Source organism: Cornus florida, unplaced genomic scaffold, assembly GCF_030987335.1.
Source record: "Cornus florida cultivar Cherokee Brave unplaced genomic scaffold, ASM3098733v1 CherokeeBrave_3.0.0_Hap2_Chr11, whole genome shotgun sequence".
Classification (NCBI taxonomy): Eukaryota; Viridiplantae; Streptophyta; class Magnoliopsida; order Cornales; family Cornaceae; genus Cornus; species Cornus florida.
In genome coordinates, this window is record NW_026775581.1 from 132,262,414 (window position 1) to 132,367,489 (window position 105,076).

Consider the following 105,076-nt stretch of genomic DNA (forward strand, 5'->3'; position numbering starts at 1 on the left):
CCAAGCCATTAAAGAAGGTACGACAAAAAAACTATTATTAATCCCTGCCTTCCTTTTAGACCTCCGTGACTAATTTGATCGTCGGAGAGCTCTTGGCAGGCACCACACCGGTGCCGTCAAGGTTCATTGATCTTCTCCTCTCTTCCTTGCAGGAAAACGGTATCGTATCGGACTGCGCGAATTTCAGCCTCAACAATTGGCGCCGTCTGTGGGAAAGACGATTCCCTTGAATCAATTAATTACTCGTTGGGTATATACGTTTACAGTCCGGTATGGTTACCGAAGGAACACATTCGTAGGGATCTGGTCAAAGGGTAGAGTCGGGTGAAAACATGGATGTGCTAAACGACCAGGCACGGCTTGCAGCGTTGAAACTGCAGATTCAAACTCTAAGTCAGGGTATGAACCAGTTGATCCAGTAAAATGCAACGCTCTTGCAACACCTTGTTCCACCGGTTCAACAAAACTTTCCACGACAAGATCTCTTAAGTCCAAACGGAAGTAATGGGAATCTTGAAGGGCAAGATAATCATCCCCCCCAAAATGAGACTAAAGTGGAACAAAGCCAAGTGGGAACCCGACATAGAGAGGTGGTTCACCCATCTCTCCCACGGAGTTCCCGACCTCCTGAAAGCATAGCCTTCTGTCTTAAGGAAAAGACAAAGAAAGTTACCCATCTCGACTTGCAGATCAAGGATCTAAAGGGGAAAATGGAAGATGTAATGCAGGCTATGAAAGGGAAAGGTCCTGCCGTAGATGACCTGGTACAAAGGATTAACCTGCCTTTCAGCCCCGCCATTATGAAATGTCCACTACCTAGCAAGTTCAGGATACCCTCGTTCGAAAGCTTCGATGGGACCAAAGATCCCCTCGATCACCTGGAAACTTTTCAAGCTCTTATGCATTTACATGCTGTGCCAGATGAAATCATATGCCGAGCTTTTCCCACTACACTTAAGGAATCGGCGAGAGTTTGGTTCAACAAGCTGAAGCCAGGAACCATCAACACCTTCAAAGAATTGAGTAAGTAGTTTGTGAGCCACTTCATTGCAGGTCAGAGGCATAGGAGGCCAGCTACCTACCTGTTTACCGTGGAGCAACAAAAGGAAGAGTCGATTCGAGAATACATCACCCGATTCAACGGAGAGATGTTGCAGGTAGAAGAGGTGGATGACAAGGTAGCTTTGACCGCTTTCATAGGAGGACTCTAAACTTCCAGATTCTTGTTCTCCTTATCAAAAGAACCTCCCACCAACATGATAGAGTTGCTGATCAGAGCGCAAAAACACATCAACGCTAAAGACACCATGAGTGCATGGAAGGAAGGAGAGGACAAGAAGAGGCCAGCCCCTCTCGCTAGGGATGAAAATAATACCAAATATAAGAAATCGTTCTTCAGCCAGAGCGATATCACATATCGTGAGAAGGACTTAGATGAGTATACCGACTAGAAATTGTGTCACGATTGGAATTAGCCTTATCAAGTCATTCACAATAAAAGACTGGGGGCATCTTAGTTAATCATTTTAAATTGAGGGTAGCTCCATCACGTGTTATTTTGTTTTTAATAAGCCTTGAAGCAATGATGGTCTTTAATAAAATTTCTTTTAGTTTATACGTGCAGTATCCCCGTATTATAAGGGATAGTAAATGAGTGTCCTGTATTACAAGGACCCCGGCTGAGTGGATCCCGTAATCCGTATCCCTGTACTATAAGGGATAGTATATGAGTGTCCTGTATTACAAGGACCCCGGCTGAGTGAATCCCGTAATCCGTATCCCCGTACTATAAGGGATAGTAAATGAGTGTCCTGTATTACAAGGACCCCGGCTGAGTGAATCCTGTAATCCGTATCCCCGTACTATAAGGGATAGTAAATGAGTGTCCTGTATTACAAGGATCCAGGCTGAGTGAATCCTGTAATCCGTATCCCCGTACTATAAGGGAATAGTAAATGAGTGTTCTGTATTACAAGGACCCGGGCTGAATGATTCGCGTCATCCATATCTCCGGACTATAGGGGATAAGTATCCTGTATTATCAGGACCCGGGCTGAATGAATCCCGTAATCCATATCCCCGTAATATAAGGGATAATAAATGAATATCCTGTACTACAAAGACCCGGGTTGGATGAATCCCGTAATTAATATCCCCTTACAATAAGGGATAATAAATAAAAATCTTTTATTAAAGAGGTGAGCTGAGTAAAACTCGTAAGGTTCAATTCCCTAACGAGCTGAGTAAAGTTTGTAAAATTTAATTCCCTTATTAAAGGAGTGAAACTCATACAATTTATTCCCTTATCAAAGGAAGAGTACTGTTCCCTTAGGTGTCCCAAAAAAAAAAAAAAAAAAAAGTTACTATTCATGGGTACTGTTCCCTCGGGTGCAAATAAGGTACTATTCATGAACAGTACCGAGGGTACTGTTCCCTCGGGTGCAAAAAAAAAAAAAAATCCCTGAGTCACTATTCACAGGGGTTATAAAAAATAAAAAATAAAAAAAATCCTGAGTTACTATTCACGTGAATAGTACCCGCGGGTACTATTCACAGGGGTTATATATATATATATATATATATATATATATATATATTACATTCTCAAAGCTAGACGTGCAAGCTTGGGAATGGGGGGCAACTGATATGGAAAAATATAAACCTACCCTATCCTCGATAAGATTGATTAGATTTCATTATCAAGGATAATGAAATCTGACGTGGTTCAACAGGTAAGAATAATCCTATTTTAACTGGAGGAGGCCGGTCAAAAGGATTAAATCATATCCCCGACAAATCTGGCAACAAATCTTCTATGATCTTGCACAAGTGAAAGATGAGATCAACCATCTACATCAGCGGAACGATTTTGATTTCAATCAACAGCCATAAATAGGGCACCAAGCCATTAAAGAAGGTACGACGAAAAAACTATTATTAATCCCTGCCTTCTTTTTAGACCTTCGTGACTAATTTGATCGTCGGAGAGCTCTTGGCAGACACCACACCGGTACCGTCAAAGTTCATCGATCTTCTCCTCTCTTCCTTGTAGAAAAACGGTATCGTATCGGACTGCTCAAATTTCAGTCTCAATAATCTCTTTTAAGGCTATGTGTATACACTCGAGAATTACAGATACTCTTCCATCTCCTTACAACACTCACCCTTACCCCTCACATATTTTCTCTATTCTTTCTCTCTCAATGTCTCATACCCATATATATTTATAGAATCTTCAAAATTGAATTCCTTGTTAGACAATTATTTCTCAACTTGCCTTGAAGGAGTTACCATATCAATCCCAAACTCTAAAAAAGAAACTTAATGAAACACAATTTCCATCACGACTTTCAGCATTCCAAAACGAAAAAAAGAAATTAAATTTTGCACACAATTTTGAGCCACAAACCCAACACGAACTTGTATTATATAATTAAAATTTAATATTTTTTAAACCAATTGTAATATAAATTTATTTATAGTACATAATCATAGTATACATAACTTACAAAAATTGAAAAAAAATGCAACCTAAAAAAAAAAAAAATTCAAGATTTTTTTAAAATTCAATTTTTGAAAAAAAAAAAAGAGTTTTGAGTATTGTAATTTTGCTCTAAAAATATATCATTATTGTCGTGATAAAAGATTAAGAAAGATTGATTAAGCAAAATTTTGCAAGTTTTAAGAAAACAAAATTACTATTACTAAAGAAAGCAGAAACATAATTTTGTTTTCTTAACTGAAAAAAAAAAAAAAAAATGAACGTTTATTAACACTTGTTGTTATCACAATTTTGAAAGAAAAAAAAACAAAAACAGTGTTTAATAATACATATTTGTTACATTTGTACGTAACATTTTTTAATTATTTTATTTTATTTTTAATACTTTTCTTTAGTACCAAAAAGCCATGCAATTCAATTATATCAAAGTATTAAAAATGGATAGTAAAATATAATATCCAATTTAAAATCACAAATCTTAATAACACCCAATACACAGATATATTAGGACAAAAACACTCTCACCTATTATATATATAAGTGCATGCATATGCATCATCTACACATTTATTATATCATATATAATATATTTAACATATAGTATATTATAATAAATAAAAAATGTTAAATAATATATCTATAATATAATATAGATATGGTATATAATAATATATTATATTTGTTGCATAATAATTTAATAATATTATATAAAATAAATAATAAATCATGCCATTTTCTGTCCCAAAAAATAATTTACACTAATATATAGTATAATTATATATTAAAAATATAACTTTTATTATTATTTAATATGTAGCATTAGCGTATAACATGAATAATATATATTTTATTTGAAATGAACACTACATATGTAATAATAATAGTGAAAACGTTTTTATTCAACAGTGTCGAAAACATGAGAAACACCTTTTTATTTCATCTTTTCTTCACAAAAATAAAAAAACATTTTTTTGTTATAGAAAAACAAAAAACATATTATTAAATATGTTTTTATTTTTGTTTTGCCTTTTTTAGGGTTGAAAACAGAAAACGTTTTCCATTACTAAACGCAACAACAAGAAGTAGTGATACAAATTGTCATTTAGCAAGTGATATTTAAACATATTAGTATATGTTTTTAGGTAAGAATTACAATAAGAATGAAGATTTGTTCTTTCAAGAGTATGGTTAAAAATGGTCCAAATTAATTTATATATATATATTATAAATTTCAAAGGGCACAAGTTAAATTTAATTTCAAACTTTTTTTTTTTTTTTGGGAAGGGGACAGTTAAGTTATATTTGTAAATTAACTATTTAACATTAAACAATACTTATATAATGTGTTACTAAATACCTAACATACCCTTTTGGAACATCAATTTTTTGTCAACTTTATCAGCAGAAGTGTGTTTTTTTATTATTTTATCCACAATTCCAACCGGACTCTTAAAAACCCCACAGTAGAATTCCTCGAACAGCCCAAGATTTTTGGGCGAAAAGGAATACTAATTTCTCTTTCAAATCAAACACAAAAAGTAGAGTCATCTACGACGCTAGTACAATTTTTTACAATTTTTTTATTTTATTTTGTCTTCACGAAATACAGATCCAGGGCGCGATTGGGATTTGGCCGCCATCAAACATAACAGGATTGTAAAGAAAAGAAGGAAAACATCGAAAATGAGTCTCCACCTCACGTGACATGTTCAACGTCCTAATGAGAATGTCAATTGTTGTTCTCTCCGACTATTCCTCCTTTACTCACTGCCACGGGAATACGTAGTACAGTATATCTTAATCGTTTAAAGTAAAGCAGCCGTCAAACGACAAAAACCCACACAAAACTCTCTCTGTCCGAAAATCTGATTCCAACGTTCAAAAGCCCAGAAATCCTAGTCAAATTTCTACACAAAACTTCCTCTCCCACCTCACGCGCCGCCCACCAACGCCACGCCCCCCTCTCTCTCTCAGAGAAGTAAAGAGAGATCGCCATCTCCTCCCCCACCATCTCAAGCTCCACTTTCTCTCTCTCCTTCTCTCTCTCTAACTACCAAAAGAGTATATTTGAAGATAAAAAGTTGAGATACTATATATGAATCCAAAACCTCTGAACCCAAGATGGGCGGAGTCACCTCGTCGATCGCCGCTAAGTTTGCCTTCTTCCCACCAACCCCGCCGTCATACACAGTGATCGCCGCCGCCGACGAGTACCCCTGCAGTCAATTTCACATCCCTGAGCTTCCGAGGAGGGACGGCGTTGATGTCTTGAAGCTTCGGACTCGACGAAGCAACGAAATCGTGGCCGTACATATCAAGCACCCCAAAGCATCGGCCACTCTGCTCTACTCTCACGGTAATGCCGCAGATTTGGGTCAGATGTTTGAGCTTTTTGTGGAATTGAGCCTCCGTCTTCGCGTCAATCTTATGGGGTAACACATTAATTAGTCTCCACTTGTGTTGTTTATAGTCAGTCAATTTTGGAACTTGAAGCTTTAAGCTCTGATTTCTTGCTTGAATAGACTTAATTAAGAGTATGGGACCATGGTTGTTACTTAATTTGATGAACTGTAAATAAAGGAAAATGGGTTTATTTCGTGATTATATAGGTTCTGGTAGGTACACTATTTTAGAATTTCATGAATTGTGATGATAGAAATGCTTTTTGTGAATACAGTGAAAAACCTTTTTCATCTATATCATATATGTACGCTCTTTCCAAGTGTATGAATCAATGCTTTTATTTTGTATTTGGGCAAAATGAGGAAAAAGTACATTCAGGAGTATTTCCTAATGAACATATGTATATGACCTGTAGAAATTAACTTATTCTGGGCATGTCTGGAAGATAAAATACTTTAATTTCGTGGCAATTCTAGTAATCCACAGATGCATTTTAGGAGTCTTAGGTTGATTAATATATATATTTTTTCATTTGTTGCTAGTTAATTCTGGGAATATGTGTTTTTGGCACTTGTATTTAATGAAGTTATATGATATCTGCACTCCTTATGGAGTAAGGATAGATTGTTTTAATCAATTGAAAATTTGGTCAATGGATATATCTTGTTTGGATGGTCTCTTGTAATTGAGAATTTACTTGGGATTAAAGCTCGCTCAAGTTCATTTGCTAAGCAAACGAGCCGAGCCCAAACAATCTATGGCTATGCTCAATAAGCTTTTGAACATGTTCATGAACAGCTGTTCGTGAACAAACTCTATAAAGGCTCTCCCGAATATGATCCATTTATTAGGTATTGTTTGAATTGTAGTTGTTTTTTCTCAACAACAATCTTAATCTCAAGCACAAGCACAAGCACGAGCTCGAGCTCAAGAATGAGCTTGATATAAGGATTGGAATTTGACTAAATGAGGAAACAAACCGAGTCCGAGCTTGAGGAGTAATGTTCGAACCAAACTCGAACACTCTTGTATAATTGAGCTCAAGCTCAACTATCAGAAAGCTTGGCTCATTTACCGTCCTAAAATTGAGATCTTATTTTATGGCAGAGATGTATGTAGTCTTTAACAACATATTTTCAATAGTGACTTTTGGTTGTCCCCAAGCTTTATTTTCCATGCTTCTTGAAGGTTGTAGGTACTTCTGTCATCCCCCTGCTGTAGAGTTTAAATCCGTGAGGCAGTTGACTTGATTTTATGTGTAAGTTTATATTTATGTGGGGAAGTTGGACTTAAGCTTAGCAATTTTGACCTCCTACAATACTACAATAGACACTTTCCGTTTTTTGAGTTAACTTTTCTCATTCTTTGTTCACCTATATTACAAATTTGACATCCACTTGTAATGGTAATTATTTTAAGCCCCATCATTTGAACTTAAATTTACGTTAAATAATCATTCCATTCAATTTTGACTTGTTAGGTCAGTGTTGGGTTTAACCGGCCGGTTTGCAATGATATTTGGCATGGCCGTTATCGTAGACTTTTGAGAGAATAACAAAGAGATCTACTACTTTTCCACATTGCATCTTTGTTATATTTAATGATAGTTTTTTATTTAACCTAAAAAAAAACCTTTCATTTTAATTTTAACACACCAAAAAGAAAGTATTAATTATATCAATTAAGTAATTATACATCAACAATACAACTGTCACTTTCTTTAAATCAAGAAACAAAATCGCACATCAACTCATCCCTCTTCCAACAATAGGACAAGATAATAAAGCATTCAAAATAAGCAGTGATTCTCCTCTCATTGAATTATGTAAAGTTTCATGTAAGTTTATATTTGTCTGTCAAAATTGAACCTTTCATTTGATCATTGAAGACATACACGGTATATTATTGAAGATTAAACAAAAACTCAAAAGTGGCATATAAATAATTACTATGATCATTTATAATACAGATGTTATATAATATATATGTTAGGATTCGTAATTTTCTTTTACTTTTGACTTGTATTATATTTTTTACCAATTTATTTTAATTGTTTCTTCTCACATGTTATATATGGTATTAATTTTCATTTATTTAATGCTTAAATCTATTGTTATTCATTCATTTAGCAAAAAAATATAATTACTAATCTTTTTTCGTAAGGACAATGATGTAGAATTTATAAATAGGTCCCTACTTGTGTTAAATGGTTTCAAAAAATTCAATAAAGATCAGTAAAAAAACTATTTTTATTGAATTATGTTGTAAAAAGTAGCGTATCGGTGCATTTTTGGGCTTATGACATGCAAGGTCAAAAAACATTCATAACCGCGATAACAGATTCTGTTATGTTACGCTCAATTCTGTTACACCGCGTTTGCAACTGTGAACCATGGTTTCAATACTCAGATACCTGATAGTGTGGTCATGGCATATAATTTCAATCATATGCATTGGGATAATCTTATGTTGCTATTAAAAAGGCTATGTAATCATGACATTTGAAAGACAGGGCTGGGATTAAAGGTTGGGTCCTTATCTTCTTCTGTCAAGAAGTATATAAAGTAAAATAAATGACGACGACATAGAATTTATAAATAGGTCACTACTTGTGTTAAATGGTTTTAAAAAATTCAATTAAAATCACTAACAATCTATTTTTATTGAATTATGTTGTAAAAAGTAGCTTATCGGTGCATTTTTTTGGCTTATGTGCAAGGTCAAAAAAACATTAATGACCGCGATAACAGATTTTATTACGCTACGCCAATACTAACCCAAGTCCGTTTTGAGCCATGATCATGAGTCAATAAAGTTGATGGTTTGATTTAGGAAATGATACTTCCTGTCAAAGTAAACCTTATTGAGAGTAGAGGTGTGCATCTTCACTTATAAGAGAAAGTTCAAGTGCAAAAAGGGGCGGTATGCTAATAAATGGGTTTTAAACACCCCCCCTCACATGTTCTCATACTTTTCTAATGGTTTAGATGCTATAAACTATGATGATCTGCCCATATGAGTGGCTCTTGTGGATTGAATTGACAGAAAAAGAAGCTTATCTAATGCTATGAGGTTGCCTCATTTACACTCCTTAATTTACAAGAAGTCCTTGGAGAAAAAAGAATTATTGAAATTATTAGGATGTCGTATGCTTTTTTCAGATATTTGACCATCAGATGTTAGCTTTTGCGGTATCTCCTGCAAATTTCAAAGAACATGTGCAGGGTTCGAGTCGCAATTGAGACACACATGTTTCGTACTTCTTACTTTTATGAGAAATGCTTGTTTTAGTTATTTGCCTCTTCATTTTTTATTTCATTTTTTGTCTTCTCTTGGATTGACTGTTGAACAAACTTTACATCTAGTTGCACCATATAGGCTAACCGGATCTTTAGGTGACAATCAGATATGTGTCGATGATGTTAATTTGATAAGTTTGTGGACTAAATTATGATTGGTAGTGCAGAACATCCATTCTGTGGTTGCAAATGTTATTTTATTTTATTATTTTATGTTTTTTTTATCTTAGTAGCCCTATTAGCTTTTCCCTATTAGTCATTTTGTAATTAATTGATGACCTTTTTCTTTAACGGGTGGCATTCATTTTTTTTCAATAAATTGTCATTGCTCAGGCAATGTAAAAGCCCGGGCTGCCAAGCATTCTCAAGTGTGCTCAAGTCTAAGAGCAACCACTTATGCAAATAATGCCAAAGGTTAGGTGTATGCTCTGTCCACCACTTCAAACACCCTCAATTTACGGATACTACATTCAATGACCTTTTCTTTATTCATTTTATCAGTTTGTATCCATGTGACAATTCATGCTTCCTCATAGTTTTATTTTTGAAGACTCATGAATGTGCTTTTTCATTCCATGTTTTTGTTTTGTTATTTATAAATGTGTTTTCATTGCTGGACTATTCTTGAACTTATGTAGACTGATATAAGGCAGATGTATTATGAGTTTCTTACTTGATATCATGTGCCTCCACATTCAATATTTTTGGTGCTGATACACATGTATATCAGAAACAGTAGACATAAGCATTTTCTTTTACTTGCCCGTTTTAACTTTTTCACTGATTTTATACATTTGGTTTTTCCAGGTATGACTACTCTGGCTATGGACAATCAACTGGAAAGGTGCTTTCCATTTGAACATTATTAAGAATGGAAATAAATCTGTCTTTTGTTGATAATACGTCCTTAGTAATATCCTTATATTCCTTTTTCTGTTTAGTTTTCCTTGTTTAACTTCAATGCTTGCACTCCTTTTTCATTGTTGTAGCTTTATATTCTTTTGGTATGACTGACATCTCTTACATGAAAATAGGCATGATCATATAGAGTTGTATGATTGACATTCCTCTGAATCTTATATATTATATTGCTCCATCAGTTCCAACAAGAAAAGAAAACCTGTAATTACGTGCAAGCATTTTATTACCATCCTGAAAATGTCAATTACTGTACAATAGCTTCCTTTGTGTACTTGATGCCTACATTCAACATTGTTGCACATAATCTTTACTCTCTTTAGCATGGTAATTTATTTAATCCAAGTAAGATGCAAGATGTAGGCCTCAAGCTTCTCTCAACTGTGGCTTGACTAAAATATGAGGCATGCAGTCCATATAATAAATATGGTATAGTGTTTGACATTTCCAAAATAAGTATATATATATATATATATATATATATATATATAATTTGTATATGCACAGATTCTTACTGTTTCTTATTTCTTTTTCTAGAACATTTCTTTTTCATTTTTTCCCCTTCTTGATCTTTCCTCGGTAATTGCTGAGTGCTTTATGTTGTGAAGATTGTGTTTTCTGGCTTTATGTCACTGACTTTTGTTCATACAAGTTTCTTTAAGTATCTTCTTAATATACAACGTAGATGCATGCTACACAAATAATTGCTATGATAAGAGAGATTCTTTATAGCAAATAATATCGAGATCTTGTGCATTTCAGTTATATTCTAGTAGTGTCCAGCACTAACACATGGGAAGGGTCTAAGCAATAACTAGGATACCTTTGGTTTGCTGAATTCAGGATAAAGTTGTTTTTTGATGCATTGGATTATTTATTTCGTACCCTATTGGTTTGACAACATTAGTTTCAAAAACCGGATTTTACTGTGGCAGAATGTTTCACTTTCAAACAAATTTTTGGTTGGCAGATTGCTTGGCTTTTGACTTTTTTTTAGAGTTTCACTAATTGGATATTCCCCTTGTCACCATCTACTGTTGGTTATAGCGTAACAATCATCCTTTGTTTTTTCCTTTGAAACAGCCAACTGAGTGTAATACATATGCAGACATCGATGCAGTATATAAATGCCTCAAGGAGCAGTATGGGGCTAAAGATGAACAACTAATATTATATGGTCAATCTGTTGGTAGTGGCCCAACCATTGATCTTGCTTCCCGGATACCAAACTTGAGAGCTGTGATACTGCATAGTCCTATACTTTCTGGGCTGAGAGTATTGTATCCTGTCAAACGTACATATTGGTTTGATATTTACAAGGTAATATCATTGTATTGGTTCTATTTCAAATGCCTCTAATGTTTGGTAGATAATGCTCACTTCTTTCTTTGTTCATTTCAGAATATTGACAAAATTGGTCTGGTGAGCTGTCCTGTTCTGGTAATGCATGTAAGTATAATTATAGATAAGTCTACTTTTCTTCTTCTGCCTTCCTTCCTCCTCCCTCTTGGATATGAAATCCAGGAATGCACAATGGAGAAGCTGATGATTAGTAGAGTCATACTTGGGAATTTTAATCAAATTAAGATACTTTAGCGTGGCAAAACTTTTACTTAGTGTTGGAGTGAAATCTATAAATCATGGATTCTCTATTCCCAAATAAATAAATAAAAATACTACTACTAATAATAATAACACATTGCTCTAAAAATAGCAAATAATTTACTCTTTAACTAAATCGCATCTGATGACAATCTGAGTGAATTTAATTTATACAGTAACAACATCATGCTCTGGACCAACCAACGGGTGCTTAAGATCTGCTTTTGTGGGGATGAATGATCCTTAAAATTGTTAATATATCAACTCAAAAATGCATGGTTTCCTGGTGAATCAGTTTGTCATGTTTGGGGTTGGTAAAAGTATCCCCAACTAGATGTCCAATTAACTAGTTTACTTGTCAAATAAGTACATAACAGAACAACATAATTTGTAATTCATATAATTTGAATGTAGCTTCTTAATATTTCACTGCGTTGGGTGGTGGAGTAGAATCAAGATACATGATGTGAAGTTAATGATTGGCATTAAAATATGCCTTTTGAAGTATAACTTGTAATTTTACTATTGTCTCTTATTTCTTTTTACCAAGATTGCAATGAACTACAATTTTGATTGGTGAAATTAATGATTCTCTCTATATCCACCTGCAGGGGACAGCAGACGAAGTTGTTGATTGGTCCCACGGAAAGCAGCTTTGGGAGCTTTGCAAGGAAAAGTATGAACCCTTGTGGTTAAGTGGAGGTGGGCATTGCAATCTTGAGCTCTATCCAGAGTTCATTAAACATCTGAAGAAATTTGTCCTCAGCCTTGGCAAATCAAAAGGTGCCACAAATGGTTCTAAGAAAGCTACAGTAGACACTGACAATCAGACCAAACCATCTGAAAGTAGTGCTTCAGATACATTCGACTTGTGCCTGGACGTACCAGAAGTTTCAAGAAACAGTTTAGATAGCCGGCTTGAGAAGTCTAAAAAGCCAAACAAGCCAGAAAAGTCTCGGATGAGCACTGATCGAGTTGACAGGTCTAGACTAAGAAAGGGCTTAATCTGGTGATTACTCGTGTTGTTCACTAATACTCACTTGAGGAGGTAATTTACTCAACTGCTGGCTTTAGCTCCAACTACAATTATCTTATTGGGTGTGATTCATTATATGAATAATCGAAGCGATGTGTATGTTCAGAAGGATAAATCACATAGGTAGGGAATCTTGCATTTGGATCTCTTTTTTTCCCTGTACTATCAGCAACCTTATTTCAATATGAAGATCCTGTTTGTTTCAGCAGTTATTGAGCAGTTGAACCTCTATTATTGTGTGCTGCATTCCATCACTGGATCTAGGATACTGGACATCCACCATTGGAGGAAAATTGTAGGGAGTACAAGTTTCATACCGCAAACCATTGTTTGTTGTTTGTGAAGCCGTGAACTGTGAACGACTTTTTTTTTTTTTTTTTTAAATCCTTTTTCTTGGTCTTTGTAGTGGTACCAGCAGAAGTTTTTAAGGGATCATGAATCATTTCCGACCATGAGCAAAAGGAATATTTTTGTACTCTTCTCTGATCTGGTGTAAATTAGCAGTATGCAGATTCTGAGATGTGTATCACTGCTAGAGTCGGAAATATTATTTAGTTGTATTTGTGTGCCTTTCCCCTGTATCAGTTCATGCAAGAACCTAGGGATTTCAGGCAAAATAAATAAATAAATAAATAAATAAATAATCTGTGAATAAAGAATTGTGATCAAAACTTTCAAAATGGGTAGGAAAAAACCATTTATGGATGGAGTTGAGCCTTCTGGCGCCAGAATTTCATCTTTTGACTGTAAAGGCAGTTTTCAAGCTACTTTAGCAAGGCTACATCAAATTGATCCGGGTTAAAGTTTATCAGCTCAACCGAATCAATATAATAAGGCTTTGCATATATACGACCGTCTGTGTGTGTGTGTGTATGTAAAATGCATATAATCTCTCTATGTAATGGAACATTTTGGGCATGAAAAAAAGATGGATAGAAAATCTGTTGTCCTTTCTGACAAAACTGGAAAAAGGTGCAGAGCAATAAGGTCTCCCAAAGTCAGCTAAATTGCCAGGTTATGCCACAGATGGCAAATCTGTCAAGAACATGCCCGAGTCTGGATTTCTGGAACAGTAATTGTCTATCCCCAACTCTATAACGCCGCCACCTTGAATTTCATTTCAAACTGATTCAATGTGTTTTAAGAACAAAATTGATGCTTACACCAAGAGCAAGAACCCGGTATCTTGACTAACATCTCTAAAATGCATGACAATCACAATATTCTGGTAACGTGACAAAATTCTTGGCCGCCATGAGATAAAAGCGAATGCTTTCACCAAGAACAAACTGAGTCCTGAGGTAGCACTAAATGGGCACCACATAAGAGAGTGAACGGAGATGCATTAGTCATATGTAACAAGGCTGATTACGTCGCCAATAAAGAGTAAATTCAAAATGAAACTCCAAGTAAGGCAGCCAGAACAGAACCAAAAAAAAAAAAAACTTGAATGGTGTAATTACGAGAAGTGTGTGAATGCCATGCCATAAGGCTTAACAGAGTTTGTGATTCAAAATAGAGTGAAGAATAATTCAAAAATCTCTTCAAATAGGATCTTTACCAACAAGCAGTCGATTAACAACCGGCAGCTCTTGAATCACTCCATCAGGAGAAGTTTGGTTTCAAACCTTGGTTCAAGAAGGAAAAAGTGTGCCACATGCTATGTGCTCCGATGGTCCACGTGGGTTGACGAGCACATTTAACTGTTTTTGTGGCTAAGGGCCCTCACCACCCAGGCACAATAATGCAAATCAAAGGGGCACTCTACCACTGAGCTAATAACATGTAATGGGAGCCTCCCACAGGGGCCTGCTATGCCGAAAGCAAGAAAAGCTCCATTCCTCTCCTTTTTTGGCTCCCATGTGGCCATGTCCCTTTAATGCAAGAGTAGTTGGGAAACGTCTTTGTTGAGTTGAAGTGAAATCCCTTTGATGCATAACTGTCATGCATCCAGCCCTAGATAAATGGAAAAAGACTGTTAATTTGAGGTAATCAGACCAAACTAGATGAATTTGATACATAAATTAGAAACTATATATATATATATATATATTTTTAACAAGTATACATAAATTAGAAACTTTAAGAAGGATGCATGAGTTTTAATAACTTTTCAATCATTAAATTGATGCAAAAAGGTTGGAGAATGAACCGTTATGTCGTGCACACAGAATTCAGCAATTCTAGTATGCATTTTCACTCTAGAACATGACAGATGAAAGAGATTATGGAAGACTAGAAACAGATTATCTACATGATAAATAAAGAACGTTAACTTCTAAAATATACATGAAAGAGACTGTGGAACAGTAAAAACCTTGTCCATATGGCCAAATATCAATTTGTGATAAAATATCGTTGGAATAATAGATCACCAAGACTCGATGGAAATCATACAAAAGCAACACTAGTAACAAGCAAAGAAATATGGTCATCATTAGAAACAGTCTGAACAGAAAGTCTGTTATTTGACTTGCGCGGGGGGAGCCTGTCACAACTCGCAACTAATCTTACACTGGACTGTAACGGTCCTGGTCATATAAGCGGGTGTAGCCCTCCTCCCAACAGCTGCAGCTTTTGGGTTGGAACTGAACCGTAACACAATTGCAAACTTTAGAGTTCATAAATATACACCTTATTGGGTAAGAGATTAAAGGTTTTTATCGTGATAAATATTTATTTTACTGTTTTTAATAGAGATATGATATTCCTAAACAATATATTAGTAGAAAAACAGGTTTTTCCTAGATTTATGTAATAGCATCATTAACCGAACCTTTTCTTCATTGTCACAGATTCTTGGTGACAAATTCAGAAACTCATAAATGTAGAACTGAATAAAAGGTGGAACAGGAAAAGTACCCGGAAAATCAAAAAGTGCAATTGAATAATGATCAATAAATGCACTGGAACAAAAAAAAAAAAAAAAAAAAAAACGTATATTTAAATAATTTGAAACTTCTTATTAAGCTATAAAGAATGAATCAGATTACGTACATATTGTGAACATATTCGCCAATTCTGATATCGACTTGGCTCATCAAGGGCTATCTGATATTATTTTGACTCGTTCTTCAAAGAAAATAATTCATTGACTTGTTGGTATTAATCTTTGGTTATATCTCATGTTTGAGTAGGGAAAGCAATTTCATCGTCCGTTACCAAACTGGAGCTTAAGGCTCAGTTTGGTAGAGTGGGTTTGAAGGGAAAGGGAAGGGAAGGTGATGGAGGGTTATAAAAAAATTGTGCTTGGGTAAGGTGAGTGGAGGGAAAGGGAAGGAGAGGGAAGGGTTTGGAGGGGTTCTTCATAACAATGTACAGTAATTTCTTTAACCTTCCAAAAATGGGAGGATAAGGAAGGAAAGGGAAGGCAATGGCAGGCAATGGCTCATATAATATTTGTCATGCCACTTTTACCCTCAAAATTGCACTTGATATTGGGCATGTATTCAGCGCGGGAAGCTTGCGAACGGTGGACGGCGAACCCGAACTGGAACAGCGATGGAAACTGAAAGATGTGGGTTTTGATTTTTTGAGGCGGACGGCGACGGCGAACCCGAACTGGAACAGCGATAGCTCATAAGGACCACCATTGTATAACCATTCATCAACAGATGCCGCTTCCCAGATCGGGTAAAAGTGCAAACCTATAGCTGCAGAAGTAGAACAGCGATGGAAACTGAAAGATGTGGGTCTTGATTTTTTGAGGCGGACGGCGATGGCGAACCCGAATTGGAACAGCGATGGAAACTGAAAGATGTGGGTTTTGATTTGAGAGAGAGAGAGGAGGAGAGGGCAAGTTCAGATATGAGAACGAGATTAGAGATGGAGGCTGAAATGATTTGCCCTAATCTTTTTTTTTTTTTTTTTTTTTTTGTAGCAAAATATAAGAGATTATATATATATATATCTCTCTTTTAAAATATAATAAGGGTATAATAGTAAATTTATTATTATCCTTCCCTTTTCTTTCTTTTCCCAAACATAATTATTATCCTTTCCTTTCTTTTCCTTCATTAACCAACCAAACACAACGGAGGGTTAAAATTATCCTTCCCTTCGCTTTCCCTCATAACTAATCTTATCCCTTCCCTTTCCCTAAGAGATATCATCAATTTTGGTGTTTACATAAGGTTCTTCATAGAAGGGTTTCTGGCGGGAGAGAAAGTGTGAATGCAAATTCTGCAATAGATGGAAGGTTCAGGAGCCATCTTGATAAGGTCACTGCATCTGTCATGGGGAGAAATAAGAACATAAAAAAATCGAGTTATTCAGGAAACTATTGGAAACAATTCAAATGAAGGGGAAGAACCAAGCTGATTTTGCCAAGAAAAAGAAGCAATGAATGTTAGAAAAATCAAATAAAAAAATCGTAACATAGTATGTTAGTTAATTATTGTATAAATCCCACACCGTTAGATAAATGAATCTTATTGATTGAGGACCAAACTCCCATTAGGAAAAAGAAATTTCAGCTCACGTTTCTATATCAAGTATTTTTTACTATAGCTGGAATAACTCCAAATCTAAAGTACTCCCTTTGTCTCAAATTAAATATCCCTTTTCGGGAATCTAACTTTTTAAGAGGATTGGTTTTAATATTTTTTTTATTGTATTGGTAGTGAATGAATTACCAAATATGTCCATAGTGGCCCCACGGGATGTGATGGTTTACTTTTTACAAGTTCAATGTAAGAAGGTTATATTGGTAATGTTACAAAAAAATAGTACTTTGACTTTTCAAATGGGACATTTATTTTGAGATAGTCAAAAATGGAAAAGCGGACATTTAATTTGAGACGGAGGGAGCAATTAGCAAGGCTGTTGCAATAAACTATACAATACATATTAAAATAAATCCATGGAACATTTCTTTGATGTCTGCTATAAAATCTCTAGAATTGGGAATGTAAAACTATGCCCTAATTGTGGCGCCAGTATTCTGAAGTCAAATTCTTGAGTGTGATTTGTCAAACATAGTCAGTGACCTAACAATTTCCAACAACCGATGAAGAACGATTTTGAAAGAACAAACACTAGCAACATATGCCTGACCTCACGACAACTGCTTAGCACAGGGACATTAAGGAACACCAAAGCACAAATATTTGAGGCACCCCTTTAGACAAGTTAGTTCGCTTAGCTATGACAGTCTCTCAGATAAAAAATTAGCTAGACATATAATGTAACTGGTCTAGTAATATTTTCTCCAAAACAATTGACCACTTTACATATCCTCCCCCACCCAAACCCCCACCCCCCCAAAACAGATAAACAAACTGACACAATTTGCTGACAGGTTTTAGGATGCCAATACTTACCCCTGCTTGGAGGGTTATTTGGTGTCTAAGACGTTAGAAACTATTCTCCATTCGCATATCCACATCCTTTTGTCAGTCAAGAAACACACAAATAAGGAGGATCTATGACATGATTCACTGGCTAGCTCATGCTTGTGAATTTCTCAGATTCTCTTTGATTAATTCCACTGATCTTCAGTAACTCTTCCTGGAAATTAAAAAAAGGTAAAAGAAAAGAAAATTTGTCATTTAGGAAAGAAAAAAAAAACGTAAATTCGTCAACAAGTTCTATTAAAAAGAGTAAATGAATCAAAAAATGTGGTTTTACGATTCACTGATGAACAGGGTATGGAGTAAAATTGGCATTTAAAACAAGGAAGATTCAGGAACCTCATCTTAAGGTAGTCTGACAATCACAGGCATATTTCATTGTGATGATTCCATCAAATCCGTTTATACTAGTTTAGAATGGTGCATTAAGTAAAATTCACAAGCAATTTTCAAATAAAAGGTCACAGACATGTTTTCTTTGACAGCAATAGTTTAGAGGCTCACCAGTTTGACTTTCAAATCAGAGATTGCCTGCCGTCGCTGATACGCAAAAAACTTCAGTGACTGATGCAAAAGAAAAAAAAAAAGAAGGAGAAATGCTCAATTTAATCCCATTAACCATGTGGTAGTACACTGATGAATATGTGTATGTTGTTCAACAAAAATGAGAAGAACTGAAATGGTGAGAGAACAAAAATATCTTTTACTTACTCCAATTCTCTGCATTTCAAGAGACCTGTTCAATGCTTCTCTTTTGGTCAGGAGATTCTGAGGCACCGACTTTGGAGGGCGTCTGTAATTTTTACCACGGTAAATAATTATGGCATGGCCTTCTTTCATCTTATCCACTGAAACTAGTATTCCGCCACTTTCTGCTTCTAGCATTTTTGCAGTATAAATGACCTGTGAAAGCATTCTCTGCATTGTAATCACCTTGACTGTTTCTCTGTGCTTCCAGTGCTGATGTAGACCTTCTATCACACCATCAAAAACCCCTCGCCTTCCTGAAGAACAAAATTGGAAAAAAGAAAATAATGTTGACATGCCATTCACGTTTCACCAGAGATCTCTTTTTGCTCTTTTGCTAAATATATTTGACCAGAAAATATATTTACAAAACCAGACAGCACTGACTAACGGCAGAACTAAAGGCTCAGTCTACATCACAGGGTGCGGTTTCCAGACATGAGATCCATATTTCCATTGGTGAACCACATCTACCTAAACATCTGGACAAAGGTTAGGAAAGACAGATGATATGTTGATGGGTTCATTCACCTTCACCGTCTGGATGGGAATTTCAAAGTTCCCAGCTCCACTTCAAGTCCAGGACATGATAGAGGCTTCCCATCAAAGCAATGGCCCAGAGAGCAAATAAACAACCTTCCTAAGATAAATTAGATTCTAGCAGTATTGTTTCTGTGCTTCCCATGCTTTGACATTCATGTATCCACTCGAAAACTTGTGTTAAGGGTAATATAGATGAAATCTCTTCTTATATAATCAGGCTGAGATGATCTGTGCCACTTTCGATCAGCATCATGAGAAGGAGATGGAATGCCAAACGATTATTACTGTGAAAGAAATTGTTCTACAATCTCCAGTTTATAAAGTCATTGGTTCTCCTCTTAAGCTAAAAGCCTCAAATTTGTCAAGGGGCGATGGATGAAAAGTCAACTATACCTAAAACGTGTCTAAATGGTGGTGGACAGAAAGTCAAATATTCTATTTATCTAATAAAGGTTTCTCAAAGAACAGTCCTACATCGCCAAAGAAATGGAAACTCTACAAACTTCTTCTCTTATGTGGCTTGTCCGCCAGTCATAGCCAAAACTATCCTAAGAGTGAGTTCAAAGTTTGTACTGTATTTCAGTTTGCTTTTCTTGATATTTCTTCGAGTTGTTCACTATTTTCAGAATCAAAAAATATATTTTTTCTATTATTTCTCATCGAAGAAGAAAATAAAATATTACGACCAGTTTGATTCCATAGAAGATCTTTTTTTTCTCAACACAAAAGCGATTTTATACAAGACGAGTACTCTAAAAGTTGTGTCAAAATATAAATATGAAGAGATGTACTGACAGAAAATTGGAAAAGGTCATGGAAAAATAATTTTCTGGCCAGCAGCCACAGATATCTTAATCATATAATCCTGAAACATTTGGCATATTGGTATGGATTGTGGTTCAAATGATGTGCATGTGTGTGAGTGAGTGAGAGAGAGAGAGAGAGAACTGAAGATTATTGTGGAAAAAAGAAGTAATTGTTGCGCCAAAAAAAAAAAAAAAAGGAAAGGAAGAAAGAAGTAATGACAAGGAAATCACAAAATGGTTATATTGAAGTCAGATAAAAAGGCAGGGTGGGTAAGATATTGACATACATAACCAATTTAGATGAAGAGCAATAACTAAAGAAATAATTTTTATTATCATCTTACCAAAATGTGAGAACTTTTCAATCATCAACCTGAATGAGACATATCCAGGGAAAAAGAAATTGCTAAAGAAATATCATAACCAATAACCCATTCAACTACTAGAAAATGGAACTCATTTTGACATTAGATTGTTCACTTGTTTTTTCTTCTTTTTTTTTTTTTTTTTTTTTTTTTGGTTAATATATATATATATATATAGTTGAGACTACTGAAAACTAAAACAAAAGGTAACAAAATAGATGAGTATTTCAGGAAAACAAATACAGAACGCTTGCTTACCAAGCACTAAACTGCTATCCATCTTCAATCCTATCTTTCGAAAACATTCCCTCTCCTCTGCTGTTATCGTTTCATGGTCTGCGTCCTGCTCAGAAGGTCTCCATGCAGAATTTAATTTTAATAACTCTTTTGCTGATCTCTCTATCTTTGATTTAAGCTGCACAATCACACACGTTATAAATGTTTTTTGATATTTAACCATTAGAATGTAAAGTGAAACTAGAAGACAACTTAAATCTTACAATGGAAAGCTTGCGCTCTTGATTTCTCAGGTCTTTTACTAATCTCTCCCTTTCAGCTTCCAACTGAAGCTCAGACTCTCTATTTTCATTTTTCAGGTCCCCACATTCTGTTCGGATGTCCTGGAATTCTGATAAAGTTCCAGCTGTGCCAGTGTTCACTGATGCTTCATCAGTTGCATAAAAAGTTTCAATTGTTTTTAGGCGTAAAGCTTCTTCCTGAAGTTGGCACCTTTTAAGCTCCATTTCTCTTTCTGCTACTATATTTGCAACTGTCAGAGGGAGAAAATCTTTACCTCTATAAAGTATTATAAAAAACTTGTTTCGCAGTAACAGTATTCCTCCTGTGAGACACTGCATAATAAGACATTGATGTAAATGTATGTGTATGTTTACAGACAAAACATATAGTTGCAATATGACAAGACACAACTTCATATGCTGAATGTTTCTATATTTCTTTTCTATTCTGCTGACTACACCAACATTAATTATATTTCATATTGTGACTGCTCATAATTATATTAACATAATTCCAACGACGGTAAAAAAAATTCTAAGTGGCATGAGCTCTTTAACCGAGATCCGTGTTTGTGCCTGGTACTTCTGGACACTCTCTTGACAAATAATAAAAAGAAATTTTAGCCAAGGTTTAGATGCAAGGAATTAAGAACTCGGACAAAATTTGAATGAAAGACGCGAATATACGATACAAGTAAGACTTCACTTTAAGAATATACGTAGTATATATATATATATATAGTTGTATTTAAATATACATTATGCATATACTATAGTATTAGATACAGTACTATCATAATGTCGTGTCCATGTCATATTTTCAATGAATTTGTTTTATCAGCAGGTCCACAATTTGTTTTGTCTACACATTTGTGTAGACACACATTATGTCATATTTTCAAAAAAAGCAGTTATAATCACGAATCAAATTGATTTTCACATAAGTAACAAATGGATGAACTACCTTGCCCAGGATTCCTGGCCATATACATGCCTCTGATGTCACACAACGATGACATTCTCAGGGAAGCTTGCCAAAAGAACAAGCACAGGTCACAAGTAACAATGAATTACATAAGGTCATGAATTATCTATAGCCTGAGAATTATCATTGTAATGACACTTGCCTTGAGCTCATATGCCATTTGCTCATTGCTGGTGTTGGGAATTCCCCATTTCACAGCAATTTTTGCTATATGACATTTCTCCCACAATTTTAAGATGGCAGCAGCTAAGCCTTGAAGTTTTCTGTTTCTCCCTTCAGAAAACATGAGGAAATTAGTTAAGGAACCTGAACACAAACACACATGCACATAAACATGCAAAGAATCATAATTTGTTTTATAGTCAAATATATTTGACATCCCACAACACTTATAAGTGTGTGCCTAATACAACCGTTATTCTCTTCTCCCATTTTTCCTTCAAACACTAAATAAATTGTGATCATTAATTAAAGTATATGTTTTACAATGATTTGCGGTAACTACACAAGTTTCAAGCTTGTAGAACAAGGTCAATCAAACAAATCTAGACTCAAGGGTACTTGCTCAAAATAATAATGATACTAATAACAATATGATAATAATAATAGCAGCAGCAGCAGCAGCAGTAGTAAAAGTAATAGACTAATAGTAAATAGAAACAAGTGCATGACCATATATCTTTATTTTTTAGAATTTAGTGCATCAAACATATATATTCAGTGAAGCTTACCCTTTAACAGAAAAAGGAAATTAAAAAAAACCATATACATTCATGTCTGTTTGCTTACAAAAGGACCAACAATGGTAAAAAAAAAATGGTGAAAACAATAATCATTTAAGAAGGTTTTCTTTCACAAAAATGCATAACACCCTTGTACACTTGCAGGAGTTTTTAGGTCACTAATGGTGGATTCCTTCACAAATGTCCAAACTGTTGAAAAACAGAGAAGTGGTACTAAGGTCATCAAGTATCATTTTAAGATATTCAGTTGTATGCCTTCTGGCATGATACATTACAACTGCTATTATAAAAGTTCTTAATCAGTAGATTTTATATAATCAGTGTGACTTAAACACAAATGCTACAAAAGATGAGCCACAGGATAAACTCCACTCAACAAGTCTTAATCACAACGATTATGGGTCAGTTACATGGTACAGGCCTTTGGCACTCTCAATTCACCCGCTTTTTTGGTCTTCCTCTGATCCTTTTGGAACCTTCAACTTGGATCAAATCAGTAATCGTACCAATGCATTAAGTGGTCTGCACGCACGTGTCTAAACCATCTTAGATGACTCTCTCTCATTTTGTCTTCCATCGCTAGAATCCAACTTCCATGAATGGATTCATTTCTTATTCTATCTTTTCTTACGGTACCACTCATCCATTTCAAGTTTTCAACATCCTTATTAGAGTTATATTCCTATTTTGAATATGTTATTTCTAAACTTTATTCTACACATCATACAGCATAGCTGGTTTATAGGTGTCTTAATCAAGTCCACTTTAGCTTCACCAAAATTCTACAATCACACAAAACTTCAAAAGAACTTAATTTTATTCATTATACAATAATTTTTATAGGCAACTCTTCTGGAATCCCTCCTTACACTTAAATTATTATTTTAATCCAAATTAAAATAAAACCTAAAGATTCTAAAGTATTTCTCCATAAGTCTAACTTAAAATTTTACCCTTTCTATAGCTTTGTCAAGTGAAACTCTGTAATATGGAGGGAAAAAAAAATAAAAATAAAAAAAGAAAAAAAAAATTGAAACTATGTAATCAGCAAATAAAATATATCAAATATAAATCCTTATGAAGTTGCTGGTAGTACTAACTGTAGACAAGATAGAGAAAACCAATTAAAAATGATTTGATCGTGACAGTATGGAATTTCAAAAATCTTGGTAGATTTCAATCTTGACTAAAGGCATGATAAGAATCCAGTGACTCCATAATCAATCTAAATCTACAGTTTTGAAACTGTTCCAACTAGTAAACAAAAAAAAAAAATATACAAAAGCGTATTCAAGAAATGTGTACCAATAACCTAATAAGCCTATGAAAATTTAGTAGATATTTTAGCCACTCCGGAATAATGCCGAAAAGCATTAGGCATATGCCCAATCAACTCCTCCCCAAAGCACATTGCATCAACGGGATTAGCAAAGGGTAATGGTCTTTGTTGTATCAATGACTTGTGCATATGCTAAACTTTATTCTTTAATCTAGTTTATATGAGAAGAAAATGCATAAAATATTTTGTTAAATTTTCAAGGAAATCAACTAAGACATTTGTAGCTCACAGTGGGCAAGTTTAAGTACCAAGGACAAAATGGGTGGGTAAAGGGAGAGCAAGCTTCCTCAAGTATGTCAGTTCATCATCAGTCAGCTTTGACCTAGCATGAGGTGAGCAAAGCCTAAATGGAGGCCTGAATCCAGGAAGCACTTCTGGAAGCAAGTCTGCATCTACCGGCAAAGGCTTTGGCCTCCACCAATCAATGAAACGAGGTCCCAAGCCATCCAACAACCTATCAGCTTCTCTCTCAAACAGTGACCCATTTATTGGTATATTCTCTTCATGTCCATCCCTTCTACTCCTCTGTTCATTCAAAACATTTCCATTTGTTTTTACTTGAGAAGAAGCAACATTATCTTCTAAAATATGGCATCTGTCATACAAGGAATAAGCTTTTTGACCACCAGCAGAACAGGGGTACACCTCTGGACAAGCTTTCAGAGTCAACTGATTATTGCGTCCTCTATAAACAACAAGTATGTCTTTCCTACACCATACAACCAAGCCTCCAGTCTTTATCTGTGTGACAGGTAAACAATTAAAAGGCAACCATCAGAATATCTAAAAGGAAAAAATAATAATAATAATAGAAAAAAAAAAAAAAGGAAAACAATAATTTACAGTATTACAAATGATGTCAAGAAGTTTGAGATTAGGGATTAAGACTCTGCTAAAGTTATCTTAAGTTAAAGCATATTTTGATTCCTGCTAGGTGCAAACAATTCCTTGGAGGGGGGGTGTGTGAGTACCAACTAGGAAAAAAGAAAAGAAAGATAAAAAAGCATATTTTGGGGTTCAAAATAACATAAAGACCTAGATCATAGAGTTCCTTTGGCCATTACATTCCAACTTAATTTATTTATTTTTGATAAGTATTACATTCCAACTTAATTTATTTATTTTTGATAGGTATTACATTCCAACTTAATCATCAATAGGAAAGGTCTATTGCAACCAGTACAGCTTTCATCAAGCTCAATTTTTTTAATATCGAACGTACTAAGAATCTACCACCAAACTATATATACATATATATATGATCAATTCGATTTGCCAAACTATTATTAGGGATTGTGTCTCAAATTCTATTGCAATTACGTCTTAGAGTGTATTTTATATGGTAATTTTTAGTTAGGCAAGTCTTGGCATCTAAAATGTAATAGTTGTCCAACAAGGAATTGGGTTTAGAGGTCTATAAATAGATACCTAGGTTATTGTTGAAAGTTATGAGTTAGAGAGAGATGTAGCCCGTGAAGGGTGGGCTCGTGAGGGAGTGAGTTATGGGTAGAGAGAGTTAAGGCTTTGGTAGAGTGAATATTGATGGCACCCTACCCTTGAGTAGGAGTTTGTGTACATGTTTCGGTGTTGGTAATTCTCTACAATTGTAATACCTCTTCATAAATATAGTGAATATCTCCTCATCCATGGACATAGCCCAGAATTAGGGTGAACCACAACAATAGCTAAATGATGATGCCATACCAGTCAGCCATAAACTTTGTATTGCCCTTTTTTAAGGCAAGCTACAGTCATACACCCTCTTTGTGTCCCAATTGAAACATGAAACTTCAGCCACTTCTTCGAGAGGCAGACTAGATACCATTGAAGCTAAAGCTTGGTGATTCTATATATCAAACTAATTCATAAATTCGATAGAACTTCGTACATTTCAACCTTCCACACATATATATAAATATATATATTGTCTACTTTGGCAAAAGTAAAATGAACCAAGCACAATATGCAAACTCTTAATTAAAAAAGGCAGTGAAAATTTCATGAATGCAATCTTTTTCATTTAAAAAAAAAAAATCAAAATAAAATAAAATTTCGTGCACAAAGCTAACCTCAACAATTTCTCTTGCCCGGTCCATATTCCGACACAATGGCATATCTAATTTGAGCATGGCAAGTTCATTGTTCTTCCATATGAAATGAATCTGATCAACAACCGATTGAGTCACCCCAGCTTTCTTAACTTTCACCCACTTTCTCATCCTTCCAGCCTCAGCCCTCAATCTCTCAAGCAACACTCCATCAAGACTCAGTTCGGCAGCCGTCACCACCTTTTCCTTCTTCGTCCTCCGAAACACCACCTTCTCGTCCTTCGACCATGGCATTTTCCCGCCAATTCTTGAGTCCCCATCTCCCAAAAACTGTTCCAAGGAAACCCCAAATTCAAACTCGTCTTCTTTCTTGTTGGTTTTCTCTGATCTATGGGTTTCTTGAAGTTTTTCAATGCTCTGTACTATATTTTCCATCGCTTTCTTGCCCCTTCCTCCGCTTATTTTCTCCGTCAATGACGGTTCGGGTGTCCCATCTCCGCCATTGAACGAGTTATTATTGTGTCTTGGTTTGGAAAGTTCTGTGACTTGAGTAACCCTCATCCATGGAGGCGTGGGCATTTTAACAGCACGCGAAAAGGGCTCTGATGAAGAAGAGAAATCTGGGTTTTCCAATTCATCATTGTTGTTGTTGGTGGTGGAGGAGTTGAATGGGAGTGAATTGACGATCTTGGAGGTACGGAATGGTTTTGGGTTTACGAGAGAAATGGGGTTTAAAGAGTATGAGTCGGAAATTATAATAGGATTGTGAAGGAAATGGGGGTTGTTTGAGAGAGAGAGAGGAGGAGGGGAGAGAAATAGCGTGGCAGACATGGGGAGACTGAGAATGAAGATTTTGTGTGCGCTCGACTGGAGAAAGCTGAACTCAGTTCTTGAATCTTAAGTACAAGTTAACAATACCAAGAAACCTGGATTATAAAGATATTTTGGGTGAGGGACTTGGTTTTTTGACATTATGTACAAAAATCTCTATAATACAGGTTGCTTGGTATTGCTAACGATGTACACTAACAAAATTATCCCCGTTCATCTTGCCTTTTCCTTTTCATTTCTTTTTCGTTTTTTTTTTTTTTTTTTTTTTTTTTCTTTTTCTTTTCTGGCTAAACAGAAGAATTTATTAATTCAAAGTAACAGGATAAATCCAAAACAAGTGCCAACAGGATAATATTGTGGGCTTCATAGAACAAGGTAAAAAAAAATTAAGAACAAATTTTTCCTCAATACACTATAAAATGTTACTGTATAATTCCACCTTCCAAAATAAAATGGTGAGATTTGAAGTTCTCCTGTGACTATGGAAGTGTATATATTTTCGTTTTTAAAAAAATGTATATATATATATATGTCCCTTTAGATCTCCAAATCATCCATTTAGATTTCCAAATCAAAGCCAATCACTTATATATTTGTAAATTTGAGCCAATTTTATTCATTAAATATATATATATATATATATATATATATCTGTGTGTTTTGGGATCTTCTTATTTTTTCTAAATATTTGAACATTATACCTAATTTTCTAGGGAGTGTAGAATTCGAAATTATTCACAGTTTGTTATCAAAGGTGGTGCAACTTAATGATACTTCAGCAAAGAAAAAAATAATAAATAAATAAAAATAAAAAAAATCTTCAGCACCATTTAAATGAGGATGTTAAGAATTTGAAGTCCCATAAGAACATTATGAGTGTGAATGTATTTCTTACTAATAAAAATAAATAAATAAAAATACATACTTTGTTTCCTAGTCCCCTCTGTTGATGGTTAACGTACTGGTATCAATTTGCAGTCGTGAGTAAATATTGGTGTAAACCGAGCAGTTCATGAAGGTGTGCAGCGGATGTAAGGGGGAATATGGTGAGCTTGAGCCCCCCCTCCCCCGCCCAAAAAAAAAATATTACTCTAGAAAATTTTAGCCCAGTCCCAAAACAAAACAAAAAAATTAGTAATAGTAGCTCACCCAAGAATATATTTCTGGATACTAGACAATCTCACCTGAATGAGTTAAGGCCCAAGGTAGACACTGCAAGATATGATCAATAGCATTCTGCTGCCCATTGTCTTAAGTTAGGAAGTATGGAAACTTCTACGAAAGAGTCGTACTCGTGTTGGATATCGACACTTCATATATGTGTCCATAAATAAAAATTAATTTTATTATTTTGGACACTTCGCCGACACTTTCCAAACACTTTGCCTACACAAGTCTACCCACTAATCTTGAAAATAATATGAATACTATCATGACAAAGTAATAAAATATAAAAATCATTACAATAATAACATAATTTCATTTTGTAATTCATTTCAGAAAAATTCTTAGCATAAAAATTATAAATAAATTAAAGTTTTATAATACTATTATTGAATAGATGTATAAAAATAAAAATTTAGATTTATATGTAATCTTATACACGCCATACGTGTGTTCTACCTTTTTAAAAACAAAATTTACGCCGTACGTGTGTTCTACCTTTTTAAAAACAAAATTTACGTGTCAACGTATCCATATCGTGTCCGTACTAGATAGGTCTTAAGCCTGGTACATATGCTTAAAGCTCCTCTTCTAATGTCGATATCTGGTAACATATCCAGCAAATGAATATTAATTACAATAAACTATCACACAATCATGTCTTCTAATTAATTGCAATAAAATTCATTCTTATATAAGCAAAATTTTACTTTTACGATTTAATCAAAGTCAATCAAATTGCCATTTTCACAATATGAAGGATTGCTGAACCTCATACCTGGTCAATTTCTATGTTCACTAACCATCTCATTTTTTAAAACCATGCATGCAAATCACATTATATTACAGGAGGGCCCTTAATTTTTTTATTTTTTATTTTTCATCATAGAACTGAGGTCAAATCCAAACACAAGAAGTGAGAAGGCAAACAAATTTACAACTTAAAATGACTACAGAACTCTAGTTGGAAAGAAGTTTCCCATTGAAGCATGACCTACAATTGGCAGATTGCTACAAAAGATTACTTATTTGAGTCCTGGGGATTCAGGATTACTGGCATCAAATATGAAGAAAGGAAAGCTCCACCTAAAACCCTCTCCTCTTTCCTCTCTCGAATACCAACTTTCTAGTCAAAATCATGAAAACCAGCAAAATAATTTACATGCAAGACACAAATCAACAGATATCCAATGGAAGCGGGTAGAATTACTGCAAAACTACACCGAAACAGAAAAGAAACCAATCCAGCACAGGTATGCACATCACATTGCTTTCTTGGGTTCATCATCCATGGGATCACGAAGAGTTCCAAACATCCAGTCCATCCATATAGTGTAGTGGCCATAGTTGTGGCGGTATGTGGTATGGTGAATAGTATGGTAGCCGGCACCCATTACAGGCCATAATTTACCATGGATGCAGTCATGAATGTTTGCCGTCCATATAGCCTCAAGAAAAAGGAGGCCTATATGTGTTGTGAAGTGCGTTGGAACAAGGAAGAGAGCTACAACATGTGGTACCGCCTGCAGTATCCCATCCAGTGGGTGGAATGCCAAACCTGATACAATATGACATAAATCAATGAATCATATACGGTGTAGTTATTACTATTATGGCAAAACTTTCAATATAGGAGCTTTCAAACTACAAAGATGTATGGAAATGAAATTCCCATGGAAAAAAATCAAGAAATCATTAAATAATGTTTCCCATAGTAATTGTAGGTAGAGACAAGGCCATATCCTATGGAGTCCACATCCACCCACCCCTCCCCATGCACGCGCGAGGTCACAAGGAAATCACATAACTATGATCAAAGTCGATCTTTCAGCTCCACTCTAATTTCAATTTTAATTATAGTCCATGTCACATGAACTCTTCTAAATGCATCAAGTACCCTTTGACACACTACACCTGACAAGAGGGTAATAAATATCCACCAATCGCTACTGATCGGAAATACACCTAGCTAGCATACTCGAAAATTCAACTTTATTATATATCTGTGCCTAAACACTCTTCTCATTCATTTGGTTACATTATTGTTCCAAAATGAGTGAAGTGTTAATGTAGCACACTTGATGTTAAATAAAAGGACAATTTTTTACCCTAGAAATTAAAGAACGGTATTGAAAAGGTATATAAATATTTGGCAGTGTTCCTAAGTTTGGATATGTCGACACATCCACACTTGACACGCACCCACGTCCATGTAACACAATTCATTAGCTCATTTCAGATGATTCAAAGAGTCTAAAAAGGTGTAGAATGACTTTTCGTTTTCTTCCACTAAATGAGAAGCATTTCGTTAGAATTGGAAGTATCATCATTTGGAATTTTGGCATGTCAATGCATAAGTCTTTCTTGGTATCATGGACACCTTTCTACAAGGTTTTATTTGGTATTGGCAATCTGAAGGCTTCTGGGTGAAATGGTGATGCTGCGGTCACAACGCAAGTCCAGCATTGACAGGTCACCAGTGCATTGAGTTAAATAAACATTGGGAAGAGATGGTAAGATGTAGAACATGGTAACAAGATGCTTGTGACAGCAAAATCTTTTGAGATTCATCAGTCATCACTGACAAAACTGGTCTGAGGCTATATTCTAATACATTGGTGTTTTTCCTTGTCAAACCATTTGCTGAAACACGAAAGACACATAACCATATAAATACGGTGCAGTCAAGTTGAGCTGCCGCTATCAAATTAGAAATTGCTTCTATAAGTGTCTGATTACACATAATGTGCAGGTTATATATTCCCTCCAAAAACTCATACAAATGGGGGAGACGCCCCATGAGGATACAATTTGACGTAGTTAAATTAGGTAACGTTGTATCACCAAGAATTTACCCAAAGTGGAAGGTTGAGGGTCCAAGTCTCCTAGGGGCAAAATGTGGGTGTGCGTGCTATTTGCCATTACAAACAAATAAATAAATAGATAAGTAAAATGTTGTCAAGGATGCAATCATGCAAAAACCATAGTACTCTAATTTCAGTTTGTTTCCTCCTACCCCACCAAGTTAGCACCCGGGGTTTTTTATTTCTTCTAACACCAAACTTTTATGTGAAAACCAGACTTGTCCAACATCAGCAGTTCCCTGCCTGAGTGCCTGCTAGTGATCTCTGGAATGCTGTGAGGAACTGATGACAGAGGAAGTTGTGGGACTTCAAGCAAAAGAAAATTCTAGAGAAAGGAGAGTTCTACACGGAGTCTTTGAGAGAGTCAATACTGCTCTCTCTCTCTCTACTCTGACTCTACACAAAGAGTCTTTGAGATTGTCACTAATGCTCTCCCTCTCTCTCTTAACATCTGACTGCATTCTAAGGCATCCAACTACTAGCTTAATGCAAGAAAAAATCTAAAAATTTGATGAGTACATAGATTTGATTTTTTCCTTCTTTTCTAGAATGCTTCATAGTATAGGAAGAGGACTCTCCTCTAGAGGATAAGTTGAAAGAAATAGCTAAAACACTCCTCTATTCCCAAGACCTGTACTAGAGATTGCCCATGGTCCAAGGTACCCATGCTATAATCAAGGTTTAAATTTATTAGATTTAATTAAAAGGGCAAGATTCAAATCTCCTGCAGTTGTTTTATCAGTCATGGGGAATGCCCTGATTCTACCCCTTTTTTTATTATTATTATTATTTTTTAATAAAGCTCGAAAACACTAAAAAAGTTTTTTAAACTACTCTTTTCACTTAAAAAATATTTCATCTAAAGAATTGCTGTCAGAAAGTTCAAGCTCAACTGAATATCAATACAGGAATTTCCCAACTCTTCTTTTCAATATTTTGTTTTATACCTTTAGCAAACCATATGAACAAAAAGCAAACATTAATTTATCTCATCAAGAAACAAATGACTTGCATAGACCAACCACCCTGAAAATTTTCAATTTGACCTGGCACTGAAATAATGGAGATTGAAATGAGTAGAAAGTAGAACATACCAGCAAATGGAGAAAGGGTATTTTGCTTGTTATAGATGTGATGTGTTGCATGAAGATACTTGTAGAGAGGTTTTATGTCATGCAACTCTCGGTGCATCCAGTAAATCCCAAACTCCACAATTACAAGATAAACCATTAAATACACAAGATAGGGAAGCCAACCAACATCAATAATCCTAGAATAACACCTTGTCCAACCGCTTTCAACCATGTACTCAGAAAGTGTAGGAAGAGCAGTGTACCATGGCATGGCCTTCATTGCAACAATTATTTGCAAAAGCATGGCCTTTGTTGAAGGAATGGCATCTGCAACAAGAATATGACAAACTCAAAAAGTTTATTTCAGGTTGAGGTAATGTACATGCAACGAAGCAAGATGGAAAGTTATTTACCAAAAATTTAACAGCCTTAAGTTATGCTAATAAAAACACTTTAACCCTCAAAATTTAAGTAGAATTTCCTTTTAAAAAATTACAAAAACATCATATAATATCAGAGAACCAACCAATAGAACAGATTTATGCATGATATCATAGAGCCTACAATAAATTAATGCAAGTTTTTGCTCTGTTAATCTTCCCTTACTGGGTCTGGCATTATAGGATCTATCACTTTTAGATATTGCTATCTGTTTTTTCTTCTTTAAACAGTTATACTCTCAAGTCTCAACTATGAAAGAAATATAACATTATAAAACCTCTCGGTCCCTGATCAACTGAAAACCGATGGCCAATTGCAGTAATTGTGCTACCAATGTATAATTCAATAATGTTTAAAAGGAAAACCCTAACAATTCATGATTATAACACGGTTTAAACTCACATCTGCAAATATATGGAATTGATCACCAATGATATATTAAATTGGAAAGTCATAGTGACATAATGAAAAGCATAAGGTCGGTTGGTGAGCCTAGTGATAGGAGACTGTCTAGCTTGGTTGTGAGAGCATTTGGTGGGTTAAAGATTTTTTGTTGCTAAATGTTACAGCCCAAATGCTGAACTATTGACCCTACTTGTTCGAATAAGTGTTTCACCCCAAAGTGTTTCCGGACTGGATGCATAATTCCATAAGGAACTTAGTTCAACATGGCAAATTTCCTAAAAAGTAATCGGCAAATAAAAGAAAAACAGGTCAACATCTTAATGTTTATTTGGGAGATTGTCCTTGGGCTGAGGGGTATCCATATGAGTTTGTTGAGGTGTCTACACAGGCCTGTGGCAACCAGTTGGTTTTCCAAACCTCAACCCAGTGTCACAATGTCACACATTGTCTAGGTCCGAAGGGATCTAGTGCCCAACTACCGACTCCCCCAGGAATCGCGTTATCGGAGCCGAGCCAATAATGGCAGTTAGTGGACACCCATCACTTTTCAGTCTTTAGAGAAACACTCTTTAATACATTAAGAAAAGATGTTCACATGGGCCAGAAGTATGCAAATGATAAAATCATCAATCAACTGAAATCATATGACACTGGCATGATTATATCATCATCACAAAATCCTAAAAAGAAGTAAAAAAATTATTAACATTGTAGAAACAAAGGACATGACATGATCCAGTAAACAGAGATGAGAAAAAGAAAGGAGAAGGTCACAAATAATCAAACAGACACTCATAGTATCTTTGCCAACTCACTCGACAGTCATTGCTGATATCAAATATTGATACAATAACATAAGATCGGATCATTAGACAGCACCAGTTTTGGAAACCCATGTGATTCAAACATAAAATAGTCATTAGACAGTCTGTCAACGTGATTGAATATTAAACTCAAATTGAAATTTGAAAACTAAGTAAAGCCCATCTGGAAAAATTATATATGGAAATAGAATCACTGAGACAGACCTTCAGAAAATTTCTTAAGCAACAAAAACACAGATTAAAAATAACAATAAAAATCCCATTTGGGGGGAAAAACAATAACAAGAAACCCATTTGATATCAAACAAAAAATTATAGAGGCATACATTCATAGTATCAATTGGTTAAACTGATGATTTGCACAATCAAGGAATTAAAAATAAATAAATAAATTAAATACACAAAAGAAAAAATCAAACATATAGAGATTTATATATAATACCTTTTGGAAGATAAACATTGCGTTTCAAGTAATAAATGTAGAAGCACCATAGGAATCCAGAGATGAAGTAGAGTAAGGTTCCTGCGACGTAGTTACGGAGCCATGTTTGTAAGAAGTGTGGAAGTGGGTCCCACACTCTAGCCGGCAAGAGGTTCTCGAGAACAATGCGATTGTAGAAAGACGTCTCGTCTACGAAGAGTTGCAGGTAATCCTCCATCTAAGGGGGTCGATGGTTGTGTCAGATGCCACCGCTGTGTCGTCAGATTCCGGTGGGTCTTCGCCGGAAATTCCAATGTTGAGCCGAGTCTAGACAGAGAGTAAAGACAACTTTGAGCTGGAATGACGAGGGAAAGCCAACTCTATGTGTCAGTGTGCGTATATATAGAGAGAGAAAATCAGAGAGAGAGAGAACGGTCTTATGCTTTAGATTCCTGTGAATTTATTAGCGGCGAAGAACGGTGTAACTGGACAAAAAATATCTTTTATTTATTTTAAACCAAAGGACAAAAGTATATCTAAATCTCTCTTTTAAGTATATCAGTATATTCCAAATCCCTGTGGCGCGGAACCATTACCAGCAATGTACCTCTCACACTTTGCTCGTTACAATGTTTCAGATTAATTAATTTAATAAATGTAATACAATAGGTAGCCCTCACACAACTTGTGACGTCACTACGTTGAAATCTACTATCATTCTCACATAAATTGAATGATATGGCGTATAAGAGTAAATATATATATCTATATATATATACATATATCAAAGAAGAGCCCAAACCAAAAATATGATAATCATTCATGGACTTACCAATTTATTCTAATTTTTTAAAAAAAGTTATTATAAATGTTGCATTTTTTTATTAGTCATATTTAACCTTTAATTTTATTTTATTTTTTAACGACTAGGTAAATTCATCCCTTCTTTTAATATATTAGATACTTCTGAGTGATGAAACTGTAAAAAATTTCAAATTTTAATTCAAATGGAAATGCCCTAAGAATTCACGTGTAATGTCACATGGATTGCAAAACGTTATTATCGAGAGATGTGTCACTATGATCTCAGTCAACTAAAGCTTTATTTTCAAATAAAGCAAATAGAATACAAATAAAAATTATTAGATAAATTATCTTATGTTTAAACTATAAACTAGTGAACAAATTTGACCAATTATTGGATAAACTGTCCCCACCAGATTTGATTGATCTTTGCCATAATCACGCCCACCCTTAATTTAAGGGTAAATTATACGGATCTCTACTAAAATTTAAACAAGATTACATAAATATAAATTATTTATCATTTATTACTTTAATCTCTTCTAAATTTGTCCTCTTGTAGTGATATTAAGTGTAAAAAATCAATAATACTCTAATGTAATAATTATATATTATATTATATTTTTATACAAGAGATAGACAAATTTATTATTTTATAAAATTTAATTAAACTGTTTGCCGAAAAGAAAACATAAATGAAAAAGGCCTTTTTTAACACACATGTCAAAATAATAAAACGTCGAACTATTTGCGAATGATTTGTCCAAATATGTGCAGTTAAAAAACACTTAGCCATCAGTTCAAAGGTAAAATACAAAATGAAAGTGCCAAAGACTACCCTCATAAAGGACAAAATTACAAAAATAATCTCATCAAGCAAATGACCATTAACACTAATATATTATGAGAAAAAAAATAGACCAAACGCTTAAAATGCACAACTGATTGATTTAGCCTCCCCGGTGACCGCTGCTTGTTTTTGACTTTGTGACAACAGAAAATACTCCGTAAATCACTTTCACCAAACAAAGTTCCAGCTGTCCAACTAAATGCTCTTATATCACCATTATAATATTTAGGCAAAAGAGCAAAATAGCTTCCTCAACTAGAACCATGTTGTTGCATATTGCTTCTTAAATTATTTTTTGAAACAAGTTATCCCTTCAACTATTAAAAAAGAACAAAAAAAACCCCCTTAAAGGCTACGAGGGTATATTCCGACCAATAGAAGAGCAAAATTACCATATTACCCCCAACTATTAATTTATTATTAAATATATTAAATATCAAACGGGTAAAATACCTAAAATAGCCTCAATGAGAAACTCCGACCAAACAAGACCCAATAGAGCGGGGAGAGACACAACCCAAGTCAGTCAAAGCCAAAAGCCCCAACTGCGTGATGCGTGAACTGTTGGCAAGAATGTGCTCGGAATGTCGTCAGGCCTCGGAATTGATTGAACGGGGGTGGTGTTGGGTTTGATTAGGGCTCTGCAATCGGTATCGCATGGTGGTTGTGTTAGATTTTGATTATAATCGATGATGATGGTGATGGAGATCAATAAGGATTCTGCAAGCGTGCATTTGCAGGTTGGGTTTAATACGCCGCTGTGGGGTTACAATTTGGGAGTCGTAGTGATGGCAGCGAGCAATTCATCGACGGTGTCGGTCAGTTGTGACGGCGACGGTGCATCTGAATCCTTTGATAACTTCTTCAGAATTCTCCAATGCTTTCCCTATTTATTTATTTAATTTTTTTCCTTTTTTCTTTTACAGATAAAAACCTTTTTATGTATATGAAAAACTTTCTTGTATATAAGGTAGTGCTTGGTTTCCAACTGAAATAGAGATCTGATTGTGCTTGGTCTCCAACTGAAATAGAAAGGGGAACCACTTCTGCCACCAAAAAATCTATACTAGCAAGTTAATTTACATAATTATAATCAATTCATTATCGTTCAGTCATTAAGAACCAATTGAGATTACAAATACAGGCATGATTCATGTTTAAAAGTAGTCATGGCAAACAGGATAATAATCACTCGGTAGGACTTGAGACTAATGATATGGTTTTCAGAAATACACCAACATTTGATGTTGAACACATGCGCATACACGCACGCACAAAGATGGCAAGGAGTTGCTTTCGTTTGACCAGTAATTGACACAACAAAGTCTGCTTTGTGCCTAATACCTTTCGTCCGTCTGCGATGGCAACAACTATGAATTTGTTCCCAATGACACAGAAATCTGATTGTTTGACCCAAAATTCAGCCTCGTTTGGGAAGATGAAGAAAAAAAATCTTAGAACCGCATTAGTGAAATTTTATACCTAGATATTTTATATTTTTTATAATAAATTAATAAATAAGGGTAAATTAGTAATTATGTCTCTTTGTTGGCCAAAAATTAGCCTCCGGGGACCTTTAAGTAAGGGAGCATTTTGCAACAATGGCATAGTTCAAGGGAGCAACTTGCTTCTAAAAATAGTTCAAGGGAGGATTATGCAACAATGGTATAATTTAGGAATGTTTTTTGCTCTTTTGCCTAATATATATACACACAAACCTAACAAGTCGAACACTTGACAAAGCCTAGGGGAGGTTAGTGTAATTTATCCATTTATAAATGATGCAATCAAAGTATTTTCCATGGGATAAAGCGTGTTATATATACATTGCATCATTATGCAAAGCAAATTCATTCCTCACTTTCTAAATACTAAACAAAACTGAGGAAATTTGTAACATATAATCTACAAGATAATATGAGACAGAGCGCCACACCCCCTTACCCCAGTTGCTGGAAGAGTATTAGTGTCAAAGTACCAAAAAGTCCCTTTTTCTAACTTCAGTCCTTTTCTAGTTCACCTTTTTTGGCAATAAACATGAAGCAAGAAAAGTGCCTACAGAAAGTAGAAAGGCAAACCAAAAAAACCAAAAGAACATGTCACTTCTGTCTTCAAACTTTTTTGAAGTTTTAGTGTAATATATATATATATATAGCTATAATAATTGTAGTGCATCTCGGATTCTTATCCAATATGCAATTGAACAAGTTCCACCAAACCCACAATATACTTGACATTATCAACAATTTCCACAAGACGGACAATATCATGAGAGACCAATTTCATGACCAGTGTCATTGATGTTCCAATGGTAACAGAAAATTCTCCAGTTGGGCTTCCCTTTCATTAACTTCCTAACGTCTCTTATGTATCAGGAAAAATAAAATAAAATAAACTTCCTAACGTCTCCTATGAAAAACTTGAAAGGCACCGGAGCTGAAACCACTTGGGCATCAACTTAGACTATCAAAGTCCCTATCAAAAGTACCTCACAGGTTCGCAGTCATCAGACTGTCGTTAACCAATCTTGCTTCAGTCCATCCGGTATTTTACACACTGATTTAGAATGAACTGCAACAAATAGGTTACCCAAAACATGTGCACTTTTTTCTACTAGGGAGGGACTCCAACTCCATGTCTCTTTGATCACATGACAGCCTCCTACAAACTGTATAACCTCACATGCATCAGGCAGGATGAGAACTAGGGGGATGGCCTCCAACATCATGAAACTCAGGACTTCCATAACGTGAAGCGTTGTCCCGGCTATCCTCTCTATCCCTTGGGATTGTGCCGTGTAATGTATTGCTACAATAACAAGACATTTGATAGAAAGGACTAATATTTCAATTGGTCCAAAATGTTGTTAGCGAGCTTAGAACAACTTACATGAGGGAACGTGATTAGAAGATGACAATATCATCGACATTCTCTATTTTATATTTTAATAACTATACCATCGGCATTGTTGATTGTACAAATTTGATAATTGAGATTACTTACCCAAGGAATATCTGATCTTTGGATATTCTGCAGGCTATAAAATCAGAACTCCTGCAGCTTTCTTTAACAGATTCAGGAAAAGTGACTCTTCCAGAGAAATGTGGGTATAAGTAATCTCCTCTCTCCTTTTGCACACGCAACACAAGCGTCCCTTCAGTGTCTTTTCAGTAATTCAATCATGCCTGTTTTCTCTGCATTTATAGAAGTAAATACTAGTTTAGACTTGTGACATGCAAATAATCCAAAAGGGTTTCATCTAAATATATAAGTTCACGGAGTTTCTCATTCAAGATGAAAATTAAAACAGCTAACAGATATCTCTCTCTCTCTCATGTAGAGTTGACATGAAGTGATCCAAAAGGGGTTTTTCATTAAAATTTAGAAGTTTATGAAGTTGCTTATACAAGAAAAAAATAATACACCAGCTGATGGATAAAAACCAAGGGGTTTTCACTAAGGGTTTGTTCGGCTACATGGAATTGGAGCTTTGGAATTGAAATTTGAGAAAATTTTGGTTCAATTTTCTTAGTTGTTTTTCTCATATTTCACCAATTCCAATTCCAAGGCTCTAAGTCCATACAGCCGAACACACCCTAAATGTAAAAGTTCATGAAGTTTCTTATTCAGGACAAAAAAAATATATATATATATATATGACAGCTGATGGATAAAAATCCTCTCTGCACATTCCTCCCATGTGTGCGAAGGCCATTACGCTGTTGAGGGTGCAACGAGACTAGAAGTTTGATTCCAAAGTCCATGCCAACTTGAACGTGTTTACCAATAATGAGAAGTGGAAGACAAATAACTCAGTGGAGCTCTCTCTCTCTCTCTCTCTCCATGTGTGCAAAGGCCATAATGCTTTTGTGGGTAGTAGGAGAGAAGATTGATTCCAAAGTCAATGCCAACTTGAACATGTCTACCAACAAGGAGAAGTGGAAGATGAATAACTCAGTGGAATTCAGCTACCATTCTAACGAAATTTATGAGGAGCATCAAACTAAAGAAAATAAAAAAAGAGAGAGAAAGAGAACAAAACTTAAGAAAAAAGAAAAAGGAAAAGGAAAACATAATTAAAGAACAAGAAACGGCACAAGCTGATTTTCAATAGTGACAATCATGAAGGTAGTGAGTCTATTCATATTTGGTTTTGTGCAGTAGAGATTATGGATGTACATTGTAGAGTACTATGCACGGGAGTAATTCAAGAGACTTGGTCCCGACTCATTGATAGGTTCATAATTTTTGTGGTTTGAAGGCACATTACGTAATTTTCAAACATTTTAGAAACTTCACAAATTGTTCTTGTTTGTAGATTGCACATGATAATTGTTTTTTTTTTCCTCCGAGGCAATAGTGAAATCATAATTGCGCCACATGAACTCCCCTACAATATTTGATTTTAGCTTAATGCGATCCAGGCTTCTAGTGTATAATTTGAAGTGTTGACCCAATGAATTCTTTTGTATTATTATGCCAAGACTACAAAGAGAGCAGTGTTAAAGGGCTAGAAGAATTCTGACTTGGGGTAACTTGTCATTTTATGTTTCCTCATTTCACTGCAGCCCCTCAAGTGTCTTGCCTTCCCACGTGCCAGAAAAACCTGTGTTGTTGCTTTGGAGCAAGATAAACTGAGTTCTTATGGTGATTCGAGGAATTTTTTTTTTTTTTTTTCCCCTGATTTTCTGTTACAACTAATTATGCACATGAGCATCCAGCCATGTCTGGTGTAGAACGCAAGACCCTTTCGTGCAATATGATAGGCAAACTTGATTGTCAGTGAGGATGCTAAAAACAACGATACATTAAAGCAAAAGATAAGCAATTTTTTGTTATGAAGGAGTTATTATGAGCAGAAAAAAATAATATGAGATCTAACATGACAAGCATGAGGCAGCAGCTAATGGATATTGAAGTATATTAAGGAGTCATTCTAGGCAAGCAAGCTCTTAGATGATGACATGGACATGAGTGATGGCCTAGGTAAAATAATGGAATATAGATATAGACAAGGATGGAGATCTTAATAATAAAACTTCTTAGAATGCTGTGTTTTCATAAGGGGCGATTTTATTGCAATCAAGGCTGTACATGACTATCTGCAAAGGCCTAGTATGCTTCAAAGAATCAATAGTTTGGACAATACTATGGCCATGCAGGAGAGTTTCTGCTTCTGCAAAGGTTGCACCTTTGATCCCTACAGGAGATCTGTTCAATTCCACATGACACCCCAGTGACCCACCATAATCCGAATTCCCAGAGTAGTCTTCCATACTCCTTCAAAGTTCATCTTGATGTAATTCGAAGAGAAAAATGGACACAAGATTGAGATAGATACGTTTGAATTTTGACTATACAGTGAACTTGGGATGTGTGAAGATTGAATCTTTATATCTTGATCATACATACTACCCGCAATTGGCTGTATAGTAACCATGTCTTAAGTTGATACAAGAGTGAAGCTGGTAAGGGTACTATAGGATTTGGGCGTACCTACTCAAATCGAGAATTGTCAGGCTCCATTTTTAATGGGGAAATGGTACCAACAAGTTGTATGTTTCTTTTACACAACAAATTCTTTTTCAAAATGATGGAACCACTAACATGTTTCTTATGGTATATATGTATACTATTGTAGTTATTGTGGGTAGGGCGATGACGAAAAAGATAGTGACTACCTTTCCACCTTATAGCTTCACTAAATTAGAAGAATTTATAGGGTGTATAATTGCAGCCCTCTATTCAATTATCTACCACCAAGCAGTGTCAATACTTCAGCACAGTTGCTCCAGAAGACAAGTGCTAACTCTCAACCATGACTCATGTTCTTTGTCAGCGGATCAGTAATACGTTTCATGTAACTAATAATGATCTCTACTTACCAAAAAAAAATGTAACTAATAATGATCTTAGGGCTACATTATCTTACATTGATTCGACAAAGTAATATAAGTTATATGATATATACTACAAAGACAAGGGGACATCCATGCTGAATCATGAAATCTTGAAAGGGCACCTGGTCTCAGAATCGCAACCAGAGCAGCTATATGATTTTAAACTAGAATCTGATATACTTATATTAACCATAATTTAGGGATTTATGCTTGCATGACTTGATTAGAAGAAAACATCACAATTCAAGGATACGATACTATTAAAGGTATCTCATCTCATCAGAAAGAAAACAAATCCTTGGAGGGGGAGTGTGTGAGCACCAACTAGGGAAAAAAAAAAAAAAAAGGTATCTCACCTCATCAGAAGCTAACATATTGGAAAAGATGATCTCAAAAAGGAAACTTAAACAGCTGGCACTGAATTGGACTGCAGTTTCATTTGCACCTCCTCAAGACAAGCCTGAAGATCCCTAAATTCTTCAGTGTCTGAAAAACTCTCAGCCTGAAATTCCACAAATGAATATCATCTGTCACTATAATACGGAAAAAAAATAAAAATAAAAAGAGCGCAAAGATTGGCAGCAGTTCTGATATCAGTAACATTAACTTACCATCAACGTGCTTGTTGTGGTCCCCTATATAATGGAGTCAGCCACATGAACTCTCTTCTTCCACCATTTTCTATAACAAGCTAAGTATCCTATTATATCTAGTTTCCTAAGGTCTTTCCTTATTACTTCATTCCATGTCAGTTTCAGTTTGTCTCTTACCCTCTATGTTAACTAGGCTTTACTTTTTCATTGGTGTATATTACGAAGCAGCCAAGATGCATCCTCAACAGAAAAAAAAGAGGTCAAAAACATGTTCTTGGTAAAATATGAGCTGGGGCTTTTTTGGTCTTCCATTCTTCTCCTAACTCATCTCTTAATATAAAAAATAAATAAAATTAAATTAACTTTCCTCTTTCCAAAATAATCAGGTAAGAATCCAGATCTCAATCCAGAGCTACTATTACAACAATCAACTGAGCTCACGAAGTCGGATTAAAATAATAAAGTAATTGACTTGCCTGCTTAATTATATTCTTTAGGTGCATCTCAGCTGCAAGGAGCTCTTTATGACTACCAGTACAGGAAGAGAGTTCCACATACACCTTACAAAGTTCCAAAGAAGCATGTGCAAACTTCAAAAATCGATCTCTATGTTTCCACAAATCAGAACCCTGAGAGAGAGACAAAAGAGATTTAAATTCTGCCTTGATGCCAAATTATTCATGTAAGGTACAATCCTTAAACAAAGAAATTTTGTCAAAAGGCTGGAAAGACTTGGAAGCTTGTAAAAAATTAGCCTATCTGCAGCACCTAGAACCACATAAATGAAACAAAAGAACAGTTATTCTTGTGCTTGCAATTCAACCAAGAAAACTTCTGGGGTAAAAATCAAATGCAGATAGAAGCATTTAAATATGCCTGAAGCAGAAATTATACAAGCTTGGCAAATGTCAATTTTACTTCAGTTATGATATGAGTCATTCACAAACTAGTTATGTAAGCAAAGCAGAAAAGGTCCCTGTTGCTTTTACACTATTACTCTCAGTTTGCTTACTTGGGAAAAGGAGGAGCGAGAGGAGACAAGTCAAAAGACTCTCTCTCACTCTCTCTATCTCTCACCCCCACACACACATGCACACACAAAAAAGATGCAGTAATTCTGATAAAAGGTTGCATAATTGAAGTAGCATTTGGCAATAACTATCATGTAATCAGTCTTATATCCTAAAATTTTAACATCCATAAACTCTCTAAATCATTGCCATTTACACTATTACTCTCAGTTTGCTTACTTGGGAAAAGGAGGAGCGAGAGGAGACAAATCAAAAGACTCTCTCTCACTCTCTCTCTCTCTGTCACCCACACACACATATGCACACACAAAAAAGATGCAGTAATTCAGATAAAAGGTAGCATAATTGAAGTAGCATTTGGCAATAACTATCATGTAATCAGTCTTACATCCTAAAATTTTAACATCCAAAACCCTCTAATTCATTGCCATTTAGTATTATTTTGGCTTTATTTTTTATTATAGGTTGTACCATATCAGTTTCTTTGTTGAGAGTTCTCTATTTTCTATGAGAGAATATGTAAGAGCACTATTCATGAGGACAACACTAGGGCCACGCATACTATTATTCCCCTATCATTTCTTATAAAATACAAAGAAAAACTTAACCAAGTCCAAGGTATAAATTTTACCACATAGACTTTTAAAACTTGGGGGCACTTAAATAGCCTAGAGGAGCTCCTCTTGTCAGACTTGGACATGGACACTGACCCCCTTAGACCCACATGGACACATGGCATAAACATGTTGAAAGTTGTACACAGGATTTAAAATGAAATTCATACGTAGTAATTCTGAACACACTATCATCACATTTTTGGATACCTTGCATCATGGCAATATAGTTAGTTAAATGTTAGGGGAAAACTTTGTTTAGCATAGAAAATAAGGAAGTTTGTCAAGAAATATACAAATAAATAAATAAAATGAAGATTTATTGAAAAGTTGGACAAGTTAAAGGCAAAGGTATACCAACATATAAAGGTTTTAATGACAACAAAAAGAAGACCATATAATGGTTTTAAGGAGTGACAATGCAAAGAGGAGAGCTACCTGTACACTTAATTACATGCATATATACATATATGGAAATATCCACACAAGTAATTTCTGGGAAAAACATATATATATACACACAAGTACATATATACGCAATAATTACATAGTATCATGTCAAATATACACACAAGTATATATGTGTGTGTGCAAGAATTACATCTTATCATGTCATCGACGTGTCCAAGTTCTACCCAATCCAGAGTGCTAACATGTCCATGTTGCGTCATGTTTTCCATATCATGTTTTCGCATGCAAGTGCCCATGCAACACAGTAAAATATATCACATTTGCTGTGATCAGTGGCAAAACAAGTCTTTTTTGTGGAACTTCCACAAACAAGTAAAATAAACTCATGAACTAGCATATGAAGTAGTTCGAAAAACTCTTCACATTGCAATTTTCTCCATGAAATTTGTTATGTGCTACTGTAACAATAATATGTTCAAAAGATGCGTAGATGATATGTTCAGTTCCTTCATCTTCTTTCATAAACAAAGTTAACTTTACATCACTGGTTCAGCAATGTCAAATCCACACAAGAACATGTAAGAAAATTATAAGACACGAAAGAATCAATGATCTACCGAACAATCTAAAATTGTAAAGCCTGACATAATATAGTATTGCATAGATGGAAATACCTGGTACGATCTAACTTGCTTTAGAAGGGCCTCAGAACACATTGTGAGATCTCCTTTTAGTTTGTGCCACCTAGCATATAAGCCCCAAATGTCTGCTCCCCCACCGCTTCGAACAATCTAAATAAGGGAGGGGGGTAAAAAAAAAAGCCAAATCTGAATCGTTGACAGATAATAATCCTAGCATGTGCTCTTCGGCTAAAATCTATGTACTTCTGATGCAACCATTGGACTCATCCCCAACACACAAATATCAGTTCATTCAAGTATAAAAATCATTTTTATGGATAATTTTTTTTGCAAGATTTTCTTCACATGCTATCACTAGTATAATCTTAATGCAAAGACAATTTGATCAATCACTCTGATGCATAGCCAACGTTAATTTCTGTACAATATAATCAGGAATCTGAATGTCTTGACTAAAAAAAATGTACAAAAATATGCACTGATTGCTGACAAACTGCCACTAAAAGAGATTCTTTTCGAGGGGTAACCTATCTCCAAATACTTAAATATATCAAATATGGTCATAAACCAATCACGAGCTAACTCAAATAACAAAACAAAAGGCACACACATTATGTATGAGATCCAATGCATTGCGAGCACAAATGTGCACACACATTGTGTCTTAGTCGTGCTTCTATAAATACATATAGCAATATAATAGGAACAAAGTCAGTTCAAAGACCAAAGATAAAAGGAAAAGAAGAAAGCAAATTCAGAAATGGAAAATTAAGATCATCAAAGAATTTGGTCACCTGCCGTAAGATTTTCCCAAGCACCTCCACCAAGTGATCAGTTTCCCGTGTTTTTGCCATCCCAACTTCTGAATCTGTTGGCTCATCGACACAATTGACAACAGTTTCAGCAAGTTGAATTTGGTTGGTATCATTGTGTTCATCGGTGGACATATAAGAATGAGACCTAGTTAAAGCCCTTCCTTCAATCTCCAGCATTATCCTCTCTAACAACTCGGTGTCAATTCTTTTATTGTTAGTCATATCCAACACCATCTGTATAGCTTCTAGTGCCTAAAAGAAAAGAATCATCAAATTATTGTCAAGTAGCATGGTTGATCAACATCCAAAGAATAACTGATAATGTCCTAAATGCACTTTACAAAACATAGTGTGACATAAACATAGAACATATATATGAAGAGGAAACCCATCGATAATCATTGGTGTAGGACAGCAGCAAGAGCATAATAATGTCATGGGGTTCCTAGATTGAAAAGGGGCTAGAAAGACATTAATCAGATAGTCATTGACTCATTGTTGCTGGAATTGTAGAAAAGATGCATTTGAGATGGTCTGGAGAGTAAGTACCTTAGATTTTGATATAGGAATTGTTCATAAGCAAAGGAAGAGGCTAGGGTTATGAAGCAAGCTTTTAGGGTAAAATATCAAAGAAAATAAAGATTGGGTATGATTGAATCAGAAACTTAAAAAAAGGCTTCGTATGCTGCTGGAGAACACTCCCAAACTGGTTTCTATGGGATAGATTCTTCCATAGATAACTAGACACAAGAAATCTCCTATTAGGACAAATTCAGACCACAAACTCGAGTGTAATTATTAAAAACCTAATAAGATCTACTGAAAGCTATATATAAGCACCCAGTACATGACTATACTCATCTACTTAAAAACACATACTGATCAAGTTTTACTTTTGTTTATGTGAGGTGCTGGGCAGGGTGAACAAACCTGACCTTTTACATATCTGATAAAAAGTAGCTGCCCTAAGATTTGAACCCGTGTCCGCATGCCTTGTGGACTTATAACTAACAAAAATATGGGTCATGGATACAATCAAACCATATTGTATATGACATACCATAAACTCAATAAAACATAAAAAACAAAAAAGAAAGAAAGAAAGAAAAAAGTGAACAAACTAACAAAATGGAAACGTAAAATAAGACTAAATCTGAAGTAAAACTTACTCCTTATAAAGGAAGATCGTCTATTTCAAAATTGCTAGACCTAATCTAGCTAGCTCTTAATAAAGGAAGATCGTCAAGTTATGAAGGTCACTAAGCTCAAATAGGTCCTTCATTGTCACTTAAGATATCATAACATACCATGAAAAGAAATGAGAAATATTCGTGTATAAAAAAAAACCCACCAAAATACCCTATTTCCAATGACGTATAAAAGCATTTTCAATGAATCTATGCAAGTATGCATCACTAAGATAACCCTCTGAGGACCAGAGTGAGCATAAGAACCCTATTTTTTTGCTAAATACTTACTATTATTAATCGAATTCCAAAGAAAGTGTTTGCTCCTTGGCAACCTCCACAACCATTTTATTGATAAGGTCAAATTAAGACGGCCTTTCCTTTGAGTCAGTAACAAAAAGGTGTCTACTATGCTTCCCTACCCTAGACTGACGAAACTCTCAAAATCCTTTTAATAGTATCAGAGAGTCTAGGTTCTTGCATGCTTCCCCAGACACAATCCTCGCATGATGGCTGACATTATAGGTGCCGATGACTAGGTGGTGGAAGTGGTGTGGAAAGACCTCCACAATGTGGTGCAGAGAATTATGCAAACCAAACTCTAAAGAACCAAAGGATATGTTGTAGTAAAAATAATGAGCAAGGGATCCCAACCTGAGTGCTATAGGTTCATATGGATGTGCGGCCGAACACTCAAATGAAGAGGTTTGGTAGGTCATTCTTCATATAATAAAATGTTCTCAGGTATATATAAGCACTAGTGGGCATGCTTTACTATTCAAGTGCATTATATTGTTATTTAATGGACGTATATTGTATTCACCTATCCTATTAGAAATCTTAAATATACACATGTTATCTTTAGATGCTTTCTAAAGCATGTATAGCGACCAAAGACCACCTGCTTCATGTCGAAACAGATTGTTTAATATGCAAGAGTAAATAGTTTTTAATTTTCTGCATTCAAAATATTTACCTGACTAAAATTACTGATGTCTGCAGAGACATGACTGAAATTCTCCCACAGCTGCCAGCTATTTCTCCTGCGATAGATCGTGCTTGGCACATTATTATTTCAGCCATTGCATAACAATGAAAAACAAGATGTAATTGTTAGCATATATGATACCACGATTTATGGTATCGTGGTATCATATATGATAACATATGCATAGTCAAATCTCTGCTATTGTGGTAAGTCATACCATAAATCGTGGTATCAGATATGCTAATAGTAATCTACACAAACGCACAAATTAAGAGAGAGACAGAGAGAGAAGGAGACAGAACTTGAACTTCAGTGCTTCTTTAAATGCAACGAAGGACTCTTTGTTCTTCTTTTTAATCATATGCCTGCAAATTTGATAAAGGGCATCATGATCTACTAAAACAGATGAAAGATTGTAAAATGGCATTTAGCATCAAGACTCCATTTCTCTAAAACAAATGGTATCCATGATTCTCTCATAGACTTCTGTATTATTGCAATTAGAATAAAACTTTCATTGAATTAAGAAATAAATAAAACTTCCATTAATCAGACTCGTGTTTTGACAAGTCTTTAATAATGTTGCTGGTTTCCAAGTGGTAGTTCTTGAGCTTATGTCTCCAGTTTTACCCTTCAAGCACCCCACGTAGGGAGGACACATAAAGGATAATTTCCTTCTTACTCTCGCCTCCAAATACGTAAGGAAATATAATAAACAAGATCAGCAAAAACACATACTTATAGAAAGCACATAAAAATAATAATAAAAAATAAATAAAAATAAAAACTTCTTCCCAAGTCAATAAAACTTGCGCTAAATCTTGATTCTTCAAGTTGCTACTACTAGTAATATGAAAATTTGAAGTCGAGGATACAATTTCAATTGTTTGAGACAAGTAAAACAATGGACAACAGACCTTCTAGGAAATGACAAAATCAATTGTTGAAGTAAACGAAAGATACATCAAAAAATAGATGCAGAACTTTAACCGTGGAAGCAAGCCCATTCATTCCTTTTCTTTTCTTTTTTGATAAGTCCATTCGTTCTAATTTATGATGAACTAATAAAACTCTTTTTGGGAATTCCATCTATACTAAACCTGGGTTTGCTTGAAGACTTGAATATCAATAGAATGGTCAGATTTCTCATTCGGGCTTTGCAGAGTATAGGGAAAGCCCAAAAAATAATCATAATAAATAAATAAAAAATAGTAGTGCCTCGGCATCATAATTACTATAAAATTCCAGAAGATGGCATGAAGAGAAAACGTCATACAAACAAGCAATATTATTCCAAGCCTCCCCATTTTCTGGATCAAGTTGAACAGCACGAGTAAATCCATCCAGTGCCTTTTCAACATCCCTAGCCTGTATTATATTCAGACGTAAGTTCAAGAAATGTAGAAGAAAAGAGGAATGCTATACACGAATTTCTTAATCACTAGTGAAAATTCATGCAATGATATCAAAGGTTCACGCTTATGGGTGCAAAATCCAGATCAATTCAAAATCAACATGATGCAGATCATATAAGAAACCTTCAATGCAGCAGATCCAAGAGCAAACCACCCATCTGGATACAAAGAATTCGACGCCATAGCAGACTCCCTAAGATGAAATCGAGAGAAATTATTGTAAAGCTGAACCGAGGATAAACAATTATTAATGAAGGTGGAGTATTTAACTGCAACGTGAGAGGAGGGAGAGAGTGAAGGGTGATGCAACATACCATAAGATTTTAGATGTCTCATAGTCCTCCCTATTGTATGCACTGCGAGCAAGAGACCGCTGCCAAAAGAGAACGGAAAAAGTAAATACAGCATGTTAAAAAAAGAATAACATTGAAAATGCTGGTTGATTCAAAATAGTGGAAACCACCTTCGCTCGAACAGATCTATTGTCTGAAACTTCTAATGCTTTCTCATAGCAGGAATCATTATTTGTAACATCACCGAGTGAACACCTGGAAATACAAAAAAATTTAGTCTATTGAGATACATAATGCAAGTGCTAATTTAGCTCCTTACTGATTCTTCAGGGAAAAATTATCTGAAAACCAGTACTCATATTCATAATAAATGCAATAGATACAAGAAGAGAAAATTGTGATTGTATTTGTATATGAAAGAAGCCTTAAAAGTAATCAAACCAGAAACTACAATAACAAACTTAATAATAAAAACAAAATTTGGTTGAAGGAAACAAATTCTGAATCTCTAAAGAAACAACCAAGAATATCACAGAAATTATTTTGGTCCTTTGTTACTATAATTAATTTTTTAAAAATTAAAAAAAAAGAGATAAAAAAAGAAAAAAGAAAAACGATAACTATTAGTTCTTAAGCCAATCAATCCATCCAGCTTCTACCTAACATTACACCCATGCAGAATAAGATTGGGGCCATTGCTTGGTGCAGTATAAAAGTTTAACCTGCCAAGCATGAGATGTATTTTTGCATATGAAGGTAGTCACTTTATAAAAATAATGCCAAAAATTGTGTCACAATGTAGTTTTGTCCCTTCCAGTTCCAGCACCCCTGATTAATGGAGACCATATTGCGTAATGGCCTCTTTATATATACACACGCATAAATAGAAAAAAGCTTTATCTAACTTCAAAAAGGAATGACCAAGATCATTGCGTCTCCAATGACCCCAGAATGATTTAGTGGAATAATAGATGATGGATCAATCACAATAGAGGACAACATGTTTGTACATGAAATTTTGGAGGATAGTGTTAAACCACAACTTTTCTGAGTTGGCTAGCATATCAAAATCACTTGGATGATGAGGGAGAACACTGAACTGAACTAATCATAGTAATGACGAACAATATATGTAACAACTTTTAGATCACAGATATCATACTACTGAAATTTATCTCACATTATAAGACAGGAATTATATTCCAAGACAATTTGAAACAAAGATCAAGTCAAGGACAAAAAATTTCCCAGGAGCAGCTAATTTTTTGAGAATTTTGCAGAGAAAACCAAGAGAGACTATTTACTTGGGAGATCTGATAATCTAGGGAAAGGAAACGGGAAACTGTTGTAGAATAACATCTATTTACAATAAGTCTGTTGTCATAAAAGAAAAATATATTCTCTTCTTGTAGGTCAACTGGTAGAAATTTTTATTTGAGTAGAATAGAGTTTGTAGTGAAGTAGAAAGAGGGCAAACCATGTATTATTTGCAAGTTGAATCATAGAATAGTTGCAAGAGAATCAATATAGGAAACCACAATTCATGTAAGTGGGATGTAAGGATACTTTTATGAATAAAGTTTTTGTATCATCTACTGTTAAGAAAATGTAAAATATATTAGGACTAAACCAAGCACATCCTGCTTTTATATATTAAATTTCTTTATTTGATGAGTATCAATTTCCTCTAACGCAAAGGACAGAAAATGATGGGAAGTTCTCAACTAAACCAGCAAATAGTTGCGGCTGAAATGAACCCCTGTAGTGACCATCCCTTTTGCCAAGAATCAGCTGGCTCACAGGACTTGACCCTGCCTATCATCCTTGCAGACCATTTGGTAATCCATTAAAGAGGAAAAGCATTCCCTCTAGCAACTAGACAAAAGTAACACCCTGATCTGCCTCACCATAAGCGACCCAGAAGCTATAATTAATGTGGACAGATCAGATTTAACTGGCATGAAACTGAATATGTTCTATTTTTTCTCTCTTTTCACTTATTATGAACAATTCTAAAAATTGACTAAACTATTTTGGCAATGTCCTTTTTGAAAGTGATTTAAAAGAAACAGAGTGCAGAAAGATGCGAATAGATTAAAATCACAAGTCAGTATGTGAATTAATGGTAACTTGAGAGTACATTATACAATATTTACAATGTTGACTTTATCAACGAACCATGCATACCTCAACAGCGCCAAAATTGAGACAATATATGGAAAAAAGTTGAACAAAAAACTAAATGAACAAAAGTAAAAGTCAAGCTTACATACCATAATCTTGGCTCAGTGGGCATTTTGGATAGTCGTGCCTTAATAAGTTCCACCGCTGCCGCTTTCTTCTCCAATAAGCTGTTGTTCAAAAGATATTTCACACCACACCCCCCATTGGAAATAATAGAAGCTAAAATATAACATAAGCAAAATTCATTTTTTGAGACAATGGCTGTTATCATACCAGTAACAGTATATGAGATTGTCCCATAACTCTAGATCCTCAAAAACCTTAACTGCCTCCCCTATCAGGCCACAACTGACCAAAATTTCGCCATATTCTCTAGTATCAAAAGATAAGAAAATGAGAATTTGGTACAGTATCAACCCTATAATGAGAATAGAAGATATTAAGAAAACAAAATAAATACACACGAAAGTAGGATAAGAAAAATAAATGGCTCAAAGAAGATATCTCACTGTAAAGTTCCAAGTTTAGAAAAAACATATGATAAAGAAAAAAGGTTATACATCCATAATGCAAGAATGGTGGGGATATGAACCCCAAAACAACAGTAAATTCTTTGCGCAACTCCAATTTTTAGAAAAATATATGGTAAATGAAAAAAGGTTGTACTTCCGAAGTGCAGGAATAGTGGGGATGTAAGCTCCAAAACAACAGTAAATTCTTTGTGCAACTCCAGGAGAAAGTTCATAGACACCTTGAACCTGAAATAAGATGAAATAATTGAAAAAGATTAGAATTAAAAAAATAAAAATAAAAAATAAAAAAAAAAGAAGTTAAATATTATAGGAGAGATGGCTTGTACTAGAATAGAATGGAAAATCATGTGGCCGACCCCATTCATATGGGATTAAGGCAAGGATGATGATTAGAATTAAAATATATAAAAAATAATAATAATAAATAAATAAATAGTATCAAAAGCATAAGGATTTCCCATACAAAAAGACTGATAAGCGAGATCTGTTGCTGATTAAACAAGAAAACCAATCACTTGTGAAATGAAAAGGCACAGGTAGCAAAAAATGTTAAATATTATTTAAATATTTAAAATGATCGACCTCAGCAACGCATAAAGTAATGGACAATAGTACCATGGAGTTTTTACCATTTAGCTTCACTTTCACTATCAGATTTACAAACAGAATACTCTAATACAAGGATCCCTCTAACAACATATAACTAAAATTAATTTTGGCCTCAAATAGTTGTCCAAAGGAAAACCATTGACCTTGAGACCAATTTGAGTCCAATCTGAGAAAATCCAAGTTAATTGGAACTTTAATATTTCTGAAGGTATAATAATTTGATGAGGGCATCGTTGGATTTTCCATAAATTCTAAGGCTTAAGGTCAACAAAATTGATATATCAAATGTGCCAATAAAAGATCTTATTTTCCACCTGAAGGAACAAGATGTTAAATAATAACAAATCAGAAAGAGGTGCATTACAAGGTATCAGTATTCAAGGATACATCATGTATATCATATAAGTTGGAACTATTCAATTGCTCAAGTGAAAAAGAAGTTTTGATCAGACTGTGGGCCAGAAATCATGGTCACTAGCCAACACCGTGATACATCTAACCAGAGTCTCATACGAAAGGTAGCAATATAATAATATAAAATGCTTAATAATGCAGCAGAGTAACACAGCTCATGAACATCGCATCCTCTTTCAGAGAATGTTGACATAGGAAAGCATGCTCATGAATATCAAATCCTATTTCAAATATAATCAACACAGGCATAACACGCAATAAATATGCATGCATGGTAAAAGAGGAAATAAGGACACATAATTAGCATTGGATTATTTGTTGTAGGGAGCAACATGCGTCACTTTCACCCAGAAAACCAACAAATTATTCCAACAGATATGGATTTAAATTTAAGTGGCAATTTGCAAAGGTAGGGTGACAAGATTACACGAATCCACCAATTAGAACATGCAAGAGCACAGATCCTAAATTACTCGATTGCACAAGCTAAATTTTTTTGAATTTTGCTGGTAGAGGCACAAGTCTCATGATTAAGTTAAGGTAGACTTGCAAAAGACATGATCAATTTCACTCACCAGAAACTGTGTGAACCTGGAACCAACTTTAGACTGGCTGCAGTCTGCAGTGTTTTAATCATATGGGGAAAAAGACTTGAACCTATGACCAAATTCAAATAGCAAGAGCTGACAACTGCTCAGCAAGGTAGAACTAGTTGACAATGTGAAGCATCTTGTTTCTCTTTTTTACATTGCCTTAACTCTTTCAAACACTTATCATAGATGATATAACTTTTCGTAAAAGTATGTACGAAGATATTAATTACGCATATTTATTTTAGAGATACTCTTGCAATACTCCTGGATTTTAAGACCAGGCTCGCTTGCGGAAAGTGGAAATGGAAGCAAATCAGTTTTGAGTGAATAGATACTCTGAGATAGAGATAAAAATTTTGAATCTGATTAATTCAACTTATAAGACTTTGGAACAATTAGAAAATTACAAAAATGAAACCATTAATTTTGAAAGGGCCATTAATCTTGGTGTTCTCACGCTCTTGCTCCACAAAATTGGTGCTTACGAATAAATCTTCAAAAGCCTCTTTGGTCCAGCAAAAAATAAAATAATAAATAAATAATAACTACATAATCTGAATTAAAACATTGCCATAACACAATTTTTAGGATAACAGAAATTGTTTCCTACATATATTTACATTGCCAAACCACACAAACTCTTTGGTGTTTGAGCATTTATTAAAATTCCTCCACTGCTTTTATAGCTGTGCCGGAAGGCTTTTGGTCTAAAAGATGCAAAAGAAGACTGAGGGAGCAGCTACAGTGAAGAAGAGTGAAGGAGCAGCTAGTGCAACAAGGAAACGACATTAAAATTGTTAAAGGAAAAGTGCAACTATATTGATGAATGAAAAAGACTGGATAACGATTTTCTTTTGATTTTCTAAAGCCGTAACTCAATTAATTTTTTGAGTCCGTGGTCAATCTAAGTTTTCCCTCTGTACGATGGTGCATACATAAAATATGGATAATTTAAACTGACATCATTACAAAGTTGTGTAGAGATGTCTGAAAGACTAATAGTGAACAACATTCAACAGTTCCATGGTTTTTATAGATGTAAACATGGTCATCAAAAGAAAGCATATGTCTCATCAACAAAAGAGAAGAACATCACAATGAAGCTCTTGAAGTACATTTGTAGGAGTGCTACCATGCCTGTGTTTTTCATCGCAGTACCAGCCTATGTAACAGTCACAGCAGTGTCATCAGAAGGCGCAAGGGAATCATTTGTCGATGCCCTGAATTTTTAATCACTAGAAAGTCAATGATACTCATTTTTATTTCAATTTGTTGTCATTTAATGATTATAATTGTTTTTTGCCAATATTATGACAAATAAAATAATGCATTACTCAGTTCCAGTCCCTCTGGCAGAGTCTTGAGGAGGTAGGAACCTTTTTTCTTTTCTTTTCTTTTCTTTTCTTTTTTTTTTTTTTTGCCAGGAGGAGGTAGGAACCTGATCAATCTATCCTTTGGTATTTTGCAAAAGTGACTGCTTCAAGGCTCAAACTCACGCCAACAACACCGACACTCAAGGATTATACCATTGGACCAGGCAACAGCTCTTGTGACACCTATAAAGAGGTTTTAATTATTTTATTGCACTTTATATTGGTTTTAACTCAGAAGTTTGTACCAAATCATCCATTTATGAAATTAACAATGACATGACTTTCTCCATAAATATGTTCCAAGAATCAAATGTAACATAACATAAGGCAGGATAATTCACACAAATTTCAGGTTAACAAGACAGGATTACAAGGTGTAACAAAAAACTGCAGGTCGTTATAATACTCAGAATTAATACACACGGTATAACCTCTGGTTCAAGTATTAAAGCTATTAGTCTCTCATACCGATCTAAGTACCTCTCTTCTAAATTGAAGAAACACCAGAAAATAAATAGAAATCCAAATGCGACTGGAAATGGTTCAATAATGAAAGTTTCTTGCTTTCATGTTTATCCAACTTTGAGAGAGATGGAACGAGATGCAAGTACAAATGGCTGCTTCGAGTTTCTCACCTTCTCTTAGTTTTCAATAATGCTCACACGTTGATAAACCTTATTCACCTGTTTAAGCACCAGCAGAATAATCTTTATACTACCCAAAATGCCAAAGAAGACCCAGAACAGCTTGCATCTGGTCCAACACAATTTACGAGGGACTTATTCTACCATTTTTTACTGAAACGAAACAAAGTAGAAAACTAATATATTGGAGTTTTAGCTGGTCAAGTGGAACATCTCACAAAAATTGATCACCCATTCATGGTAATATTTGATTAATACTAACAGGAAATTATTTTAATAAACATCACCCTAAAATTGGTCCACAACCAACATTAATATTTAATCTTACTAGCAGGAAATTATTTACATGCAAGACTACCAGAATAAATACCATTACAATAAAGATGTTTAGTAGAAGTGTAGAACTAAAAGGAAACCCATTGTCAAGATCAATGAAAAAGCATATATCTAATAAGGTAAACCAAGATAATTCAATCTTCAACGTGAAATCTTTAATTTTGTGCACGGTTTAAATCATTCACTGCAATAAATGAAATAACAACAAACTCAGCCAAGAAATAAATAAAAATCCAACACAAGCACACAAAGAAAATTGATAAAGCATATGTTCTAACTTGTATAAATGCAGGGAAACAGGCATGGGCAGTTAGAAAGATCAAGCAGACAATGGAATGAAAGATCAAGCAAATAATGTAACAAAGACGCAATTTATACCAGTTTATCCATCATCAATAAAGCACGCTCCTTTGTGCGACTACGAGTAGACTCCCATCGGATACGTAATATGTCACAAAAACGTTGAATCTGAAAGGGGATAACGTCAAAACCATATTCATATCACAAATGAACATATTCTAAGGAAACAGAGGACCAGCCATAGAAATAAACCAACAAAAGAGGAAAGAATATTGAGAAACAAAAAATTTGCAGGAAACTGAACAACCATAACCACACACATATATCAAATAGACTATTTCTGACACCTAAAAGACGTTACAAATAATAGCTAGGAAGCGAGCCCCAAGATTCCTCACAAGTTCAGAACTCTTAACGACATTGTGCAAAGAAGCAAGTTGTTCAACATAAGATCACAAGTGAAGGTCTACGATGATAGGATTAACTTATATGATATCTATCACTTTTGAAACACCAGATATTTACTATTTTACACTAAAATCTGAATTCAATATAATTGAAATAGTTATTTATAAATAAAGAATTCTGATCAATTTTGGTTGATTTTCAATTTCTATAATCATACACGCAATCATGCATCAAATAGAAGCATAGTAAAGCAGAGAAAGAAAGAGTTCTACGTAAAAAAACCATGAAACCACCTAGTCCAGACATGCACAGTCCACTACACGAAAAGATATTACAACCAAAGTAACAGTTCCTCACCCTAGAACCCTAGTTACCACTCAACACATATGACGCAGAAATTTCCACCAAAAGTCTCAAGGCCAACTGTCCACTTGTATACAAACTTTGCTTATCAGGATTTGCTTCTTTTGTGATTCCTCGCCCTTTCTACACTAATGATTGATCAGTTGAATAGAATAGGATTGTTGAACTCCTCCTTGATGAACACTTAATCACATATGATGTACACTGAGGAAACCCTAGAATGAGTAAGTAGGAAATTCCCCTCTCACAAGGATTTTCTCTCTCTAGATCATGAGAGACATCCAACTCATGCCTAGACTAACTATATTTATAGCCATATAGAAGTCTCATACGTATTAGTAAGTAGAATCCTTGTAAAATTGTGTTTTGACAAAATTACCAAAAATATGTTCATCAAGTTCGTTCGATCGAACCAACAATCGAAGCCTACTTGGACATCCCTCGACCAGTCAACACTTCGATCAATGCTTTCTGGATTTGAAAATATTTTTCTTGTAAAATCTTTATCAATCGACTATTTGACCGATGACTAATGGAAACTGCTTGATCGATCAACCATTCAATCAATAACCATTGTTCTCCAGTTCAAAAACCAATTTCGAAAAAATTGTAGAACTTTAAATTCAAAATTCATTTTTCGAAAACACTATTAAAACATATTTATGAGCCCAATCAAATCAGCCTACGTCATGATGGGTCTTTCTAAGGCCATTTTTACCCATGCTCCAAATATGTGATCAAGTTCGCAAATTTTATGACGTGTTATTTGCAACTTTGTGTCTGCATTGTCTTTAATAGATGTTCTCGAACAACTCAAAACATTTTGACGCATTACAATACAAGTTTTGAGAAGGAATTTACCAACACACGACACATCTACATAACAAATCCTTGGTCTAAAAAGTAATTACATCTGTAATCTGATTCCACATTTATAAAAAAAATTGTTAATGATGAGAGATATGTTGACGAGACCACCTCATCAACACCAAAGGAAGGAGCCTTAACATGCCTTGTTGCTGGGGCAGTCCTCTCTTCTTAAGAACCGGAACTAAGCACCTTACCAATGAATGCCGCTTCGGGTGGATATCCGTCACTTCACTATTACTATATCTCAAACATAGTCAAACGTAGAAGGATGTTATGATGAAACTGACCTATGGGAGGCATGCGAAAGTCTCTGTCCACGATCCAAACAAAGAAGAAAGGGTGGTGGGGCAAGGCCTCCCAGCAAGAGTAGCAGGTCATGGACCCCCGGCCGAGAGATTAGACCACACAGCTTTAGACGAATAATATAGGTTGCGAGATAGAGCCTATTAATGCCCTTGGAAGGCCTTAGCCCTGAGAGAGACTAGACTTCTAGTAACAGAAGTTTTGATCGATATTTGCCTGACCTGTAATGAATAGATAGAGCCGGATGCATTTCGGAATATTGTAAAGGTAAGAGAAAGGGCCTGCTGATAGAGCTGGGTGGGGAAGCGATACTAGTTCTCAGGTCAGAAAGAGGCCTGGCCCGTAAACTGGCCCCTTAAAAAGCCATTATCTCGGGAGTCGATGACTATTCATAGTTATTACCTTGGATCATTTTCTCGTGGTACTTGGAATTCTTCTGAACATAGAATGTAAATGGAAAAATCATGATATACGAAGTCTACTTACAGTGAAGTATGAGGACTGTTGAGAATCTATTGCCTCTATGTACGGGGCCATCTCCCACCCTGAAACAGAAAGATGGCTAAGAATAAGATATTATGAATCAAAATATTTTAAGATATTTACTCTGCTTGAAGATATTATAAGCACATTCATAAATATATGTTGTATTTTGTAAGGATAAACTGCCCTTTTTCCTTTATGTTCATGTTGGTCAAGGCACTTGGAATTTCCTTAACCACAAGTTGTATCTAATTTGATAGCAAATAGGTCTTTAATTTACACCACTTCTGGTCTCCTCTTCACAAAATATTTTCTATTAGATTTGCTAGAATCAAAAGGAGCTCATTCATTCATGGAGCTCAAGCATCATGTTTCAATAACCATGTGATGCAGGACAATCTAAGTTTCTTAGTGTAGCAGCAACAAAAAACCCAGCAAACAAGGAGGGAAAAATTGAGAAAAGTACTTTACCCCAGGAGGGTTTGACTGAAAACTACAGTCAAATTAATATAAGGTTTCACCTTTTAATCAAGAAAAAACATTTGATATATAATTATGTTTTACAGCACTTTGCCATTTTCATAGATGATTGAGGACACTAGAGACATGCAAATCGGCTAAAATCCCACTCATTATAATAAGCACATGAGAGCTGAGACTCAAATTGCATCAGAATGTAAAGATTTTTAAACAACAACTAGGCCGGAGATTCAGTTTCAAGAAAGGACTTCCAACTCAACTCAAGCATCACTCTTAAAATAGAAAATTCTAGGGAAGATGCTATGCTACAAAATTAGTAACTTTTACAACAAATATTTCAACGAAGTAAAGTGTTTTAAAATCTTAGAATGACTCTTACTAGGCCTAACTAGATATGAGAAATAACATGAACCAGAATCAAACAAAACAGTAACAATATAGAAATTACTAAATAACCCTATACTACAAATTACTTAGACATAACTATTATGTGCTTGCTTTCCTCTTGTCACTCCAACAACATTGTTTTAGTTTTATTATAAGCAATTTTCTATGAAAAATTGCCAGACACACTGTATGTATAATATATTAGGTAATATCACAATTCAAGCCACCACCTTCGCATTAAATTCCAGTCACAAACTCCTCTCTCTCTCTCTCTCTCTCTCTCTCTCTCTCTCTCTCTCTCTAAGATAATAATCTCACCAATCAAGAAAAAGTGATCTTGTCCTCTGAAACCCAACCTCTTTAAATCCCATTCTCCCAGGTAGCAACTTAGCATATATCCAACCCCTTTACTGATCTAAATATCTTCCAATTGTAGCCACTTAGCAGTCACGTTGACACCTCCTAAGCTGCCAAAACACTAACAGCACTACTTCAGTTACCTCTTAGGTCACCAAAAGCATTACGCTATAGCCACCATCTCCTGTGAAAGTTACGAGCAATGGCACAGGTAACTAAGGGCAATAATCCTTCACCCTGATCAACCCTTTCCCCAGTGCTTGTCACCATCCGAGATAGTCATTGCAATTATAAACACCGATGCCTAATAACCACCCCAGATAGTTGCTGAGATTTGAACCATCTCGATCACCTACTGACTTAAACAACTCCTACCCAACTCACTACTATATGTTGCCTGCTGCTCCTTTGTTATTATTTCCTACTTAATTGACAGTGATATTTGTCAAACCGTTGCTTTTATCTCTCTCAGATCACTATAAACATCTTACCTTATACACACACACACACACATCATACATATAAATATACTTGCAGTCTATTGTTTTAATGACAAAATAATTAGCTAAAGGCATACCAATTTGGTTTCTAGATCGTACCAATTTTGGTTTCTAGGTCTGCATTTTGTTATTGTAAATAGCTTGAATTTCGAATTTTCTTAGAAAGAGAAAATGGTGTGGGATGGATCAACTAAGCTCTCAAAAAAAAACCATTTTATTGTTTCAATGTTTCAACCAAAATGCAGAAAATTTACAAATTTATAATAATTAAAGTTGAAAATTTGGGTGAGAATCAGATCACTCATTGAGATTGAGTTCTTTGACATATTGTTTGATCCAATCAGCCAATTTAGGGGGTACACGGTGAACTCCCCATGGGGAAGGCCCTTTGAAGCGAATATTGGCCAACCGTCCATTTAACATGTTGCAAAACCTCAAGGAAGGTCAAAAAAAATTCCTCTTGAATTATATATTTTATTTTAATCAAAGCACTTCTCTTCTATTGTTTCAGTGGTTAGTGATAACTGATACCTTATGATGTGGTAGCGTCCGAAATCCGCACTTGGGTTGTTGCATGATTAGTAAACAGTTTATTGCATTTGAGTGCACATGACTTGTACATGTTACATGTAGGTGATCTAAGAGTTAATAAAACGTAGCCGTGTTTGACAATATGCATCTATGTGTACACCATAAACCATAGTCAAGGAAAATTTCATATTAATCTCACTAATTTATAATCACCTTTAACCCATACAGCACATCAGTTACTCAGTTCAGAAATCATCCCAATTGCCATCAGGTATTTGCAGGTCGTGGAATACACAATTACGTTATTAGAATTATTTATATTATCCTATTCAAATTATTATTATATGGCATCTAATGAGAACTTAATGAAGATTCAGATAAATAATTCTTAATGCACATAACATATGGGATAATGGAAAGGATGATGATGATGATGACGACAATGCACAAAACAAGAACTTGAGCTTAAACCTTGTATAACTAAACAGTTCTTTTATAGGAGAAAAAATTTATTTCCCATAAGCCACCAACTTGTACACAATTTGTTTGTGAAAATCCACAAGTGCAACAAAGTAAAAGCCTTTCTGGTGTCATCAATAAGATCCTGAACTACCATTTAAGAGAAGAATTAAAATTAAAAAACTAATTCACAACACATTTCAAAAAATGCCATACTACAGCTCATTCTCTTTTGCATTAAACAACAGAGAAACAAAGAACATAATTTGTATCAACAAATTTAAAAGTCTCAAATCTTACTCTGCATTTCATCATGCCGAGTGGTCTTCTCTATAGAAAGGCAGTGTGCAAGAATAACTGCCTGTTGGATTGCATTCAGAGGAGCACCAGAAATACCACCGTTTTGAGTGTCGACTTCTGCACTATTGTCAGATATTCTACTATCTTCTACAAATCTTGGGCTCATCAATACATCAGAAGATTCACAGGTTTGATGACGATGTTGAATCAAACTATCTCCATCAATGCTGGAAGCATTTCCCTGGACTTCAGGGATCACTGAAGAGCAGGTAGCACCATAATTTGATGCACTAGTGTTTGCAACAAGTACAAGCTGTGCCTTTGGTTCCACCTATATCCAGGAATAATCCATAAAGCAAAGAATGGGAAAATTCCCAATAAATTTCCAAATAATACTTCAAAACTAGGTACCTGATGAACAGTGCGGAAACCCAGAGCCCCGGTTACAGAAAGCTGAAGTCCAGATGCCACTTCAGCTGATTCAAAATGCAGCCTGACCAGGAAGGTACATCAGCAAGCAAGATACATAAGGGAGTTTTCAGAAAGAAACACGAAAGGGAAAGTCTGTAACAACAAAAAATAAAGATAGCTGTAAAAGTGCAAGGCTTGTGGAGCAACACAGTTGTGTAAGTAGGCATGAAATAATATGATAAGAACATATTAACATGTTTCATGATGGAAAAAATTCTAAAATTGGAGTAGTCCATGGTATGGCATCAAAAAGTTTGTATTGCACTTGCACCCATACTCCTTTTATGGTGTTCTTAAACATTGCTCTACTCCAATCTCGAACCACAATTAGTACATGGAAACCAATATATTAAAAATAAATATAAAATATAAAACCAATACAAATTATTAATGGAACTTTAATTAAGTTCTCTTTAAAAGGCACTTGTTATGACCACCAAAGCTTGGCCAAGCCAAATATTACCACTTGCCACCAAGATGTCTGCAGTGTAATCATGTGGCACCCACTAAGCGATTACGCTGCACTTTTTTTATTTTTCTCTTTATTTTTTTACTTTCCCTTTTCCTTTTTTTTTTTTTTAACCCTCAAGACAGGAACACTGATTCTTTTTCTGATTTTCTTTAATTTGTTACAGGAAACCTAAGAACAAAACTTGAGAGTAAAGAAATCATACAATGTATAAAGATATCAAGGATCCTTAAGACCTAAAAAGTAAAACAAAGCAAAGAGAACCCCTATACACAAACAGGAACACATACAACGCCACATACTAGGAGATATAAGCTGCCACCCCACGGAAGACCTTAAGGCGGGAAAAAGATGACACTTAATACTATAAGAATAAACTGTGAGTTAGCTCTGCAGATGTGAACTTTGAATAAATGTTGACACATGACCTAGAATGCCCTTTTAACCAGTAACTTGGCTCTGCAGATGTGAACTTCAAATACACTGTGTATTAGGAATGAGTAGCTCAAATGATATGCTCAAGGAATGGTAACTTTTGGACTCAACAATATTGTGGAAAGACACCCATTGATACGACCACAAGTACTCCCTTCAAACAAAAAACAACTTCATGGTAACTCACCTGGAAGGATCAACTCGCCCATAGGTATATTCCATTATTCCCGCTTCTAAATGAAACATAGAAACAATAGTCGACGCTTCTTCCTCCTCTAACTTAGCACCCCAATAACTTTTTACCTTTTCTGAAGTACCAAAACGATGTGAAGTTTCACACATATAGACTTGCAATAGGTCAAACAAAGAAGAAGACCGCTCATCCAACATTCTCTGTTGAAGAAGTAAGAGCCTAGCCAGCCACCATGAGATGCTTCCAAGTCCATCCATGGAAGAAATAGTTCCTTCTGACAATAAATCTGTGATCCTCGTGAGCAACAACTTCGCAAAAACTATATGCTACAACAAAGATATATACAAATTTATACTCAGCATTAAATCAAGCCTTAAAGAAAGCAACAATAATGGTAAACAAGGACGACAAAATTGCATCATGTCAGTAAGTTGATAACTGAATTTGACATTAACAATAGTCAAGGCAAATGAACAAGCACTAATGAAAACTCTCTCTGTTATAAAATAAATTTGAGTTGGATATGCTAACATGTGAATTTAAATCCCAATCAAATTTTGAGTATCGTTTTAAACTCGGTTTGCCAGTGTCATGCTAATATGCACAAGCTTGTACATCCTTCATTTCAACTAAAAACCTCATATATACAATGTTATAATCAATTTTTTTGTAAATCCTGATTAATTTGGTTATAAGTTACCCATTTCCCAATTTTTTAACTCTCAGATGTTTCACAAAAGGTATCCATAGATTTGAAGTTCAATCTACCGACTGAAAATTTTGGAACATATTTTAAAACAGTAAACAAAACCAAGATTTGATTACGAGTTGCCTGAATCGAAGTGCGTAAATATCAGAGGGAAAAAATAGACATAAATTTATAGACCACCCAAATTTGGGTGTAAGTTTGATTTTGGTAACAATATGATTCAGGCATCAACTAAAACAACCACCACAAAATCACAAAACAGATTATAATCAAAACCAATTGATTCTTAATATGAACAGCATGATCGCCACTCCCTAGCAGTGATAGACTAATAGTACTCAAAGTAGATACAATACCGTTATAGCAATAATAACAAGAATAAGTTCATGAGAACAATGAAACCGAACATTGATTGGGTACCTGAAGATTAGAGAATTTTCCAAGTAAATCAGAACCAGCGGACATTAACTGATTTCGCGCCCACCCCTCCCATTCCACCCCACCACCACCACCCAATTCCTCCTCTTTCAAGGCAAACGCAGTAAGAGGCAACAAAGGCAACCTCTGGAACGGCCTGAAGAAGAAGAAGAAATTAAATACAGTAAATAAATAAATAAAAATTAAATTGATTAATTACAAAACAATAGCATATACGAGCAGAGGAATATCATTTCTAAACAGTGACTGACCCAGTCATGTTGCACTGAGCGAAAGCAAGAAAAGCTGCGACGGCAATACCCATCACCAGAAACGTTCTATAACACCTGTCAAACTCGTCTTCCGAATCATCAATTACGAACGAATTGACACATTTGAGTACCAAATCAGAGTAAAACCGTTCGGCATCGTCGAGGAGGTGCGAATCGGAGTGAGCGAATTTGAAGACGGTCCGAGCCGAATCAGAGGATAGGGCTCGGACGTATTCTCCGGATTCGATCAAATAAATCAATTCTTTGATCAGAGTGTGGAGACGAGTACTGCTCTTGTAATCGGAAGGTTTGGATAGAAGAGAAGTGGAGTGGTTTTGATGGTCGGACGGCGATGGAGATGGTAGAGAGCAGCGAAGGAGGCAAAGCTCGTACCCGCGAAGGGGGTCGAGTTGTGCGTCTTCTTCAGGCATCTTCTCACCAGAAAGGTTTAGAAGGTTAGAGAGAGGAGACGGTTTTTTTAAGAGAGATAGGAGAGGGTTTTTGCTGGGTTTAAACTTTAACGGTTGGGTTTGATTAGGCGGTGGGCTAGGGCTGAACTTGGGCTTCGTTACGGATAATTTTTTCGGACCATTTCGCAGTGCTCATACTCAAAACAGAAGACTTTATCGTCCCCCTCGTTGGTCCCTCCTCGTGTTACAATTACATATAATTATATGAATTTATGAATGGTTTCAAATTTGTATCTATAATGAAACAAAAATATTAATGTATTTATTAATATATAAGTTTTTAAGATGATTAAGATTTAACACAATAAAAACAAAAAAAAAAATTTCTCTATTTTTTTTTTATAAAATTAGCATTCTATTAGTTAAAAATAAAATTATAATACTAGTGAGATTAATATCCATCAAAATTGAAAGGAATTGAAACACCCGAAATTGCACCTTGTGCATAAACGCATCAAATTTAAATCAGATTAATTTACATAAAGAGGATTAAAAAACGATCGTTTGAGTTTGAAGTTAAAGTTATTGACTAATTAAACTGTTTCTATCTTAAACAATAAAGGATGTACAGTAAGAACACAAGCAAAGGGAACAAATTTCAATACCCAAAGTTTTTTTCTAATTATTTGAAATCAGTTATTTCATATTAACTCTACAATGTGGATTGTATGGTACTTTCTTTTAGACATGTTTTGTGTATATGTCCAAACTATCTTACCTGATTTTTTTTCATTTTATATGGCGGTAGATGCTACTTCAAATTTTTAATAGGAATTATTTTAGTTTTATTATAGTTCAGTGCCTAAAACAAAATGTTTTTTTGGGTCTTATTTATTTATAGGATAAATTATATTAACCTCGCTTTAAGTTTTTGAATATTATATATGAGTAGAGCATATGGTCTTTATTAAAATATGCTTTTTGTAAAATTTAATAATATTAAATTAGTATATTAAAATATGCTTTTTGTAAAATTTAATAATATTAAATTAGTATGAAAATTGATGTTTTGCATTTCAATAGAATTTCATAACACTTTTGTTATTTTATGTCAAAATATAATGTGATTGGGGTCTTTTAACATAAGAAAAAGGTAACTTTATCAATTTAACTTTTTTTACTTAACAATGAAGAGTGTCGTTTAATACACACACCAAATTTCAAAGGAGGTTAAAGTAATAATAATTAAACGCTCTATTTGTGTGTAATTTGTCCAAATCTAAAAAAAAAAATAGTATAATTTACCTTTACTTATATGCGAGCCTCTAAATTTTCAATCCTGGGTTTAATTTTGTACATTCATCCACAAGAAGCAATTTCACATCTTTCAATCCTATTTGGTAATTAAAATTATTGTAAGATACTTTAAAAAAAAAAAAAAAAAAACCCTTAAATTTGGGCATATTAACTACACTTGTATTACAATTTTATTTCAAAATATATGAATGCTAAGTTTAGCCAAAATAAATAAATTTTTCACATCTAACCGTCTTAACCATTATATATATATATATATATATATATATATATATATTATTTGACTGTAGATATAAAATTTGAACAATAGTTTGTAGGATAAATTTCACAAACATCTCCTGAAATTAGGTCATAATTCATAATCCAGTTAGACGAAAATTTTAGTTTTAACCTTCATTTGCACCCAACATGCAAATTGACCATTTTACTCTCAATTTTTTAATACCAAATACATATAATCTTAAATGACCAAATACCCCTATCCCTACCCCACACCACCGCCACCATCTCTGGATCCCCCACCATAACCACTAGCCTTCCCAACTCCACATCCACCACTACATACCAACCTACATCGACCACAACGTATCCCAAACCACTGCCGAAATGGACGTCGATGGCAAAGAATCAAAGGCGAAGTCGATTACGGAAGACGATGCTGAAGAGCAAGTTGATGTCGACGGCGAGTGTCGGATTACAACCTCTACGGTGTCGCAATCAATATATCTCGATGGCGGGATGTCAGATTACAGGCTTACAGCCTCGACGGCGTCGTCATCGGCGGCGAAAATCCACATCTTGTGCTCCGACGGCTGGGTGAGCAAGCAGCCTGTTCTTATTTCGTTTTATTGCATTCACTAATAAATTTGGCTGAACCTATGGAAAAGAATCCATATCCATCAAAAAGTAAGAGACTGGAAGTTTCTCGATCAGAGGGTAAAGGTAAGGTGGATATGTTGGAGAGCTTATAAGGGCAAAACCCAGTTCACTTGATTTGGTGTCAATTTGGTGGTGGTTGTGGGGGTGATGATGGATGTGGCTGTGGGTGGTGGAGCTGTGATGCGGCGGGCCAGCGGCGGCAGTATATGGTGGGAGTGGTTGGTGGTGGTGATATGTGTGTGTGAGATTTGGTGAAAAAAACAGAGTGTCGTGGTGGTGGGGAAAAAAACCTAAATCAAAGAAGGAGGAGAAGGATTGAGGAGAAAGAAAAATAAGACAAATTTGGCAACTTTAGACACCAAAGATCCTTGCCGCCCATCTCTGCAATTCCCTCCCCCCCTCAAACTCTCTTCTTGTCTGGGAAAAATTCAACAATTATGACAGAGGTGGAGAGAGAAAGAGAAGGTACATGATAGAGCGGGGGATTGTGGTGATTGTGAGGGGTAGTTTGGTTACAAAAAAAGTTAATAAGAGATCAAAGGCTAATATAGTCATTTCACACTTCAAAAGTGATTAAAAACTGACCTTTGAGAGTGTAGGTGAAATAATATTAAGGGAAAATTACATATAAATGGAGTCAAAGTTCCATATTTACTTAGAGGCTGAGTCAAAGTTCCATATTTCTCTAAAATGGATTGCTGAGGTGGCACATGGTTTTTTACTGTTTAGAAATTGTGGTGCCTAAAATACCCTTCCGCGGAGGTACTACTTTTTCTTCGAAGGTACTACTTTTTTGAATTGAAGGTACTACTTTTTGGTGTCCAGGTATCATGTTTTTTAAACACCCGCGAAGGTACTACTTTTTCTTCGAAGGTACTACTTTTTTGAACTGAAGGTACTACTTTTTTGAACTAAAGGTACTACTTTTTTGTTAGGGAAGGGCATTTTAGGTACCACAATTTTCTAAACAGTAAAAAACCATGTGCCACCTCAGCAATTCATTTTAGAGAAATATGGAACTTTGACTCAGTCTCTAAGTAAATATGAAACTTTAACTCCATTTATATGTAATTTTCCCAAATATTAAACCATTAATTCAAGTACAAATGAAATCTAAAACAAAAATGTTAATGTGAAGTATGACTTTAACCACGTGAAATCTGAGTCTAATTTACCCTAATTTGTATCAACATTTTAAAAAAGGATTTATATTATTTTTGTATATACATGTAATAAAAAGACACAAAAACATTCAAATAAAAAATATATATTTTTAAAAAATTCTAAAACATATAGAATGATTATATATATATATATATATATATATGTATGTATAGTTTCAATCTATGAAGCACGAACACGGATACGGGACACGGGTACGACACGACACAGATACGGCGACACGGCAAATTTTAAAAAAATAGGACACGGACACGGCGAGGATACGCCTATAAAATTATATATATATATATATATAGATATATATATATATATATATAAAATATAATTACTAGAATCTTATACAGGTAAATAAAATAATAACAAATAACAGAATCAATTTCAATAATTTCATCTCTGTTATAAGAAAAATATAGACAAGACAAAACAGAAAATAAATGAAAAATAAAGTTAATCCAAATTCCAAACGAAGATGTGCAGAAGAGACATAGCTATAATGAACTAAATATGTATATGAATAAAACTTTCAGTCTTTCACAAAATCTTATTTATTCATATATATATATGTATATATATATTGTTCATGTAGAGAGATAATTGAAGAAGATGAGAGACTGAGAGAGAAGTGAGAGAAAATAAATTTTATCTCACAGAAGTGTCGGACCGCGTGTCCGAGCCTCGAACACGCGTGTCCAATAAAAAATAATATTTGGACACTTCACAGAAGTGTCGGACACGCGTCCGAGCCTCGAATACGGGTGTCAATGTCCAAAAAGTGTCCGACATTGGTACGAAACCCCTGGGAGAAGTGTCCGTGCTTCATAGATTTCAATAGATCTCTGCTAGATCGCAATTCTCTAGGATTTGTGCATACTAATAGTTTAAATCAATCACTTAATTATTTTACTGATAGCATCAATGCCACTTTTTGCTTATCACATCTCTCAATTCATAATTAGTTCTTGTGTTCCCTCTTGGCAATTTTCAATCTCATTTTTTTTCACTTTTAAAATGACCATCAACGAATATGATGCGTTAGAATTATTAATAGCTAACGTTTACTATTTAAATCTGTATATACAAAATATTACATCAATAAACTCTACATAATTCTTTAATTTTTATAAATTTATAAAAAAAATTCAATGTACTAAAATCTTTCTAATTCTCTCTATTTTCACAATCTCTACAAATTTGAAAAATTATAAAAATCGACTCTTATATAAACGTTACAAAAAGTGAAAAATTATAAAAACTGACTGTTATATAAGTGCTACGAATAATTTTTAGTACTTGTGTGTCACACCTTTGACTAATTTATCTCGACAAATTGGGGGCCGGGATAAAAAAAACAAATATCATTTCTTACCCACTATAATTATGTTAACTTTTGATTTTTCTCTTTTTATTTGACGTGGACCTATTATTCTTTCAAGTTGACACACTTGATTTTTTTTGTTTGCACATATTCAAACAATTTTAATAGAGTTTCTCTAGCTTTTATCCACAATGGGTGCTATTTCAAAGTTTATATATATATATATATATATATATATATATATATATATAACTTTAGTAGCTAAACAAAAAAAAACATTTAATGGGCTTTTTTTAAAAAAAAAATTTGGTGAGTTTTTACCTGATAATTTTATTTATTTTTTAAGAAAAAAAAAAAAAAAAAACATCTAATGAGATTTTTTAAGAAGGGCCATTATTTATTTAATTTTTTGTTAACACTGGGGGCCATTTGATTGATTCCACTCGAGTAACATACCAGATAATTTCTGATAAAAAAAATTAAAAAAAAAAAATTTACCTTGATAATTTTATTTATTTATTTATTTCACAAATAAAATAGGAAAAACATCTACTGAGGTTTTTTCTTGGTTCTTGAGGGGCCATTTTGCTATTCCGCAAAAAGTTAGATCGGAACAGTCTCTACGCCGAAGTAGTTGGTCGTTGTTAGGGTTTAGTTTAGCGCCGTGCACAGAAACTGACCCACGAAAGATGGAGGAGGAAGATGAAAGGAGAGAAGCAGCAATAGCATCAGCCCCTTCTTTGCAGCCCAATTTCAGACCAGTCGGCGTCACCCAATCCCAGCTCACCAAATTCCAAGTAATTTCTAAACCCTGAAATTGCCGATCAATTTATAAGATATCTATCTATTTACAATGATTTAATGATGAAGTCTACACGAACCCATTTAATGATTTTATCTGTCCCATATAAGAATCATAACCCTTTTCAATTCACAATATATATATATAAAATCTTCTGCTTTTGAATTCATTAAGAATGGCCGAACAGTAATTGAGACTTCAGATATTCATGCTATTACTGAAGGAGTCACTTTTTAATATATTTTTATTTTTATTATTGAAGTAATTCTTTTTCTTTTTCTTTTAATTTTATGATAGCGGTTGTGACAGATTTTAGTGTTCTAAAAATCTAGAATATGAATTTTAAGACAATATATTCCCGCAGTGCTGTGAGCAAAGCCGATGAAAATTTATTGTTCTATCACTTCTGCATTTTGCAGGTAAATATGACCTAAAATAAGTGTTAATAAAAAGGGGTTTTTTTTTGCTTTGAATTGCAAAATTTGAATTAAGGTTGCAATATTACTGGACAAAGAGAAACAATAACAGGTCCAGTGGCAAACTACAACGATGAGAAAGAAGCCAAAGAAGGTCAGAAATTAGCTGATGTAGTACGTGAGAATATGGAAATTTTTCTTTGGGTTACTTCGTAAATAGGTTGTAGAAGTATAGAACGTGCAGGTTATGCAACTAGTGCATTGTGCTTCCTATCCCAACATTGCACACATACACTTGAACTATCTTTGACTTCATATTCTTCAACAGATGATAGCATTGCTTCCATTGATGAAATTATGGGCTTTCTATATTTATCCTTTTTGTGATTTTGAAAGCGGCTTAATTGGCATGCTTTTTGAAACACAAGCTTTTGTTTTATCTTTCTTAGATTAGAGAAGCCTTTTGAGGTTTTACTTCTGTCAACTTCTAATAAAGACTTGATTAAACTTCATTTTTTGGGTAGTCTACCACTGTGCGATAAAATTAATTGTTACACTTGTGATGACGTTAAGAAAAATAATCTGATAGAGGGAGAGAATAAAACTATATAACATAAATAATCTAATAGAGGAGGGAGAGAATAAAATTATACAAATTTCTCATGTTCACTGATCCTTCCGTAGTAAATTTCCTTGTTATATGTGTTTAGATTTCTTTTCATCCTAGCCTTCATCCAAGTGATCTCAGCTTCATCTTGACTCACTCATTATAGTTAATCGCAGGAATAATCCGCGTCTTATTTTTGTATATTCAAAATCAACATCAAATTGGAAAACAGAATTGTGAACACCAAAGACATTTTTGATTGGCATATTTGGGGATGAGAAAAAAGTCCATTCTGTAGGTCGTGGGATATTGTGTATCCCAATGGAGCTGTCAGTTTGGTCTTGGGAAAGTGGTGGATTGGAAATTTGGAACTAAGGTCCAAATGCTTAGGGGTTACAGAGATCTCCCTGAAACCTAGTGTTTTATATATTTGTTTATTTGTAGTATGGCTTTAATCCTAATGCATGGTTGCAACTTAGTTTATTGGTGACTCACATATATCATTTGAAGTTACTTTTCTAATCAATTAATCCTTAACCTCTTACATCAAACTTGGCATGGACAATGGAACTTTTCTCGGGTTGGGGAAAGTTTGTAGTGTGGAGACGTTGTTTAAAGTTTCTTTTAGTTAATAATGTAACAACTTGGTTCTACATTGAAAAACTTCCCTCTTCTGCCTCCTTTTCAACCCTGTTCAACCTGTGGTTGGTAACTCATTTCAGATGTTATTTTACTGAAGTTGAGGGGATGTCCTGATTTCTTTAGATTGAGAATATATACATTTTCCTTGTGTTTCTGAATTAGAAAATTGCGCTTTAGAGTTGAGGAATTGATTCTTTAGTTATTCTTCTTTTTGCACTTTTATTTAAAGCAGCTATGATTTCTTTCCTTTTCCCAATATTTTTAACTTGGAAACTAAATGTTCCTCCCAAAGTTACATTTGACTGTTGCCAAAAGGATCGAATACCTGTGATCTCTTAGAGAAAAGAATTACATAAAACATATATCTCCTAGTGGAATGCATGAACAAAAGATGAGATGTTGTACTCCTTAATTCTCTGCACTTGGTCTTCCTTTTTCAATCAAGCTGACCACCACTTCTCTCTCTCCCAGAATTACTAGCTCTAGTGAGAATTTATTTTGTTTGGAAACTGGCTACTTCAGCTACTGTGTGACTTGTAATTTCATTCTTTTCTTCTTTGTTTTCATTCATCGCAAGGGAGTAAGTATCATCATCTTTTCCCTTCTTGTATGCCTTCAAATTGGCTCCTAAAGTTAATTACCAGTAATGGATATGCTAATTCTGTAGCTACTAAAGTTATTGAATTGTTGTCCTCCAAAGCTACTATTAGCTATAATAGAATATGCAATTCTTTAAAATTCAAGACCTCTTAGAGCAAGATAGTTGCTCCTTTCTTAAAGCCATTGCTCCTAAAGAGCAAGAGCTAATAATCTATTCTTCTATGGCTGCTAAAGTTGTTGAATTGATATGCTCCTAATCTGCTATTAGCTATATAGGATCTACAATTCTTTTATATTGAAATTTGAATACCTCTTTGAGCAAGATAGTTGTTCCCCTCTTAAAGCTAGCTCCTAAAGTACTAGCAAGAGCTCTCTGTCTGTGTGTGTGTGTGTGTGTGTGTGTGTTGCAATAAAGCTCTTTTTTTATGAATATCACCTAGCAAATACAGAAGGCAGCAAAAATTTCAGATGATGCAGAATATCTCTTCAAAGATGAGAGTTTACTGCTAGACATTCTTCCGGAGGAGGTGTTCAGAAATTCTTGTCCTATCATTTTATCGAACTTGCTTTTTCTTTCCCTCCAATATCTTCACTATTTCTTCCTTTTAGCCCTGTAATTACTGTGTCTTTTTTTTTTTTTTTAAGTATGTAATTAGTTTGTTAATATATCAATTTTATTTTTTTATCATAGGAACTGCATAGGAGGCGTTTACATATAAAAGCAGGATCAAAACATAAGAAGAGATCGAAAGGTTCCTTTTAAGGTTGTACTTTATCATTGTTTACTCTGCGAGAGCTGTGTGTAATCTGTTGTAATTTTGTAGGAATATCTGACGAGTCTGGCAAATCTCATAGGAAACACCTCGATGGCAAAGAATTCACAGATGAAAATTCAAGTAAAACAATTGACGATTCTAGTGTTTCCATCTCAAAAGGGAACAACATTGGAGATATCTCCTCCCTGCAGCAGGACAATGTTGCAGTGCAGGTTGCACCAAAGAAGCGCCAAAAGTTACATTGGGGGTATATATGACACCATAATGATAATCCATATGTCTACATGCATCATCATCATCATCCTTGCCTTTATCCCGTACAAACGGTGTTGGCCAAATGGATTCTTTTTTTCCACTCTTTTCTAGCACAAGTCGTATCTCTTACTAGATTTAATTTTTTAAAATAATTTCTTATCACTTCATTCCATGTTAGTTCAGTCGAACTACTTTCTATGCAAATCAATCTTCCTTTCCTCACACATGCATGTTGCAGTTAAATGCTGCATCACACATTCTTGAATTATTTCCTTTTTTCCTATTTCTAAATTTATTTCTTGTATTCTGGGATGATAATAGGCTTGACACAAAGGAAAGGTGGGAAAGAAAGGCGAACATGTAGTGATAACACCATGTAAGCGGGAATGCAGCTTTTCTGGGTGGGTTGTTTGCGTAAGCAATCCCAAATTAGTATCTCGAGCTTATAAAATATGGGTGAGCCAGACTCAGCTTCTACTATTGCGTGGAAAATTTTATTTGTATCCCATTACCCATAGAAAATCAATGTTTGTAGCACACACCCTGTACAGAAGCCCCCAGTTAGCCGTTGTATGTTTTGGTTCAGTGGATTATGAAAAAACGAAAGGCAATTATGTAGCTCTAAAGAGAGTTTGTGGTGTAAATGTTAAGTGATACTATATTATTTAATTTTATCTTTTTTCATAGGTTTTTGTTGTGATCATGTGATCATTTCATAGGCTCATTGAGGGTTCTCTCTCTTTTTTCTTTTTTTTTTCTCTCTCTTTCTTCGGCACTTCTATTCGACATTCTATGAGGTTGTATGATGGGAAGATTCACAATATTGATACTTGAATATAGAATTTTCAAGGTTGACAGCAGTGACTACATTTAGGGTGTGTTTGGATAAACAGGATAGAAAAGAAAAGAAATGATACTATTAGTTAGGGGAGAAAAGAAAAGAAATGATAGTAATAATTTCTATTCGTGTTTGGATAGATAGGGGAGAAAAGAAAAGAAATGATAGTTATTCTTGTTTGGATAAGATAGAGGAGAGAAAATAAAAGAAAGAATAGTGATCAAATTACTATCCTACCCTTTCATAACCACTTCATACATTATCCATTTTCAAAATCTTATTTCTTTTTTATAGTTCAATGTCATGGGTAAAAACAAAAGTAAAAAATAAAAAATAAAAAAAAATAAAAAAAATATCTAAGATGAATCATCCAAGGTTAAAGGTAATAACAATCTTTAATATTTTTTATGAACATGTGAAAAATTTATTTTTGTTGTATTTGTTATACATATCCGACTCAATCCCTTCCCATCCTAAAATTTTTAATAACTTTTAGGATTGTCATATATCCTTGCATTCTACTAAGCATATTGAGACATAAATGTAATTACTTTTCTATATGTTGATTTGTAGAGGGCATTTTTTATATTAATAATTTTTAATTTAGTATCTCTCCCCCCATCTTCTCAAATTAGGAAAGAAAGCATATAAGGAATATCTTTTCTCTCCACTTAATTTACCTAAACACACTTTCAGACCATCCTCTCTTTTCTTTTCTCTCACTATCCCTCCAAATCAACCCTACCAAGCACACCCTTAATCTGGGCAGAAATATGAGTACCACGAAGAACTTACCAAAAGCAAATATAAAGTTTATCAGATTATCATATTACACTCTTTTAAGTGGGATTTTTTTATTTTTTTTAGTCACCTACACCCCTAATTTAGAACTGACATAGAAGCTGTCTCTTATTAAAGTGGTTATTCTCATATTATGTGGAGGTTCCAAAACTGTGCTAAGATTATAATAATAATAAATAATAATAAACAATAATAATATTTTGAAAAGAAAAAAAACAAAAACAATAAGCTCTTGTCAACTCGACTGGTCCGTGGAGGTGCCAAATGCCCAATTCAATATTTAGTCACGGGCAGTCTTGATTACTAGCCATATGTAAAGCCCATAAACAGCCGTCCTGCTTAATAAACTTTCGTTAAATATTTATTTATATTTTTTAATTTATTTATTATCACAAAACTTTCGTTAAAATAAATCATAGCAAAAAGTCCTTTTTAGAAAGGAAAAGCAAGTGTATCTACTGCATCTAATGTTACAAGACGCCGAGGTCAACAAATTATATCTGAACCTTCCAAGAAATTTCTTAAAATCAGAAGGTCCGTGTGGAATCCAAAGCAAAATCACCGCTTTTCCTCTTGATTCGAACCCTTTTTGTTTCAAAAATGGACCCACTCGATAAGAACGTTGGAAGGAAACAGAAAGTCTCTCTCTCTCTCTCTCTTAATAAGACCGTTGTAAAGTCGAAATCTTTTTAAAAGAACAGCAATAGCTTATAGTTGAAGGAACTCTGCCACAAAGAAAGCAGAGTAAGCATTGAGATTCAACAAAAATGGCAGCAACAATCGGTACTCTGCTACCAAACTACCAACAAAACAAAACCCTAGATTGTTTTAGCACCGCCCTTGACCCCAAGTCTCTGATCCTCTCACAATTTTCCGATTCCGAAAAACCCAATCTTCTGCAACTCAAAACAGAGAGCTTCGTCATGGAGAGAGGACCCAGATACAAAGCGTACGCCGATTTGAGAGAATCGAAGCTTAGGATGAAGAACATGAGACAACAACAGCCTCAGGAACAGGAATTCAATCTTTCACCACCAAAGAAACAGGTGAGATTTCAGAAGAATTTTCCGGCGACCCCAATTGGGCGAAAAGGGTCCTCTGTTCTCGCACAATCGGTGCCGGATTTCTCGGCTGTGCTGCGGAAAGAGAACAGAAAGCCGGCGAGTATGCTGCCGCCGATGATGGAGAAGTCAGCCACGCCTCCAGCTAACTCGAAGAGCGCAAAACTATATGGGATTGGAGCGAAATCTGGAGGAAGTAGATCGGCAAATTCGGGGGAGAAGAGGTGTGGGGGGTTGATGGCGAGGAAGAGCTATGCAAGTGTGGAAGAATTGAAGGGGTTGTCGGCCGTGGCCGCGAATGCGATCAATGGAGAAAACAGGGGAGGGAAGGGTGGAAGAGGGATTGGCAAGACTGTTTTGGGTTGCAGACAGTATTGAAGAAAACAGGGGAGAGATTGGCAAGACTGTTCATGATAACATTTGTTGATTTTTTCTTTTGAGATTTTTATTCTTTCGATTCTTGATTGAATCACCTGTGAGATTGTTTTGAATGTTATTATAAGATACCGAGGGATTTGGATAATGCTTAAGAATAGAGGCTACTTGAAAGATTCATAATTAGTTTTTGAGATTGTTTTGAATGTGATTATAAGATACTAATGGATTTGGAACCTATATAACCTAAATTTCTTCTACTGGGAGAGGAATTGGCAAGACTGTTTTTGAGTTTTTTTTTTTTTTTTTTTACTTTGGATTCTGGATTGATTGATTACCTGTAAGATTGTTTTGAATGAATGTGATTATAAGATTCTGAGAGATTTGGATTATGGTTAGAGGATGTACTTCCATTGTTTGATGTATTTACAAACAATATATATATATATAGAACCTAAATTTCTTCAAGTTCTTATGCAATAATCCGATTCATTGACATTCCTTGTAGCTGTTGTACAAAATGTACTTCTATAAATCCTATAGAAATCATGTAATGAAGGGATTCTTATTTGCACAAATGGTACTTTAAACTAGAAACGATTACCATTTAAACTTGGAACTAGCATGAACACATTAATGATACTCTTTATCTCTGCCAAATATGAAAAAATTGGCATCACTTCTTATTATATTTGAACCTACTTCTTTGATTTAAAACAACTAAAGGCCATTATCACCGCTGGTTCTGGAATGCTGGAGCCTGGAAAGATATGACTGAACAAAAAGGTAAACCTAAGATTTTTTGACTCTCACGTTTGTCAAATGGAGCTTTTAAAATTATACCAAATAATAGCCCTAGCTCTAACAGCTACAAATAAACAATAAAGGTCCTAACTTGTTATGGTACAGTGCTCTTTAGGAAATTGAATAGCAAATAACATACAGGGTTAAACTTTTTCCATTAAAATCCATCAATTTGTACAGTACAAAAGTACCATCTTATTTGGATCAACAAAAGTGCGGGAATGTTGAAGTATGCCTGATGACAATTTCATCAACCAAGGCTGCATAAGATTTTAGAGGAACCCTGCCTGCAATCCCAAAGGTCTACCACAATTTCATCAACCAATATCTGGAGTATGTCCCCACCGATTTCAGCACCAGTCTCAAATGCTTCAATCTCAAAATCTGTCCATTTCCCCAAGGAATGACTGATCACCCTCTCAATTAGCTCATCTGGAGTCAACCCAGCAAAATCTGTCCATCTTCTAACTTCGTCAACTACCTCAATAATCAGCTTCTCAGCATTCATGTGTGATGGAAGTCTTGTCCATGCGCTGAACCCATATTTACAGTATCGACCATATCTTGAATCTAAATACTCTATCACACAGTCAAAAAGGAATTCCTGGAATTGATTCCCCTCTTCGGGATCCTCAAAACCGAGAAACCAGCCAAAATTCGTCCATATGAGACTAGAAAGAGTCTCCAGTTCGTCAAGGAGAAAGTAGCATATGTGAAAATTTGTTGTTCCTTCTGAATTATGTAGGGCTGCATTTCCAAACAACATTTCAGCATTAAAGATGACCTCTTTTGCATGGGTGAGCTGGCTCCCTTTTAATCTGGTGTCAGCAATGTTGGTACGGTATAATACTTCAGAAATTTGGTTGAGGAGATAAGTCACGAGCTCACTGCCATTCCTCCCTTTGTTTAGTGAAGTTGCAGAAACCAAAATATCTGCATCAGTATCTAATGGCTGTGATATGTCATAGGAGCCATCCAGGGAGCGACAACGAAGTTTGTGTTCTGGAATGAAAAAAGAAAAAGAAAAAGGACCTATATATATAAGCACAAGAACAAGAAAGTTCAAATAATGCCAGAAATGAGGTATTCAATCTTTATGAAGCCATTCCCAAAACTCGTAGCAATCACAAGGAAGTTGAGACTCAAGTCATTTGCACACATTCCACAGTAACATGGAATTTTATTTCCTTACCTGAGTTATCATCAAGACTGTTGGAAAAGCAAGTATCATTCGAAAAAGAAGCTTCAAGTACCGATCCTGGGCTAAAATAATCCTTGTCATGTGAATACGCCCCGAATGAAGTTCCTGGTGCTCTTGTCTTGGCCTAACGTGAATAAAAATAAATAAATAAAACATCTTAGCGGCTCTAATAGAAAACAAAAGGAGCAAGAAAGATCTAAAGCACCTTTCAAAAAAAAAAAAGAAAAAAAGAAAAAAAAGAAGAAGAAAGATCTAATGTGGACAGCAATACTGACTCTAATGCTGGCAAATTATTTCTAGAACTGATTCCTATATTGGAAGTTCCTCATCAGTTATTGAGCAAGAACAGTTTCTACTATTATGAAAGATTAAGTATTGAATTTACAATATTCTTAGAATTTTAAATTTATCAATTTGAATAAAATGATTTATATTAAATCTTCACCAGATGATTCTAAATTTTTGTTCAAAATCCTTAAAACATTGGGATTAAGGGGGGCCCAGCTTGTGGGTTAAGGAAAGAAAACTTCTGAGGAAGATCAAGGCATTAAAAGGGTTTGTTAGAGATGATCCATGGAGAACATGTAGAAATATAGGGTCAATCTTTTCAGGATAAGGCACAACATGCTGAAGCAAAGAGGCATGGAGTGAGCTAGCTGGGTAACCCAAAGCCAATAACAGCACTCATAAGAAGCCTTTCAATGCCAGTTCAGGAAAATTAATTCACGGAGCAATTTATGGAATAATCTTTAAACTATATCCATCAACAGATTATGCTCAAAACCAGGATTACAACAATATTTGTTTTCTCCATGTCAAATCATACAAATATTCACGTGAAGAGTTGACACGGAAAGATAATTTCATTTTTGTTAAGCATCCACATAAACTTGAACTCTCGTCGTCAGGGTGAAACCAAGCTACCAGATACCTCAATATTTTATACTAGAATATTTTATTTTTTCTTTTAGATTTATTTAGTTATTTGTAACAACCAGCTTGGTTGTTAAACATCATTTTGTGAGTTTGCATAACAATATAGAAATTCTTAATTCCATTCTCATAGTTCATAGTCATACTATGAGTGGGAAGACAAGTCAAATCACAATGATTTTGTTGGGCACTTCATAATTTCTTCATCACATGCATATTTCTTTCAAAGTTATTGGGAAAAAGGAAAAAAAAAAAAAAAAAAAAGAAAAGATTTACATAATTTGTATTCATTCTAATTCAGATTTGTTCCTTGTTTTATGATTTCATTTAGAATTTTTGGTTTTTGCTTATTTTTTTAATTTACATAAAGTTAGGGAAGTAGTTTCAATTGATATTATCTGATGTCTCATAGTTACAGCTACCTCCATACCATACTTAAAACCATACACCGCCTAGCGTGATTCAATAAAAGAAAGCCATGTTGTATGAACTTTGAAACTATTCAAGAAGAATGTGTACACTAAATAATTATTGGACGGTCACACACCTTCAAAAAACCAACTCTCGACTGAACCAGAATAGAACAAATGTTATTTGAATACGACTACCAACTAGAATAGTTTAAACAGAAAAAAATCCTGCCAGTTATTTTGATGTAAGAATATATAACAGCTGAGATTCTACTAAGCCACGTGCAAGATTGGTGTACAACTTTCCTGGCTAAAAGTAGTGTGTACTGCCCAATTAATTATGTTTAAAGGCATACAAAAGTTGACAAATCAAGCCCACCAAAGCAATATTATATACAAATCAGACCAAAAATAAATAAATAAATCATCTTTGCAGCATCGAGGTAAACCAACCTGGAATGACTCATCCAGAGAAACTGGCCTCTCTGTAGTCAAAACAGATATTAGCTCTTTGTGAACCATAGCAGTGGCTCTCTTCGGTGGAATGCCTTTGTTTGCCAAATCATCCTCTTCTTGGCCAGTCAATTCCTTCAATTGTTGTTTTAGAAGGGCACCCAAAGCATTTCCACTCGATGGGAATGGTTTATGAAAGCATGTCTTTCCATCACTATCATCCGCTGTCAAAATTTGTTGCAGCATACTATTACAACTAACTCCATTTTGACGCCCTCTTTTCTCCATTTCTGTGTCAATTCCAGTTTTGTGCTTCATTGGGAAATTAAATGTGGAATTGATAATGCCATTGCCCTTATTAATAGCAGTTCCTTTATGTTTTCTCATATGAACCAATTTCCCTTTGATGCAGGTACTGTTCATAGAGTGAGAATCAAGTCCCATCCCTTTCCCAGTCATTTCATCACACCTAATAAGTCTTCGTTTTTTGTCGGTGGAACTGTCAGAACTATAGCTTTTGCTTTGGCTACCAGGATTAATTGGCCTCCTCTTTGGCAATGAGGATATAGAATCGTCACCCCTGTTACAAGATTTCCTTTCTGCAACAGAATTAAGGTCATTTACATTAGCTGTTATCCTAGTCCTGGTGTGACCACTTCGGTTAAAACGAACAAGATCTTTGGTGCCATTAACAGCATTTGCAGCAGAAGAGACTGTATTGCCATGCGGATTACTTAACTTTGACTGTGGTGGAACCCTGTTCCTGCCTAGCGGCATATGATTTTGCATTGGTGTCTTGTGCTTAAAAACAATGGAAGATGGTACATCCTTTTGAGGTATGCCCTGTTTACTTTCAAGATGGCCATTAAGCTGACCTTCTTGATTAAGAGGCTTTCTATTTGTGTTTGCAGCAGCACGAATTTGTATATTTTTTCTTGCCACCATAGATGCAGATTGCTCTCGACTTTTCTGAAGAACTTTCTCCCCTTCTTCCTCAAGGGAGGACATGGGCAGTCTTGGCTGACTCCTTTCTGAACCCTGAGAAGAAGTGTTGACATAATTTGGGACAGGGGAAGCAAAAACTGATGGCCTTTCCTCCACATTTGTTCTGGACTCGACAACATCTAGCAAGTTGCCACAATTTTTGCAGGACGATTGCTCCTTCAATTGCTTGGCTGCACAAGCAAAATAACCAGAATTTTTTGATATATTGGGTGATAGAGCTATTTTTTCCTCCATGACATGTTTAGAAGCATGATTTATAGTGTTCAAGTAAGTAAGAGCATATTTTGCCCTACTCGTAGCTTGCAACCGAGGTTCCAAAATGTTAGCAGCAGCATCAATCAACCGATTGTTCCTACACACATTTCTCCCAGACGGAAGCCTTGAACTCTTCACCAGAGAAGTGAGTTTAGAATGATGTTTTGTAGATCGCGACAACAAACTCTTGAATTGCAATTCATCAGCTCTGAACCTAGTCAATGGCTGTCTTCCAACTGGCGCTGTCTTCTGAAGCTTATGAGGCCTCAATTCATGCTTTGTCGTTTCCTTCTCAGAATTCACATCTTCCCTAATAAATCCATCATGGCTATTCACGAAATTTTCTTGGCTGTCACTCAATGAAGCTTTCTTTAACTTTTCTGGTTTTACAGTAGGCATATGTTCCAAGCCCATAAGCCTAGCAACCAAACTAGGAGCTCGCATTTCATGCTTTTGCTCAAAATCAACATCACGACTCCCATTTTTCTTCGCATTTGGAAAACCCCCACAATTTTCATCCGCAATCTAACATTCACACAAAATCAAGAGTACCCAAAAAATAGAAGGATTCAAATAAGCCAATCATGAAAAACTACCAAGACAAATGCATGAAAACAAGGCATTCAAAATGCATACCAAACGAAGCTTGGGTAGCTTCTCATCTCCTCCAAACTTCTTTGAAGTATGTTTTGCACGAGCTGACACAATGCAACAACAAAAATGAAACATCTTAATACTTTTTCGCTTCACAGAAACACATTCAAAAACATGTACAAGCAACAACATCAAAGCACCTCTGTTTCAAATTGTAAAAGACACTAACCTGGTGGAAGCAGTTTCTTAGAGAAGAGCTTCTTGTTGGCGAACCTCCGCTTCCAATCGAAGAGCTGAAAGAAGATACCCACACAACCGCCATGCCTGTGAGGCTTCTTCTCTGTGATGGCTAAAGATGAATCCGTTTGACCCGCACTATCATTCATGTCTCAAACCCTAAATTGAATTTCTTCAATTTCGCTTCAAAAGCAACCAAATTGCAGAAACTTGCATAAAATCCATATTATAAACCCTTTATTCCTCAAAACAAGCCCTGCATTCACACATTAAGGCACAAAACTCTCCACTGAAAACCCCTCTCTCTTTCTCCACTGTTGTGTCCCCTCAGAGAGAATTCTCTCACTACTGTTATTACATGTCCGCGTGTTTGTAAAATTAATATCTTTTCTCTCTCTAAAATCACATTGAAACAACATGAAATGCTCCACATCACTGACAATGAAGGAATCTCCAACAATGCTGCGAATAAAATGCCCTCTCTGTGTAAGCAACTACTATCACAGTAATAATACAAATGTAACATTCCTGCAATTCTCTCTCTCTCTCTCCACCTGACAAGTCAGGTGGAGAGAGAGAGCGAAAAGGCATTGCTCACAGGAGAATATCTGAGCACATACATATATACAAACACTATATATGCAAGGTATGTTGTGATTTTGAAGCTCGAGGTTTGTGTTTCTGCTATTAGCAGATGAAAAGGATTTTGCTGTGAAAGCGGCTGGTCTTCCGTTTTTACTGCTTGGAGAATGTAAAAACTACTGTAAAAAGTAAAAATTGTACAGACTATGAAGTGGATTTGTTAAGGGAGGCTAAATAGGAAATGGATAAATAGAACAGAGCAGACCACGATGACGCCCTCACCATTGAAAGGCTACGCCAGTGCGCAACAGACGGTGACACGAGTCATGACTTAGGAAGGAGTATCACTTACCCGTGACAATACGTGTATAGTGTATCAATTCCCCACGAATATTTGTGAATTCGTGTCGTACTTTTTAAACAAATTTATAATTTTAAAGTATACTTTTAAATTTATAACACGTGTTTGTTACATCTTACATAGGTTTATCTAATACTTATTGGATATTTCATAATACATTTTTAATAACTTTTAACTAACTTTTTTAACAACAATTACATAATATAATTATAGAGAAACATTTAAATTTTATTAAGTGGTGATTAAGATGCATAATAACATAATATAATTGTTGAGAAAAATTCAAATTTTATCCAGTGTTGAGTAGAGATACTTGTTTTACGTGTTGTGAAATAAATTCTTTTATTATATATTAATAATTGTATTTAGGTTCATAATATTACAAGAATTTGATTAAAATATATGTATTTTTGTATATAAAAATTGTTTTTATCATTATTGTTATTTTTTTATTGTGTCTCGCGTACTTTTTTTCTTCTTTTTTTTTGGATATTCAACGTATTGGTGCAGATATACAAACACAGTTTGATATGACAGCTCATTCTACAACACTTTACGCTTCTGTAGATATAGACTTTTGTAATACTGTATCTAAATATTCTAGATATTCATTTGAAACGGTTGAATAGGACACACGTGTATTGGTCTGGCTTATTAATAACATGCCCCACCCCAAATATTGAAAGTGCAGTAAACATTTTCTAATGCAAAAACAAGCCTTTGGTTCTACCTCACCTTAGAAAAAAAATTTAATTCACTCAAATTCTCTCACTACGCTTAGTTTACTAGTGAGAATGCACACTAAGTATCAAATAATAATAGTCAAGTAAAATATTTATTAATATAAAAGTTGAATTCATCTTGCACGTATGACGACTACCGTTATTTATTTACAAGAACTACTTGGAATTAAGGTCAGCAAAGAACCAGTATCTAACAAATGCGCCGTCTTATTTTTCGATTTTTTTTTTAATAAATGACTACTCCGTATTTTACAAGTCATAATTATAAATATGATTGTATTTAAAATCAACTTTGCAAATCATAATTATAAACAAGATTATATTGAGAAAAATATTTTGTACGAATTATCCCATTTAGTTGTAAAATGCTCCCTTGACTATATTTCATTAAATGACCATAATATTTTTTTTATTGAATTAAGCTAAATCAATTTTTCTTATTGAAATAAATTATGAAAAAAATTTCGCACTAATTTGATGACAAATTCTCCATTAAATTTGCATAAATTTACTTTTAATTTTAAAATTTAAATTTTTAAATATAAATATTAAGTAGAAAATTTAAGAACAATTAAAGTAATTTTTAAAATTTTCATGAATATATTGCATAAAAAATAATGTATTTTTTTATTTAAGTAATTTATTAATTTCATGAATATTTTGCATGAAAAAGAATGTATTTTTTATTTAAGTAATTTATTAAATTTTCATGAATATTTTGTATAAAAAAGAAGGTATTTTTTACGGTAAAAAAGTTTTAAGTGAATATAATAAGTTTTATTATAAATAGTAAATTTTTAATAATAAGTTAATCATTTTAAAAAATGGTTGTTACAAATATATTTATTTATTTTTTTATTTTTATGATAAATTGATATAATAATAAAATTAAAATAAATGGTAAAATTAATATTTAGATTAGAGAAAAAATAATAAAAATAATTTAATAAGAAATAACAAAGGTAATGAGAAAGGGTAAAATAGTCTTTTGTGGTGATTTTATCCTTAATTACAACAAATTAATAGTTTACGGGGCAACTTGTAGTTCGGAAATTATTTACAAAAGGACAATAATTTACGGAGTTTTTCGCACTTTACCCATAAAACTATTTAACACAATCTAATTATAAATACGACAACTTATACACTAAGTATACGAGTACTTATACATTTAGGACCAAATTAACCTCACCATTTTAAAATATTTCCAATTAGTAGTTTTTTTTTCTTTTTTTTCTTTTTTTTTTTTTTCAACATATATGAATTTGGTTTGGGTCACGGTGGGTATGTTCATAGCTCACAACTTAATGGGCTTCCAAAACTGATTTGCGCAGACAGAGCGGGATGAGGTGGGGTTGCGTAACGGTTATATGAATTTGAGTTAAAGTTTACCCTAATTTATTAATTAGGTTTACTTTTAAATTGCAATTGCAACACCTTTTAGAGACATAAAATGTTAAAAGAGAGAGAAGTTTAGACGGTGGTGTAGAGGAATCTTGGATGGGTGGTGATAAGGATAAAAATAATAGGCAACTCAAAGTCAAAAGAGAAATAAGATAAGGGTAAGGGATTTATTTTACCCAAAATCTCTATGGAATCATAAAAAAATATCTGGTTACCATATGTAACCAGAGTTACCATTCCTGTAAGAAGGAAACGATATCATCTTGGATCAGGGAGAATCTCGTTTCAACAACTACTACCACTAATGCTTCTATAAAAGAGATGATGGGTCAACCTAAAAGGGTACGCCATAAATTTTATATGTAATCCTTATCGGATATTAGATCGTCAAGTACTAACTTGACCGTTGGAGTGCATCCGGCCGGCACCACGCCGGTTATCACTTCTCTTGTTTTGCAGGAATCGCCACCGACTCAGGAGCATGTAGATTTTTTGCATCAACAATTGGCGCCGTCTGTGGGACCGTATTTAGTCATAACAAATCATGGTTCGTACAAGGAAAATCTACAACAAAACTTAAAAGTAATTCAGTCCCTTTACAATCTGGCTTTCTCTAAATGAAAGAGAACAGTTCATGGATTGCGTGGCCAAAAACAAGGGTACAGTTGCTCAATCCAGTAAAATTGCTGGAAAGCCTATAATACCCCTAATTTTAAAAAGGATATTCCTGGTATTTAATGGTATTTAATTTATTATGTAAGTGCATTTTATTTGATTATGTGTCATTATTTTTTTTATTAGGTGCTTAATTGTTTTCTTTTGTGGTGATTTAATTTATTTAAATGATATTTATTTTTAGTTATTTGATTGTAATTACTTGTTAGTGTTTTAATTATTTAATTGGCATTAATGGTTTAAGTGTAATTGGTTTAGTTATTTGATTGGAATTACTTGTTAGTGTTTTAATTATTTAATTGGCATTAATGGTTTAAGTGTAATTGGTTTAATTATTCTATGTGTGTCTTATTTTATGTGTGTTTTATTTGGTTTAATTGGGTTTACTAATTATTATTTTGTTCAATTAGATTATTTGTTAAGTATTTAATGGTGAATAGGGTAATTAGGTAAATACATCTAACTAGGGTTTTAATTACAGTATAAATTAGGGTTTTATATTATAGCCGTCGTAGGTTTCTACGTTAATTGGATGGGCCGGTTAGGATTGTGAGTTGGACTTAAATGAACCTAGGGTTTAGGAAAACTCTATAAGTATAAGGTAGACGTCTGTGTAGGGTTTTTTTTAAACAAAGCACACGTTTTGTGGAAGTGGAGAAGGAAAAACGCAGTTTTTCACATTCTGCCAAGGTTTGATCAAAGCTCCAATCCCGCTTCGTCCGTGGTCCGATCGAGCTGAATTTTCGAGGAGAGGTTCATGACTCAGTGACGCACAATCTGAACGGTGCAGATCAGAGTTTGACCTTGGGAACAGTGATTCGTACTAGTGAACAGTAAATGGGTAGCACAGGTTTTTTTTCCATTCTACCCAGATTTCATCAAACATCCGATCTCGCTTCGTCCGTGGTCCGATCGAGCTGAATTTTGGAGCAGAGGTTTACGACTCAGTGACGCACAATCTGAACGGTGGAGATCAGAGTTTGACCTCGGGAACAGTGATTCGTACTCGTGAACAGTAACTGGGTCGCACAGGTTTTTTTTCCATTCTGCCCAGATTTCATCAAACATCCGATCCTGCTTCGTCCGTGGTCCGATCGAGCTGAAATTTGGAGGATAGGTTCATGACTCAGTGTCGCACAATCTGAACAGTGGAGATCAGATTTTGAGTTCGGGAATAGTGTTTCGTACCCGTGAACAGTAACCGGGTTTTGGAACTCACCGGGATTTTTTAAGAAGACGACGTTGAAACTTTGAACAAAAGTTTCTGAGGCAAGATTCTATCCTTACTCTTTCCCTTAGGCTTCATACTCTTTGCACTCTTAAATGATTCCAGGATTAATGAAGATTAAACCAAACTAAAATGATGTAATACCCCTAATTTTCAAAAGGATAGTCTCGGTATTTTGTTTAATTGTTTTCTGTTCATTAATTGTTTTTAGTTCATTAATTGTTTTGAGTTATGTTTTCATATGTTTTAATTGTTTTTGGTTCATTAATTGTTTTGAGTTATGTTTTCATATGTTTTAATTGTTTTTTTTAATTATTTGTTTTCCTTGCCTTATTTGTGTTATTTGAATTAATTAGTTGGTTTATTTGTTTTTTTGGGTTTAATTTATTTATTTAATTTATTTGATTTATTGACATTAATTATGTGTTTAATTGTAATGATGTTATATTTAATTCTTTATTGTAAATTTAAATTGGTAAGTGCCTTGATTTAATAAGTAGGGTTTTACTTTTAATCAGTTTGTAAGCCGTCGTAGATTTCTCAGTATGTTGGATGGGCCGGTTAGGATTTCAGTTGGGGCTTGAATTAATTTAGGGTTTAGGAAATCCTATAAATATATGTTAGATGTTTGGTTAGGGTAACAAAACCAAGTATACGACTGTGGAGACAAAGGAAGAACAAAGAGGGTTCACGTTGGTTTCGTCGGACCTTTAGAGACGGCGTAGAGATATTTGAACAAAGATCTCAAAGGCAAGTTCTAACCTTACTCTCTCCCTTATACTCGTGTTCTTTGCATACTCAATAGTTCCAGGATGAATTACATGTTTAAAAAATAAAAATAAAAACGTTAGCTGTTTCATGTTCAGAGTTTCACTGAAACGGAATTTGTTTTAAAATTGTAACTTTGAACTTTCTTGTTTAATTCTTGGTTTAATCCATATTAGTAGCATAATAAAGACTGAATTAAGGGTTGGAATCTTCTGGGATTAAGCTAAACTCTCTGAAAACCTATACTGTGAAGTATCGGAGGCGTAAACGGCGACCGGAGAGGAGAACACGAAGAAGAGGAGGAAGAGAGCCGGCTCCTATTGGATTGGAGCCTGCTCTCCTTGGACTGGAGGCGGCTCCAATGGTCTAGGAGCTGGCTCCAGGGCCATTGGAGGCGGCTCCAATATTCTGGAGCCGGCTCCAGGTTGTTTGTTCGTGGGTTTTTGGTTCTGTTGGTTGTTTTTCCACTTTTCAGTGATTAGGCTTCCTAGTGGTTGTTTTATTATGTTTTAGTGGAGAATGAATACTGTAATGGATGGTTTAAAAGTGGTCTAGGGTAAACATAAATATGCAAAGACCAAATTAACATAGAATTGGACACAAAGCATTAATCATTAGAATTACATAGAGTTAATTACGAATGTCTTGTAGACTGTGTAGATTTGGAGTTTCTAATTTCTTAATTATATTAGAAATTTTCTGTGAGAGCTTGTCCACTCGAATTATATGTTCATGGAAATAGAAATTATGCTAAAAATTTATATTTCACTGAAAATTAGTTGATGATTAAATTTAACGGTTAGTGCGTTAAGTTGTTGGACAGGAAACTATAAGTATAATAGATTACTTATATTTATTTTGCATGCTATAGATTTGAGTGGGGAAATATCTATTTAGGCTCTGTTAATTCTATGGAAACTGGGAATAGGTCATAATTATAAATAAAGCCCTGTATGATCAAATTATGGATTCTGAATTGGCTTACTTAAGCATGTTTATTAATCTGTCTAACATGTTTAGTTTGGAACTGTTGGTATTGACATTTATATGGTCATTATTTTGTCAACTGTGAATGTAAATAAGCATGTTGATTATCTATTTCAATATGCATAGTAAGGAGTAGTTGACATTGATATTTATATTTTCAATGTGAATCAATTATTGGTATTTTTAAGAATGGTTGCTAATGCATTCTATTATGTTTAGTATGGAATTGTTGATATTGTTGTTATAATTATCGATGCTTTATCAACTATTGGACGGATTTGATTGTATGTACCGGTATGGGACGGTGACATACTAGGTTTGGATTAGCTCAAATTGCTAAGTCTTACCTATTTTGGAGTAAGGGCACGGGTTATAAAATACAATCCTCCTTATATATATAAGTCGGTACGGTTGAATACGCCGAGTGACTTACTGGATTTCTTGTGGATGGATAGAAACGGAGTTTAGATATATTTTTATGTTACCATGTCATGAGCTTGAGTCTCAGTGTCGACGGTTAGGGTGCGTATATGCAGTTGGATGTGTAGCTGACTGTGAAGGTTGAGGTATACCCTGTTTAGGTTTAGGTACTCATACCCACTCAGGTCCGTATTGTGTGATGCCTTCTATCCAGGTTGAGACCCCCTTCATGGCCTAGCGAGAGTCCAGTAGTGTGGATATATTTATGTACGGATTATTAGTTATTGTTGAACTATTTAGTATGTACATGCGTATCGAGTCTCTGCTTGGATTGTAGTAGGTTAGAACTTGTTCGTGGGCCTGACCCACTCCTATTTTTCAGGTGTACGTTAGTTCCAGGCTTGAGCTTGTTCGTGCTGAGCAGAGACGATCTTCCATTCTACCGACGATGTAGGATTTCTTTCCAGATCTTGGATTTGGGTTTTATCTTTCATTTTACGTTCATTTAGTGTGAGATTTTTATTAGGGGTCCACTAGAGATGGATTCCCGAGTTGTTCAAATTATGGATATTTGGTTTATCAAATTTAAGTATTTAATTATTGAAAAATTATCTTTTAGTTTCTTTTCAGCTTTAAACTTTCATTTCTTAATTCATTTTGTATTCCGTGTTCGTTATAAAATATTAATTGTTTGATATTCCCTCGGGTTTGGGCCTGGGCCTGATCAACCCGTGGCTCGGATCCGAGGGGTATCACAAATGATATCTGTTTTGCTATGAAACTGGTAGTTACAGTAGTGTCGTATGCTTGTTCAACCTAGACTAAGCATGTTTGTGGATACATTGTGGTTCTGTGGTTCACGTTTTTCCTTACCACTGCTAGTATAAATTATTGGAAGGATGGGTCTAGATGATAGCTATCTTAACTTCTGTAATAGCAACTGTTGGAACTTAAATACTAGGAGGATTTGAGTTTAACACTAGATCGGTTTTGTGGAACACTATAATTTGAGCATGTCTACATACATACTGTGAATATTGTTTTGATGCTTACATTATCACAGTTAGTATCAACTGTGGAGGTTAGGATTTTGTGATACATACCCTATATATCTGTATGTCATTTGTAAGGTGTTAAATGGAAGTTTTAATTAATTATGTCTTTATATCAGATTAAAGGGAACAACTTAAATTGGGCATGTATATGTTGTTGTTGTGACCCTATTTATCAATGCTTATTTTATCACTGCTAACATTGAATGTTGGATGTTAGAATTTAGTTGATATATACTTGATTTATTGGTATTATTGACTACTGGAGGATTGGAAAGTAGGCACCGGTATGGGACGGTGGCATACTAAGGATGGGTTTGGTTTTTAAAACAATACCATTACCCACCTACTTGGAATAAGGATAGGATTAACTAAAAGTTAAGTCCCGTGGATTTGTATTGTTATGGCAACTACTTGTTGAGCGGCAATACCAGGGATTTTGGATGGATTTTATATATGGACTGTTATGGTGCCTCGGTATGAGCTTGAGCCTCAGGACCGATGGCTAGGGAGCGTATATGCATCGGGATGTGTAGCTGGCTACGATGGTTGGAGGTGTACCCTGTTTAGGTATAGGTACATATGCCCACTTCGTGTGCGTTTTAGCATGTTACCTCTATTCAGGTTGAGACCGGCCTGTAGTCCAGTGAGAGTCCTTTAGTGTGACTATATATATATTTATGGACTATTAGCTATTGTTGAATTGTTTAGGATGTACATGCGTATCGGGCCTCTGTTTGGATTGTAGTAGTATAGAACTTGCGCGTGGGCCTGACCCACTTCTATTTTTCAGGTACACGACAGTTCCAGGCTTAGACGTGTTCGTGCTGAGCAGAGGTCTCTATTCACTCTTTCGACGATGTAGGGCTCTCTCTATAGTTTTATTTCTGGACGTTTATTACATTTGTTCTATCTTCCGTTTGGATGTTTAATAGGGGTCCACTAGAGATGGATTCCCAAGTTGTAAACTGATGGAGTTTTGGAGTTTGGGTTTGATGGATTTTAATAATTATAATATTTTGCGGATTCTATTTTTAGTTCCTTCCAGCTTTAATTTCATTTCTTAATTTATTTTGTATTCCGTGTTCATTATAAAATATTAATTGTTTGATATTCCCTCGGGTTTGGGCCTGGGCCTGATCAACCTGTGTCTCGGATCCGAGGGGTATCTCAAAGCCTTACCCGACCGCTTTATCATCGCTGTTAACCGGGTAAGTTTCATGCATTACGCGTATATCAAAATATAGGTCTACACTTCCTCACATGATTTAAAGAGAAACAATTTTTTATGTGTTTCCAATTGTCTGCAAAATATTGTTCACCTACATAATGATGTAGTTCACCCGGGGACCCTTCGATAGAATACTACGCTTTGCGGGTACTGTTCCCAGGGAAAATAAAATAAAATTGTGAGCACTGTTCACATGAATAGTACCTACGTGAACTGTTCACTGGGTTTTAAAAAAAAAAAAAAATTATTTTGTGAATACTATTCACATGAATAGTACCCCGTGGGAATAGTACCACGGGTACTGTTTATAGGATTTAAAAAAAAAAATTCTTATTCTAGAGAATAATCGCTAGCTTCATGGATGATTTTGGTCCTATGATGCTCAATGATAAGTTTTTGCCTTAATTGTACTAATTATGATATATATATATATATATATATATATATATATATATATATATGATCCGTTCAAACTGTACACATTAGTGCTCCTTGTGCATGAGAGGCAAGCTTGGGAATGGGGGCAGAACATTAACCTCTCTTATTAAAGATACGAGCTCACGAAACTCTGGAAAATCAGTCTTCCTTATTAAATAGATGAGCTCACGCAACTATAAAAAATTAGTCTCTCTTATTAAAAAGATGAGATGACGAAACTCACGAGGATGAACCTCTCATATTAAAAGGATAGGTTCATGAAGCTTGGAGAACCTACTCCTTTTTTAAAGGGCGAGTTGAATGAAACTCGTAATTGTCATCCCCGTATTATAAGGGATTGATATAAAAGTTCCCCGTACTATAAGGGCCCGAGCAGAATGAAGCTCATAATTGTTGTCCTCCGTATTAAAATGGGTCGAAATCAACTTGTAAAATATACCTTCCTTTGTAAAGGGCGAGCTGAGTGAAGCTCGTAAAATATATTTTTCATTTTAAAGGGCGAGTTGAATGAAACTCGTAATTGCCATCCCCGTATTATAAGGGATTGATATAAAAGTGCCCCATACTATAATGACCTGAGCTGAATGAAGCTCATAATTGTTGTCCTCCGTATTAAAAGGGGTCGAAATCAACTTGTAAAATATACCTTCCTTTTTAAAGGGCGAGCTGAGTAAAGTTCGTAAAATATATTTCCCTTTTTAAAAGGCGAGTTGAATGAAGCTCGTAATTGCCATTTCCCATATTATGAGGGATTGATATAAAAGTGCCCCGTATTATAAGGGCCCTAGCTGAAAGAAGCTCGTGATTGTTATCTTCCGTATAAAAAGGGGTCGAAATAAAAAATCAACTTGTAAAATATACTTCCCTTTTTAAAGGGTGAGCTGAGTGAAGCTCGTAAAATTTATTTTCCTTTTTAAGGGGCGAGCTGAGTAAAGCTTGTAAAAATACTTCCCTTTTTTAAAAGGTAAGCTCATTCAGCTTAAGAAAGCCTACTCCCTCAGCTCCCCTTCAGCTCATGAAGTTCGGACAAATCTTAAGACATCAACCAAAAATAAAAATAAAAGGTCGCCCAACAAGGGTTAACCTAAAAAGAGATTGATTTATATTAAAGAGACGTCACTTAAAAAAACACTTTGACATTCTCGATGTTTGACAAGCAAGCATGAGAATGGGGGCAACTGATAAGAATAAAAATAATAGGCAACTCAAAGTCAAAAGAGAAATAAGATAAGGGTAAGGGATTTATCTTACCCAAAATCTCTATGGAATCATAAAAAATATCTGGTTACCATATGTAACCAGAGTTACCATTCCTGTAAGAAATAAACGATATCATCTTGGATCAGAGAAAATCTCGTTTCAACAACTACTACCATTAATGCTTTTATAAAAGAGATGATGGGTCAACCTAAAAAGGTATGTCATAAATTTTATATGTAATACTTATCGGATATTAGATTGTCAAGTACTAACTTGACCGTTGGAGTGCATCCGGCCGGCACCACGCCGGTCATCACTTCTCTTGCTTTGTAAGAATCGCCACCGACTCAGGAACATGTAGATTTTTGGCATCAACAGGTGGTGTGGTGGTGGTGCCGCCGCTGGCGATAATTGCCTGTGATAATTAAGTGAATTTTTTCTTTTTTAAAAAAAAAATGTCAATTGAACAAGAAATTAGAAGGTCAATCATAATCATCACTAACGCTATATTGACTTTCAGTGATCGGATCAGGTTTAGTTTTGTAAAATCAAATGGAATTCAGGTTTAGGTTTGTAAAATCAAATGGGAATACATGAGAGCAATTTAGATCATAATTGTACAATTCACGTATTTGTAATTAGTTTTGTTTAGTAACACTTTTACACCTTATTCTTTTTTTGTAATTGTCATATTTGTAATTATGACCTCCAAAGTTCAAAATTAGTCATTTATTAAATTTTCCCTATAACAAAATTAAGTCAAAAATAAACTTTGGCCTCAAGTCTATAGTTGAATAGTTTGTTAAAAAAAATTGACATATTTAATTTGTTAAAGGGATAAATAATTACTCAAAACACGAAATTACAATATGAGATCTCTCCATATCCTCATAGATTCATATTGGAGGTTCTCTCCATCATTAATGAGATCACCAAAAAAGCTTTTTAAGCTGTGTCCAAGATTTACGAGAAAACCATGTAAAGAATCTCGCCACCGTTCTAAGTAATTAAAAATTCATGATACGAGCATGAAAAGGAAAAAGGTTTAGATCGCTAAAATTCTCATTAGCTACTTAAAGAATGTTTAATCCAGTTTTCTGTTTATTAAGAATTAAATATGTGTTTAGTTGATAGTTTTTAAAAATAATTTTCAGACAGTTTCTAAATTTATTTAAATAATTACTATTATTAGTATTATGAAAAAACTTTGACCTGATTTTCTGATGGGGATGTTGCTGGGTTGTACCTAAAGCTAAGCCTCTTTGCTCCCGGTATGATATTGATAGCCGATCACACACTGATTACGTGTGTGCCACCTTCTAGTATTAAAATAATAATTTTGACATTGTTTGATGACGTCACATCCTTAGGAACAAAAAATAATAAATGCCAAATATTAAGCAACATTACCATCAAATGAATTCTGGAAGATAATGAATAACACAATTTAAGATGCTATCAAATTGGCCTAATAATTGTAATATGTATATCCACATCTAGATATATATATGTTTAAAGTTATGATAGATACATCGCAACAATGTGCCAAATGAGAGGGCCAAACAATTCAACACCATCTCATTCATTCAACTTAATTAATTATCCACCTCGAATGAATTAAAAGAGTGTTGAAAAATTCCGCAAATCACTTTAGTTAAAACAATCATTTTTAACATTCTCATTTTGTTATATATATATATATATATATATATATGATAATTTAGGTACTGAAAAAGTTGTTGATTTCAAGGATGAAGTATTTTAAGGCCATGAAAAGTGAAATAATCTAAACAAAGACAAATAATGAGAAATTTGTTTTCATCCACGATTACTGTAAAATTTAAACAATAATCTACCTTTTTACTTGTTTTTTATATATCTTCCTTTAATAAATAATGAAGTGTTTTGAGCTATTTTAAAAAAAAAAAAATTATTAGATGGTTCTTGACAAGAAAAACTTTATTGCACCCCGTTGTGCAACGGACATATCCAACCTTTTTCACAATAGTGTATTACTTGGACAGTTTCATTATCGCAAATATATTATAAGAACAGTTTTATTGCACGCAAGAAAGTTTTTTTCATTAGAAAAAATTATTAGATGAATTTTTACCATTAATACTTGGTGAAATAGTTAAATTTAGACTTTTAAATTAAAAAAAAAAAAAGGTTCAACCAAAATGTATTAATATATTTTTTTAAAAATCTCGATATTAATTTTTATTGAATTTTTTTTTTCACCCCAGTATCTCAAATGGACAAAATCATCATGTCATAATTTCTGCCTTTCCAGAGCCTTCGTAGTATAGTGAATATAAGTATCTCTCAGATTGTGTAGTATAGTCAATATAAGTATCTCTCAGATTGTGTGGGATTCTCTTCTTGTCATAAAACAATGGTGTCGGTAAGGTTCATCTACAGAACTCATTGACTTGTGGTAAGAGGAGGTTGTGTCAGATTATGTTTTCTGATTTCCTATTGTAACAAATTTCTTTGTAAAAAAAAAAAAAACTAAAATAAAAGATTATTATTTGGTATGGTTAAAAAATAATAATAATATTAATTATAAGAGAAAATAAAAGAAGAAGTGTATGGTTGATTGATGAAAGAAAAAATAGAAAGTTTGGAAAAATAAAAGAAAATTATTTTAATAAATTTATTAATATATTATTTTTCATAAATTTTGACACAAATTTCATTATTAAACTAAACTTGAAAACGAAATTCCTACTTGAAATAAGTAAATAAAGAAATTGCATCCTATCATATCACCATCCCATTGATGTTGCCCCTATGAATAACCCAAAAATAGAGTATTATTATACTAACAAAGGAATCCATATTTCGAGAGAAATTAGTCCTACTAAAGGGTTTATATGCCTTCTTCTCAAAATATATAAATTAATACTCCCTCAATTCAAATCCCAAAATATATGTCCCAATAAGTAATCAGATCCTTTGATATGGAGTGGAGGAAGCAAACTCATGTTTAGAGCCAGTTTAGAACCCGCTGCACAGGATCAAATCCAAATCCGAAATAAATATATGTATTTAACTTTTAAAGAATATCCAGAGAATATAAAAAACAAAGGGACACTGCATTTCTCTGGAACACAATCATAAAATGATTCGAATCATTCTTCACATACAACCAAACTACTTTGTGACAGCCTTTCTCTTAAAAAAAAAAAAAATATAGGAAAAAAAAAAAAAAAAAAACACATCCAAAAATAAAAAGTATATACACCATGCGTGTGCAAAACACAAAAGAAAGAAAAAGCAGAATGTGACAACTGACAACCATGAAAGCAAATATTACCTGTTATTTTTGGTTCTCATGACTAAGTACCAAAAATTATACCACAGCTTGCATTGGCCTACCATCTTCTTCATCCAATCTCTCTACAATCTTAACCAGTTACTAACTACATTTTATAATCAAATAAAAATCAGTAACTAATTTTTAATTAATTATTTATTAAATTAAATTAATCATCTCTTCTTGTTCCTATCCCTGCCTGAACCAGAAAAAATAGATCCCAAACCGAAGAGACTCGCCGTCGGGACATTCAACACCGGATTGATTCGAACACCATTGCCGTGGTGAGACCCATAATTCTTCTTCAATGGAGGCTTCTGAAAATTGCTCGATTGCGACTGTTTCATCGGCGTTAAGGGTTGATTCTTATGTGAATTGTGTTGCTTTTGATTGTGGCTGTCCTTGGAAAATGACGATCTCTTGACACTCTGAGCAGAGCCGGTCGAATTGCTTCGCGATAGAAGTGGCAGAGGACACAATGTCCTCGCGTACCCACTCCCGCAATTCAAACTACTGCTTCGCTTGAACCGCCAAAACGACTTCGAATTTCGCTTTTCATCTGATTCGGAGCCCACCACTTTGTCGGTGATTGGAACGTTGCGTGGCGGCGACAGCGGTGGTGGCGGCGGCGGAGGCGGAGGCGGTGTTTCCGATTGACGCAATTGTTTTGGCCTGACGATTTTTTTCTTGATTTGAATGGGGAGAATTTTACCGTCGAAGAAAAGTTCGTCGGCAGAGGAGGATTCGAGTTCGAAGCTCTCGAGAACACAGAAATCGAAATCGATGCTGGAGGAAGATGAATTGGATCTGAAACGGTGTTGTTCGACTGGGACAATATCAGTTTGGGAGAGATCGTGGGAAAATGAGATTCTAGGACTCATACTCAAACAGGAATTTTCAGAGCATAGTTCGATCGCCATAGGCTTTGAATTTTCTAGAGAAACAAACAGGTGAGTTTTAAAGAGGGTTTTTTTTTTTTATAGTCGCAGGATAACTAAAGAAACATTAAGATTCAAACCTAAAAATTCAAAGAGTAGAATTAAAAAACGCAACCGTCAAAAGAGAAGTTTGAATTATGGGGAAAAGAGAAATTTTTCTGATTGGTGGAGTTTGAAAGAGGTGAGAAATTCAATTGTGAGATTGGAAAGTCATGAGAGTCGGAGAAAAACGAAGCTTCGCAGTTATGTCTTAGGCATAATATAAATGAGAAAAAAGCGAAGTTTTAAAAGTGTGAGAAGATGGGCTATAAACTTGGGTTTTGATGGAAACAAGTGCTTGAAGATTAGGGACCCTTTTGAAAAGTAACCAACTGTTAACTGGTTTTTAGGAGGAGATTATAAGAGACGTGGAGTGATGAAAGAGAAAGATTAATTTATGAATGGAGTTGGTTACTGAGAGACGAATGTGGAGAAGCTATAGACAAACAGGATGACATGTTTATGCTGACGTGGAACAATTATTTAATAACTAGAGATAAATACGATTATATTACATATCTATATCTATTATTAAAATTGTAAAATATTTCATTATTTATTTATTAATATAAAAAATATTTATTTCTTGATATAAAAAGAGTTTTTAAAAGAATTTCTATAAAATTCTAACACAAATTAACTATTTATCTATTTATTATGAATTTTTTAATAAAAAAAAATTTAATTAGACACAAATATATTTAAAAATAAATAAAATAATTTCTATTAAATTATACCAAAAATTACCTATTTTAATTCTATCACATATAACTTGTATTTATTTATTTATTATGAGTTTTTTAATATAAAAAAATCTATTTATTATGAGTTTTTTAATAAAATAAAATCTAGTTAGACAAAGACATATTTTTTTAAAAAATAAAAAGAGTTTCTAAACTCTAACACAAATTACATATTTATCTATTTATTATGAGTTTTTTTAATAAATGAAAATCTAATTAGACAATGATATATTTAAATAAAATAAAATAATTTGTATAAAACTCTACCACTCTATTTATTATGAATTTTTTAATAAAAGAAAATCTAATTAGACAAGGATATATTTAAAGAAAATAAAATAATTTCTATAAAACTCTACCACAATTGCCTATTTTATTTTCTAAAAAACTCTATCACATATAACATGTATTTATCTATTTATTATGAGTTTTTTAATATAAAAAAATCTAATTAGACGAAAATATATTTAAAGAAAATAAAAAAAAAATTTAAAAGAGTTTCTATAAAACTCTAACACAAATTACCTATTTATCTATTTATTATTAGTTTTTTAATAAAAGAAAATCTAATTAGAGAATGATATATTTTAAAAAAAAAAAAATAATTTCTATAAAACTCTGCCACAAATTACCTATTTTATCTTCTATATAATTTTATCACATATAACTTGTATTTGTCTATTTATATTGAGTTTTTTTAATAAAAGAAAATATAATTAGACAGGGATATATTTAAAGAAAATAAAATAAAATCTACAATACTCTACCACAAATTACCTTGATGACGAATTCTTATTAAAAAGTTTAATAATTGAATTCCTATTAAATAATTGAATTCCTATTAAAATTTTAATTAATAATTAATGTTTTTATCTCTTTGAAATTCTAACACAAATTACCTATTTATTATAATTTTTTATTTTTTAATTAATATATGGTGTTTATAAAAATTTCTATAAAATCAAATCACCTATTTATTCTGAGTTTTTTAATAAAATGAAACCAAATTAGGCAAGGAAATATATAAAGAAAATAAATAATTTAGTTGATCTAATTAGCCAAGGAAATATATAAAAAATTTAATAATGAATTCCTATTAAAAAGTTTAATAATTGAATTCCTTTTAAAATTTAATAGGATTCTTTATAAATTATTCCTATAATTTAATGCATAACCAATTTATACATTTTACATAAAAATAAATAATAAATAATAAATAATAAAGAGTTTATATTACATAAAAGAGATACAAGGATTAGAGTAGGATCCTAATTATATTATTTTACTATAAATTTGCATAGTTTTATAAATAGATAAAAACCTGGAGAGTTCGGTACATATATATAAAAGAGAGAAAAATTGAAAAGAAATGATTTATATCACATAAAAGAGAAGAAGGTTTAGAATAAGATTTCACAAAAATAATAATAATAATAATAATAATAAATAAATAAATAGATAATAAAGAGATTATATTACATAGAAGAGATAGAAGGGTTAGGCTAGGATTCTAATTATATTATTTTGTTATAAATTTCAACTCTTTCGGGGTTAGACTAGGATTCTAAAAATGTTATTTTATTATAAATTTGCATAGTGAAAAAAAAAAAAAAAAAAAAAAAAAAAAAAGAAGAAGAAGAAGAAGAAGAGAGAAAAGAGAGAGTTCGGTATATATATATATATATTATTATTATTAAAAATACAGGGGGTTAGACAATTTTAAACCATTAATTTATAATTAATTTAGTAAAAGAATTTAAATAAAATACCAATAAGCAAAGCCTAACTAAAATAAATACATACTATTATTACTATGCAAAGATTGAGGGTGAATACATTTTTAAAGACAAACTAAATAAAATAAATGATAAAAAAAAAAAAAAAAGTTCCCACTGACAATAAAAAGAAAATGTAGAAGCATATAGATTTATAAAGGTTTGTGAAATTATAGGAAGTACGGACACTTTTACAAGGGACACTTCATATACATGTCCATAAATAAAAATTAATTTTAATATTTTGGATACTATGCCGACATTTTTTTTTTGTTTTTTTTTGTTTTTTTTTTTTGTTACAAGGCAAGAAGGGTTAGAAGTTAGATTAGCAGATGCCTCGATAGCACAATAGTTAGTGTATCCTGTGGATTTTGGGAGTATTTCTGGACACTTCCTAGACATTTAACAAATTTCTACCAAGTAATCTTAAAAATAATATGAATACTATCATGACAAAATAATGAAATAATGGTATATATGATATAAAAATTATTACAATAATAACATAACTTCATTTTCTAATTCATTTCATAGCAATACTTAGTATATATATTATAAATGAATTAAAATTTTATAATACTATTACTGAAAAATATATATTTATTTGTAGCCGTGTTTACACTGTATCCATATCTTACTTTTTTAAAATTTAAAGTATCAACATATCCGTGTCGTATGGTATTTATATTTCATTTCTGTATCCGTACTACATAAATGAAATTGCTTTGTCAAAGATTTACCATATGAAAAGAGCCCTTGAAATAACGGATACTACGTAGGTGAAATTGCTTTGTCAAAGATTTACCATATGAAAAGAGCCTTTGAAATAAATTCTTTTGCCATGGAAGTTATTACATGCAACAATGGTTATATCACAATTAACGAGTAGATGAAGACTATTGTGTAACTCTGCTATTTGCACCAAATACACCATTATTATTTTTAATGCCTTTACCTCTCTTTTGTCAAGGACTGCTCAATTCAATTATTCAATTATGGTAGGTATTAATATTATGCGGATGTTTTACCTTACATTTTTAATCTTCTTAATCGTGACCTATAACCACGTTGGTTTCAAATTCTCTCAATTTGGTAGTAGTACTGCAGTGCAGACAATGACTGACATGAAATCACTTCTTTCTTCCCATAATAAAAGTCACTTTTTGAGTTTAAAAAGCATCTCCAATAGTTGTGTATAAATATATATATTTTTGTATAATTTTGATGTGTCATAATAAATTTATATAAAATTTTAAATTATTTATTTTTTGTAAAAATATATCTTCCATATAATTTTTACAAACCTATTTAATATAAAGTTAATTCGTTAATAGAAAATGTTGTTGTGTAAAATACATAATAATTTTATACATTGATAATGTAATAAGGTATCTTAACAGACGGTTGGAGATAAAAGAAAATTACACATCATAGTGGCAGTGCATTTGTTGGAGATGCTTTTAAATATTTTTTTTAGGGAGACAATATTCTCACTCCACTTTTTCTAATTGTATTTCATTTACCTTTTTCTTTTAAATGAAATAACAAGAAGATCCTTAAATTCATTAATGCACCATCCATTAATTTATAATATCACAACTACCCTTTATACAACAATAAATTTTTTTTACCTTCTTTACGTTTTTTTTGTTCCTTTCTTTTTGCTTTTTCCTAATGTCCTCTCAAAGAAAATAATTTATTCAATACTAATAATTTTATTTTTGGCAGTCAAAAGAGATTATTTATTCTATAGTGATTTTTTTTTTTTTTTTTTTTTATACAATCGAAAGAAATATTTATTCAACAAAAATAACTTTATATGGTGTTAAAAGAGATAACTTTTTTTTTTTTTGATAATTTTTTATAAGTCCTATCAAAAGAAATAATTTATTTAATAAAAATATATATTTTTTAATTTATTTGATAAAAATAACTTTATATGGTTTTGGGCCATGATGAAGTTGTGGACCTCTTAGGACCCTTGGTTGTTTAGGAAGATTCCTCTGAGATTGCAATTTTCGTGGGCGGGTACGTTTGTGGGCGGGTGCATGGTACTGTCATGCTACCGTGCTGGCTAGTTACAAGCGTAGTTTGGATGGAATCAGTGTTGGTTTTGTTTTGATAGGCGTTGTCCTTTGATCAGTGATGATGATGGTTGTTTTGAGGATCAGTTGTGGTGATTGATTTAGTTGTTATTGGTATGGCTGTAGTTGCCATTTTCCTTGAGGAATTCTTGCGTGATGACGCTTTTGGGATCAAATCGATTGATTGATGTTTCGGGTAGTGAGAGCACTGCACTGTTAGTGTCACCTTTAGATTCGGAGTTAGATTGTTAGAGTCTTACCGTTGTGGTAAGGTCTCACGTTTGTTTGGAGTCAGATTATAGTTAGGACTTGTTTTCCTTTTACCTAGACACTCTAGGACATGATGTCCATAGGGTTCATTGTTACATCATCTTATCTTCTACAGTTTCGTTTACTACCATGTTAGTAGTATGATTTATGTTATTGCGATGCATGAGTAGGTGGAGGTCTATCCACATTTGTTTTCTTATTGTATGACATTAGTATACCTTATTTACATACTTAGAGATGCCACATTGTTACTATGTTTTAATAATATGCTTTTGCGTTACGTGGAGACATGCTGCATGTACCTTTGATTTTATCTATGTGAGTAGATTTGCTTACTTGGTAGTTGCATTCCTTGTCATATGCATGACTTTTATGTTTAGTTTTTCCCTTTTGTTTCCTCCGGTCGCACTTAGTGCGTATGTGGGTTTTGTAATGGTTCCATTGTGAGATTCCTTGTATAGGAGTTTTCACATTTGTTTTGTTTTGAGCTGTCCGCTTCCCTAAGGTGGGAAGAACGCTCCATTTTCGTGTTCGTTGTGTTAACACTCGTGGGGGGATAGGGTTCCTCCTCTTTTTCTTAGTTGTCTCTTCTCTTCGTCACCTCGTGCACAGTTTTGGGGTTGGTTGGTCCATGCGGATCACCGTGGTTGTCTTGAGTCCTTGGTGAGGGTTTGGTGGATTTTGGTTGACTTACTTCCAAGTAGGGGGTGAAGTCTTTGACCTTCTTGTCTTTTGTTTCAGATGTGGAGTCGTGGTGTTGTCCTTCTTAGGACTGGTGGTTTTCTTTCTTTCGTGTCTTCCTTTGGGGAGTTTTTACCGTGTTTGTTGACGGAGTTATGGTGCTCAGGGTGAGTTGATTTGTGTGAGATCATTTTACGAGGACTTGTGTCCATATTATTGAGGATTTAAGACCTTAAGCATAGCGGTATCTATAACATTGTTGTCAGAGTTTTGGGATTGGCCAGGATGGTCCGGCCAGACATCTTGGACTATATCTCAACTCTCACAAAATGTTGGTCCTCGTAGTGCTTTTGGTAATGATCATTTTGACATTGATGTCATTGGTATCGAGAGGTTTCATAGGTAGACCTAGTGGGGGGCAGGTTATGAACTAGTGCCTTATACTGTCATGCTACCGTACAAAGTTGTGTGTTGTAGGCGAGTACTAGTTGCCATCGATGTTACCTTACTAACGAGTAAGTGTGGGCGGGCACTAGGTACTGTCATTACTACCACACATTTGAGTACGTCGTGGGCGGGTTTTGGTCACTATTCGTGCTGCCACGTTGTGTTTGTTCTGTACCCTGATTTGATATGTGGTTATCTTGGAGTTCTTTTGGTGGTTGTTTTTTGTTCCTTATGATGATTCGTCGGGAGGAATGCTTATCGTTGTTGTTTTCTGTTCTTTTGTCTAACCTTGGGTTCTGTGTGTAAGTTTGACTTGTCGTGTGGCCATGTCGTCACTTTTCTTTTAAGGGGTTGTCCTAT

The 105,076-nt window shown here is 34.2% G+C and overlaps 8 protein-coding genes across 11 annotated transcripts; 3 read left to right on the top strand and 5 right to left on the bottom strand.

The window, feature by feature from the left end:
* The first annotated feature begins 5,116 nt into the window (after positions 1–5,116).
* LOC132284341 (uncharacterized) lies at positions 5,117–12,968 on the top strand. Its single transcript, XM_059786437.1, has 5 exons — positions 5,117–5,934; positions 10,012–10,048; positions 11,206–11,442; positions 11,524–11,571; positions 12,336–12,968. Exons 1-5 carry the CDS (start codon positions 5,624–5,626, stop codon positions 12,735–12,737), a joined length of 1,035 nt encoding a protein of 344 aa, XP_059642420.1. The 5' UTR covers positions 5,117–5,623; the 3' UTR covers positions 12,738–12,968.
* A 1,218-nt stretch (positions 12,969–14,186) lies between these two features.
* LOC132284340 (chloroplastic group IIA intron splicing facilitator CRS1, chloroplastic) lies at positions 14,187–27,239 on the bottom strand. 2 transcript variants are annotated; one of them, XM_059786436.1, is made up of 10 exons: positions 26,227–27,239; positions 24,406–24,898; positions 22,218–22,348; positions 21,073–21,423; positions 20,831–20,987; positions 18,823–19,115; positions 18,616–18,675; positions 18,082–18,268; positions 15,758–16,990; positions 14,187–14,716 (listed from the first exon to the last, which is right to left on the bottom strand). In XM_059786436.1, the coding sequence occupies exons 1-8, from the start codon at positions 27,034–27,036 to the stop codon at positions 18,203–18,205; spliced, it is 2,361 nt and encodes a 786-aa protein (XP_059642419.1). In that variant the 5' UTR covers positions 27,037–27,239; the 3' UTR covers positions 14,187–14,716; positions 15,758–16,990; positions 18,082–18,202. The 2 variants fall into 2 exon arrangements, with proteins under 2 accessions (XP_059642419.1, XP_059642418.1); XM_059786435.1 differs by lacking the exon at positions 15,758–16,990.
* Positions 27,240–29,052: 1,813 nt separating this feature from the next.
* LOC132285064 (delta(7)-sterol-C5(6)-desaturase-like) lies at positions 29,053–34,710 on the bottom strand. The gene is made up of 3 exons (XM_059787231.1): positions 34,250–34,710; positions 32,159–32,464; positions 29,053–29,758 (listed from the first exon to the last, which is right to left on the bottom strand). The coding sequence occupies exons 1-3, from the start codon at positions 34,464–34,466 to the stop codon at positions 29,463–29,465; spliced, it is 819 nt and encodes a 272-aa protein (XP_059643214.1). The 5' UTR covers positions 34,467–34,710; the 3' UTR covers positions 29,053–29,462.
* A 3,443-nt stretch (positions 34,711–38,153) lies between these two features.
* Positions 38,154–65,740, bottom strand: LOC132282985 (uncharacterized). 2 transcript variants are annotated; one of them, XR_009471920.1, is made up of 22 exons: positions 65,164–65,740; positions 64,895–65,048; positions 63,760–64,091; positions 62,609–62,690; positions 62,198–62,528; positions 59,187–59,245; positions 56,835–56,924; positions 52,621–52,712; positions 52,228–52,326; positions 52,044–52,121; positions 49,941–50,025; positions 49,792–49,850; positions 49,601–49,670; positions 49,339–49,430; positions 48,365–48,427; positions 48,051–48,117; positions 45,867–46,139; positions 45,106–45,222; positions 42,852–43,004; positions 42,139–42,284; positions 38,886–39,076; positions 38,154–38,690 (listed from the first exon to the last, which is right to left on the bottom strand). XR_009471920.1 is itself a non-coding variant. In XM_059784843.1 (21 exons), exons 1-20 carry the CDS (start codon positions 65,592–65,594, stop codon positions 42,186–42,188), a joined length of 2,826 nt encoding a protein of 941 aa, XP_059640826.1. In that variant the 5' UTR covers positions 65,595–65,740; the 3' UTR covers positions 38,154–39,076; positions 42,139–42,185. The 2 variants fall into 2 exon arrangements, 1 of the variants encoding a protein (XP_059640826.1); XM_059784843.1 differs by having other exon boundaries at positions 38,154–39,076.
* A 5,075-nt stretch (positions 65,741–70,815) lies between these two features.
* LOC132285150 (uncharacterized) lies at positions 70,816–75,065 on the top strand. Of its 2 annotated transcripts, XM_059787319.1 has the most exons (4): positions 70,822–71,063; positions 74,025–74,085; positions 74,158–74,356; positions 74,686–75,065. In XM_059787319.1, exons 1-4 carry the CDS (start codon positions 70,956–70,958, stop codon positions 74,726–74,728), a joined length of 411 nt encoding a protein of 136 aa, XP_059643302.1. In that variant the 5' UTR covers positions 70,822–70,955; the 3' UTR covers positions 74,729–75,065. The 2 variants fall into 2 exon arrangements, with proteins under 2 accessions (XP_059643303.1, XP_059643302.1); XM_059787320.1 differs by lacking the exon at positions 74,025–74,085 and having other exon boundaries at positions 70,816–71,063.
* A 1,517-nt stretch (positions 75,066–76,582) lies between these two features.
* Positions 76,583–77,622, top strand: LOC132283663 (uncharacterized). The gene has a single exon (XM_059785660.1). The coding sequence runs from the start codon at positions 76,771–76,773 to the stop codon at positions 77,440–77,442; it is 672 nt and encodes a 223-aa protein (XP_059641643.1). The 5' UTR covers positions 76,583–76,770; the 3' UTR covers positions 77,443–77,622.
* A 631-nt stretch (positions 77,623–78,253) lies between these two features.
* LOC132285939 (uncharacterized) lies at positions 78,254–83,983 on the bottom strand. Its single transcript, XM_059788176.1, has 5 exons — positions 83,324–83,983; positions 83,137–83,198; positions 81,241–83,025; positions 79,436–79,568; positions 78,254–79,245 (listed from the first exon to the last, which is right to left on the bottom strand). Exons 1-5 carry the CDS (start codon positions 83,478–83,480, stop codon positions 78,494–78,496), a joined length of 2,889 nt encoding a protein of 962 aa, XP_059644159.1. The 5' UTR covers positions 83,481–83,983; the 3' UTR covers positions 78,254–78,493.
* Positions 83,984–97,442: 13,459 nt separating this feature from the next.
* On the bottom strand, positions 97,443–99,029 carry LOC132285951 (uncharacterized). Its single transcript, XM_059788192.1, has one exon. It carries the CDS (start codon positions 98,657–98,659, stop codon positions 97,913–97,915), a length of 747 nt encoding a protein of 248 aa, XP_059644175.1. The 5' UTR covers positions 98,660–99,029; the 3' UTR covers positions 97,443–97,912.
* Positions 99,030–105,076: the final 6,047 nt, after the last annotated feature.

What these genes read in the sequence shown, in the direction of transcription:
- LOC132284341 (XM_059786437.1), top strand. Translation starts at nt 5,624, where the DNA reads ATGGGCGGAGTCACCTCGTCGATCGCCGCTAAGTTTGCCTTCTTCCCA. An exon ending in ATTGGTTTGATATTTACAAG is followed by an intron (nt 11,443 to 11,523) that starts GTAATATCATTG and finishes TGTTCATTTCAG; the next exon opens with AATATTGACAAAATTGGTCT. An exon ending in GTCCTGTTCTGGTAATGCAT is followed by an intron (nt 11,572 to 12,335) that starts GTAAGTATAATT and finishes ATCCACCTGCAG; the next exon opens with GGGACAGCAGACGAAGTTGT.
- LOC132284340 (XM_059786435.1), bottom strand. Translation starts at nt 27,036, where the DNA reads ATGTCTGCCACGCTATTTCTCTCCCCTCCTCCTCTCTCTCTCTCAAAC. An exon ending in ACCCACCCATTTTGTCCTTG is followed by an intron (nt 22,349 to 24,405) that starts GTACTTAAACTT and finishes TGTTTTCTGAAG; the next exon opens with GGAGAAACAGAAAACTTCAA. An exon ending in CTGATTTGAAAGTCAAACTG is followed by an intron (nt 18,269 to 18,615) that starts GTGAGCCTCTAA and finishes TTTAATTTCCAG; the next exon opens with GAAGAGTTACTGAAGATCAG.
- LOC132285064 (XM_059787231.1), bottom strand. Translation starts at nt 34,466, where the DNA reads ATGGAGGATTACCTGCAACTCTTCGTAGACGAGACGTCTTTCTACAAT. An exon ending in CAATGTTTATCTTCCAAAAG is followed by an intron (nt 32,465 to 34,249) that starts GTATTATATATA and finishes TTCTTGTTGCAG; the next exon opens with ATGCCATTCCTTCAACAAAG. An exon ending in TACCCTTTCTCCATTTGCTG is followed by an intron (nt 29,759 to 32,158) that starts GTATGTTCTACT and finishes ATATTGTATCAG; the next exon opens with GTTTGGCATTCCACCCACTG.
- LOC132282985 (XM_059784843.1), bottom strand. Translation starts at nt 65,594, where the DNA reads ATGCCTGAAGAAGACGCACAACTCGACCCCCTTCGCGGGTACGAGCTT. An exon ending in GAGACATCTAAAATCTTATG is followed by an intron (nt 49,671 to 49,791) that starts GTATGTTGCATC and finishes ATTTCATCTTAG; the next exon opens with GGAGTCTGCTATGGCGTCGA. An exon ending in TTGGATCTGCTGCATTGAAG is followed by an intron (nt 49,431 to 49,600) that starts GTTTCTTATATG and finishes AATATAATACAG; the next exon opens with GCTAGGGATGTTGAAAAGGC.
- LOC132285150 (XM_059787319.1), top strand. Translation starts at nt 70,956, where the DNA reads ATGGAGGAGGAAGATGAAAGGAGAGAAGCAGCAATAGCATCAGCCCCT. An exon ending in CCCAGCTCACCAAATTCCAA is followed by an intron (nt 71,064 to 74,024) that starts GTAATTTCTAAA and finishes TTTTTATCATAG; the next exon opens with GAACTGCATAGGAGGCGTTT. An exon ending in CGCCAAAAGTTACATTGGGG is followed by an intron (nt 74,357 to 74,685) that starts GTATATATGACA and finishes GGATGATAATAG; the next exon opens with GCTTGACACAAAGGAAAGGT.
- LOC132283663 (XM_059785660.1), top strand. Translation starts at nt 76,771, where the DNA reads ATGGCAGCAACAATCGGTACTCTGCTACCAAACTACCAACAAAACAAA.
- LOC132285939 (XM_059788176.1), bottom strand. Translation starts at nt 83,480, where the DNA reads ATGAATGATAGTGCGGGTCAAACGGATTCATCTTTAGCCATCACAGAG. An exon ending in TAAGAAACTGCTTCCACCAG is followed by an intron (nt 83,199 to 83,323) that starts GTTAGTGTCTTT and finishes GCATTGTGTCAG; the next exon opens with CTCGTGCAAAACATACTTCA. An exon ending in AGCTACCCAAGCTTCGTTTG is followed by an intron (nt 83,026 to 83,136) that starts GTATGCATTTTG and finishes TGTGAATGTTAG; the next exon opens with ATTGCGGATGAAAATTGTGG.
- LOC132285951 (XM_059788192.1), bottom strand. Translation starts at nt 98,659, where the DNA reads ATGGCGATCGAACTATGCTCTGAAAATTCCTGTTTGAGTATGAGTCCT.